General features: G+C 38.9%; 7 protein-coding genes across 24 annotated transcripts in view; 4 read left to right on the forward strand and 3 right to left on the reverse strand.

The window, feature by feature from the left end:
* The first annotated feature begins 9255 nt into the window (after window positions 1-9255).
* cfbl (complement factor b, like) lies at window positions 9256-16490 on the forward strand. The gene is made up of 18 exons (XM_067424564.1): window positions 9256-9407; window positions 10366-10554; window positions 10659-10844; window positions 10985-11158; window positions 11256-11351; window positions 11437-11570; window positions 11746-11893; window positions 13121-13252; window positions 13381-13473; window positions 14158-14295; window positions 14493-14593; window positions 14734-14866; window positions 14955-15093; window positions 15184-15263; window positions 15439-15539; window positions 15719-15848; window positions 15958-16007; window positions 16153-16490. Exons 1-18 carry the CDS (start codon window positions 9347-9349, stop codon window positions 16321-16323), a joined length of 2256 nt encoding a protein of 751 aa, XP_067280665.1. The 5' UTR covers window positions 9256-9346; the 3' UTR covers window positions 16324-16490.
* Window positions 16491-24871: 8381 nt separating this feature from the next.
* Window positions 24872-39915, forward strand: bbs1 (Bardet-Biedl syndrome 1). The gene is made up of 17 exons (XM_067424107.1): window positions 24872-25034; window positions 25377-25453; window positions 25550-25584; window positions 27480-27752; window positions 31031-31077; window positions 32279-32317; window positions 32617-32689; window positions 32787-32918; window positions 34323-34429; window positions 34933-35053; window positions 35128-35286; window positions 35389-35458; window positions 35545-35703; window positions 37854-37987; window positions 38073-38207; window positions 38934-39020; window positions 39780-39915. Exons 1-17 carry the CDS (start codon window positions 25003-25005, stop codon window positions 39864-39866), a joined length of 1767 nt encoding a protein of 588 aa, XP_067280208.1. The 5' UTR covers window positions 24872-25002; the 3' UTR covers window positions 39867-39915.
* si:dkeyp-50d11.2 (calpain-1 catalytic subunit) lies at window positions 39882-57853 on the reverse strand. Of its 2 annotated transcripts, none has more exons than XM_067424106.1 (22): window positions 57735-57853; window positions 51631-51882; window positions 51293-51362; window positions 50994-51112; window positions 48256-48389; window positions 47997-48165; window positions 47544-47627; window positions 47377-47462; window positions 47185-47259; window positions 45476-45636; window positions 45227-45387; window positions 44669-44680; window positions 44273-44484; window positions 43545-43584; window positions 43391-43456; window positions 43255-43312; window positions 43028-43092; window positions 42854-42922; window positions 42314-42392; window positions 42101-42217; window positions 41916-41974; window positions 39882-41814 (listed from the first exon to the last, which is right to left on the reverse strand). In XM_067424106.1, the coding sequence occupies exons 2-22, from the start codon at window positions 51880-51882 to the stop codon at window positions 41788-41790; spliced, it is 2115 nt and encodes a 704-aa protein (XP_067280207.1). In that variant the 5' UTR covers window positions 57735-57853; the 3' UTR covers window positions 39882-41787. The 2 variants fall into 2 exon arrangements, with proteins under 2 accessions (XP_067280207.1, XP_067280206.1); XM_067424105.1 differs by lacking the exon at window positions 57735-57853 and adding an exon at window positions 52247-52391 and having other exon boundaries at window positions 40225-41814.
* On the forward strand, window positions 57181-88850 carry pacs1a (phosphofurin acidic cluster sorting protein 1a). Of its 2 annotated transcripts, none has more exons than XM_067424103.1 (24): window positions 57181-57946; window positions 63505-63592; window positions 63686-63775; window positions 63962-64087; window positions 65067-65211; window positions 65368-65459; window positions 72117-72209; window positions 72675-72734; window positions 74940-75097; window positions 75406-75505; window positions 76881-76964; window positions 77076-77188; window positions 78096-78228; window positions 80125-80229; window positions 80409-80515; window positions 80727-80881; window positions 81003-81113; window positions 81253-81373; window positions 81452-81494; window positions 84805-84847; window positions 85574-85718; window positions 85821-86053; window positions 86215-86334; window positions 87401-88850. In XM_067424103.1, the coding sequence occupies exons 1-24, from the start codon at window positions 57771-57773 to the stop codon at window positions 87517-87519; spliced, it is 2760 nt and encodes a 919-aa protein (XP_067280204.1). In that variant the 5' UTR covers window positions 57181-57770; the 3' UTR covers window positions 87520-88850. The 2 variants fall into 2 exon arrangements, with proteins under 2 accessions (XP_067280204.1, XP_067280205.1); XM_067424104.1 differs by having other exon boundaries at window positions 57183-57946; window positions 72117-72200.
* Window positions 88851-91019: 2169 nt separating this feature from the next.
* On the forward strand, window positions 91020-106862 carry zgc:165604 (uncharacterized protein LOC792578 homolog). The gene is made up of 6 exons (XM_067424049.1): window positions 91020-91104; window positions 91766-91920; window positions 98731-98929; window positions 105715-105870; window positions 105949-106071; window positions 106255-106862. The coding sequence occupies exons 1-6, from the start codon at window positions 91041-91043 to the stop codon at window positions 106452-106454; spliced, it is 897 nt and encodes a 298-aa protein (XP_067280150.1). The 5' UTR covers window positions 91020-91040; the 3' UTR covers window positions 106455-106862.
* A 3968-nt stretch (window positions 106863-110830) lies between these two features.
* LOC137047060 (pecanex-like protein 3) lies at window positions 110831-134315 on the reverse strand. 2 transcript variants are annotated; one of them, XM_067424598.1, is made up of 33 exons: window positions 132397-134315; window positions 130363-130571; window positions 130141-130246; window positions 130002-130041; window positions 129792-129887; window positions 125576-127297; window positions 124934-125233; window positions 124785-124842; window positions 124568-124709; window positions 124172-124483; window positions 124013-124045; window positions 123762-123933; window positions 123566-123676; window positions 121911-122002; window positions 121677-121786; window positions 121470-121575; window positions 121292-121384; window positions 120928-121078; window positions 120703-120847; window positions 120387-120564; window positions 119330-119438; window positions 118981-119110; window positions 118808-118866; window positions 118496-118711; window positions 117204-117457; window positions 116523-116753; window positions 116307-116410; window positions 113666-113813; window positions 113181-113411; window positions 112803-113077; window positions 112543-112709; window positions 112045-112439; window positions 110831-111207 (listed from the first exon to the last, which is right to left on the reverse strand). In XM_067424598.1, exons 1-33 carry the CDS (start codon window positions 132547-132549, stop codon window positions 111049-111051), a joined length of 6807 nt encoding a protein of 2268 aa, XP_067280699.1. In that variant the 5' UTR covers window positions 132550-134315; the 3' UTR covers window positions 110831-111048. The 2 variants fall into 2 exon arrangements, with proteins under 2 accessions (XP_067280699.1, XP_067280700.1); XM_067424599.1 differs by lacking the exon at window positions 129792-129887.
* Window positions 134316-143037: 8722 nt separating this feature from the next.
* The window catches only part of nrxn2a (neurexin 2a), a 449133-nt gene continuing 447991 nt past the window's right edge, over window positions 143038-144179 (reverse strand). For all 15 annotated transcript variants that reach the window (XM_067424404.1, XM_067424403.1, XM_067424396.1 and 12 more), the window contains one exon: window positions 143038-144179. This exon is cut by the window's right edge. The gene's annotated coding sequence lies outside the window, so the exon portion shown is untranslated.

The following is a 144179-nucleotide window of genomic DNA, read 5'->3' on the forward strand; positions in this document are numbered from 1 at the left end:
ATATATTTGATTGATGGATGTAGTAATGAATCAAAACACATTATTTTGCGCAGCGTTTGTAAGATATGCCTTAAGCATTGATGAATACCTCATGCTTACAGTCTCCATAGTATCCAATAGTATCCAGCTTGAGCTGCTATTTTTAGCGCACATAAAGCACGCCCACAGACTCAATTACAGACTGTTTTTATCAACTAAATTAGTTTTTTACACTTGTAAATTCTGTAAATAGTTGCTTTAGTTTTTCAGGGACTGTAAATGCATAATTAGCAGTTTATTGCAGATTTATTTGAATAAAAAACGACTTTACAATTACAAATATTCTGATATAAATGGCTTTTTTGAAAGGACACCAAGGCTTTTTTTTTCTTTTCTTTTTTTTACATAAAAGCTTACAAAAGCTACACTTTTGATAGAATCATCCTCAAATTTGAATCAAAGCATGATTAGACATTCAGCTTTATATTTAGGTTATTTTCAGTCCATTTATATTAAAATCTCATAATTTTTTCCCTAAAAAAAAAAAGAAAAAAAAGTTACCACATTTCCTCAAATAAAAGCCTGTAATCAAATAAACGTCGGGCCTCTGATAGTGGCCGGGGGCGTGGTTAACACGAACAAATAAAGGCCGTTCTCAAATAAAGGCCGGGGGAAAATGAGTGGATAATCTCCTAAATGCCGTTAATTTAATGCGAAACCATCCTGATGCCACACGCCCCGATGCAAGTCATGCCATTGCGACACACACTAATCCTGGTCTCTTCTATAGTTAACCTAAACACTTTACAGGGATTGCTTTGTAAATGAAATTGAGAATATAACGGATACATGTGCCATTTTAAATAGGCTACTGTAGTCTATGAGAGATGCAATGTCTGTGAAAATCCCGTACCACCAGGAAGGCTACAAATATCGATCTTCACAATGCGTGCGCCTCAATCTGCTCCGTCAGTAGTCAGGGCACCCAAGTCTCGAAGCTCAGCTCCACGCAGCCCCGTTTCAAGCCTTGTTTATACTTTCGTCTGTCTCCGCTCCGCTGACTGCGCGCCGCGCGCTCCTCACCAAACGGACGAGGCGTTTATACTTGACGCGCTCGCCGTTGTGCTATTCTTTGAAACGACAGTGGGCGATTCGGAGTAATTGTTCAATGAACCATCAGGAAAAGGAGAAGAAGTGGACTAATGTGTACAGGTGATGATATTTATTTTAGTACATTTCACCAAAAAACACACTACAAAAGAATCGTGTAAAACTCAGTAAACCTTGGCTTGATATTATTACTTGTGACATGAAAACAAAATATGCACTAAATTAACGATCTCTTAAATATTTCCTAATTTCACTAAACTTTAATGTTGTGATTTATTTATTTATTTGATTAAACATGGATCTTTATTTAAAATGGCTTATTTCTGCTTTTGTAGGCTCATTCAGTAAATATAAGCACTTTTATGTGCAAACTGGGGGGCGGTGTGATGAGACGTCATGCTCGGCTAGATTCGCTGAGACCTCGTTCATCTACGGATGCGGAGCTGCGCGCGGAGTTACAAAAAACTGCGTATTATGTTGTTGTATGGTGATATTTTTGCAAATGTTTCTTAAAAAAATCTATGATATTTGTCCACTGGAACGATCACTTTAAATTGAAAACGGTTTACATAAAGCAATTATATTTCAAACAGATGGAATTAGAAATACAGGCCTGTCTCTAATAAAAGCCTGCTTCAAATAAAAGCCAGTTCCCATCGGAAGTTCAGGTAAATAAAGGCCCCGGTCTTTATTTGAGGAATTACGGTACTAACATGCATATTTCCCCTTGTTTTACTTTGCTCCTATTCAATTTTTGTTATTATGACTCTTGTGTAACAATATTTCAAGTGTCTAGTTTAAAATTAGACCAGATTTATGAACTTAGACCATAGGGTTTAAGAGCTGCAGATCTTTTTATTTGGGTATGTCGTTTTCAGAAAATTCTACAAAAATAAGGCCGCAGGTTAAAAGGTCTTTAAGCCCCCATCTGTAGGAGTTAGGGGCGTGTCTGTGAAAAATTGTAGTGAATATAATGGGCATTTAGCAGTGACACTGTCAGTGACACTGTCAGTGTCATGTAACACTTAAAGAAAACTAAGGTGAAAGGACTCAAGTGCAGAAAAAAATGATAATTTATTATAAAACAAAACATAAACACAAAACAAAACCCACGAGGGGGAAAAAATATAAACTAGAAATATATAAACTGAAAACATACCAACACGGGGAAACGGGAGACATAGACAGTACAAAGATCCGACAAGGACTGACAAACACAGGGAGCTTATAAAGGGAAGAAATCAAGAGGGAACAGGTGGGAAAATCAAACACTAATCAGATAACAAGGGGGAGGGATCAGACAATGACAGGAGCACATGCTCAAAATAACAAAACCTACATGTGCACACAAGACAAGACGGCATGTGACACTACCCCCTCCTAACAGACACACCTCTAGGGATTGGAGGGACGGACCAAGGCGGGATGGAAGGGACTGACCAGGGTGGGATGGGAGGGATGGACCAGGGCGGGACGGCAGGGACAGACCAGGGCGGGACAGGACAGGAAGAACAGACAAGGGAGGGGTAAACAAGGGAGGAAAGGGGAAAATAAAAGGTTCAGGTTCTTACTTGGTTAAACTAAAAGGCCATGGTGGCCCACAAAGTTCAAGCGGCCTGGATGGCCCACTGAGTCCAGATGGCCAGATGAGGGGCAGATCAGGCCGCCTTGGTGGTGCAGGCAGAGCAGGGCGCCTCAGCGGCACGGGCAGAGCTCGGCGCCAGGGCGGCGTGGGCAGAGCAGGGCACCGGGGAAAACTTCTCCGGTCCGGCAGTGTCCACCGGAACAGAGTCCACCGGCACTCAACCGGCACAGTCCACTGTAACCCGATACACCGGCACTGGGACCACCGGAACTCAGACCACCGGTGCAGGGACCACCTGCACAGGGATAACCGGAACTGGGACCACCGGAACACGATCCACCGGCACTTGGACCACCGGCACACAATCCACCGGCACTGGCACCACTGGAACTCTGACCGCCGGTGCAGGGACCACTGGCACTGGGATCACCGGAACTGGGACCACCGGAACATGATCCACCGGCGCTGGGACCACAGGAACACGATCCACCAGCACTGGGACTACCAGAACACGATCCACCGGCACTAGGACCATCTGAACACAATCCACCGGAACAGGGACCACCGGAACAGGGTCCACAGGATCATGATCCACCGGATCTTGGACCACCGAAACAGGGTCCACAGGATCACAATCCACCGGATCTGGGACCACGGAACTGGGACCACCGTAACTAGATCCACCGTAACTGGATCCACCGGAACGGGGACATCTGGAGCGGGCGTGGAGGAAGCCTTTCTCCTCCTCCGCCTCGGGACCACCGGTCTCAGGGCCACTGGAGCAGGGGCCACCAGGGCAGGGGCCATCTCCTGGCAGCTCTCTCCTGCTGGTGGGTGATAGCCTCCACCATCGCCTCAAAGGTGCATCCGTCATGTGCCCTCCTGAGCCACCATTCCATGGGCTCATCTAGAGCATAATTAAAAAGGTCCTTGAGCACAGAGTCACTGAGCTTCAGCCCCTTTTCTGTCTCCAGGAACTTTCTTGCAAACCTCCTGACCTCCTCCCCCTCCTGGTGGAGTAGTTGGAGGACTCGAAACCACAGAATCCTCTCAAAGTGAGGACAGGTGATGAGTGAGTCTGGCGACAGGTGGATTGAGCCCCCTGTCTGCTGAGTCCTCAACATGGTCGGATCTTTCTGTCACATAACACTTAAAGGAAACTAAGGTGAGAGGACTCAAGTGTAGAAAAAAATATCATTTATTATAAAACAAAACATGAACACAAAACAAAACCCACAAGGGGGGAAAAACAAACTAGAAATATATAAACTGAAAACTACCAACACGGGGAAACGGGAGACGTAGACAGTACAAAGATCCGACAAGGACTGACAAACACAGGGAGCTTATAAAGGGAAGAAATCAAGAGGGAACAGGTGGGAAAAATCAAACACTAATCAGATAACAAGGGGGAGGGATCAGACAATGACAGGAGCACATGCTCAAAATAACAAAACCTACATGTGCACACAAGACAGGACGGCATGTGACAGTCAGGCTTTGTCATTTACAAAAAAGTAAGCTAGCAGTGTAATATAACAATTAGTTTAATGTATAACGATACGATTTACAGTGGCTTCATAGATTAATTCAAAACATAATTCATGGGGACAGTTAATTTAACTCCATTTTAAGCTCAATTCTCATGGTTATTTTCTCCAAACCACTTGAGGGCAGTGTCAGTGGACTGACAGTATTGTAACAGTGGCTACTGTCTTGTATTCCAAATATTCATTGCTTGATGACATCATAAATCCAAGATGGCTGAAAGCGATAGCCAAATGCCCCAGGCATATCTGTGAAACACTTTTATACAAGGAGGTCAAATGAGCTAAAAGAAAATATTAGTAGATACAGTAAAGTATGATGAATATGTTAGTATTTAGTATATAAACTAAAATTTAGAGTAAAATGTAGTTATTATGCACCAAAAAATAACTGTCCACGTCATGCAACAGTGGAGTCAGATTGCATGTCTGATGTTTGAATGCACCATATGGTAAAACCCCTCACCAACCAAGCTGTCAAGGTGTCTGTGACAACCTTCCAAAATAATAGAACAAGCCCTCTGTTTTGCAATGGCTTTACGAATAAAAAGAATGTGAAAGAGTCAACTCGCACTCCATTCCTCTTACTGAAACACACATAATGCCCATAAAAAGGAATCTCCCACATTCATTCATAGAAAACCTTTTATGAAGGAACATGCATCCCAGGACATTCAGTGGTGGTGTGCACTTCATTCAAGAAGAAATCGATAGCAACTCCTTCTTCAGAAATTTCACAGACTGCTTCAACTGCAAAGATAACGCAAGTATCGTACATTTTAATGTGGTACTTTGAAATAAGCTGATGGTTCTTTTCATATGGTTAAATGACTCTTTTCCACAGTTTAATTTCCTGTTTCTTGTTTAATCCACTTTCACTTTAATCCACTTTTACTCTTAAGTGAATACACTCTAGAATGTGTCCTGACCCAGACTAACATATGTCAGTGAAATAGCGTCCACTATTAAGTGGGAAAGCCTCTGTTTAGAAACAGCCCGTCCTTTAGAACAGCCACCATAGCACCCCAGGCAACAAGTGTATGTGGGGCCCATGTGGATTAAACATGGGCTACAGGGGTACAGAGTGGGCATGGGCTCAAAATGGGCATCTTTTCTGGGGCCCACTTGTTTGAACTTAGAAGGTCTCACATGGGCAAACCTAGCTAGGCTCCCCATGTAGGGCCTAGTTGGTTCACTAATGGGAAATGAGGACATGGGTTGAAAATGGGTTGAAAATGGACTACTCAGTGGTCTAATTCATTCACAGTCAAGACAAGTGCAAACACTTGTCAATTCCAAAGGTTGATTACATGGGTAGATAAACAAACATCACCCTTGAAATACATTCTCCGCATTAACCATGCCCTTATTAAATGTCTGACCAGTCAAGGCTGCAACATACTCCGCAAGAACATGGAAAAATGTTCTCACTCCAAGGGCTGGGAGCGAGAACTTTTTTCTCTGTTCTTGCGGAGTATGTTGCAGCCTTTAGTCAACTGGTGAAATTAATCAAAATCAACTCACTGGCACGAATACTCTTAGACCAGCCAGTAACTTGTTTGCTACTGGCTTGATATCAGGATACACATGAAGCTCATTAGAAAGCTGCACGACATCTGCACTGGTTGGGCAGCAAGAGACATCCAGAGCTTGGTGATAGCTGTAAGCCAGTCAGCTGTCATAGTTACTGAAGTAAAGTGCCACACAAATCATTTTCCGGCCTTGGTCAGCCCATCCAGCTTAGGTGTAGGTCTTTCCATTTGAATCTTTCCTCTCTCCAAACGATCGCCTTGTAAAAGGCACGCGAAGAAAGAAGCAGGATCGATAAGAGGTGTGAAAGCAGCGGCCATAGCTTATTTCACTTAGAATGCTCACAACCCGACAAAAGTTCAAACAGCTGATGACATCAGCGGGGGTAGCGCTGACACCACGCTGGGCCTCTGGGGCGTTTTATCACTACACATCAAAATTTGATTGGCTGATGACACACATCAGTCAAAGTTATGATCAAATGGAAAATAGCAGCTTCAACAGAAGGCTAGATACACTACTAGTGCTAGTCCACAGAGCTCAGCTGTGATGCATTAGATAATGGCATATGGAAAATACAGCTCAGCCTCAGAAAAAAAAATCCACATTCTATCTGGAAATATAACTGTAATATACTGAAATAGACAGTATTTGAATTTATATATGTTCAGACACACATGAATTTAATTATAAAAATGTATATGTTTAATTTTTAATAGGACCAGCAGAGACGGTATGGATGTGCAGGGAGTTTTTGTCCAGAACAGAACCAAACCACCTATCCAAACTGTATGCATAGTCAATCAGTCATCTGTGATGATAGTGGTCCTGACATAAATACTTGTTTGGCTGGATGTCCCAAGTACATAAGCCATTCTAGCAGTTTTCAAACAAAGGTGATTTAAACATCCTCTTCCACCTTCTCAAAACTGTGCATGCAAATTTGCTTAAAATAACAAAGCTTTCATGAAAAATGTATTTCTTTACTCACAGTTCCACTAAATTAAGTTTCTAACATATTACCAGTAAGCAAGGCTATCATTATAGTTAAATATAACTAAGATGAGGAAGAAACTCTGTGAGAAGCCATGATTCAGCAGGGAAAAGCCATTCTCCATATACCTAAGTTTAATATATTAGATAATAACAGCTTTCACATGCTTATTTAGTAAGTTAATAGGACATATTTTTTGGAAGTATAGGTAGGAATTTAACAGTATCGTCTCAGTGTCAATTAGACTGGTATGATTATGTGTAACTTATTGAAGAAGAAAAAACAACAACATTAAAATATGCCCAATAAATTGGACAAAAAGTAAATGCTGGATAAAAGTTCTGAAACCAAAACATAGAGGAGGTTTGTATGATAAGGATAATAATAAAACAAGACCTCTTATTGTAGCTATGCACTGTTCCTATTTCTTGGTAAATTTCTACGGAAATTGTTTGATTACGACAAAAGAGGTTTTTCAAGGTTTCACCATAATGGTTCACACCTTTTATTTCTCAATGCAACAAATTGCACAAAAGAAAAAAGAAAAACCTTCAAAAACTGCAATAGTGTTTCTGGCACTGTAACAAAAAAAAAAAAACAGCATATCAAAAAGACAATATTAACACAGTATTTACACATGATCATATTTTGCATTGTTCAAAGGTTATTTATTTTAAATTAGTCAAATTCGGATCCTGATTTTGCTCAGATAAAGTGACATTTTAAGACATAATGTGGATTGAAATATTCTATATTGCAAATATTACCATGAAGACAACAATAACAATGTCCACCTCAGAAATAATCCATTATATTACAGAACAATATCTCTATTGAAGATGGTGCTGTAAAATGAGGTTTTTGGGGCCCAGATAATGCAAACTTTTGAACACGTTTCAATGTGCAAGGTTTTTAAAATGACACCGTTATAGTCTCCATGTAAAACAAAAAACAAAACAAAAAAAAAACATTTTTGAGGGTGACGTCATGCATATTACAGCTAATATTTTTTATTTTAATTTTATAAAATTACATTTCTGACTACTGGCCTGGCATGAATAATAGAGTTTTTAGTTTTTTGCCATTTTCACAGTTGTCCTGTAGACATACCCTTGGCTTGGATAACTCTACCTTAGTTCTGGTTTCCTCCCTGCTTAGCCTTTTTCAGTTGGTTTTTGTCCTTTATCATATGTATTTCCTGCCCTCTCCTGGTCTCCAGAGTGTTTTAGTTATTATAATTTGTTGGTTAATAAAAGTCACTGCTGCAAATAAATCCTTATACTGTCAGGGTTCTCTTTCTTTGGTCTAGTTTATTAATAATAACCAAATTCTTGGTTTCACAACAGAGCCCTGACACTGTTTGTCCTGTCTTTGTGTGAGCACATAGCTTGTAATTTGTCTTTGCAGACCATGTGCTTGTGTTGGTCATGATTGGTGTGAGCACATGGCTCGTCATGCGTTTCCTTGTGCCATGTGCTCTCCGGTGTGTTCAACATCAGGCTTGTTTGACTTCATGCAGCGACGTGCAGACCGATCGGTAGCTGACTTGAAGCAGTGCATGCCAGTTAGAAATGTTGTCCGACTTGAAGCAGCGTCAATGCTACGTGACTGTGACATATACGTCAACAAAGTTCCATGAAAAAGCGATTCGAGAAAAGCCAGCTGGTGCATTCTGCGCAGCTTCTTCAGAGCAGCTGCAGGAGCTCTGGGCTAAGTGTTTCCCTGTTCCTTGTGTCAAGTTGTGTCAAGTCTTGTTTTCTCCCTCAGGGTTGTTTTTGTCTGTTTTTGTTTTATTTTATTATTAATAAAAGCCCAATTCCTCACTCCTTTCATTCCCCAACCCTGACATTTTACTCTCCCTTCCTGCAACCAGCCATGACAGATGCAATGTTGCTTCATTAATTTAATTAGACCAGTATCATTTAATTCCCCCCATTTCTTTACTTAATTTCTGGTAACAGCAATGGCTGCAACTAACAAGGACCAGTTCGGGAAATCTTTGTCTTTGTCTATCTGTCTTGGAGATTTTATTAGTGAGACCACAAAGCTCTTATTAAGGAATTAAATTCAAGAACAAATTCGAAAAGATTTGTGTTGTATCGAATGATACCTAATTTATGATGATTACTAAAATATGTGAACAAAAAAGAACACAAGCACCCTGCTGGCGGGACATTGACAGCTGAGGGATTAACCGATGTTGGTCAAACACTGGTTGCATCCCCCTGTTGCCAACTGGATTACATCATTTCTTTTTTTTTTTCATTTATAGTACAGAAATTGCATACTGATTCTTGATAATTGAATAAAAAGAAACATAAAATGGAAATTTGGGGTAAAGAATATTGTAACACTTATTTTTTAAGTTGAACTACATTAAAGCAACACTCACAAGCCTCACTACTGTAGTGTTTATATATGTATATATATATAGGTCTCCCATTTTTAAAAGACCATGTATAAGAAAAATCAAGTTAGTTTAACTTTGACATTTGACATCAGTCTATGTCCACAGTCACTTCCTCTTGTTTACCTTGCTCTATAAATATGTGGCCTTCCTCTGTTTTTGTTTCATTTGCTGTGTGAACTGACGAGAACATCATGGAGCGTGAACCGTGGCTGAATCTGTTCATGCTTGCAATACTGTGTCCTCTTATAGCCGGTAGGTCATAATTGCCTTGGTTTTAACCATCAGAACGTTCAGGATTTGTTCCTCTATTTTACTTAGAAATAGATTAGAAACAGAAAGTTTTGTTTTGCTGTTTAACTGAAATGCTGATTTCAGGGAATGTTTCTTGTAAACAGATCAAGAGTCCAAAGTAACTTGTACATGCCTGTATCACTTATCTCTCACTCAGTATATTTGGGTATATTAAGTGTCAGTTGCACATAGCACTTGTATTTTTGCTGCCATGTAACGTGTTTTGCTCGTTCTCTCTTTTGAACGTTTTATAAATTGCTGTATAATATTACTGTTGTCAGTTTTTATCTGTTTTTCAGACCAGATTAAATTTTACTGCTGGTTGTATCTTGCATATAACTATGTAAATCTCAAAGAGATGCATCAAACAGCTAATTAATTCTTATAATCCAGATTTAATGTATGTAGTCTATATGTTGTAAAAAAGTTGCTGCCTTAAATTTTTAAATACAGTCAACTGTCTACTTAAATTACATTAAACTCACTTCAAGTTAGTTTAATCTGGTATAAATTATAAAAATGTAGAAAACTGGTTAACTTGTTGTGATGAGTTAAAGCAATGTGAAAACATGTTGTCATAACTTATTGATCATTCTTTTTTTTTCTTTTTCTTTTTTTTACAGTGTAGTCCAAAGCAATAGTCCAAAATGAATATTGAACTCTCAAAAGCATCATCTTTTATAGCATAGCATTGTTGAATTTTTACACTCTAAAAAACAATTCACATTTTTTTTGTGTGTGTGATTTGAGCTTAAAAAACACAATTATTTTGACGAAACATTGTAAAATAATATTAATTTGTATTTTAGTACAAGAAGGTTCGGGATCCAGAACTCTAAACTATACAGTCCAACCGAAGGGTCACACTATTGTTCTTTGCTGTGTTCTTTTTTCATCTGGCCCTCTGATATTCCCATAGGTGCTCCATCCTCTAATTTGTGCTCTGATGAGAATCTCAGTATTAGTGGAGGCAATTTTTCTCTCTCGAAAGATGGGAGCCTCGTAAGATACAGCTGTTCCGAAGGTTATTACCCAACCATTAAAATCCGCCGCTGTAACAAGGGAAGATGGACCCCGTTGCCAAAAAAAAAACGCCCAGAGTGCAAGAGTAAGCAGCACATTATAAGACAGACATTATCTTACTTGCTTATTGAAAACACAACCACATTCTCCATTTCACGGCTACTCACAAAACTATTCCTTTTGTCTCAGAAATCACATGTCCTGATCCTCGTGGTTTTGAAAATGGAGAGGTGTATCCATATTCACCAAAGCATTTTGTGAACGACACAACCCACTACTCGTGTCATTCAGGCTACACATTCCGTGGCTCAGGGACTCGTGTTTGCCAGTTGAATGGGAAGTGGAGTGGAAGCACACCAATCTGTGGAAGAAACTGTAAGTGAGAAGTCTCTCTATGCTGTAAAGTGCAATACAAAAAAACAACAACACTAAATTTAATTATTTCCTGGTTCATGAATACCCTACAGATTCAATGTCACAATTCTCTTTCATGGTGTGTTCTTCTTTTCAAACAGCTGATCACTGTCCTGATCCTGGCACTCCCGCTGGCGCTACAAGAACAGGCCACATTTTTAATATTGACGACAAAGTCACATACAGCTGTGGCAGTGCATTGACTTTGATTGGTTCCAAAGAGCGAGTCTGTCAGGACGATGGCCAATGGTCAGGAACAGAGCCAGAATGTTACGGTAAATCCCCCCTCCTGCCTGTTCAAAGTACAATGCACTAATTTCACCCAAAAGTACAAACTACAGCTTTGCTAATTTATTTGTTGTGTAAATACAGCTGATTTTACATACGACACCCCAGAGGAAGCCTCAGAGGGTTTCAGCAGTTCTCTAAAGTCAAATCTAGAGCTTTCTCAACAACATGAAGGAACAGGTAGTATTGAGCAACTCACACTGCCTTCTTCCTCTGCAAAACATATACTTTTTTTTTTTTTTAATAAAACCTGTTCTGTCTTCAGATCAATACGGGAAGAAAATACAAGTGGACAAGGGTGGGAAACTCGACATCTACATTGCCCTGGATGTATCTGACAGCATAGAAGAAGATGAGTTTGAAAAGGCAAAAGAGGTTATCAAAACACTCATAGAAAAGGTATATGAAATAATGAAATAATTCTGCCTAATCTCCCATTAGTATACTAGTGCACAATTAGTGTGCCATTAGAATTTCACAAAACGTAATTTATATATCTCTTAATGTAATGTTATATTGTTAAATTAACTATGCGTGACCATAATATATTTGATCCTATGTTAATTACCGACAGATCAGTTATTACGAGGTCTCCCCAAACTATGAGATCCTGATTTTTGCCACGGATGTTCACCGGATAGTCTCCATGAGAGACTTCAAGAGCGGGCAAGGGAATAACCTGCTAAAGATTCTTGAAAAACTAGACAATTATAAATATGAAAGTAAGTATTTTGTTTTAAAGTGCCCTTATTATGGTTTTTGCAAATATTCCCTATCCTGCAGCTCATAATATAGCTGTTTGTGAGTGTAAACGTTCTGCAAAGTTGTTAAGTCGAAAGTGCACAATAAAAAGAAATAATTGACTCTGAATCACCTTAATGAATAGTTTTTGTTTCAGATCTTTTGTGTGACGGTTTTACGTCACTAGAACAGACATTCGCATAATGGTGCCTATGTTGTACGTTGTCCCGCCTTAGGATGTCATTTTACTGACGACTGCTTCTCAAATCTCGGAGTTCAAAACAGGATTCACAAAATGCTTGCTCTTAAAAGTTGGTTCATAACTCAATTTGTTTGAACCAGCTTGCACAATCTGTTAGTTATTCATTATTGATGTTGTCTACTGTGTAGATTTGCGTTTCATATTGTGCAGGAATCGTGTTATTGTCTTGCTAAAATACTACTGTAAATCAGCTGTGGGCCACTATTACCTTAAACTGTCTTTTAAATGTAGACTGTCTGTTGCTCTCACTACTTTGAGTAAAGATAAAGGATGGAGCAAGATTTGTTTTAAAACTTTAATGTTACATTAGTCATTCACGTAGTGTTCAGCTAACGTGTGCAGTTATTGATACAGTTCCCGCATGTGCACTGCAATAAGATTAGAAACACACACACAATATTTCTCAATAGTAACACTTAGTTCTTCCAATGTTTCATCATCGATTTGGACTCGTGCTGGGATTGATGTAAAATAAACGTCGTCGTTACTGTCTTTACAGTGTGTATTATCACTGAGCTTTAGGAAGCCTCCCGAGTCTGATGGAGCTGAAGATCTGTTATAGTAATGGCAGTTTAGCCTCTGAAATAAGTGTTGTACGTGATAGACCAATCACAACAGACTAGGCCATCTGACCCATCAGAGCAGAGCATAGGCTCGTGGAAAGGGGGGATTTAGAGAGACTGATTCACCCGACAAGTAGTTTGAGAATCAATGAACATTGTGGTGATGTGCAATATATTATGAGAAATTGTATATCAATATATTTTGATGCATGTAAACCTGTTGTTGGAGACCTCCAAAAACTAAATTAGGAAACTTTAAAATAGCCTAATAGAGGTACTTTAATATAGCAAAAATGGAAATGCATTGATTCAGTTTTGGACGGTCTGAGAGTCTTTAAGGACATATATAGATTTTAATATCCTGATATTTTTGTGATTAACAGATAAAGGTGATCGGTCCGGAACTAATATCGCCCAGGCCTATAGGAAAATTTCTGAAAGTATACAAATAGAACAGATGACCAATAAAGAAGACTTCATGAAGACCCAGCATATCGTCATCATGTTCAGTGATGGTATTGATGACAATATTTATACTTGGCGGTTACCACAGAAACTGTTAAAGTGTCTTGTCTTAATGTAAAATATAAACAAATGGTTTCAAAAAGCTCTGTATTTACTTTACAACTTATTTTGTCTTTAGGTCAGGCCAACATGGGTGGTAGTCCAAAAATACCAGTGGACCAGATCAAAAATCTTGTGATACAAAATAATCCTGCAAGAGAGGACAAACTTGGTGAGGAAGAACATGAATGATCTTTGAGATTAAACTAGAAAACAAAAAGAGAACAAATCTTCAAATATATCTAGCTTATTTTCAGTGTTGGGGAGTAACTGGTTACATGCGGTGTTACGTAATTTAATTACAAAATAAATGTAACTAATCCGTTCCAGTTACTGAGAATTTAAAAAAAAAAACAATTACAATTCTTATGAAAGCTTAAATGGTTAAAGAGGGTTACATCAGAATACTTTCTGTAAAAAGCTAAGGATTTGTTGAATAATTTTAATTTGTTGCTTTAGATATTTTTGATGTGCATGATGCCTCCTGCCATTTAAAGGCTATTTAGTAAAGCGATGCTATTCGGATGCGTTTGATTGGCCCTCTTCTTTGTATTTTCAGCGCTGTTTTTTTAATTTGCATAATTGTTTGAATTTCCAGGTTAACCCTGCCTGGTTAAAATGTTTGAAAATGAATGAAACAGTTGAAAACATTTGGTAGACATTTTGAAAAGTAATCAAATGTAATCAGTTACATTACTTTAATAAAGTAATTGAAAGAGTTACACTTCTTATTAGATTTTAAAATTGGATAACTTATAGCCTATTACATTTCCAAAGCATCCTTCCCAAGACTGCTTATGTTTAATTACTCAATTCTTTTGTTTAATTATTGATGATATTTGTTGTTGTTGTACAGAACTGTATGTGTTTGGGATGGGAGATGACGTGAATGCTGAGGACATTAATGATTTGAAGACTGACCGGGGAAATGAGAAGTTTTTCTTTAAGCTTCAGAGCATTGAAGAATTAAAGGAGACATTTGACAACATGATTGGTACTTTATTGTCTTTTTTTTATTATCTAGGAACTGTTTTAGTCTGGGTGCAAAGATAATTTTTATTGTTTTAATTGTTTGTAATTAATTATGTTTGTAATTAGTTAATTTTAATTTATTTTTCAAAGCACAGTCAATATATACATTGATATTTAATGCATAAGTTGCTCCTTTTCTCTTTGCTAATCTTTGAACAGATGAGGGCACCAGTGTATCACTGTGTGGACTTTACAGAGATTACGATGATGGATCCGCTGAACGTCGTCAATACCCCTGGCTGGCAAAGATCAGTGTGACTGTGTGTATTCCTATATCATTGTCTTATTTAAAAAGCTTTTTAAATAAATGGCTTAACATCAACACACTAGTTCTTTGAACACATTTTATAAGTTCTTCTACCTTGTTGAATTATAAAGTCATTCTCTGATAATTTTACAGCGCAACAATGGAAAAATCTCTAACTGCATGGGGTCACTGGTCACATCAACCTTTATATTGACAGCGGCTCACTGCTTCAAGTTTGGTGACATACCTGAGAAGATAACTGTTGATATTGGATCAAATGTTAGAGGTAATGTTATTTCTTCAACTTCAACATATTTAGAATAAGTATAATGGTGTAAATCTCACCAGTGGTGTTTCCTTTTCTCCTCTTATAGGAACAAAAGTGAAGCAGTACATACCTCATCCTCGCTATAACCTCAAAGCAAAAGAGAAAATGGGAATACCTGAATATTATGAATTTGATGTAGCTCTTATTCAATTGGATAAACCTGTAATTATGGGTCTCGATCTTCGGTGAGGAATGCAGTTCATCCATTATTTTACACTACTAAAAAGTGTTAAAAGAGCGTAATGAATGAATGGATATTGTGTATGTGTTTACAGGCCTATCTGCATCCCATGCACCAAGGAAACCAGTGGAGCTCTGAGACTTTCAGATAGAGAAGGAACATGCAGAAAACATCGTGAGTTTCAACAGATATGTCTGTCAGAAATGCTGGTATATAGTATCATTGCACTGCCACAATGTACAGTATAAAAATTTGTAGCAGTGCGAAATATGCGTAGTCTATTATTTTTATCTTGTAACGTTGCTAAAATACAACATATATTTAATTTACATTTGAACTGTCTTTACAGAGGACGTGCTAATGAGTGCAGAAACTGTGAATGCTGCTTTCATGACTGACAGGAAGAAAAAAATTGAGCAGAAGTTTATCAAAATCAAGCAGGGAAAATGGGTAATGAAGTTGTATACTTAACACTGTCTTGTCCTTTGATTGTTCTCTTTATATTTGTATTAATTTGTGATTTCATTATGTTTATTATGCAGGGCTTGATTGTTTTTTTGTTGTTGTTGTTTTTTTTGCTCAACAGTTGTGAATTTCTGCTGTCTAAATCATTTTTCTTTTTTCTTAAGCGGGACGCTTGTGTTCAAGATGCCAAAAAAGCTAAAGGAATTACTGCAGAAAAAGCTGAAGATATCGTTACAAATAATTTTCTGTGTAGCGGTGGAACTGAACCTACTAGAGATGATATTGCCTGCAAAGGTATTTTTGCAAGAGTGCATAATATTTAGTTCTAATCTACCATTTTTGGTGTGCTATCAAAATGTCATATAATGACTCCTTATCCATAATCTGTGCATGTCATCAACAGGTGATTCTGGCGGGGCCTCTTTTGTGGTTCCTGGTAATCGAATGGTCCAGGTGAGATTTGTTCATGTTTGTTGATTTCTTTTTTACTGAATACTGATCTATTTCAAATCACCTACATCACTCTTCTGAACACTAAATAGTTATTCTTGTCTATTCTGAGAGATGTTTGTTTTAATATCTGAATAATCTTGGACAGGTTGGTATCATAAGCTGGGGAGTGGAGGATCTGTGTGCGAACGACCCGAGAGCTTCGTCTAAAGATCACTCCAGAGATTACCATACAAGTCTGTTCAGTGGAGAAGTTCGCTCATTCCTTAAAGACTACCTAGGAAATGGCACACTGGGAACCCCTCTTACGTTCTTGTGAACATTGTGTTGAACAGTAGTCTATTTGCCCTTCCAGAAATGTTTTGCATGCCTCAGTTAAATGAACATTTTTATTGCCCTTTCCTGCTTTGAAGTTTGTGCAAATGTGTAAGAAATTATACAATAAAAGCAATGTGGAATAATAAAAAGCGTAAATATATAAATGTAGCCTATATGTTGTTTTTGTCATTTTGACAAAGTTATTAAGTGGGGTTAATATTTCATTTAATGAATCGGTGACACCGGTTTCATAATTTTTTGGCCATTTATTTACAAAACAACTGCATTTTGGGGACCTGAAGTTTAGAAAATATGCTTTGAAAATTATCCCGTTATCGTCTCCATGGAATCTAACGTGAATTTGTGAAAACGGTGATGGCATGCACATACGTATTACGTGCTTAGCAAAGTTTTCCTTTACAAAGTTACATCGCCAACTACTGGCCTGGCAGCCATAATACAGTGTTTTTTAATCGTTTTCGTGGATTCGGGTAAACGGGGATCGTTTTGACAACATTGAGAGACCATTGACAAATTGCAAGATGGCGGTGACTTGTAACATTCATCCAGAGGCTACAGATGAAAAATAACCTTTGGCAATTTCCTATGCATTTCCAGCACAGATTATCTTACTGCAAACATCAGAAAAGAACGACACACGAAATTGGCACTCTCTCCCTACAGCTTCCAACTTAACCATTAAAACCAAAATATACAAGGACGAATATACTGTAACAAAGAATTACTGTAACTTGGGTAGAATCTCACCCAAGACACTAACTGTATCACAGAAATGTTCAATATATTAAATAATTATTTAACAGTATATTTTAAAATATGCAGAATAATATATTGAATAAATTGAATTTTACATAAGGAATTGCCACTTTTCATATATTGAAAAATATTTGGCATTATATATACTAATATATCATAATGTATGTAATTTTATATTCAGTAATACACTTCATAATCAATTTATATGTGATTAGATATGGTACTGAATGTGTAATATATTGCATATAAATAAACATATAAACACACATATAGAGAAATATATAATCAAACATTTCTTATAATTTATAATTATTTAAATTATAAATGTTACATTTTTCAAGCTAATTAATAAAATCTCAAACAAGCATGCATGTACTTAAATATTTAGCAAAGAGACTATAACTGTGCTAAAGAGAGCACAGCCGTTACTTTTTAAATATAGTAATATAATTGTGTCAGTCAATTGTCAACCTAACGGTGATATATATGTGTGTGTGTGAGTGTGTGTGTTTCATATTTGGAAATGTATTATGTAATATATTTCATTATACTGCAGTATTTTCCCATATATTTTTGTTCCGTATAAGGGAGTTTACTTTCAACAGGAAAACACAAGTTTTCACATTCAGAATTAAAGATCTCTCGAAACAATCCCTATACACACAGATATATGAAAATGAGGTTGTAAAGAAAGATTATGCGTACATATGCATTCTTTTACAGAGCACTCGTGCCAAGCACATGCCTATAGATATAGACTAAGAGTATAAATGTCTTTTTTTCCAGCATCCCGAAACAACAACAGCTGAGGTCTCTTAAAAGATAGCAAACTACCTTCCATTACTTGCCATATTCCAGTCTCAGCAGAAAAGCTCAGGTCCGGAAACACACATTTGTCCACCTCTTCATCAAAAGAATATAGTCTTGTGGCAGACTCTAAAATCTGATTTAACACTTTCTGTGCCAATCGGAAAGATTTTATTCCCAGTTTTAAAGCAAAGTTTTCCACTGTTATCCATCCTTTTGTTTCCATTAGATGTCCAATTTTTGTTATGTCTGCTTTCCACATGGATTTTCTGAAAGTATCTGATTTACAAATGTCCAAATCCAAATTGAGATTAAAAGGTAGTGGTTCTTCTTTCAGCCATAAGCTCTGTGTCTCATTTACATTCCGTGAAGACTTGAACAGTGTCCATTATTTTAAAATGTGACCCTGTCTGTGAAAACCCTCCTAAAGTCATTTTTTGGTGATTCACTGTTTTCTACATGAAATCATCCTACATAATGTAAAGAACATTCTGTTAAAATATAACCTGGATATCTCTAATATTAACTGAGTATGGCTATATTAAAGATTTGCTGAATTTTGGGTTTTTGAGAAATTCCAATGTAAACAAGCTTATTTTTAAAACTGTAACACATTTAATGCATAATTATCCTGAATATGAACCATATACCACATTAAAGGTGAGATTCTCCAATTTTCAGTGATATATGACACATTTATGGGAAAATTCTCAAAGTTTTGTAAAACAGGCCTATTAATTATGATGCATATGTCCAAAAAGCACAAAAACATTCAAACGAATTTGGGGTACAAGAGCTTGATTGTAGCAACAATTACCAAGTCAATTAATTGAAATTATTTGAATAACTTTATAAATAAAATGAAATATCCATGGAAAAAGTTATTAATATATAAAACAATTAATATATTACATTTCAGTAGAAAATCTCTAACTTAAATTATTTTACTGGGCTACATTAAGTACAGTACTAGAGTAAAAATAAAGAGAGGGATAGTTCACCCAAAAATGAAAATTCTGTCATCATTTATTTACCCTCATGTACCCTCAACCTGCACTTTCTTCAATAAACCTGGTTATATCAATATTCGGGGTAATTCCACCGAGATTAATATTGGAAAAGCTGTTTAAGCAATCAGCTATTTTCTGTTCCTGCTCGCGTTTAAGTGCTGCCATGTCAAATAGCCTAGGTAACTTAATTCATTAATCCAGTGTTTCCCAAAATAATTTCAGTCATGGCGCCCTTTGGAAATGTTCTAAATTTTGTGGCACCCCCTTGCAAATGTTACGCTAGGGGTGTAACGGTAGATTACTCACGATTTGGTTTTAGGTTCACAGTTTCAGGTTCACGGTTTCTGTAAGGTTTGGTATTTGCTATGTTCATGGACAAAAGGACGACTTTCAAATAAAAATAAAGAAAATAACAAATAACTTAAATACAAGCAGCAGCACAAATAATTACTACTGAGCAAAGATAATAAAATTAGGTTTTTTTCTTTTTTTTCTTTTCAGGTGGGTCTAACATTAGTTTTTAGGTAAATAAATTGAATAAAGTAATCCAATGAAAAATGACTGCATATTTAACTGTTTAAATTAAATATTAATCCTTATTAAACTTACAAAAGCTATTCAATCAAGAGCAGTGAGTGATTCTTTATCTTTTTGACATTAACAGACAGCAGTAAAGGCTACTGTCCCTTTAAGACCCAGGGGTATCGCTTTCTCGACTGTATGTTCACTTAAGGCATATTCAGACTATGTCTGCTTGGATATTCATCAAGATGGACATGTTGACATCGGCTACTTCTTGTGTGAGTTTGTCCGTTCAAGCGCAAGACTTGAAAGTGAGCTCAATAGTTCCGCGCTGAGATGTGCATGTGCGCTTTCGGATGACCGCACAGAGACAAATCTTCTCACATCGCGATCGCACGCGAGTTTTCAATCCCGTCTTCTGGCTCTACACCCGTATTCATATTCGAAGATACGGCAGCACTCACATGCACTGAACAAAGTTTACTAAGAGAGACCGTTTGCCCATGTTTTTCTTTTATTATCTCTGTTGTAATGTATAACTGAGGAGCCAGCACGTGTATCCATGGACAGAAACATACATAACGCATTATTTTCAAGTTACAACCTATATTAAAGATGCGTCATCAGATGTGAGATGAACCGCGATGCAAGTGTGTGCTGAAACCTTTTATGCGGCACCCCGCGCACCATGGTTGGGAAACACTCCATTAATCTAATATGACTTTAAATTAAGATGGTTATTATTGGCACAATGTTGAGCTACAAAACAAAGAAGAAAATATAAAAATATTGGCAATGACACGAAAATATCTCGCCAGATATCTGAACCCGGCTTAAGTCGCGATGACCTGATTGCCACTCGTACCCCGTATCTAGTATTTTTTTGTGCAAAAGTATAAAGTGTAGTGTCAATAAAATCACTAATTTCAGTATTTATAATGTTATGAATTAAAAATTGAGTATTGTATCTCAAACCCCTTGGTATAATTTATCATTTACAGCAATAAACACAAATTTACCTATTTTCGTCATTTTTATGGCTATGGCACTTTGACGATCAGTATTATCTCATAATTAAATTTTGCGACTTTAGCCGGGGTTTCAAAGACGGGGTCACAAATTGATCTATAAAAAGTGCTAGTTTGTTAATATCCATGAGGAAAAGATGGCGGTATAGCCCCATGTTTCCTGCCTTCCTTTAGGAGGGCACAGGCAACTCCAGCCCAGCTCACATCCTCTTCGTAGAGCAGTCTCTGTGTCGTCTGCATTCTGAAGGCCTTTATTCTTGATACGACATAGATCAGTCCTTGGCCTCCTTCCTGTGTAGGCAAATATAACACTGCCGCCTTCAGCCAATGATGTCCTGACCAGAAAAACTCCACCAGTCGCTTCTGGATGTCCTTCACCAGTTCATCAGGAGGCTCAAGTATTGCCATTTTATGCCATAAAAAAGACACAATCAAATTATTACAAACCAGTACCCTCCTCCTGTAGGATAACTGGGGTAGCAACCACGTCCATTTAGAAAACCGAGCACACACTTTCTCCATTAGGCCCTCCCAATTTTTAATTTTATACTCTTTAGTCCCTATAAATACCCCTAAGTATTTGAAACCCTCTCTTTTCCACTGTAAGCCACCAGGAAGTACTGGACCTTTAAAAACTCTTCCACACCACAAAGCCTCACATTTCCCCCAATTAACAACTGCTGAAGAGGCTTTACCATAACTCTCTAGTGCCTCCTTGAGCCTCTGAATATCATTTTGCTCCCGAACTACAACTGTGACATCATCAGCGTATGCAGAAAGTTTAATATTAGAACACAGGGTATCAACCTGTAAACCCTTCAGCTCTCTCCTCAACTTACACAGCAAGGGTTCGATCACGATACTCTATAGTTGACCTGAGAGCGGACAACCCTGCCTAATACCTCTTTCCACTCTAATAGGGATACTTAAACCACCGTCCATTTTAATCATGCATGTTGCCTCTGTATATAAAAATTTAATTTTTTGAAATAAAATTATTCCCAAAACCAAAAGCTTTCAAAGTATTAAACAGAAAAACATGATCAACCCTGTGGAAAGCTTTCTCTTGATTTAAAGATAACAAACACAAATCAACATTATTATAATACATAAAATCAAACACATCCCTTATTAGGTGAAGATTATCTGTAGATCTTTTCTATAATAAGATTCATCTTTATGCACAATTTCTTGTAACACATTATTTAGTCTGTTAGTCAAACATTTAGAAAGTATCTTATATTCAGAGCATAAAATCGCTACCGGCCTCCAATTCTTTAAAAGGGTCAAATCACCCTTTTTTGGGAGTAATGATAACAGCACGTTGGCAACTTGTTGGAAGAATTCCATCAATAAATCATTTTTGAATAATTCTAAAATAGTCATCACTAATAGTGGCCCAAAACACTTATAGAATTCACCAGGCAGTCCATCCAGTCCTGGAGTACGACCTAAAGAGAGACTCATAACAGCCTAAGTAACTTCCTCAAAAGAGAGCTCAGTCTCTAAAGATGCCCTGTGCTCTTCAGATAAAGAAAGAAGATCCTCGAGCAGCTCATTCCTGCAATGTTCATCTGAGCGTTCAGCAGAGTACAAGTTTGAATAAAAACCAACAGCAAGTCTACGCATCTCCGGTGGGTTTGAAGTGACATGTCCATTCTCATCCTTCAGCAAGTACATCTGTTTCTCTTGAATCTTTTTACGCTCCAGATTGAAAAAATAGGAAGTAGGAGCATCCATGTCTTTTACAGTCAGAAAACAACTTCTTATCAGAGTTCCTTTAACTCTTTCATTATTAGATTGAGTTTAACTGATTTCTTTTCTCAGTCCACAATTCCTTTAGATTATCAGCATCACTTTCAGTCATTTTTCTTTTAATGTCACAAATCTCTGTTTCCAGACACTCCAAAGTCTTTTTTAAATGAGAAGAAGAATGAGATGAATATTTTTGACAAAAATCTCTTATATGCACTTTCCCAACTTCCAACCATTGTACAGTACTCTCAGAAAGAGTCTTGCAGGTCTCCCAAAACAAATTAAAAGCTTCACAAAAATCCTTATTCCTTATCTTCTAAAAGGTTTGAATTAAAATGCCAATAACAACTCTTATCTGTATTTTTTTACCAATGTAATTGCAACAGTAATAAATTTATGATCAGAAATCACATTAGGAATTATATTTGCACCAACAACTCCATTTCTCATATTAACAGATATATAAAAACGGAGACAAGCAGCAGAAATATTTTCATTGCAAACTTTCACCCATGTACAGTGCCTTGCGAAAGTATTCCGCCCCCTTGAACTTTGCGACCTTTTGCCACATTTCAGGCTTCAAACATAATGATATGAAACTGTAATTTTTTGTGAAGAATCAACAAGTGGGACACAACCATGAAATGGAACGAAATTTATTGGATATTTCAAACTTTTTTAACAAATCAAAAACTGAAAAATTGGGCGTGCAAAATTATTCGACCCCTTTACTTTCAGTGCAGCAAACTCTTTCCAGAAGTTCAGTGAGGATCTCTGAATAAATGACTAATGATGATAAATAGAATCCACCTGTGTGTAATCAAGTCTCCATATAAATGCACCTGCACTGTGATAGTCTCAGAGGTCCGTTTAAAGCGTAGAGAGCATCATGAAGAACAAGGAACACACCAGACAGGTCCGACATACTCGTGTGGAGAAGTTTAAAGCCGGATTTGGATACAAAAAGATTTCCCAAGCTTTAAACATCCCAAGCTGCAAGCAATAATATTGAAATGGAAGGAGTATCAGACCACTGCAAATCTACCAAGACCTGGCCTACCCTCTAAACTTTCAGCTCATACAAGGAGAAGACTGATCAGAGATGCAGCCAAGAAGCCCGCATGATCACTCTGGATGAACTGCAGAGATCTAAACTGAGGTGAGAGACTCTGTCCATAGGACAACAATCAGTTGTATACTGCACAAATCTGGCCTTTATGGAAGAGTGGCAAGAAGAATAAAGTGTTGTTTAAAGTTTGCCACAAGCCACCTGGGAGACACACCAAACATGTGGAAGAAGGTGCTCTGGTTAGATGAAACCAAAATTGACCTTTTTGGTAACAATGCAAAATGTTATGTTTGGCATAAAAGTAACACAGCTCATCACCCTGAACACACCATCCCCACTGTCAAACATGGTGGTGGCAGCATAATGGTTTGGGCCTGCTTTTCTTCAGCAGGGACAGGGAAGATGGTTAAAATTAATGGGAAGATGGATGGAGCCAAATACAGGACCATTCTGGAAGAAAACCTGATAGAGTCTGCAAAAGACCTGAGACTGGGACGGAGATTTGTCTTCCAACAAGACAATGATCCAAAACATAAAGCAAAATCTACAATGGAATAGTTCATAAATAAACATATCCAGGTGTTAGAATGGCCAAGTCAAAGTCCAGACCTGAATCCAATCGAGAATCTGTGGAAAGAACTGAAAACTGCTGTTCACAAACTCTCTCCATCCAACCTCACTGAGCTCGAGCTGTTCTGCAAGGAGGAATGGGCAAAAATTTCAGTCTCTCGATGTGCAAAACTGATAGAGACATACCCCAAGCGACTAACAGCTGTAATCGCAGCAAAAGGTGGTGCTACAAAGTATTAACTTAAGGGGGCTGAATAATTTTGCACGCCCATTTTTTCAGTTTTTGAAAGTTTGAAATATCCAATAAATTTCGTTCCACTTCATGATTGTGTCCCACTTGTTGTTGATTCTTCACAAAAAATACAGTTACATATCATTATGTTTGAAGCCTGAAATGTGGCAAAAAGTCGCAAAGTTCAAGGGGGCGGAATATTTTAGCAAGGCACTGTATATTGCTTTGTGAGTGGATTGTGTTTAATAGTAGTCTATTTGCCCTTTCAGAAATGTTGTGCATGCCTCAGTTAAATTAACATTTCTATTGCCCTTTCCTGCTTTGAACTTTGTGGCAATTTGTAAGCAATATGAATTATACAATAAAAGCATTGTGGAATAATAAAAAGCATTAGACGTTGTGTTTGTCATTTTGAGTTTTAACTTTTAATTAAAAGTAAAGTAAGTTTGGTTAATTAACATTTAATAATGAATTTATTCATTTCAATAATACAATTTAATGAATTAGGGGCTGTTAATACCATAGATATGTATGGCAGAGAGCGGGGCATAACCTAAAACTTTTTGACTGTCTCAGTTAGTGTAAATCCACTTGGGGTTCAGAGTAGTTATTTTTTCCCCCACATTAATTTCACACACGTCTACTACAATTATGTAAAATATGTATAGATCTGTTTACAATGCTAATATAATACATATACCATAGATGTGTGTTTTTTAAATTCGGAACTAATTATTAAAACGAACCATTCCTGGAGGAAGCATTTCACTGTAGCGCCTTTAAGATCTCCCGATGGAGTGGTTGCTATAGAGACGAGGAAAGCCGATCTGAGGATTACAGCAGACAGTCGAAGCAGTTTGATTTTACAGCCTAGGTCAATAAAAAAGCATTTGAAAATAACAAAACCGTCATGTCCACTGTTCCCCAGGAGCTGAAAGACACGTGAGTAGTTATATGCTGGTTTATGAGGCGTTAAATTGCGATTGGCTTTAGCATGTTGCTATAGCATATTCGAATATCTTAGGATTTTCTTAAATATAACGTTAATGAATAAAGGTCAATTCCTTGAATAATAGCAGTAAGTTAGAGCTGGGCGTTTTGACGCCAGCTAACCTTAGCTAACTGTTACTCTAATTTGATTAAATATGGCGGCAAAATAATACAGTGTGTGGAGTGTTTTAAAAACAAGGCATAGAAATAAATTCAGATGTAAGTTACCGATGCTTTTATAATAAGATGCTGGGCTGTTGTTGGAAGTAGTAAGTTTTCCCTGTGCTCTTGTAGTTCAGTGGCCAGCTCCAAATGGCTTGATGCCCACTATGACCCAGTCGCCAATCTATACACCTTTTCCTCTTGCATCGGTGAGTCACATGAACTTTCACAATCACTTAGATATCTGCAGTTTAACCTGCAACCACAAAGCTCACCAGCTCATTCTTCCTGTTATTTCCCCACAGCTCTTTCAGATTTGCATGGAGATGGTGAGAATAAGGTGAGAGTGTGCGTTTATCCCATTGTCTCCCTTGTGAGAAAGATGTGCTCTTAAAGGATTAGTTCACTTCAAATGAAAATATCCTGATAATTTATTCACCCCCACGGTGACCAAGATGTTCATATCTTTCTTTCTTTTGTCGAAAAGAAAACATTCGAGGATTTTTCTCCACATAATGAACTTATACGGCAACCAACAGGTCGAAGGTCCATATCAATACAGTTTCAAAGGGCTTCGAAGGGCTTAAGAGGACTCTGCACATTCCCAGTTGAGGAGTCTTATCAACCAGTGGCAGGTTTCACATGAGTCCTTCTAGCCAACATTCCCAAATAATCATATTAGCCTATATTTAAACAAAATGTGGATACAAATCCACTAAAATAACTTATCAACAGATTTAACAACGATAAACAAATAATGCAAATACTGAAACAGCCCTATAAGCCTTAATTGTGACCTAACAAAGAAAAATGATCTTTTCAATGTTAATGAGTGTTATTTTGTACTAACCAGCCACAATAGCTATTCACGACAATTCTATTTTACAAACAGTTTTTATTTCTGTGCTGTTGTGGCTGGAACAACATACAAAGTATGACGAGTGCAGCTTATGTGCTTTATTTAATGTAAAGGGAATTTAAAGTGAGTTTGATATCATTTTTCATGACCTTTATAGATATAGCCTTTCTGAAAACAACAATAGATAATTCACCTCAAGATCTTGAAAATAAATTAAAGGAAACAACTAGGTTATATTCGAACTGTCAACTCAAGGTGAACAAACAAGTGGATTCTATGATAAATATAAAAAAAAATTCAGTCACTCAGTATGTATTTTTTAATCATGCTAAAATGGTGTAAGATTTGGGAATTCGATATTGCACTTATCCATTTCGTTGTAAATGCAGTCAGTGCGCTTGCAGAGAGAGCCCACCCACACACACTTTGGCTGTGACTTTTGATTGATTGATCTAGGGTTGAGTTGCCCATGAAAATCTGGTTGCATCACATCTCTGATTGCATCTGGTTAGGCCACAAAGGCTGTGTAAATTTGCTTTCCAAAGCTGCAACAGAACTAATTATAGCAGCGTCATGAGCTATTTATTTCCCCTGCTCGTCTGAATGCCAGGATATGGCAACTGCCATACGTAAACGCCGCCCAATTAGCTACCTAAACGATCGGCCATTTAAAATAAAACATTTAAATACTTTTTAACCATAAATTAATCGACTTCAGTGTTGTGCTTCTTCACGACGTATGACGTCATCACGTCGAAAAGGTCACGTCCACGACGTAGGTGTAAGTACTGACCCAGTGTGGAAAAACTCCAACTGATGTTCTCTTCCAACTTTAAAATTGTCCGCCATCGTTGTTTTACCTTTATTTTTGTAAAGGGTGTTTAATTTAGTCTTTGCACATTCATTTTAACACTGGGTCGGTACTTCCACTTACTTCACAGACGTGACCTTTCCAACATGATGGCATCATGTGTCATGCAAAAGCATAACACTAAAGTAGGGCAATTTGTTGTTAAAAAGTATAATTCTTTTTATTTTATTTTTTAAATGACCAATCGTTTAACTAGATAAAGCCCTATTCCTTGAATGGGATCATGCAGAGCCCTTTAAAGCGCTATGAAACTGCACTGGCTTCAACCCTTTGGTTGGAATTGAAGTATATTATATGCAGAAAAATCCTGGAAAACGTAATTTCTTTTCGACTGCAGAAAGAAAGACATGAACATCTTGGATGACATGGGGGTGATAAAATTATATATTTGAAATAATTTTACATTTCTACTATATAAATGACCCATCTTCCCAGCGACTAAGTACCCCTTTAAGTAGGTCCTAAAAGCACCTAAAAAAAGTGATTTGAGCTATCTGTGTACCAGCTGGTGGTGGGTGATCTTGGCACGGGAGTGTGTAACATGAAGCTAAAGGTGTACCGTGGCACTGGTCTATTGAGTGAGAGCACACTGTTGGACTTGCCCACTGGCCTGGTCTCCTTCCTCATGGACCTGCATGAGCCACGGACACCAGCCATCGCTGTAGCCTCAGGCCCCTTCATCTACGTCTACAAGAACCTGAGGCCCTACTTCAAGTTCACGCTGCCTAGTCTGGAGGTGAACCCTCTGGAGCAGGACGTCTGGAGTCAGGCCAGGGAGGTGAGCTGTTCATATCACACTCAACTCACATTCAACTCGCTCAATGAATGAATGAATGAATGGTATGTATGTATGTATGTATGTATGTATGTATGTATGTATGTATGTATGTATGTATGTATGTATGTATGTATGTATGTATGTATGTGTGTATGTATGTATGTATGTGTGTATGTATGCAGAGCATGACATTATTTTTGACATTAAATTTCAGCAGTGGAGTGTAACGCAGTCACTCCTACTAGCCACTTTGGATGGCTTAATTTTAATTAATAAATGTTTTTTTCAATTGTAGTCTTTTAAACGGATGGTTCACCCAAAAATTAAAATGTGATGTTTATCTGATTACCCCCAGTGCATCCAACATGTAGGTGTCTTTGTTTCTTCAGTAGAACAAAAATGAAGATTTTTAACTCCAACCATTGCTATGTGCCAGTCATATAATGCATGTGAATGGGTAACAATTCTATGAGAGAAAAAAAAAAAACATGCTTAGACAACATGCACAAAGAGCCCTGTGGCTCATGACGACACATTGATATCTTAAGACACAAAACAATCAGTTTTGTGTGAGAAATCATGTCGTATTATTTTTTAACCTCAAATACAACGCTATATCCAACAGCCTGGAACGTGGGGTGAGCAGAAAAACATCTAATTTTCATTTTTGGGTGAACTATCCCTTTACATAGGCATCTGAAATAATAAACTAACGGCAATGTAGTGCTGTCAAAAATATCTATATTTTTGCTGATACATATGGATAATGAAATGTATGAAACACTTCCAAAATCAATTTCCTGCAAAACAGATACATGATACCAGCTGCGCTTTCTTGCCGTCTCATCTCTCCGACAGCAAGATGACACACAAACCCACCTCCCCTCACTCTTTTCATTTGCTCCGAATGAATTTTGTTGGTTACAGAGCTTCAATTTTGGCATGGGATTGTGTGTTTTGCACATAACTTCATTATTTTCCACAGATTTTGTGCTCACATCCAAAGTGCGCCCACATAAAGCAAAGTATTTTGGCTATATAAAACAGTATAATGGATCAGTGTGTCAGGTCTCAAAGTGACAGCAGCTTAATATACCGGCTGCCAAATTATGAGATAATATAAAAAATATCTATGGCAGGTTTTTCCCATGGTATTGATGCCATAATTGTGGCCAGAGACCAGTAACTTTATAAAACCACTTACCACAAAAAATTAAAGCTACACTGTGTGATATTTTCCCCCATCTAGTGGTGTAAAGGTATATGACAATCCAGTGAATATTAGTTTCTGTTCCTCTCAATTCCGATTTCGTTTTAACTCCTACGGTGGCCGATTTAGTCCAAGATTAACATGGCTTCCAGTTCGACCTCGTTCATGACTGCCATCGAGTGTTAAAACGTGAAAAGCAAAGCTTGAATTTACGGGTATGTCCCTCTTTGGCTAATGTACTTTCAAGATGGAGGGGCAACATGGCGACCAGCATTCGAACCCCTCACCCGTATGTATTTTTAATGCAGGGCTCTACGCTAACTTTTTTCTTGAGGAGCACTTGTGCTCCTAATTTAAAAAATTTAGGAGCACAGTCAAAAATTTAGGAGCACATTCTAATCCATCAAACACATTCCAATTATACCTTTCCCATTACAGGACGATATTTGTCCTTTAATGTCCAGGGTCATTTTTACCATTATAAGAGCAATGTTTTCTAATCTTATTAAATGTATGCATCATCTGTCAATTTCTTAAATTCAACATAATTCTGACATAATATTATCATTAACTTCTGAGAGTACAGCACAAATACACACACACACAAAAAGCAGAACTGGACTTCATACAATCAAACACCTATGCATTTAATGCATTAATGCATGGGTTAATGTTGTATGAATGTTTTACATAAAGGTTTTTGAATTTAGAAATATGTACAAATTAAACTTTAAAAGTTTAATATTTTAAATAAAAAGCCCATGCAAAGTATAAATATGAAAATAAAACCGCCAGTAGGTGGCGGCAAGTCATTCAGTCAATAGTTCAAAACACAGATTCATTTGAATCGAATCGAATCGAATCAGTTCTGGTAGGGCTTTGATTTTCACAAATAGACAGTGTTGTGGCTAAAAACGTTTGTTACTTAATATCAACTTGTCTATTAGATTTTTGTACGAGATCAGTATCACACATGCAATCATGCCAATACTCTGAGCAATAACAAGCTGTAACTTTTGGCGCTCTGGCGCTTCATAAACAGAACCGCATGCGCCTCGCGGAAGAACATTGCAGCCGGATCTACTTCTCCCTGTTTGTGGTGAATATCACGCAGATATTGTGCTAATCCGCAGCTGGAATAACTTATTTTGTGTGTACAGTGATTCAGAATAAGACAAAAACCCGGTTTGGAAAAATTCTTCATGATATACTTGCTCATTATATACATTTAGTATTTTTTAAACAGCATGAGTGATAAAGATTAACTCAAGGGCTTTTTAAATGTATTATTAATACGTTATTGTTTGATGGCATTTTCTAATTTCTGAGCTTGCTTATGATAATCCAAATGTGGTATTTACAGTTCATTTTTATTTGGCTGTAAATAAACAGCGCGAGGCGTCTGGTAAAGTGCGCATGACTGCGTCGTCACACACGTTTCACTTTGTAAACAATCGTTGTTTGAAGTGTAGTCCGACGCACATGTTTTTGCACTTCTTCTGCTGACTGAAGGCATGGAAAGCAGTAGATTGCAGTAGGAAACGTAGCCTATCAGTTTCTCAGTGTTGATTCACTCCGTGTTGTAGTTTTTATTCCGATTGTATTAGGCTACACATCCATTCATGAGAATAGATCGGGTCACTCGCACCGGTGCGCCTAAATATTTTTTCACAGTCGCACGCAGTAATTTTTAGGCGTAAATGCGCCCAAAATGGGCGTTATGTAGAGCCCTGTAATGGCATATTATAAACTTATGAAAATACTTTATTACTTGAAAGAAGTAAATATACATTAATGAGCACATATATTTTTGAAAGAACTAAGTGTTTTTAGCTAAGAATAAACAAAAAAAGTTACACAGTGTAGCTTTAATGTCAAGCACTATGTCTGTCTCTCGTCTCAACCACCACCAGTGTGCAAGATGGGGTTTATTAGAAAGCCATAATTGATGAGGGCCAATGTAGGGAATTTGGGGTTACAATACATTATGTTGTGTGTGAGGATGTCATTTGTATACATTGTGATTTAATGTTACTGTAATGATTACTGGTTGTGTTTTGACTCTTAGGACATGATTGATCCAATGTCCCTTAAAGAGATGTTAGAAGGATTAAGGTGAGTTATTGTATGTATTTAGTGTTTTAGACCCAGTGGACTGCAGTTGTAATGACTTGTAGAGCCGTGCTTTTTAACTGTTGGGTCGCAGACATGTTTTTTCTGAATCTAGACTTTTATTTTGACAGACATGCGTAAAAGCAGTTGACTCTTCTGTCAGAAGCAGTTTAAGTAAAGACTGCCTGAGAAAAACACATTGTCCTGATTCAGTATCTGCTGTCAGAAGAGATGTGGTCAGGTTATATATCAGTGTCATTATTCTAACGTTTTTTAACTGTCCTGTCAGATGTTAAACTGTGCTTGTAGCACTCACTCTTCAATTGCATGCGATGATGCGCCCACTGTATACAGCTCTGAAAAAAAATAAGAAGTTCACTCCACTCCAAGTTCAGAAATCAATGTTAAGTGGTCTCTTGATTTTTTCCAGAGCTGTATAAAGAGCAAAAAATACGAGCAAGCAACGTAACTTTAGTTTGTAACTTTGTGTGTTAGCTGGAAAGGATTTGCATGCTCATTCTATTTATCAGGATCAGTGTCCATATGTTTCAGTAACAGTTCATGTTAGTGTGGGAATGTAGTATTTTTCTATCTCACAATTACATTTTTCTGTATCTTACTAAAGGCTAGGATCCTTTTTTAGACAAAGCCATTTGCAAGACCTGTTTCCTGTTTTGCTGACAGTAACTGGAAACCAAAACTGTTTGCCTAACATTCACATACTATGTAACGATTGAGAGACTTTAGACTTTCTTTGCTTCTTCTTTTCTTCTTCCACTTTGTCTCTTCCTTTGAACTTGTCAACATTTGTATTAGGTATTTTTAGTATTGCATAACTGTTGTTTCCGGGAAACCCCATAATACCACCTAATTTCATATTTGAGTTATTTTGTATATTTTTAAATGCCCAAGGACTTACTTTATTGTATTAAAAAAAAATAATTTTACTGTTTATTTTACTACTATTTAATAGCCTTATCTTATAATGTTTATTCATCAGTATTAGTCATATTCTTACAATATATGTGTATGTTAAGTAAACTGGGATAGTAACTGTGTGTCAACCCTTTTTGTGAAATACATTTTCTTGGTTTTTATAATTTTTTAGGAACCACTGTTGTAGAATACAACCTGATATAATACAAATTCATGTGTATTTACAGTTACAGTATTGTAGATAACTGTATTATTTTCTCTTGGACAGGGACAAAGCTGAAATTCCACTCTCTGTCAGATCACTACGGTAAAAACTGTTCCAATATTATACCTGTTCATATTATTACCTTGTTATAATATATTAATTTATAGTGTATTACATATAGTATAACATATACTACAATTCACATTAATATACTATAATAATAAACTTAATAAGGTTATAATATAATTTTTTTTAAATATAATTTTTCAAATTTAATTAAAAATAAACACGTTTTAAAACTTGGAATGGACCTTTTTCACAGACTGTGATAGCTTGTTTTAATGGTCATCAGGATATTTTTGTATATATTATTGAATTGCCTTTCTTGTGTTTTTCCTCAGGTTCCTCTTGCTTGAGCCTCAGGAAATGGAGAATTTTGTTCATCTTCACAAAGAACAGCCTATACGTAGACAGGTGCCAATGTTGGAATGCATACTATATGCAGTCACTCAGGCATAGATGAACAAAAACAATTGCACTAACATGGCTTTTGTCTCTTTGTTTGTCTCAGACGGTCATTACCTGTATAGGGACTTTGAAGAAGAACATGGCAGACGAGGATGCGGTTAGCTGCCTAGTAATTGGCACAGAGAATGGTGATGTTTACATATTAGATCCAGAAGCCTTCACCATTCTCTGTAAGGTCAGCACATTCATATCTGCTTCAAATGTGTTTGTTACACACACACTATACTCACCTAAAGGATTATTAGGAACACCATACTAAAACTGTTTGACCCCCTTTCGCCTTCAGAACTGCCTTAATTCTACGTGGCATTGATTCAACAAGGTGCTAAAATAATAAACTTAATAAGGTTATAATATTTTTTTTTAAATATTTTTTAGAAATGTAGAATTCTTCTTTAGATATATTCTTTAGAAATGTTGGCCCATATTGATACTATAGCATCTTGCAGTTGATGGAGATTTGTGGGATGCACATCCAGGGCACGAAGCTCCCGTTCCACCACATCCCAAATATGCTCTATTGGGTTGAGTTTTGGTGACTGTGGGGGCCATTTTAGTACAGTTAACTCATTGTCATGTTCAAGAAACCAATTTGAAATTATTTGAGCTTTGTGACATGGTGCATTATCCTGCTTGAAGTAGCCATCAGAGGATGGGTACATGGTGGTCATAAAGGGATGGACATGGTCAGAAACAATGCTCAGGTAGGCAGTGGCATTTAAACGATGCCCAATTAGCACTAAGGGGCCTAAAGTGTGCCAAGAAAACATCCCCCACACCCTTAAACCTCCACCACCAGCCTGCACAGTGGTAACGAGGCATGATGGATCCATGATCTCATTCTGTTTATGGCAAATTCTGACTCTACCATCTGAATGTCTCAACAGAAATCGAGACTCATCAGACCAGGCAACATTTTTCTAGTCTTCAACTGTCCAATTTTGGTGAGCGTGTGCAAATTGTAGCCTCTTTTTCCAATTTGTAGTGGAGATGAGTGGTACCCGGTGGGGTCTTCTGCTGTTGTAGCCCATCCGTCTCAAGGTTGTGCATGTTGTGGCTTCACAAATGCTTTCCTGTATATGTTGATTGTAACAAGGGGTTATTTCAGTCAACGTTGCTCTTCTATCAGCTTGAATCAGTCGGCCCATTCTCCTCTGACCTCTAGCACCAACAAGGCATTTTCGCCCACAGGACTGCTGCATACTGGATGTTTTTCCCTTTTCACACCATTTCACACTAGAAATGGTTGTTCGTGAAAATCCCAGTAACTGAGCAGATTGTGAAATACTCAGACCGGCCCGTCTGGCACCAACAACCATGTCTTGCTCAAAATTGCTTAAATCACCTTTCTTTCCCATTCTGACATTCAGTTTGGAGTTCAGGAGATTATCTTGACCAGGAACACACCCCTAATGCATTGAAGCAACTGCCATGTGACTGGTTGATTAGATAATTGCAATAATGAGAAATTGAACAGATGTTTCTAATAATCCTTTATGTGAGTGTATTCTGCTATTAGCTTCTGGTTTTGATTCATCATCAGAATATCAGGGACTAGCTTTTTCCTTTGTGTTTTCAGATGTCACTGCCTAGTACTGCCACCCTAATGGACGTGACGGGGCAGTTTGATGTGGAATTCCGTATCACTGTGGCGTGTCGCAACGGCAACATCTATGTACTACGCAGGTAATTGAGTGAATTTGAATTGAAAATTTTTGTGGTCCAAGATGGTCTGAAGCAGTGATTTGCAAACAAAAAAAAATGTGTAAGGGCTTTAAGGCTTTTTGAAGCATTGTTTCCCAAGATCATGATTTGCAGGTCAGAGTTCACCAATCCTGAACTTTGGAGTCACATTGAAATGCAAAACTTTGCACAAGCTTGTGTTTCTAGTTTCCAGCATTCGCATACAGAATAAAATGTCTTTATACTTCACAAACTTTTTCCTTGCATTTGTGAACTCATTTGTGAGTTCACATTTCACGTGAAGTTAGTTTTTTCCCCCAACATTTTTAGACACCTGACCTAGCTGCTTGCACATACCAGGAAACAGAATTGCAAGATATACTGCAAACTCACAATTGCATGAAAAAAAGTCAAACTTAACTTTTTTTTTATTCTGTGGTGGAGGCAAGCTTCCATAAACCTGTGATAACATGTTAAAAAAGTGCAGTTTTCTTTTTGCCTTAAAGGGATTCCCCAAAGCCCAAATACTGCATTGAGCTGTCCTCTCACCCAGTAGGACTGGTGAGGATGGGAAAGAATGTAGTTGTAGGATGTACTGATGAGACACTACATGGATACACTCAAAAGGTATGATAAATGTATCCATATCTATCACAATTACAATAATGCCTCCAGAAATAATAATGATAACTCTCCTGTAGGGAAAAAAGCTGTGGACGGCTTATTTGCCAGCCCCTGTTACCACCATGGCACTGATGGACCTCCCCACACGAGGATTTCAGGCTGTACTAGTGGGTCTGGCCAACTGTGAAGTACACATGTACAGAGACAAAAATCTGATCAGCACCATCAAAACACCAGTAAGAACTGTCATGAATTCAAAACACAATGGCATCATATTGAATTGTTAAGTTTAAGTGTCCCTGTTCTTGTAATCATTATCAGACCTTAATTTCTTGCAGGATGTAGTGACAAGCATTTGTTTCGGACGCTATGGACGGGAAGATGGCACTCTGATAATGACCACCAAAGGTAGTACCGTATGTTACATGGTAGATAAAGCAGTTTATGTCAACTATAAGATTGGCTATAAAGCATTTGAAATGTTTGGGATCCAGGAGGAGGTTTGATTGTGAAGATACTCAAGAGGACGGCTGTGTTTGATGACAGAGACTCGGCCCCTGGACCCCCAATAGCCCAGAGCATCCGCCTGAACGTGCCCAAGAAGACCAAGCTCTATGTGGACCAGACTTTGAGAGAGCGGGAAAATGCAGTTGGTTAGTGATGAAATGAAATTACAGGAACACCAAAACGGAAATTAACTCTTTCACCAGCACTGAAGGAAATTCCTGGCAATCCTTAATTTTAACTGTTATACGGTAGGGGGCGCTATTTCGCATCTTCCGAAAGAGTAGAGAATATCTGGATCAAAACAGGCGAAAAAGTAGCAGAAACAAGCGATAAAAGCTTTACTTATGCAAATATAAAATAACTTAATCGTCAAACCTTCAACAGTATATAAATCTTTGACAAAAACAGTATTTTCTCAGCTTCTTGTTTAGTAATGTTGCTTTTTAATTTTTTTAAAATAAAACTTACCAATATTCAAGTGTCGATAAAAGAATGCATGAAGCTAGAATCAGTTTTTTTTTCTAAAAGCAGAGGCTCTGTTCTATCTTTTAATATGTTGCATTCAGCTATTCATACAACAACAACACAATTCTGGTGGCCATGAAAATTTTGTGACAATGCTGGCATTGTAAGAGTTAATTTTTTCCCTTAGCTGAAAACTAAAATCAGAAGTACTGATTATGTAAGTACACTGGGTCACTGAACTTTATTTTCTGTTCTGGCTGTTGTTTTCTCAAGTGATAAATTAAAACAATTTAAACAAATTTTACATATTGCATATTACATACTGGTCAAAACTTTAAAAAAATAAGATATTTAAAAGAACTGTATGTAAGACATGTATTTCAATTAATCATAAAATGGTCCTGATATGTCTCTAGATATTAAGAAATCATTTTAATTTCAAATACTTATATCACTGACAACAGTAGTCCGGACAGGATATTGCCATTTAAAAGTGGTTGTTGCAGCCCTCAACTGATGTTGATGTCGACATGTTGTGTTTTGACCTGAAGCTCCACCCTCCACCTATCCACCAATCACGAAGTCAGTAGTGTTTCTGCATCCGGGTTGCCAGATCTGCTCTAGTTACCACAGCTACAGCTACAAACATTCCTGGCAACCTCAAGTCAGAGGGAGGGGGAGAGGGGATACACCGCTCTACAGTCATTTCAAAGTGATTGCAGTACCAGTTTTGGCCACAAGCTTACATACACTTCTTTTGAATGTTTTTGAAAGAAGACTCTTAAGGGGGTCGCACACCGGACGCGGAGCTCGGCGGCGCGCCACGTCTTTAAAATTCGAACACATTGTTTTCAATGAGTGCACGCACACCGGTGGCGGCATTCGGCGCCTGTCCGCGGCGACTCAGGAAGTTGTTCTAAATCCTGCCGCGCCACAGAGCGCCATTTCAAGGCTTTATATTAAAAGATTTCCCTCAAATCGTTAAGGTATACTGATTTCACCCTTTGCTACAAGACACATTTGTTTTACATTCTGAGTTCAACAGCTTGAAAAAAGTCTTAACATATTTTGGGGAAATGTATAATAAACGTAGCCTTTTAAAATCCGTTTAGAATGTGCGCATCCGGTGTGCGATACGTGAGACGCTGCGCGGTGCGCCGCCGAGCTCCGCGTCCGGTATGCGACCCCCTTTATTTTCACCAAGGCTGCATTTGTTTGATCAAAAATACAGTAAAATACTGTACACCCAATATATTGAGAAATATTATTACAATTTAAAATCACCTTTTATTTTAAAGTTTAAAATCACTCTTAATTTATTCCTGTGATGGAAATACTGAATTTTCAGCATTGTTACTCCAGTTTTCCGTGTCACATATTCCTTCAGAAATCATTCAAATATGCTGATTTGCTGCTCAATAAACATTTCCTTTTATGAATGTTATATTATTATTATTCATATTTACATGTTGTAGCATAATTTTTGCCAATGGTGAAAAGTGTCCATGAACATCTGCAATATTTTATCTTTTGTATGTTATCCATGTAGTGTGAACAAAATAGATGGTGACAGTCATTGAAGAAGCGGTAATTCATCATCAATGTTAAGGTCAATGGCTTTTCAAAACCATTTCAGCTGAAAACAGAAGTTCAATTTTTTTTTAACTTTTGAGCCAGAAGTTTCCATTTGCTGACACTACATTTAGGCTTTTCGAGCATCTGTCAAGCAACATTCACACAGTACTAGAACAATTGATATAATTTAGTTATTTTAACAACCAAAAAATGTGTTCCTCTGGAAAATCCTCCTGTTTTTGCTTTTTCTATGCAGCCATGCACCGAGCTTTTCAGATGGACCTAAGCAGGCTGCGTCTAACTGCAGCACGCGCTTATGTCAAAGCCCTGGAGTCCAGCCTTGCACCCATGTCAGCGAGTCTGACCGAGCCACTCAAGATGAACGCTGTAGTGAGTTGTGCAATTCTGATCGCATGAACAAGATTGCACCGGATGTCCGATACTGATCTCTACTTCTGCTTTCTGTTTTTGCAAGGTTCAAGGGTTGGGCCCATCCTTCAAGCTCACTCTAAACATCCAAAACACTGCAGCGTCCCGTCCGGTCATGAACCTAGCCATAAGTTTTCTGTATGATGAAAGTTTGTACAGCATGAGGACAGCCTTCTTCAAGGTAACCACAACTGAGCAGTGTTATGATCACTACTCTTACCCGATAAGTGTAGAGTTTTTGGGACCTATTTAAACGATCAGAGTGCATTTAGTGCATTTAGGATGTGTCCAAATCCATTTTTGCTAGTTTAATGAAGGGAAAAAAACGATCCAAAAGAGTTGAACCTAGTCTCTTAATGAGTCATGGGTGTATTATGGGCTTAATGTGCAATAAACCAATCAGAGTCTCATCTCCCATTCCCTTTAAAAGCCAGTTGCGCTTGCACCATGGTTGAATTTGCGAGTGAAAAGACAACGCTTTTTCAGAGAGGAATCCTTTTATTTTTAATATTTAAAAATGATTGTGTGCTGCATGTCCTTATGTGTCTAATAAGCAGAGTGCATATGGACCCGACTATAGGTGCATATTACTAACTAATTATTATTTCACAAAAAATACTGAGCTATTGACTTTAGACCAGGTTTCTGTTGGTCAAATGGCACAGTTGTTTTCAGTTGCCTCAAAACAGCCACGTGCGAACAATGTGCCTGAACACACCTTTTTTTCCAGACCAGAACAGCCATGGGTGAACGATTTATATGAGGCGCTGGATGTGAAAATTATAACTGTATCAGGCTGAAACTAGCACACACACAAAAAAAAAATGATTATAATAGGGCCCTATATGTGTAGTTATTGATGTTGAGGAAATGTTTTGCTGAAAACAGTGAATTTTTGTGTCTGTAGATTCCCCTACTGGTTCCAGGACTGAATTACCCCATTGACACTTTTGTGGAGTGCTTGAGTGACAAAGGCATCTCTGACATCATCAAAGTAAGACTCTCACCCAGTCAGAACATCTATGCAGCATTTATATTCAGAATGGTTAGTACGCGTATTGTAAAAAAAATATGCAAATTGCACAATATACTAATATTAGCCCAAAATGTTTATACGAAACCGAATTAACTGAGTAAGTTTCATTTACAGAATAACTATGCACCACATTTATATTTCATATAAATTCTGTTCTTTTGAACTTTCTATTCATTAAAGAATCCTGAAAAAAATGTATCTTAGTTTCCACACAAATATTCAAGATTGACAATAATAAAAATGTTTCTTTGAAGGAATTATATTTTCATGTGATGCATTACAGGAAATAAATACATTTTATGACTATATAATATATTTAAATAGAAATTATTTTCAATTGTAATAATATATACAATATATACATGACTGTTTTACTGTATTTTTGATCAAACAAATGCAGCCTTGCATTTGATAAAGACTTCTTTCATAAACATTCAAAAAATCTTATCGATCCCAAACTAGTGTGTTTGTAAAATGTGGGTAAAACAGTGTTTATCTAAAATGCTGTGGCATAAATCGTCTATTCATGTCTAAATTTGCTCAATTACTTGCTTAAAACAAAATATTCTGTCATCATTCTGCCACTGGTGCCACCTCAAAAAAAGAAAAGAAAAAAAATGAAATAGGAGCACGAGACTCCCTGTACAGTCTCATGATGTACAGCATAAATGTTGATTACTGTATGCATGCTGATGTTTGTTACGTTTCTGATTTCAGGTGTTTGTGCTGAGAGAAGGAAAGAGTGCTCCTCTCCTCACCGCCCACATCAACATGCCTGTGAGTGAAGGACTTGCACTGAACTGAGAGCTAGTCGTACCATCTGTCTGAGCTTCACAGGCGTCTTCAACTCTTGCTGTGCTCCTAGCAGCAGTTAGCAGCAAAGCACTGAACTGCCTGAACCGTCTGGGAGTAAAGAGAAGCTTGTGCTGGCCATAGAGCCGGTGCTTCCTGTAGCTTAGATCAGGATTGAGGTGAGGGAGGCGCGTCCAATACCTCTGTACCTTTTAATGGATAGTTACTGAAGCCTTAGATTGACAGCTATGAGAACAAGTGCTCCATAGTTTGGATTTAAGAGACGTTCTGATGTCTATTTGTGGTAGTCTTGTATATTTGTATGTAAATGTATATTTATTTTCCTGATGTAATGATCACACACACAAACTCAATTATGAGGCTTTATTGACTCGCTTTTGTCGTAATATAGTGATTCATTACATAATCAGTGTTCTGGTTTATGAGGGTAATCTTGCAAGATTGTTCAAGGCAATGCAGTAGAAAAAATATTTACTACTTTTAAAGCACACACAGAGAGAGGCACAAGGGTGAAAGGTCACAGAAGAGAATCTCATGTAAAAGGCAACCAGAGCTGTAGATGACTGACCCTTCGCTAAACCAAAAAGATTCAGACTATCTTCCTCCTTTTCCAAATCTTCTAGAGCTAGTCACCAATCAGTAAACAAATGGAGCAGGGCTTGGCGATTAGTCAATTTGTTTTCTCCCCTCTAAACAGTGCTGTCCACTTTTTCAGAAGTATTCTTTCCATTCCTTTCTCACATAGGGACTTCAAAAAACGTTTTTGTTAACGTGTTATAAGCCATGAACCAAGCCAAACAGCTACAAGGTGAATCATAACATTACAAACTTTGATTTGAAGCAACAAAGTATTTGAAAATTGGACAGATCTTTTTCTGTTTGCTGGTTCCAACTCTGATTGTTTGAATTTTCGGTACATTACAGAATCATGGGTAATGTAGTTTTTCTGCTGTTAAAAAAGATTATTTTAAAACTAAGTTTAAATAATGCAGGCTAATGGTTTCCGCATTAAGCCAATAGTTTGGATTAACGTTCTCGTAGCTCACATTTAGGCTGTTTAAAGGTTTATAAGATATTGTTCAAATTCAGTTTCCCTATGGAGAATGGAGAGTTTTTACTTCTGGAAAACTTACTAATTCACAGTTATATGTTCTTTGGCTCAGATACTTTTACATTTTGCCAAAATATTTCTTGCATGCCTGTAAACTTAAATGTACACTACTGTTTGAAATTTGGGGTCAGAAAGTTGTTTTTGGAAGAAAAAATATAACCAAGCTGGGTGAGCTTGGTTATGCTCACCAAGGCTTCAATTATTTGATCAAAAATACAACAAAAACAGTATTGTGAAATAATATTGCAATTAAATTACTTTTCTATAGTTATATATATTTCAAAATGTTATCAATTCCTGTGACGGCAAAGTGAATTTTAAGAAATCGTTCAGAAATCATTCTAATTTGCTGCTCAAAAACATTTATTATAATTAATGTTAAAAATAATTGTGCTGCCTAATATTTTTGTGGAAACATTTTTTTCCCCAGGATTATTTGATGAATAGGAAGTTCAAGAGAATAGCATTTATTTGAAATATAATCTTTTTGATACATTATACATGTTTTTACTATCTATTTTGATTAATTGAATGCATCATTGCTGAAAAATAATCAAAAATCTTTCTGACCTCAAACTTATGAACTGTAAGGTAAACAAAATTGCAATCACAATCTGTCTCAAGATTTGCTTTTCTTTCCTGTCATGTTGAATGAAAATCGTGTATTGTGCCATATAGCTGATAGTATAAATACTATACTGCTGGTCAGGCACCCACTTTATAAATACAACTGAGGTTACAGGAGGCACGAAGTAGAGAAGATTTGGGACTGAGGAAGCAGTGAGGACAAGGAACATCCATCTAAGTAAACATAGTGAGGGTGATCCACTATAGAAGACAGGAAGAGAACAAGAGGAAGAGAAATGTTGCAAGCATATATTATAGAACCAACCACAGAGAAACAAGGATGCATTTGCTTTTTGACCAACCTGGGTGAAGCTGAAGGATACCAAACCATCTTCATCAGTGTCCATTGTTTTAAAAGTTTCTGTTGAAATAAATGTGAACTGTAAACACATCTAGTCCTTTCTTACATAAGATTTGTCATACTGAATTTTGATAGGTTACAGTAATTGCACTGAGAATTGCACCGTTTTCTACTTGGCACACTTACTGAACATAGTCTCCAGGCGGATCAGACAGGCCACAAAGTTGTCGAAGTCCACATTGAGGTCTGGCTTTGCGTAGCGCAGGATTATCAGCTGGAACAGGTTGTTGGTTAACTTGAAGCCTTATACAAGTCAAAAATGCAAAAAGTCATCATTAACATAATTTATCACAGTAATTATAGATATGTTTTTTAAAGAGTGTTGCATGTGGCAGATACCTGCTGATTCTAATGCCAGACGCATTTCATAAGAGCTCATTGTTCCAGACTTGTCCAAATCAAACTTCCTAAACACAGCCTAGCCATTTACAAAAAAATAACAAAAGTTACGGTCAACATCTATAATACCATTCAAAAGTGTGGGGTCGGATAGATTTTTTCAAATCTTTAAAAAAAAGTAATGTTCAACAACACTGTATTTATTTGATCAAAATATAGTAAAAAAAAATCTGTTATAATGTAAAATATAATTACAATTTAAAATACCTGTTTCTATTTAATGTATTTTAAAATGCAATTTATTTCAGTGATGTCAAAGCTGATTTTTAAGCATCATTACTCCAGTCTTCAGTCCATCAATCCTTCAGAAATCATTATATGCTGCTCAAGAAACTGCTGCTGAAAAATACTGAAAGTCCTTGCTTAATAAAAGTTTTAATATATATATTTTAAACATTTACCAACCCCAAACCTTTGAATTGTAATGCATGTCTAATATTTCATAATATACCATAAAAAAAGCATAAAATAGCCACTGACAAGATATCGTTTGATCTTCTCCCAGAGCACATGGAAGTCAGTCAGTCCCAGCTTTCCAAGACCAGTTGTCTTTATGGCAGGTCAAGGTTTGTTCAACGCATACTATTCAGTCTTACCTTCGAAAATGGGCCACAAATGCACCATATTCAGTGGTTTGGAGTCTTTAAAGGATACATCCATAAGATTTATCATGCCTCGACAGGCCTCTTTGCCAAATCCATCTGTCTTTATATCTTTATCTGTAGGAAGAACAATTACAAGGTCATTTTAAACTCCATTTACCTCCTCCATACAAGGTTAAATTTGACCATAAAACTTTATTCACAGTATATCTGGCATGTTGTCCATTAGCACAAAACTAATTGTGAAAACTGAAATATGCTTTACGTGTCCATACTCACGTTTGCCAACAACCCGGTTCAGAATCATCTGGAGTTTGGACACATTGATCTCCATTTCCTGTTGACCAAAGCGAGCAAGTCAGTGAAGCTATCGGGCATAACAGCAACCCATTAACACCACTTCCCGCTGTCTTACCGGCCCTGCCAGCTTTGCGAAAAGTGCCTTGAAGCCCTCGTCAATGTCAGTCTCCTGGAGCGCAGGCTGCCATAGAAACAACACATTAACAGCAAAACTTCACAGTGCTCATCTATGTGCAGTATTGTTAAAACCGTTTCCCAGGGAAACTCACCTCCTCCGGTACATCTGCTGAAATTTCATCATCTAGCTCCCTATAGTGAAAGCATTTTTATTTTATTTTTTCTCAGTTCCATTTTAAGGTGCTATTTAAATAGTTTTCATTAATTAAATATATATTAATGCGTTGTAAATAAAAATTATATTAAAATCAATTGTATTTATATTTCTAACCAATATATAGCCTATATATTATACATATATATATATATATATATATATATATATATATATATATATATATATATATATATATATATATATATATATATATATATATAAAATTAAAAACAGATTTTTTTAAATTTTTTATTATTATCACATTTCCAGAAAAGTCGAGACATTTTGAAACACAATATCAATAAGCAGGTGAACTGGTACTATCATCTATCATGATTGGGTATAATAGTACCATCCACTAAAGTCTTTGCAAGGAAAGCTGGGTCATGGCTCGCCACTTTGTGCCAAATTTCATGCCAGATTGTCAAACAATAAAAAAAAAATTGGGGTTGCATTGGTGCAAACAGCATAACTGGCATGCATATGTCTGAAGGCACTATTGATGTTTAGTTATTTGTATTTCTAACCATTTCAAATATTTATTATTGCTCTATTATAAATACTATATTGAACAAATTATGTTATTTTATAACTATTCTATAAATTATTGCTCAGTTTGGAAAAAACATCACATGAAACATTTATTTTCAAATGGACACTCACTGGGAGTCAGCAGCCTTTTCAGAAAAGACCCTCAGCACAAAGTCTCCTTCCTTCTGGGGCTCAAAGGTGGAGGGGACAATGATATATTCCCCTGCTGGAAGGCAGAAACGCGAGCTCACCTCTCGAAGGTTGATGTAGAGCTCGGAACGAGCCTTCGACGTGTGGGTGAGGAAAAAATCTCGCTTCAGATGCACACCCACCCGGCCCAGATACTGACAAGGGGGGGAGATTCATATCACCACACACACATCACTATGTGTGATCTCAGCTATCTATCTGACCATGTGCAGGATCTCTCAGCGTTCAAGAATTCAATCTGCAGTTTAGGCACTTATAACAAATAGTTTACCTATGTTAAACAATGCTGATGAGTTTAATCTGGCACACATCTCGTACCTCTTTAGGGACCTGTAAGATTCAGAAATAAAGTTTTGAAAACATAATAATTAATAATAAATTTGCATCTTTCAGTTTTTCTTTATAATCGGAATCATTTTTTTATCAACCCACATTTTTTGACATATTTGTTACATCCAGTAAGAAATATAGGGAATATTGGGGCTAGTTGTCACTTTTTATGCAAGTAAATATTACTCAGGGTGGGTTTATTTTTGAAAAGTCATAATTTGCTTAGTTTACCCCAAAATGAAAATTTGATGTTTATCTGCTTACCCCTAGGGCATCCAAGATGTACATGTGTTTGTTTCATCAGTAGAACACAAATTAAGATTTTCAACTCCAACTGTTGCTCCGATAATGTATGTCAATGGGGTCTAATTCTAATTAGACCCCATTGACATGCATTATACGAGCAACAGTTGGAGTTGTTAGTGAGGTAAAGCACGTGTGACAACTTGCCCCAGTCTCCTACATAAAAAGCATCTTAAAACCGATTGACTATTATGATTAACAGCTAATACTCAAATATATGCCCATATCAAATGAGTTTTCTACCTCATAAATGGCAAATCCAATCGTCTCCATGTCTTTGCCCTCCCGACGTAACTTTCTGCGATTCTTCTGCATCAGGGCCACTAGAAAAGTGCAGTCATCTTGATTCTCAAAATCTGGCTCCTTCAATACTATTTTAAACTGGGGATTGATCCAAAATGTTGCTGTTTAGAGAGAAATAGACTTTAATGTGAGAGCGCTGTCTCTCATGTCAGCTCACAAGCACCCTGAAGGCTTTTGTAGAGAACATGCCTGGAAAATTCCTGCAGCCACCTGCAGTGCTTCCTCTTCTCCATTCACCGGGATACAGGGACGTGTTCCACTTCTTCACCTCGCTGCTCTGTAGCGCATCCGCTGTCAGGTTACAGATCTCTAGTCTGCTGAACTCTCGCATGAAGTCACTGAACGACATCCTGTGTGTGTGGGTGAACAATATTCATATTAAAAGCTTGAAAGGATAGTTCAGAAGATAGTTTTAGTTTAAACTATCAAAGGATAGTTTTTTTGTCCATACAATAAAGGTCAGTGTTGTTTTGGTCCCTATTGACTTTCATTATATGGACAAAAACAGCTAAAACATTCTTCAAAATATCTTCTATTATAAATCATAATATAATTTTATTTTTTGGGTGAATTGGGTGAATCCCTTTAAGTGTGTCATATTTTGGATGAGATGTGTTGAGCCTAAAGGGGTAGTTTACCCAGAAATAAAAATTCTGTCATTAAAGGGTTAGTTCATCCAAAAATGAAAATAATTTTATTAATTACTTACCCTCATGTCGTTAGACACCCGTAACACCTTCGTTCATCTTCGAAACACAAATGAAGATATTTTTGTTGAAAGCTGATGGCTGAGAAAGGCTTCAGAAAGGCCTCCATTGGCATTCAGTACATTCCCACTGACCCACTCACAAGACCCATAAAGGCACTAAAGACTTCATTACAAAGTCCATCTCACTACAGTGGCTGTACAATAATTTTACAATGCGATGAAAATAGTTATTGTGCTCACAAAAATCAAAATAGCGGCTTTATCCACTAATTTATCAATGTGAACTTGACGCATGCGCGAGAATATGACGCAGCTCCACCAGTCAATACATGACTCGGAAGAGGAGCTATCCCGCTATCGCGTGAGTTCCAGGTGAGTTCACGTCAGAGACCTACACGGAAGACAATATCTTGGCGGATAAAGTCATTATTTTGATTTTTTTTGCGCACAAAAACTATTCTTGCCGCTTCGTAAAATTATTGTACAGCCGCTGTAGTGAGATGGACTTTGTAACGAAGTCTTTAGTGCCTTTTATGGGTCTTGTGAGTGGGTCAGTTGAAATGTACTGAATGCCAATGGAGGCCTTTTTGAAGCCTTTCTCAGCCATTAGCTTTCAACAAAAATATCTTCATTTCAAGGTGTTATGGGTGTCCAACGACATGAGGGTGAGTAATTAATGAAATAATTTTATTTTTTGGGTTAACTAACCCTTTAATTACTAATCCTGATGTTTAAATATGAATACAAGCCTAACTTCAACCTGTTCATTATATAAAGCTATCATGTCTCTTCAGAAATGTTTGACTAAACCGCTTGATTCATATGGATCCCTTTATGAACGTGTTGAAAAGTGAAAGTGGTAGTTGCATAGCTGTCAATGGAGAGTGCAGAAATCACTCAGATTTCATCAAAAAGATCTTCATTTGTGTTCTGAAGATAAAAGAAAGTCTTATGGGTTTGGAATGACACGAGGGTGAGGAATTAATTACAGAATTTTCATTTTTAGGTGACCTATCCTTTTTAAGTTGTATTTAACAAAGGAAAATTGCTATAAATGTGCTATACATATTGAGCAATTAATTATTCCTATTTAATATGCCACCTATTACAACTATTTAAAAAACTAATATCCAAGTGAGGAACAGATTACATATATTTATTTAAAAAGAGTTCTGCCAGAAACACGTACCAGAATTCTCCATCCTCTCTGATGTTGTGCAGACGGGACCTTACGGATGGGTCGATTTCGCGCCATTCCTTTGACCTGAAATGACAGAAGGTGATAATATTCAACACAGCCATCTGACATTATTAATTATTATTTCAAGAATAATTCCCCTCCTCTCCCCATTTTCAGCCCTCCTCTTCACATCATTCTCACTCATCACTCCAGGGCCCCATCCACTCCACTTCTCCCCAAGGGTTTCTGATGCGCAGCAGCTTTGTGAGGTTTCTTCTGTATTCCACCTGGCCAACAGATTTGTATCTGCCAATGATGAGTAGTCTGTGATCGGTTGAGTTTCTTGTCAATCAAAATCAGATACTCACCTCCTCCACTCCAGTAACGGAGTAGGCGTGACCTTTCACTAGCTTTTTAAAGGTGATAGCCTCCATGTCAAAGAAACTTGTAATCTGAAATTGAAAATAAAATAAATTTAAATACTCTTGAATATATTAATAACAATGAGAATGTAAGGTTTGATTAGCATGGCCCCTGCTGGTTGATGCTGAAATTACACCATCTGAACCCAAAAAAGCTCCCCAATTGACATTTATTCAAAAATATTATATAAATTATATTATATTGAGGCTCCAAAAAGCTATAAAAAGCTTGAAAATGACTAATATTTTCCCTGACTGCAGTCTTTTATGAATTCATTGGGTTGATTGGGACACTTTGCCCTTGAGATGAACCTGAATTCACCTACATGTTTAAGATACAGACTTCTCCAGATATTACAGACTGATTGGTTATTGGTTATGTTGTTCCTGAGCACTAACATCTATCGAGCAGCCCATCAGGGAGCCTCTCTCCACAGCTCTTTTGATTATGCTGAAGAGGTTGGGTGGAGCTTTTTTCAGCTCATACATCTCTGTCACTCCACCGGTGAAGTCCTCAAAGCCCTCAGACGTGCAGCCTCCGGAGAGAGCCTCGTAGCAGCCGTTCAACCTGTCACATTCATAACAACAAACCCATTACACAACCATACAAGATCCTGGTCTGAAGTCTATCTGTGAAAGCGTATGGCTGAAGCCTTACTTTGCATATGCCTTCTCCACCAGGGCACTCCAGAACTCTGCTCCCTCAGCTGAATGAACAAAAAGGAGCTTCCCATCTCTGACAGGCAGCCGGTCGTCAATCACCACATCCACCCAGTCCCCGAACTGCCAAAACTAAGAAAACCCAGTGGGAAACACATTGGGTTTAATGCTGTGCTCACGTCATGTCACAATTATTGTACAGAAATTAAAATAACGACAAAGATAAAAAGTAATCAAAGCTTTGACATTCTCTTACTCTAGATTTGTTTCTATGGAAATCTTCACAATGCCTAAATGAATCAATATTTGACAATTGGTGATGCAGATGTTCAAATTGCAATTACAATTTTGACGAAGACATAAAAGGTTTTTACTAGTCAGGAGCTCGTAATTATTATAATACAGAGATGACATTGAAGGATCATGTGACACTGAAGACTGGAGTAACAATGCTGAAAATTCTGTTTCACCATCACAGGAACTGATTACATTTTAAATAATTATTAAAAAAGAAATATATTAATTAGAAAATGTGTTGAAATAGATAACAGTTTTATAAATTGGAATAATTTTCACAATATTAGTATTTTATTGTATTTTTGATCAAATAAATGCAACCTTGGTGAACAGAAAAGATATCAAAACCTTATATTTTTAAACATTATATATACACACACACACTGGTCAAAAGTTTTAGAACGGTACGATGTTTTTAAAGAAGTCTCTTCTGCTCACCAAGGCTGCATTTATGTTATTAGTAATGCAAATCTGAATTTTGAGCATCAGCACTCTTCAGTATCACATGATTCTTCAGAAATCATTCTAACATGGTGATTTACTCAATAAACATGTATGACTATTATCAATGTTGAAACAGTTGTGTAAATGTTTTTTTTTTTTTTTTAGGATTTTTTGATGAATAGAAAGTTCAAAAGAACAGCATTAATCTTAAATGTAATGCTGGTCAAGACAATCTCCTGAACTCCAAACTGAATGTCAGAATGGGAAAGAAGGTGATTTAAGCAATTTTGAGCGTGGCATGGCTGTTGATGCCAGTAGGGCTAGTCTGAGTATTTTACAATCTGCTCTGTTACTGGGATTTTCAGGCACAACCATTTCTAGGGTTTACAAAGAATGGTGTAAAAAGGGAAAACATCCAGTATGCGGCAGTCCTGTGGGCGAAATGCCTTGTTGATGCTAGAGGTCAGAGGAGAATGGGCCGACTGATTCAAGCTGATAGAAGAGCAACTTTGACTGAAATAACCCCTTGTTACAACAGAGGTATGCAGCAAACCACAACACGCACAACCTGGAGGCGGTGGGCTACAACAGCAGAAGACCCTAGTCTGATGAATCTCGATTTCTGTTGAGACATTCAGATGAGAGTCATAATTTGACGTAAACAGAATGAGAACATGGATCCATCATGCCTTGTTACTACTGTGCAGGCTGGTGGTGGAGGTGTAAGGGTGTGGGGGATGTTTTCTTGGCACACTTTAGGCCCCTTAGTGCCAATTTGGGCATCGTTTAAATGCCACTGCCTACCTGAGGTTCACAACCAGAACTTATTTCTGACCATGTCCATCCCTTTATGACCACAATGTACCCATCCTCTGGTGGCTACTTCCAGCAGGATAATGCACCATGTCACAAAGCTCAAATCATTTCAGATTTGTTTCTTGAACATGACAATGGAGTTCACTGTACTAAAATGGCCCCCACAGTCACCAGATCTCAACCCAATAGAGAATCTTTAGGATGTGGTGGAACGGGAGCTTCGTGCCCTGGATGTGCATCCCACAAATCTCAATCAACTGCAAGAGGCTATCCTATCAATATGAGCCAACATTTCTAAAGAATGCTTTCAGCAACTTGTTGAATCAATGCCACGTAGAATTAAGGCAGTTCTGAAGGCGAAAGGGGGTCAAACACAGTATTAGTATGGTGTTCGTAATAATTATTTAGGTGAGTGTATATATATATATATATATATATATATATATATATATATATATATATATATATATATATATATGATAACTAGAATATGCAATAACATCTACAATTTGTGCATTTCTCTCCCTATGTAAGCATCAGTTCACTAGGTGCTGCTGGCTGTACTCCAAGTCTCCCTGCAACACTAATGCTCTGAACATTACAAGCATTCACTGAGCCTAAATGAGTGACTGAGCCTAAATGACTCCTGGCTGGAAAACAGAAGGGGAATTTGGCAGAGGAGAGCAAGAGATGTGGCCATTTCATTTTCTGGGTGAGGCTTGTATATATAGTCACTGCAGCAGACAGGGTGGGCTGAGTTTAGGGACTGCTGAGCTATGGAGAATCAAATGGAAGGGGAACAGATCAGTTTACACATTGCATTGGAAGGAAGGATATGTTTGGGATTTTTCACAAAACCAGGGCTTGGGAAATGTGTCAGAAGATTAACTAAAGGGTTCTAAATTTATTTACTTAAATAATGATAAAATATTATTTTTCTTGTGTGACTAAGTGGATAGATTAGCTTTATCTAAACAATGTCTCTCCTTTATAGGTAATTGCAAATTAAAATGAATTGTAATTAAAAGTGCGATCAAATATAATTATGATTTTACCATTATGTATGATTATACTCTATATGTACATGTATAATATATATATTTTTTATACAATTAAAATTACAAAATTAAAAATATAATATTAATCAAAAAATAAATAAAGCTTCAAATCTTCCAGTACCTGGAAGTGAAAGATTCCAGCATATTGCTGATGGAAGCTCTGGCCATGAGGCACCACCCGATGCAGCAAGGGTTCATTGAGGGTAAGGCACGCAATGGCTGCCAGCAGCCAACAATCTCCTGCAATCAATATAATGAACAGACTTTTTTTTTAAAGTATAGTGAAAAGATGGGAAACATGCTTCAGTACTGCTGCAGAAACATGATCACTGGCAGAAAAAAACATGCATTCATAGCATCCATGCCAAGTTTTAGAGTTCTACATTGATTTTGTTCTGTTTTAGTAGATGCTTGTTTTACCTAGAGCTCCTTGGCAGATGTCTGTGCGTGTGGCCCCATCTACGATAAAGTGTGGATCAGTGCAGAACTCCTGGAGTACACAGAGAAGACCTATGGGTCAGACAGGGCATAGACATGACTGAACATCTCTGCTGATGTTGATCAACCAGTTTTCTTTTTACGGTGTTAAAGTATTTTACACATAAAAAGTTATATAGAATATTAAAGCCCAGTGTGTGAGCCAAGAAATTGTATAATATATGTATAGTAATGTTTTTTACATATTAGGATTTTGATCTTTCTAAAGTTGAAAATATAAGCCCACACTACAGGCTCCCAGTGTATTCTTAGGTTCTCACCGTCGGCCTCATCCAGCGAACACCTTTGGTTTTGGCAGAGCCAGGGCCCAGCTCTTTGAATCCTAAAGAAGACTGCTGTGCTGGGAATGTTTCATCCTCAAACAGACATCCACTCTGAAGGCAGCGGTCACGTAAGTATTCAAAATCTTGACCCAAGAACTTCAGAGCCATATGGTTCTGACCAAATCCCTCATTTCGATTCCATTCACTCCTCAGACGAGCAGCAACTCCTGTGGCACAAATTTGCTCCATCTAAGAAAGAAGTGTCAGAGATGCTAAAAAATAAATAAATATCACTGCTTCATCACATCACATTAGGTCCAATTCAATATTCCTTATTTTACAACAAAGTCTAAATCCAACGTGTATTGCTTTGATCAATCATAGCAGCCACATTATTTATCTATATTTATTTATTAATATCATCATATCTACACTAAAATTACATTGTTTAGAAGCAGCTGTAACTTAATATGTTTTTCACCTCGAAATAGAAATCAGTGGAAGAAATCCTTCCACCCAAAATGTTTATATGGTTAGTGGTTAAATATAACACACAGAGCCTACAGTTTGTTGTTGCCAACCACTTATAAAGTAACAAATTATTGTACCATACCTTAAAAATGGCACTCTCCAAATCTTGTTATGACTGTCCTTTCAATGAAGTTCTGTTCAATTAACTTACACCATGTTAGGCTTGTCCCAGCATGTAAAGGCTGCTGTAAATACTGCAGTGTGCGGACTGCGCGCACGCGTGTAGTTCCCAAATGTTACTATTTACTATGAGACCTGCGGTTATATTCCTCTAGAGGGCGCAATGGGCTCAAAAAGTAGAATCTTCCATTGAGCTGCATTGATATTTTATCTATGTATACATTTTGTACATTATTATTTGTGACATAAAAAGGAAACTCGCCAGAAATAACCGCTGTAATCAATTTTCTAAAACTAAAATAAAACCCTGCAGGACAGCGGCCCTCCAGGACCGAATTTGGGGACCCCTGATTTGGAACGTTCCAAGGAAGTCTGCTTTCCTTGAAGATTTTCTTATTAAAGTGATAAAATATTGTGTTGCAAAAATTACTTATTTTTTCTGGTGTAAGTTTAACAGGTAAGTATGTTGAACCAAAAGATTTAAATGGAACTAATTTCTTGACAATGATATAGCCCACTGAATCATTCTCAGACTAAATGCTTACAACAGTGGAACCATTTGGGAGATAACTGTCAGGAGACTTATTTGTTAGCACAAAAGAGTACAGTGGTATAAGAGGATTTCCATTTCAATGTTTTTGTGAAAATGTAGCAAACGTAACACAGAAATTAAGAAACAATGCTTGTGACAAGGCCCCTGAAAGAATTCCTTTTTAAGCTTTCATTTAAGGATGAGTGATTTTATTGCCTAACAAAGAGAATGAGAAAAACCAAGCAGATCTCAGAGCTTGCAAAAGCGATGAAAAGAGTTGTTTAAGATGCAGCATGTAGCAGTGACATGTTGGAACTTCAATTAGCCATTTCCAAGGGTCATTTTTACAAAATATAGCTTTCTGGAAATCTATACTCTGGTCTCATGAGAGAACAAGTCAATCATTTTGGATCTAAAAAAATATGGTGTTGCTCCTCACAGTGAGTTCAGTGGTAAAGCTCTTATACAGGCTATATGTATGAGTGCTGAACATGTGAAGGAGTTGTGCTTCATTAATGCTTTCATGGAATTCACACACTCCTCATTCCCTGCATTGGTGGGCATTTGTTCAACATGACAATGCCGATATGAATTCTCCCGAGGTGAAAAACCTACTGTGGACACCATATTATCACTCTTGAGCACCTGTGAGAGATTCTGTAGAGAAGAGATGAGGAACACTACGCATTAAAGATCAGGGCATTTAAGGAGGTCCCCATCCAGGAGTTAAACAAGACAGATGTGATAATTTATCATAAGCTTGTACACTCTGTGCCAAGAAGGGTCAGAGCAGTATACTTAAAATGATGGAGGACATACTAAGTAGCCTACTAGAATATTATACATTTGTTGAATTATATCTAGAATGTACTCATTAATAGTTTATGACCCAAAACCAGTAGTGAAAAATGAAGACCAAGAGTCAGGAGAGCAATTGATTAAAGAACAATTTACTGAAGAATAGTTTGCAGTTTCATCAGCAGATGTCAGCTTCAAGTGTCACAAGGAGTTCGTAGGCCGCGCTCCCTCTCTCCCCATCTCGTCGCTCCGCCTATCGTACAGACAATTGTTCAGTATACTCAATTGTTGTATACTGTTTTCAAGGTCTATCCATGTCATTACTGCAAGGCGAATAATTCAGATTGGCTCAGAAAAATGCACAGTCATGATACATTTCCACACATTGTCAGTTTTCCCCAGTTCAGTAAAAACACTATTTAATAGCACACTTTAAAAACACTTTGAAGAGTGCAACTGGATAACTGTCAGAACTAACACAAAGAAGAGTACAAAGATACGTTGGAAGTTTACCTAGTATTGCTTTATAAATAAAAATGTACCAATGCCATTTTCTTCGTATAGTTAGTGATGTCCAACCAACCATCACATAAAGAATGCAATGATGCGTAAGGGATTTTGCATTTGTAATAAAGCGTAAAGAAGCATGGTAGACTGAATCAAGACTTCTTAGAATGGAGGAGACTGCATGCATGTATAATATATTCCCATAATCGATCTTTTTAGCATGAAATGTAAAATTAGATTTATTTCTAAAATAAAACCCAATTTTTACTTTGAGTTTTCTGATTAGATTAAAAATATGTACATTAAACAAAAGCTTATCGTCTATCCAAATGTCCAAGCATTTGTATGAAGATACCCTTTTAATATTTTTACCATCAGATGTATAGATGCTATGATGCTCAAGTACTTGTGAATGAGCCCTTGAAAAAATCATAAACTTTGTTTTCTGTGAGTTTAAAAACAATTTTAAGCTCTCAAAAGCACTCTGTAATGACTGAAATGCAATTTGAAGTTCTTGTACTGCCTGTGTTATGGATGGAGCAAGTGTATAAATAATAGTATCATCAGCATAAAAGTGTTTTTTGTTGTTGTTGTTGTTGTTGTTGCTTGAATGTCATTACATATACATTTCATAGAATATAGAAATGTATATAAAAAGAAAACAAAATAGGACTCAAAATAGACCCCTGGAGGACCCCTTTAGATATATTAAGAATATCAGATTTTTGACCCCCTACATGAACACACTTATTAACTACATTTTCCAGTTATGGACCTTTGGCATGGAATACTTTGCAAAAAGATTTAAAACTAGAGAAATTTGAGTCTATCTGTGAATTTAAAGGCATCATAAAGAAAGTGGTAATGAAGGCATGTGATTGTTTTTGTTGAGAGGATATGTATTACTATTTCTTTTCATTTTGTACATGTTGTATTTTAATATGTTGTCAATTTGAATGGCTGCTACCTTGGCCAGGTCTCTCTTGTAAAATAGATTTTAATCTCAATGAGACTTCCTGGTAAAATAAAGTAAATAAAAGTTAAGTAAATAAAAATAAATAATCTGATGCACGTCTCAATAGGTGTGTCACTTGTTGACGCTTTTACCCCGGAATTAGGCCCATAGCGGCCTTCCAGGTCTGGAGCAGGCGCCAGCTTGCCCAGAACAACAAGTCCACCCATCTCTTAGGATGCCCATTTTCAACACTGATCTGTAACACAGAATATTGTGCACATACAAAGATACACATCTCTCCAAGGTTGGAGCTGATAAAGCTCCAGTTATAACTGGAATGTTCCCCAAAACATACTGATAACATGTGCCTTCTCTCAGTGAGAGTACAGACAATAATACAATATTTTATCTCGCCTCTTTAGTGTTTCAGTAAAAGGAAATATAAGATATAATAAATTAAATGAAAGACAAATCCATATTTCATATCTGGAATCCATATAGTATACTATAATGAAAGATAGGCGTTTATTTTGCTTTAAAGGGATTGTTCACTTTAAAATGAAAATTATGTCATCCTTTACTCACCTTCAAGTTGTTTCAAACCTGTATGAATTTCTTTCTTCAGCTGAACACAAGGGAAGATATTTTGAAGAATGTCAGTAACCAAACAGTTAACTGGAGCCATTGACTTCCATAGTAGGAAAAAAAAATACTAAGTCAATGGCTCCAGTTAACTGTTTGGTTAACTCGAGGGTGAGTAAAGGATGACAGAATTTTCATTTTAAGGTGCACCTTTAACTTGTAAAGTAGCCCATACAAACACCAATGGAGAATATTTAAATGCATCAAATAAAATGTTGACTTCTATCCTTATTATATAATTTAAATAAATTCATATTCTCACATAAATTCATATTCTCACACACACATTTTTAATTTGTAAAAATGTGAAATGTCAGAGAGCAAAATATCTAGAAAATCACATATATCATAGGTCCACTTATTCATCATAGGTTCACTTCAACTATGAGAGACATACATATATATAACATTTATTCCAGGGAACCAGAGTGCTACCAGGCATTTTATGATTCTACACATGTACTGTGTTGTATAATTTAAATCTTCAACTGGGTATAAAATGACTACCAGTTTGGAATAAATTGTTACATAATGACCAAAAGAGGGCAGCAAAGAGCTGTAATAATAATAAAGTGACTGTGTGTGTGTGTGTGTGTGTGTGTGTGTGTGTGTGTGTGTGTGTGTGTGTGTGTGTGTGTGTGTGTGTGTGTGTGTGTGTGTGTGTGTGTGTGTGTGTGTGTGTGTGTGTGAGAGAGAGAGAGAGAGAGAGAGAGAGAGAGAGAGAGAGAGAGAGAGAGAGAGAGAGAGAGAGAGAGAGAGAGAGAGAGAGAGAGAGAGAGAGAGAGAGAGAGAGAGAGAGAGAGAGAGAGAGAGAGATCCTGTCCTTTGATGGAAAGTTATTGGATTTTCTCCAGAGCTAGATATTTTGTGCCAACAACAGCAGCCTACATGTGTTTGTTTGGGGATTCTGGTAATTGATTACAGTGTAGGCTTTAAGAGAGATCAGAACAGAAGATGTATTTTACATGCTTATACTCTATACTATTTGGATTTTGCTTGTCATGCATCCAAAATTCCTATAAAGATATGTATTAGTAGTGGGAATGTGGAAGTGTTTTGCACTAGTAGATGTTAGTAAAAGCACAGTCCTTAAATCCAGGACAGTCTTGAAATAGAGCAGACATTATAACCTTTAGGGAATATGTGTATTCAGCTTCAGCTTTATCCGAAAAGATTAAAATGTAGAAAATAAGGAACTCTGGGCTCTTTTTGATTAATCCTTGGCAGTCTGCATGTTTCAGGACTTGATGTCATGAAACTTTACTTTTCTCTGGCTCCAATCTGTCAGGGAGAGAGATAAACTACAAATGGTGCCAGTGTGGGTGGCTGCAGTGTTTTAGGAGCTGCCACTACCATAATAGATTCAAGTGGGTTGCAGTTAAAATAGATAGAAATACAGCAAGAGAGAGTATGCTTATGATTATTATGGCTTAATATTTTCTGTAATTTCTTAAACATTTAAGAGGTTTAATTTTCACAAGTGGCCAAAATGTCAGTCTGACCAGTCTTACGGTCAGGGAATTATCTAAGACCAGCAAACCATCATGGTTTACAGGTAGTGGTAAACGGAAATTAAGCATTTTCCAGACACTATACGTCTAATGGAAAAGTAGACAATTGACTATTGTGCTAATGACAGCAGGTGCTAGTGACTTTTACAAAAGATATAAAACAAGTTATGTTTATGTTTCTTATTATAAACACTGCTTTAATAGTAGGGAACCTAGCTCTACAAGCTCAAGAGACGTGTTCGCTTTTGTTCCAGCAGTACGTGCGTCTTTAACGAGAGGCGTTGCTTTACTAGCCTATATGTTTTTTAAAGAAGATATTTCCGCTTCCTGCTGATGTTTTAACGCTCAATTGATCAAGCCGCAGGACTGACCGGAGCAGCAATTGACTGTGTGAAGTCTCCAATGAATCCTAAGCGGAGGCGGGAACGTTAAGAGGCTTGTGCCATGAAAGTGTCATCATCATCATTTAAAAAGACTATAGGCACGAGCGAGTGTCAAAACTGACCGAGTCCGGTGGCAGCACAGATCCAGAGACTTCAGCATGTCGGAGCGTGGAGGGCTTCAGCAGCAGCAGCAGCAGCAGCAGCTGCGAGCGGGAACTCCGTCTCCCCACCTGCAGCCTCTCAGGACGGTCACGATTTCTTCGGGTCGCCCGGTTCAGATGAACCTGTTCGCGACATGGGAGATTGACAGCTCCTCTCCCAGCTGTGTGCCCAGGTATGACGCTTCTGTGCTTTTTTGTACAGCCACCGAAAGAGCTACTTTGTATCAGAGTAAATAGTTAATCCCGATCACGCTGCTGGAGATCACATGAAACATTCTTACTTTAGACAAGAGCTTTCAACCTTTAGGCTACACACCCAGAGAGTGCAAAGCCGTTTGAACATTTATGTATCCTATTTTTGTTGTAGAGTTGGCCTATTTTTAAATTACGAGTAATTCGTTAAGTTCACTTGTAAATGTGTCATTAGATAAAAGTGTTTAGTGCCTACAAAGGCTATATTTATAGTCACTATAGTAGCTGCTACTCATTTATTAGATAGCCTACTAGTAGGCTAATCATTTTCTCCTAGTCATTCCAGTAATGTCTAGTTTTTAGTTTATATTTAAAAAAGGTGTATTACTTAAAACGTAAGCCCCCAGTTTCACAGACAAGGTTTATGCTTGTTTGAGCTGTTTTAACAGAAAGCAACTTGCACTGACATATCTTAACATTTGTCACTTCCATTGTTTTGTCTTAAGATGCACACCAGTAACGTATGTTTTTTTTTCTTTCTAAAACATGTTTATAAAAGCTACTTAAATGTCCTAATTCAACAAAGTCCTAACTCTGGCTCTGAAACCAGGCTAAGTAGCTATGGCTTTGATAACACTCATTAAGTCACTTTTGAGAAAAAGAATCTGCGAAGTAAATAAATGTAAATCTAGTTGATTATGAATTCTACACATGCAGTGAAATAGTTTTTAATTGATTGAAATGTCATGATATATAGGCTATATAATGAACCCCTTGAGGGCCCCTAAACCCCTTTCTTTATAAACAGTTGACACTTAGCTGATAACTGACTGCTAATCTTTTCGCACCATGTTCTTCCTGTTATAACCCGCTAGTCATGTTCATGTGGAGCCATCATTTAATTTGTAAAAATGTGCACTCTAAAAAATGCTGGGTTAAAAACAACCCAAGTTGGGTTGAAAATGCACTAACCCAACAATTGGGTTGTTTTAACCCAATGGTTGAGTTGTTCTTACCCAGCAATCGGGTTGTCTTAAGCAACATTTAACCCAACCACTGGGTTAAAACAACTCAACCATTGGGTTAAAACAACTCAATTGTTGGGTTAGTGCATTTTCAACCCAACTTGGGTTGTTTTTAACCCAGCATTTTTTAGAGTGTGAAATGTCATTAGAGATTGTTTCCACAGTTCAAAAAGACACACACACACACACACACACACACACACACACTCACACACACTCACACACACTCACACACACACACACACACACACACACACACACACACACACACACACACACACACACACACACACACACACACAGGGCCCCTGCCCCTAAACCTACCCATCACAGGAAACATTCTGCATGTTTACTTTCTCAAAAAAAAAAAACTCCTTCTGTGTGATTTATAAGATGTTTTCCTCATGGGGACCTAAAAATGTCCCCACAAGGATTTCGGATATTGAAATCTTTGTGGGGACATTTTGTCCCCATAACATAGGGATTAGCAGGCCACACACACACACACACTTTATGGGGACTTTCCAGATGCGTAATGGTTTTTATACTGTACAAACCGTATTTTCTATCCCCTTACACTGCCCCTGCCCCTAAACCTACCCATCACAGAAAACATTCTGCATTTGTACTTTCTCAAAAAAAACTCCCCCTGTATAGTTTATTAGATGTTTTTCTCATGGGGACTAAAAATGTCCCCACAAAGACAAGGATTTCGGATATTGCCATCTTTGTGGGGAATTTGTCCCCATAATGTAGGGTTTACACACCCCCCCCCCCCCCCCCCCCCAGACCCTCTCCTGTAAAATGGTTGCATATGTCGTTAACTATTCACCAATATTCAGCCTCATTACTTTGAAGGGATTGTGATATAGAAATGTAGAGAATGGGTTTGTTCATGCAGGGAGTGAATAAAAAATGTCTGTGATGATGATGCAAAGAGGCTTACAGTAAGAGTGGCCAACAGAGAAGAAAAGCAGAATCGGAGTGACACACACAGAATAAAGAGTATTACTCAAATACGAAGACCCTTTTTAATCTTTATCTTTTCTTTGACACTGCCTCCATAATGCTTTCAAAGGCTTGTAAAAGTCTTTTAGGCATTACGTTTCTTGCTTTACACTTACCATTTAAATATGTAAGAACCCTAAATGGATGTTGTAGCATATTGTGCCATTAGAATGTTGCAGAAGATCACTGAAAGGTGAGATGTGTTTCCGATTCTCTCCTCCTCTCCCAATTTCATTACCTTTGTGCTCTAGAGTTACACTCTAATGCACAGGGACAGACTAAGTGAATTAGACCCGTTCAATATAGCTCACTTTGAAGAGAGGACTGGGTTCAAGCTGCTATTATGTATTAATGTATTTTCTTGATGTTGCTTTTAGGCAATGCAAGGGCATTGAATATCTGCCATCTGTAACTTAGAAATAAAACCAGATTGTAAGTGAAGATATATTGGATATTACTGAATTCAAATATATAGGCCTACAGCTTTGTAAAAAATTAAGAGCCACTGCAATATTAGCAGTTTCTCTGGATTTAACATTTATATGTTTGTGTTTGAACATATAAATGTTAAATCCAGAAAATACTGATTTCTTTCAAATTTCAAGTAAAACATTGTCATATTAGAGCATTTATTCGCCGAAAATGACAATTGACAATTATTCAGAACTTGAATAATGCAAAGAAAATATGTTTTAATACATTTTTAAACAACGCCCATGCGCGTGAACCCTCTGTGACCCCTCTCTCTGATTTTTACGTGGTTTTCCGCTTCATGGCTGAGAAGCTGCTGTTCCTAAACGCCTCTACTATCCAATAATACCACTTATTGTTGACTGCGGAAAAACTAGCAGGGAATGAAATTTTATTACCTGACTTATTGAAAAAAATGGCATCCGATCACTGTACCTCACTTGAAGTCGCTTAACTCTTAAGAATCACTCGTCTTTTTTTGCCCTTTTTTTCAAAAATGTTTTTAAATGCAGACTGCATGGCTAGTTGCTTGATTTTATACACTTGTGGCCATGGGTCTGATTGAAACCTAAATTCAATAATATCTATTTTTTGTCCACATAGTGTTTACTGAATGAGCTGAGAGCCTGAATGCTGTGTCACTCTGACATTTATCCCCTGAATTGAATATCACCAATGCGCAGTGTTTTTGACTTCGGGCCAAAAACATCACAGCACACCTTGTGGAGATGTATTAGAGGACAACCCAGTTTTTGGGACATTGCATTCCTTGTCTGTTACAAAATAGAGTTTACTTCAGATGTTCTGTGTTATGTGGAGTGGATAAATTAACTTAGAAATGATTTTCTTTCCACCATCCATTGGTAGCTGTCCTTAGATCACTAGCAGGATTTTGAATCTTCAGTCATGTTGGTTTTCTGTACATGTATTTTATAGATTGATTGTTAATTCTTTTGCATGGGAGTATTTGCCATCATTTACTCACCCTCATGTTAATCCAAACATGTATACTGGTAGTTTTCTGTGAAGTACCTCAAGCTCAAAAAGGAACTAAAGGGTATACAGGGAGTGCAGAATTATTAGGCAAATGAGTATTTTGACCACATCATCCTCGTTATGCATGTTGTCTTACTCCAAGCTGTATAGGCTGGAAAGCCTACTACCAATTAAGCATATTAGGTGATGTGCATCTCTGTAATGAGAAGGGGTGTGGTCTAATGACATCAACACCCTATATCAGGTGTGCATAATTATTAGGCAACTTCCTTTCCTTTGGCAAAATGGGTCAAAAGAAGGACTTGACAGGCTCAGAAAAGTCAAAAATAGTGAGATATATTGCAGAGGGATGCAGCAGTCTTAAAATAGCCACGCTTCTGAAGCGTGATCATCGAACAATCAAGTGTTTCATTCAAAATAGTCAACAGGGTCGCAAGAAGCGTGTGGAAAAACCAAGGCGCAAAATAACTGCCCGTGTACTGAGAAAAGTCAAGCGTGCAGCTGCCAAGATGCCACTTGCCAGCAGTTTGGCCATATTTCAGAGCTGCAACATCACTGGAGTGCCCAAAAGCACAAGGTGTGCAATACTCAGAGACATGGCCAAGGTAAGAAAGGTAGAAAGTCAACCACCACTGAACAAGACACACAAGCTGAAACGTCAAGACTGGGCCAAGAAATATCTCAAGACTGATTTTTCTAAGGTTTTCTGGACTGATGAAATGAGAGTGAGTCTTGATGGGCCAGATGGATGGGCCCGTGGCTGGATTGGTAAAGGGCAGAGAGCTCCAGTCCGACTCAGACGCCAGCAAGGTGGAGGTGGAGTACTGGTTTGGGCTGGTATCATCAAAGATGAGCTTGTGGGGCCTCTTTGGGTTGAGGATGGAGTCAAGCTCAACTCCCAGTCCTACTGCCAGTTTCTGGAAGACACCTTCTTCAAGCAGTGGTACAGGAAGAAGTCTGCATCCTTAAAGAAAAACATGATTTTCATGCAGGACAATGCTCCATCACACGCGTCCAAGTACTCCACAGCGTGGCTGGCAAGAAAGGGTATAAAAGAAGAAAATCTAATGATATGGCCTCCTTGTTCACCTGATCTGAACCCCATTGAGAAACTGTGGTCCATCATCAAATGTGTGATTTACAAGGAGGGAAAACAGTACACCTCTCTGAACAGTGTCTGGGAGGCTGTGGTTGCTGCTGCACGCAATGTTGATGGTGAACAGATCAAAACACTGACAGAATCCATGGATGGCAGGCTTTTGAGTGTCCTTGCAAAGAAAGGTGGCTATATTGGTCACTGATTTGTTTTTGTTTGGTTTTTGAATGTCAGAAATGTATATTTGTGAATGTTGAGATGTTATATTGGTTTCACTGGTAAAAATAAATAATTGAAATGGGTATAAATTTGTTTTTTGTTAAGTTGCCTAATAATTATGCACAGTAATAGTCACCTGCACACACAGATATCCCCCTAAAATAGCTAAAACTAAAAACTAAAACTTCCAAAAATATTCAGCTTTGATATTAATGAGTTTTTTGTGTTCATTGAGAACATGGTTGTTGTTCAGTAATAAAATTAATCCTCAAAAATACAACTTGCCTAATAATTCTGCACTCACTGTATTTTCGAGTTAGACAGACACTATGGAAAAAAGAACTGTGTGAAAATAACAATATAAAAATCTCCTGTTATGTTCCACAGAAAAAACAACAGCAGCAGCATACGGGTTTGGAACAAGTTGAGGGCGAGTAAATATTGTTCCCTTTTATACGAGGAGAAGGCACATTTTGATGTGTAATTGTGAGAGAGTGACATATTAAAAACCATCTTGGCAATTTTCACTCAATACAAAAGGTCACAATTGTTGTGTAGAATTTTAGGTGAAATGTCAGCCAAAATTGCATCTGGGATTTGATGCCAAAATGTCAACTCTGTATGGTAAACTTGATAAGCCAGCTTGGGGACAGATTATTCATTCAGCTGCCATAGCAACTTGCCCTCAGAACAATGTGTGCATCTCTCTTGTTTTCTCTTTTAGACTTCTCAGTCTAACTCTTAAAAAATTAGTAATTTTGAAGGAGCTGGACAGGGATCTCACATCGGTCGTCATTGCAGTTAAACTTCAGGTAAAAACTTTTTTTTTTCTTTTTTTTTCTGGTTTGCAAAAATCTGTGCTTAATCTATGTTTAGGTAACTAATGATTGTAAATATCTCTTTAGGGCTCAAAACGCATTTTGCGGTCAAATGAAATCATGTTATCTTCTGCTGGCCTTACAGAGACTGATCTTCAACTGACCTTCTCTCTTCAGGTCAGCTGTGTTTGAGTGCATTTTGGATGAGATTAGTACTAAAATGAAATTTGCAAATGCAATATTAAGGTTTTGTTTTGATTAAATGTATCAGAAGTCCTTAAGTTCCCTTCTGTTTTAATGAATTTGATACAATTAGATAAATGTTCATTCTTTAGTACTTTCTATCTTGCATGTTGGCTTCAGTACCCACATTTTTTGAAGAGAGATGCCAACAAGCTTCAGATTATGCTCCAGAGACGCAAGAGGTACAAGAATCGCACTATACTGGGCTATAAGACCCTCGCACTAGGACTGATAAATATGGCTGAGGTGAGGAACCACAAAAACCCAGTTCGAAATTGTATTTATGTGATTCTAGACTGATTGTTAGAATGTTGTTAAAGGAAAATTAACTCACATTTAAGCAAAGGTTTGAAAATGCTTCTTAAAAAAGCCATATAAGAAACAGAAACTACCGTAGGAGGTGGAAGAGTCGCTTTCTGTACAGTCAGTTTTTTGTCACTTTAATGGAGTTAACAGTACTGAAACTTCACACAGATGCACCAAAATCCACACAGGTCATTCTGTATCTGTAATTTAATGTCTAAATAAATGCCAAGACATTTGCATTTGTACTATGATTCAGTACATGACTAACTATTGAAAGTACATCCACGTCATTTCACATTATTATAATTTATTTCAAATCAAGAAGAAGAAAATGGTCTAAATGAACCAGATGGAGATGGTCCAAAATCTCTAAATGAACACTGTTATCAACATGAAAAGCATGTTTAAGCAGGTCAAACAATATATTGAATATATTTTGCTGCGAACATACCTTCATTTAAAGCTGCTGTCTGTAACCTTTTTTGTGTTCAAGATTTACAAAAAATATATAATGAGAATGTACAACATGAATCCATTTTCCAAACTGTGTTTTTGTCTTACCCTGAATCATTATGGTACACTTATAATAAGTATTTATATTGGGACTATTTCAGGCCAGACTGGTAGGTACCGCTGAGGAGGAGCACAGTCCCGGCGTGATCCGCCATAGACATAAATAGAGAGAAGTAGTTCCGGCTGCAATTTTCTTCCGCAAGATGTATGCAGTTCTGTTTATGTATGCAGTTCTGTTCACACCACTAGAGTGCAAAAAGTTACGGACTGCAGCTTTAAGCACCAAAAGTAATCTACCATTTTGTAGTTTGTTTGCAGTGTAATCATTTAGCAGATATGTTTTGTAGTCTGTTCTGATCCTCTAGTCTTTCAGGCTACTTAATTGCTTTTGTTTGCCTGTCCGTAGGTGATGCAGCACCCTACAGAAGGTGCTCAGGTGTTGGGCTTGCACACGACGGTGAAGGACACACCGGTGCCCGTTGCTGAGATCAGGGTCTATTCTCTCTCCAGTCAGCCCATCGACCCAGAGGGACCAAAGTCCAAGCTATCCGGTGAGTTGCACATGTATATCAAATTAAATAAGCTAATGAGATATCTCAAAAAGAGATCAAGGCTGCTTTTGTCACTTTAAGATTTGTAAGTTGTTGCTGAAAGTCCAGGTCGCTCTGGTTTAATAACTCGCATGGTTTCTGTTGTCTTCTTTTCAGATCGTTCACCAGACATTGATAATTACTCTGAGGAGGAAGAGGAAAGCTATTCGTCAGAGCAGGACGGCAGTGACGATCCTCTACAGGGGCATGTAAGGCCTGTGAGATTCAACTGATTGATTTTGATATTCAGCCATCTTGCCTATTTCCTGTTTAGTGATTTATAACATTGCACAGAGACTGATGTGAATCTGTTGAAGTCAGATCCCTGAAGAAACACACTGCATGGTCAGATAGGAAGTGTAAGAGAGTGGTTTGGAGTCCTTCTAGCCAAAGAGAGGAAATATAGGCAGCAAAAATGGGTGATTTATCATAGTATAATAGACAAACTGAACCAAAAACAAAAATTCTGTCATTTACTCATCCTTGTGTAGTTTCTAACCTGTATGACTGTGAAACTGAAGAAAATAAGTTTTAAAAAATGTTCATTAATCTCTTTTCAATTTAATCCATTCCAGTTGGTCGTTACCAAGAAAATATATTCTCTAAAGCTAATATCAGCTTAAAAAAAAAAAAGATCAAAAAAAGTAGCTGTTCGGATTTAAATAGGCAAATGCTTAAAGGTGCTGTATGTAAGTTTTTGACTGTACTAAAGCACAAAAATGCCATAAGTTTGCAGATACTTCGGAAACTGATTTCACATACTCGTTTCTCCGAAAAGCAATACTACAGCCAGTCATTCTACTTTGAAATGTGCGTTCTGTGTCGGAATGTCTGTTTTTGTTTTGTCTGTGCGATATTACACTTTGCTAGTATACCAATGGTATTTCGACGCCACAGGTTGCCAGTTGGCGAAAAACATATTATATTGCAAGCCATGGAAGCCAGCGAACAAACTGGGTCAGAGATGACAGATTCTACCCGACCTAAAAAGCTGCGACATCTATCTAAAAAAGCACATTAAAATGTGGATAAATCAATACGACAATTCACCATGACGTCACAAAAGTAGTAAACGTTCTTCCGGTTGGCAAAAGCCGAAGCGTTCCTATGGCAACGCTAGTAAATAGCTTGGGATTCAGACATAGTTAACATGATTATTGAGGGACTGATTAACTAATTCAGGAGATAGCAATACATGAAATGCCTAACCTTGCTCCAGTAGATGTAGCGCTAGTCTACTACCATAATTTTTAAATGAGCCTCAGCCGACCATTAAGTAGTTATTTTAGTGACTGTTGCTGTTTGACTTACAATATTTTAGACTATCGTAGATGGTCTATTTCCCTGTTATCTAACTAAAAAGGCTTTAATCGTTTTCTGTTGTTCTGTCGGGGTCGGATCAGATGGCACAGACATGAGCTTCTGACAGTCAAAAGGATAGCGTGCTGTAGACTAGCGCTACTCTGCTAATCAATCATCCATCAGCCTACAACTGTGTTTTGCTTTTTCTTATTTCTACCATTGACATTCCATCAGTAGCCTACATGACACAAGAAGTTCGGTCTCTTCCTACTTTAACTTCAGGCAGTGACTGGCAATGAGTTCAATCTTTAAAACAGACCTTAAAGGGTGGGTGAAATGCTGTTTCATGCATACTGATCTTTTTGCACTGTTAAAGACTTGGAATCCCATACTAAACATGGACAAAGTTTCAAAAGTTAAGGTGGACGTTTGATGGGAGTATTTCTTTGTCAAAAATACTACTTCCGGTTAGTCATAAGTTTCGGCAAGTTTTTTGCGATCATGCGTCCCCTTTGACGTTAATGGGGGCGGAATTTCCTTGTATGGGCCTTACGGACAATTCTACCGGAAGAGCGTGAGCGAGAGAGAGGGAGAGAGCGAAAGCAACAGGCTATGCCCATCAAAGCGCTGGCTCGTAGGCTGCGCTGCACAGGTGATGTGCACATAACAATGTCACCAAAAAAGTGCGTTTTTGGTTGCCAGACCAAGACAGTCCTGCACAGATTCCCCAAAAACCCCGCGGTAAGGCAACAGTGGATGGAATTTGCTTTTCCCGATCAGCAACTGAGTTGCGCGAATGTTTATATCTGTTCGCTGCATTTCGGTGCCGACTGTTTCATAAACAAGGCCCAGCTCGACGCCGGATTTTCCAATCGCCTAATGCTGAAGGATGGAGCAGTCCCAACGTTAGAACCGCGGGCGGTGAGTTAGACTGCTTCAAATGTCTGTGTCTATGCTCATCAAGTAGCCCAAACATGATCACGTATAGTTACTATATATATTACTATATATAGAAATTGATCAATGGAGCATGCGATGTGTAGTGCGTGTACATTTGTTTAGCTGGCCACTATATGTGTAACTTTATGTTTGTGTATTGTAAAAGCACTCCAAACAACAATACACAAAGAGGGGGGAAATATGTTGAACTAAATAAGCGCGCTTCTTCATTCAAATGTGCTACTATTCCGTGTTGTCTACACAAACCACGCGTAAACACACACACACACGTGCACAACTGCACTTCCCACATGTACACCTTCAAAGACAAAAATACGACGATATAATTCAAGTATAAATATGTAAATAACACAAGCCGCTAAGCATATTATATAGTTAGTGTATAACTTGTACCACATAGAGACGTCCTGCTCTAGTCGTTTTTGCTGCTGCTCCTGTTCAACTGCAGCCTCTGGGTCTGATTCCGGATCATAGATGTATGGCTGTATCTGATTAAAAGCCATATTTTTAGTTTGAATAAAGTTTTTCCCGCTGTTAGGGATGACACAGCTTTACGACGCACTCAACACGGCGGCGCACACGTCACTATTTAGCTCCGCTCACACGATACGCCCCCACCCGCTCGGCTTTTTTCGGAAAGACTCGGAACAGCGCATCTTTCTTATATAATTATTAAAAAAATAAAGACTTTTCGGAGATATGCAGGATGCAATGCTACTCTATAGGTCCTCAAGATTGACATGACACTGACTGAAACTGAGTGTTTCACCCCCCCTTTAAGTTTACTAATATTAGTCTCGAATTTCCTCAGCTGCAGATAATTATGGTCTGCTATGATTTTGTAGATGGACCGTTTTGAGAATACTTCTCTGTAGCGCCACTATTCAATCAATCAATCAATCAACTTTATTTATATTGCGCTTTTACAATCACGATTGTGTCAAAGCAGCTTCACAGTGTCAAATAGGAGAATATTGCGACAAAATTAGATTTGGCTGTACAATCGTACTGGAGAAAACAGTGATCAGCTTATTTTAATTTATCATATAGCGACAATGTTGGCAGATCAGTATTATAGTTTATAGAATTAAATAAGACCTAATTCATACATTTTATTTGTATAATAAGTTGAATAACTTTAATCATATTTTTAGTGTCCCCAACTGAGCAAGCCAAGCCAAAGGCGACAGTGGCAAGGAACCAAAACTCCATCAGGGCGTGATGGAGAAAAATAAACCTTGGGAGAAACCAGATTCAGTCGGTCTGTAGATAACACACCGTGTAAGATTATTATTCTGGCAACCTTACAGGTCGGAAATCATATTAGATTGGAATATTCAAAATTTCAGGGTATCACGGAAGAGACAGATTTATTTAGGATGGGGCATCGATTACACAAGAGTATGAATACAAGAAAGATCGGAATTATTAAGACGGGTTTTGAGCATGTGGTGCCAGTGAGGAAAATTCGGAGGAGACACCATTTGACACGGCTCAGCAGACACTCCAGGATGCGTTGGTCATGTCCAGGCAGGTCCACCATCCGATCCGGACAGGGCCCAGATCCGGGATAAACCTCGGGGTAAACAGAGAGACTAACATTAGTGTAGATGCCACTCTTTTTATGATGTAACGAGTACATCAGGTGTTATGGGAAGTGTTCCCGGTTCCGGCTGACCTAGTTAATGCAGCCTAACAATCAGTCAATTGATCTGAATAATGAAAGTTCAAAATGTTCTATGTGTATGCTGTAGTAAAGAGATGTGTTTTTAGTCTAGATTTAAACTGACAGAGTGTGTCTGCTTCCCGAACAATGCTAGGAAGACTATTCCAGAGTTTAGGAGCTAAATAGGAAAATTATCGACCGCCTGCAGTTGATTTAGATATTCTAGGTATTATCAACTGGCCAGAGTTTTGAGGCCGCAATAGACGTGATGGAGTATAATGTGTTAAAAGCTCGCTTAAGTACCGGGGAGATAAACTATTTAGTGCTTTGTAAGTAATAAGCAAGATTTTAAAATGTATGCAATGTTTAATAGGGAGCCAGTGCAGTGTTGACAGAACTGAACTAATATGATCATACTTCCTGGTTCTAGTAAGAACTCTAGCTGCTGCATTTTGGACTAGCTGGAGTTTGTTTATTAAGCGAGCAGGGCAACCACCCAGTAGAGCATTACAATAATCTAGCCTTGAGCTCATGAACGCATGTACTAACTGTTCAGCATTTTGCATTGAAAGCATGTGCCGTAATTTAGATATATTTTTAAGATGATAGAATGCGGTTTTACTGATGCTAGAAACGTGGCTTTCAAATGAAAGATTGGTATCAAAGAGCACACCCAGGTTCCTCACTGACGACGAGGGCTTGACAGAGCAGTCATCAAGTGTTAGACAGTATTCTCGGTTACTACTTGTGGAGCTTTTCTGTCCAATAATTAAAAATTCAGTTTTATCTGAATTAAGTTGCAGGAAATTACTATTCATCCAATTTTTTATATCAGCTATGCATTCCGTTAATCTTCTGAATTGGTAGGTTCAGTTCAGAATAGTTCCAAAACTATTCACTTTAGCCTCCTCACCCACAGGTTTGCTGGAAGGAAATCGATACAATCCTACAATTTTTGCTGAATATCTGACGGCGCAACCCCAAACAAAACACGTTTTCGTCATAGTTTCAACTTTAATCAACAGCAATGTTCTTAACTATGTAACAGTTTACAGTAGCCGGCTGGGTCTCTTCAGTTTGTCAGTAGATGCCGCTCGCGTTCTGCCATCCGGAAGTATCTTGGTGCAGATTGTTTACAAACATTCTGAAATGCCGTATTAATCAACTTACAGTGTGTAAGTCTCCTTGCCTTACATTTTCAATTGTGCTCGTTCCTGTTGCGTGTAATCAAACTAGCAACCCGTGTGAGTGTCGAGTTCGAGGAGGAGGGGGCGGGGCAAACAAGATTTTTACTCTGGACTGAGACCAATACCCATTTCAACCACTAGCTGTCATTCTTACATGCAGCACCTTTAAGAGTCAGTGATTGGATCATTATTGCAATGATTATTATGTTTCTAGCGTGTTGAATGTTTGATAATAATTCTTCTCTAACCCTAGTTGATGGAGTGTGTTGTTTTTCATTTCTTAAACAACCATATAGGAAGTCACATCATGGCCATATTCCAGGACGACAATGCCAAAATTAATCATGCTCAAATTATGAAAGAATGGGAGGGGGCATGCAGGATCATTTTCAGACATGAATCGGCACCTCTGAGTCTAGACCTTAAATTCATTGAAAGTCTTTGATATAACGTCTTTCCATTAAGAGGTGTGTACATTTTTGGTCAAGATCTTGTATTGACAATGGAAGATTCAAGCGCTCTGTAAAGTCTACTCCAGCACATCCCAAAGACTTTCAATGAAATTAAGGTCTGGACGCAGAGGTGCCAATTCATGTTTGAATTTAAGCGTTTGAATATTTAAATCCAAACAGTGACTTTTTTTTTTTTTTTGTCCGGGCAATGTATATTAGGCCGGTTTATTTAACACTGTTCATTTAATGAATTAGTTATGGAAAATGAATGTGAATAAAATGTTATAGTGAAAATAGTGATATATTCTATTTACACCATGTAAAATAGAAATTCTTTGTCAAAATAAAAGTATAAATAGCATCTAAATACTATATTGCAGATACAAACTATTTGCACCTCAGTATTGTTGTACATTTAACTGGATGCAATAATAATATAGTGTAAAATTATCATATAATATTAAATGAATGCAGCCTTAATGGGACAATAAACACCCTCCTTAACACCCTACCACTAACCCTACTCAATTAATACCTTTATTATTATTATTAAACATCCAGCATTACACATTTCCACTTTTAGAACATTTTCTTAATTTTGAATGAAAGTAATGCCTTTCCGATGTAATATGTGATGGGAAAATGGGAAAAGAGCAAGCTCGACAAAAGGCGGATTCGAACCCAGGTTGACCGCGTCAAAAGCTTGTTCCAACTTTACGCTCTACTGACTACACCGCTGAAGAAAAACACTTAACTTTAAAAATAAAGTACAACCATGCATTGATAATATTGGAATCCGAAGGAAGCTTTATTGCTTGAAGGTTCAATCTGGTTTAGCTCCACACAGGCCTGTGTTATTTATCTAACATGTCAGGAACGAGTCAGTGGGCAGGGCTACAGAATTAGGCATTTGTCTTGAGGCGGCCTTTCAATGGATTTCTAAATTCATGACCCCTTTAAGAAATGACAACAATTTATGCTTCACTAAGCATAACGGTCACTTTTGTAATGGTTACTGTTCTGAAATGAGACTTTCTTTATGACGTATGCGGCCAACCTCCAGAAGACACAGCCTTTGAAATGAGACACACAGAATGACTTATTCATTTAGACATTTACTACCACCTACTGGCAGTTTTATTTTCTTAGAGTATCATTTAATTGAAAAAATATTTCTGTATTTTAGTAGTAGTTTGCCCCAAAATGAAAATTAACATCAAAATTAACATTTACTATAAACTATTATTGTATTCAAATAAGGTTTTTTAGGTTGTTTAATGATTTGTCGCTTTTGGGCAGTACCTCTACGACGACGAGGATGAACTGAGGAAAAAGAAACCTCGACGCAAACTCCCCTCCACAGCCTCCATCACCAGAGCTAACGTAAGTGACGTAAGTGATCTGTCCTGAATTCGAAAACAGTCCTCAAAAAAACAGACCAGCTTTCTGCATCTCCATGTCAGGCTTTGTCAGGGTGAATAACTGCATATTTCTCCCTGGGGCAACTGATGTTCTTTGGACGTAGCAGCGATTACAATAGGAGCTGCTGCAATGTTTACAATCATATGGAAACTCAAGGGATGGGGCTTCTGAACACATTAACGTGTGATCTGCTTCTTCCTCTCAGATGCCTTCAGAAGTCTGTTTTGTTTTCCTGTGTGCTTCGTCTTCTAGCTGACAAGCCTTCGCCAGCGCTCTGTGCTTGTTGTGACAGCTTTTTTCCCTCTCTCTACTTGCTGCTATTTTTGTTCCCTGCTGTTGCTCAGCCAGATACGTGGTTAATTTGTGTCTGTTTGCTATTGTTGCTTATGACTCCCCCGCTTTCTGTCTAACGAGGTGTTTGTGTTTTAAATCCAGCAACCCAACATCAAACAGAAGCTTATGGCATTGGTGAAATGGTTCAAAGTGTCTGATGAGGTAATAACTGTCTCTCTAAATTCACAAGCTCTTTTTGGTGATGGTCTTTCCTCTTCTTTTTCCACACCCGTTTTTCTTTAAAGTGTCCCTATTATGCTACTTTAAAGGCATAGTTCACTTTAAAATTAAAATTCTGTCATCCTTTACTCACCCTCAAGTCTGTCAGAATTTTCATTTTAAAGTGAACTATCCCTTTAAAGGTTCCTAATTTTGTTGTGAAGACTCCTACAATAGGTTTACATGCATGAAAGGTCAAAAAGCTGTAGCATTTTCTCATTATATACATTGCACGTCACATTTTTCAGTGATTCTCAAACGGCTCGAATATTCTTTCTAAATCCCTCCTTTCTTTGGCCCTACTATGCTCTGATTGGCCAGATTGCCCAATCTGTTGTGATTGAAACTAAACACCCATTACCATGACTAAACTTTAACCATGAGTCCGGAGGCTTCCTAAAGCTCAGAGATCGTACACACTGGGAAGACACTAACAATGACATTGATTTTTTCCATATCATTACGAGCGAGTCCGATGATGAAACATTGGAAGAACTATTTATTTAACCCGAACCTCCATCGCAAAGATGACTTGAGCAGAACATTTCTCAGTGATATGCTACTGCTTTTGAGATACATTAGGATATGTTGCAACTGTAATTCCTCACCATCAGCATTAACAAGTGTATGTCTGCATACTGATGCGAATATTTCTAATTTATGGCTGTGCACTTGCGGGAACTGTATCAATAATAGCGCGTACGTTAGCTGAGTACTAACGTGAATGACTGATGTCACTTTAAAGTTTGTAAAACAAATCTAGCTCTATCCTTTATCTTTACTTAAATTAGTAATAACGCGAGTTAGCTGGTTAGCCAGAAACTTAAAACAATATAAAACACAAATCTACGTATTTTGAACACCAGGTAGAAGATGCAGTATACATCCGTAATTATTCATACTTACAGGTTCGGAGGAGCAAATCGGACCAAATAAACTGGGTACTGACCCATCTTTAATGGATAAGCGTTTTGTAAATCCGATTTAGACCTTAGGGATTTGAGAAGCTATCGTCAAAAGATTATGCTGTTTTATCACTGTGGTAATTTCTAACCACTGATTCTTCACATCCTAATCCTTCGGAAGTGTTTACAAAGAGAATTTGCATTTGCTGAGCAGAACTTGAAATGTACACAATACGAACCAGCTACAGTGTTTGAGGGCTGGTCAAAAGTAGCCGTTGTTCACAGGCATAGGCGGGCATTATGCAAATATGTTAATGCATTAGGTTTGCAGGCCACGGAAGTGACTCTGGGCACTCTGACTGGTCTGCGGCAATGAAGCCCCATACGCAACAAACTATGCTATGCACTGTGTGTTTTGACACCTTTCTATCAGAACTAGCATTAACTTCTTGAGCAATTTGAGCTACAGTAGCTCGTCTGTTTGATGAGACCACACAGCCTTCACTCCCCATGTGTATCAGTGAGTCTTGGCCGCCCATGACCCTGTCGCTGTTCCTTCCTTGGATCACTTTTTATAGATAGTGACCACTGCAGACCGGAAACACCCCACAAGAGCTGGAGTTTTGGAGATGTTCTGACCCAGTCATCAGGACATCACAATTTGGCCCTTGATAAACTCGCTCAAATCCTTGCTCTTGCCCATTTTTCCTGCTTCTAACATGTCAACTTAGAGGACAAAATGTTCACTTGTTGCCTAATATATCCCACCTACTAACAAGTGCCATGATAACGAGATATTTAGAGTTATTCACTTCACCTGTCATAATGTTATGCCTGATCGGTATATATTACACATTGTATTAAAGGTCCTAAGCATAATGGGGCACTGTAAGAATTGTATTTGTTCGTTTATAACAATACAATTTGTATTTAGGGGCGCATATATACAAATTCTGACAGATACAGATAAGTTGGTAAGAATTTTCATAAAATAGCTTATAATCAATAATTTCTTGACATCGGAATGTATCTAAATAAAATATATTTTTATAAATAAATCATTCCAAAATTTAAGTTTTTAAATATTTAAGTGTTTTTAGAGTTTTTAAAGAGTAACACCTAAGTGATCATACGATGATGAGAAGGCTATTCTAAAGGTAAAAATACCTCTATCATTAATCGATGATAGAGGTATTAATCGTTTACCTCTATCATTAATCGATGGGTAATATTATGCATGCAGGGGTTTGGTTTGGATCATGTGTCCCAAGAGCAGATCCGGGATGTGGAAGAGGACCTGGATGAGCTCTATGACAGTCTTGAAATGTACAACCCCAGTGACAGTGGCCCAGACATGGAGGAGACGGACAGTATTATCAGCACCCCCAAACCCACACTCCGGTAAAGTATTCACTAGCTAATATTTACACTTATTCCATACACTTTCAGATATCAATTTGGTAATTTTGCTTTGCATTACATAGATTTGATTATACAATTAAGGAGGCAGTCAATAAATGTAGTGTTGTTGTTGTTACAAAAGATTCTTGTATATATTATATATGAGAAGATGCATACTCGCTCTCAAATGTTGAAATAAACGGACAAAAAACTAAGCTTTTTTTAGCCACATACTGAGTGGGCAAACTGCCTACATCTCAGTGTTCTTATTCTGAACCTGCCTTTGTGTGTGTGTGTGTGTTTTTTAGGCCATTTTTTGAAGGCATGTCACAGTCCAGCTCTCAGACGGAGTTTGGTACCGGTAGCTTGAATAGTAGGTGCAGCCACAGCAAAGACAAGCTGAGTCCTGTGAGTGTCATTCTGAGAGCCAGACCTTATTTGAGCACTGCGATTTAGCTTTGCTTTGCCTTAATATGGTGCATGCCCACTACAACGGCAAAATCCACTCATCCACTCATCCAACATCCAGTGCCACGCTATAACGCCTCTGCTTTGAGGCGTGTCTGAAGTGATTGTGTTTTTTTTTTTTTCAACACGCAGGCAATAGTCATCAGAGATTGCACGATTGCATTTGGAAATAGGCAAGCTTTGTTTCCAAATGCCCCAAATAAAGATATCCTGTCAATTTTATTGGCTTTTGTAAACCCAGCCAGTATAATCACAATCAAAGCATCCAAACTGCAATATTTAACATGCATGTAACAACTGCAAAGCATCCAATGTGTAAACAATATAATTAACACACTAAATCCTGCATAATCTCCTGCACAACCTGCACACTTTTAAATGTTTAAGACAGATGTCATTACCTGAACCTCCTGTGTTTTTCCCTTGATTTGTACATAAAGTGGAAAGCTGGCCAACCCTTTGATGCTTACAACAATTCTCAACGCTTTCACTGGTCCTCTGTCAATCCCACATAGCATTATGCGAGTGATTCTGAAGCTCATCTTCCATAGGAATGTATTGAAAACACTCGTTCTGCTGCATTTGCTTCTCGACAGTGGGCATGCACTTTTACTGCTTTTCTTTTGTGTTTGTGTACATATATATATATATATAATATGTATGTGTGTGTGTGTGTGTGTGTGTGTGTGTGTGTGTATATATATATATATATATATATATATATATATATATATATATATATATATATATATATATATATATATATATATATATATATCTATATATATCTATATATAATCATATTACAGTCATATTTTAACACCAAGGAGAGGGAGTTGCATGGTGAAACCTCCAGACATGTATCTATGAAAAGCCCTGAATGAGCTCTTTACAGGACATCCAGACTTAAAACTGTGACATATATGGGCTCAGAAAAATATAATCTAATAATAATAATATAATGCACAGAGTCTCAGGAGGAAAACTATTTGGACTTTTAAGCCAGCTATTTTGCCATTTACTTTTAACCAACTGATTGTGGTCACATTAACTATATGAAAGTGTCCAAATACCTTATGTCTTATCGACATATACATTGTATTGGTTTGTATTTTTTGTTTTCCTTTTGTGAATTTTTTTGCATACACATGCCACTTGCTTAAATGATTATTTATTTAGTTTATATAAATGTGTTGTCTAGTTACATTATTACAGTTTTAACTGTCTATATACATTTTGGGGCCACTGCATGTATTGTGTTTCTTTTCTTTTCAATTCAATTCAATTATTTTCAATTTCTTTTCAATTTCAAAAGAGGGGTGAGCAGATTGTATCTGGTAAAATCCAGCGTTCCCCCAGTGCGCAGCTGGAGGATGCTTTCTCAGAAATGGACACACTGGTGAGACTGATTGCACCTCTTTATCTGCCCCTTGCATTTGGTTTGTAGTAAAACCTCTTTTGTTCTCTGTGAGCCTGTGAACCAGTATTCATTGAGATGGTTATGTTCTAGGAACTTAATGAAGTGGAGGTGATAGCAGACGGGACCCCTTGCATCACTTTATCAGTGGCGGAGAGGCCCCGGACCCCACAGAGGAGCAATAGCACTAACATGCCATCTCCCAGGTTGGTATTTCACATTAAACCTGCATTTAAAAAGATGGTCCCCACAAAATGAAAATGTTGATACCAAACATAATTGGTTCCCATTGACTTCCATTGTATCTTTTGTGCATACAATAAAAGTCAAATGGAACCAAAACTGTTCAGTTTCCAACATTCTTCAGAATATATTGTTTTGTATTTTACAGAAGAAAGAAATTCAAACAGGTTTGGAACAAGACAAAGTTGTGTAAATTAAGGGGAAAAAAATATTTTTGGGTGGACTATCCCTTTTAGGGCTTTTTGCTATGAAGCATGAAATGATACAAATGTCTCATCTGATAGAGATATGGCTTTACCAGTAAAAGACCATACTAATTTGTAATAAGTGATTTTTATCTTTTGGTTTTATTCCAAGTACGAAATAACAAAAGTATATAATAATCAAAACATATCAATAATAATTTGTGATGGAAACCATTTATTTAAAATTATATTTATATATATTTTATATTTATTATTTATATTTTATATATATATATATATATATATATATATATATATATATATATATATATATATATATATATATATATATATAATATATATATATAATTTTTTTTTTTTTTTAAATAAGGGGCAATAAGATATAAAATATTATCAATAATATATAAACTATTATTTACCTTAATATGTAAACAATTACATGCCTCTCTTGCAAAGTTAACCACATTGTTATATGTACTATTACGGCATGATATAAAATGACTTGTACTGTGAAATTGTGGGTAATACCACCCACTCCTAATGTATACTATGCACAAACTACGGTATGTACGTAGCTTCTGGTTCATTTAGACCCTTGGGCACATATTGGAAAAAATGGAGTGTGTATCGCAATAAATAAAAGCAGCTGTGAAATTCTCATCAGGCTGGATGGCAGTCACACCCCCAAACAGAGGCGAGGGACCCCTATGAAAGAGAGGCAGCTGTCCAAACCGCTCAGTGAACGCACCAACAGCTCAGACAGCGAGAGATCACCCGAGCTCAGCCTCACCCCTCAGGTAACAACCTAGTTTTCATGTTTTATGAGGACATTTTTAATAGACACACTGGTAATAATTTTTATATGGTACAAACGGTATATTCGATCACCTTACACTAACTCTACCCCCTAAACCTACCCATCAAAATAAATTTCTGCATTAATACATTTAAAAAAAACGTAACTTAATATGATTTTGTAAGCTGTTTTCCTTATGGGGTCAGAAAAATGTCCCCACAAGGACGAGGATTTTAGATATTGCCATCTTTGTGGGGACATTTGTCCCCATAGTGTTACCAGGACTAACACACACACACACACACACACACACACACACACACACACACACACACACACACACACACACACACACACTCACTCAGTGCTAGCACTTAGGCAAGAACAGCTGCCTCACTCTTCTTAAGTTGCTTTGACTGAAGCACAGCAGAATCAATAAACCCCCAAGGGCTATTTTCTCAGAAAACTGTGTGTTTGTGTGCATGTGAGAGGGCAAAGCAGAGAATATGGTGATTCATTTGGGCCGTGCATGAGGATTAGTGAGCGGGGGGGAGTGGGTGTGATGCTAGAGTAGAGCGAGCGAGCAAGAGAGGGAGAGAGAGAGAGTGGGCGATAATTCTCCTTATGTAACTCTGAACTAGGTCTGGCATGATTCAACACCTGGTTTATATGGCCCTTCACTTTTGTGCAGAGGTGTCAAAACATCCTTAAAGGCCATTGTGATGAAGTGCCATTTTTAATTTTCCCCTGCATGATACATCCCACTTAAATATTAACATTTTTTTGCTGCTCACCATCTCTGCTGCTTTTTATCAAATGTGCTTGGGAAACCATGTGGTTCATGAGACCGAAATAGCCGTTTCTGAGTCATCCACAATACGAGAGCTCTTAAAGGTGAAGTGTTTATTTTTTGGATGTACGTTTTTGGAGGTAATTTTGAATGGGTGTATGCATTTTGTAATCGCTTTCAAATCTTACCGACTACATAAAAGATATACATAAGGCTAAATAAATGTTTAAATAAAAAAACAAAACAAAAAAAACAAAATTCGATTTCTGCCCTAGCTTGAACAAATACACTACTGTTCAGAAGAAATATTTCTGAAAGAAGTCTCTTACGATAACCATTTATTTGATCAAAAATACAGTAAAAACAGTAATATTGTGGGACTATAATTGTGAGATATTGCATAATGTTAAGCAACTGTTTTCTATTTTAATCTTTTTAAAAATAAATGTAGTTCATTCCTGTGTTTGCAAAGCATTGTTACTCCAAACTTGATCCTTTCAAAATCATTCTAATGTGCTGTTTTTCTGATCAAAAATAATAATAATAATAACAACAATTATTATTATTAATATTATTAATATCATCAAATGTTAAAATCAGTTATAATATTTTTTGTGGAAGCCATTAAAAAATTCTCAGGGTTCTCTAAATAATAAAATGTTCAAATGTTGAACAATGTTAATGAATTTATTTGCTGTCATTTTTGAAAAATTTAAAGCATCCTTGCAATAAAAGTGTTAATTTAAAGAGAGCCAAACTTTTGAATGTTGAACTGATAAAATTAGTAAAATATTACATATCAATAAAATATGCCAGCCAGTGAATCGCTCATTTGCGTTGTTCAAACTGTTTAAACTAACAAATTCAATAAAATGAATCTTTCCAATGCTTGTTTCCTCACTTGGATATAAAGCTGACATTACAAATACCTGACATTACATTTTATTCTTTAAAAGCTACATTATTTTGAAAGCAGCTTAGCTGCTGCCTGTCACGCTACTGTCATTATGTTGTTAGATACTCTTTAACACCAGTAACTGCATCTTAAAGTTAAATGCTTAAAATGCTAGTCTGAGAAAATGTTTTCAATGACCCTTCTCTTTGCAGATGCCGAGGAAGATAGTATACGACCAGCTCAACCAGATTCTGCTGTCTGACAGCACTCTTCCTGACAGCCTTATCTTGGTGAACGGCAGCGATTGGCAAGGACACGTAAATACCATTCCACTTCACTTCCTGTGTGCCTGTCTAGCTGACCTCCCTGCACAGAACTTAGCCATTCTCTTGTGTTCGATTTGTGTAAAATTTCTGAACGTTTTATCAGTGTTTCAGTGCATATGGACGTTTTTATCCATTTTAAAGTAGAGAAATCTGACTGTGTGTGTCTGCAGTATGTGGCCGAGCTGTTGCAGGCCCAGAAGCTTCCAGTCGTCTGCACCTGCTCAGGATCAGAAATCCAGGCCGTCCTTTCCGCCCTGCTCACACGCATACAGAAATTGTGAGTGTCACTGCGGTGGAACCAGTGAGAATAAACACAAATGTGAAACTACATGGTCTGTAGTGATGGCTGGCTGTCAGATCTCATGATAGTCATGGTTGTCAATAGGAATCATTGTTGATCAAAGATTTTAGCTTATAAACAGCATGTGCTTCTACCAGTTCCTATGTCTGCAGTGTGGCTTTTTATTGTTCTTTCTTTATGCTCACAGCTGCAACTGTAACTCCATCATGCCCAAACCGGTGAAGGTTGTGGCGATTGGAGGTCAGAGCTACTTAGGAGCCGTTTTGAGATTCTTTGTCTCTCAGCTAGCCAACAAGATGTCCGACTGGCTTAGCCACATGAAGTTCCTTGTGGTGCCTTTAGGTGCATATATATAACCTTTAAACACAATGTTATATCACACAAAAATGGCAGATGCTTTCTAAAAAATCTACTGGGAGTTAAAAAAAAAAGTGCTGGCTGTATAATGTGAGTGTCTCCACAGGCTCTCACCCCGTGGCCAAACACCTGGGTTCTCTGGACAGTCGCTACAGTTCTTCCTTCCTGGACAGCTCATGGAGAGAGTTTTTCAGCCGTCCAGAGCCTCCCCAGACTGGCAAGTAATGCATTTGTCTGCTATGGTTATTTATTTTTCATGTTTAATCTCATAGTGGAATGCACCATTTCTCTTTTCGGTGCCCATTGAGATGTTATATTGCAGATTGTCCATTGGATTTTATCTTGTATCACTTCAGCTTCTTCCTCTGCTGACTTTGTGGATGTGGCTGGACGAATTCTACAGTACATTAACGGATCTGCGGTTACTCATCAGCTCCCCATTGCTGAGGCCATGCTGACCTGCAAACATATGATGAGGTGATAAAATCAAAATCAAAAATATTTGAAAAGAAGCAACTGTGATTATTTCTATTATAATTTGTTTTACTCTTCTAGGCAAGATGAAGATTCCTACCAAAATTTTGTTCCTTTTGTGGGTGTAAGTATATTTTAGTTAATGTTGCCCTACCATTCATAAGTTTGTGTGTGGTAGAGTCTCTTATGCTTACCAAGGCTACGTGTATTTGATCAAAAATAAATAAATAAATGTTAGGACATATTAACACACTTTAAAACAACTGTTTTCTATCTTAATATATTTTAGTGTGGTTTATTTTATCATTGTTGAAAAAAGTTCTGCTTAGTGTTAGTTCATCTAAAAATGAAATTTCTGTTCATGTCGTTCCCAACCCGTAAGGCCTTCATTAATCTTCAGTCCACAAATGAAGATATTTTTGACTCCCATAGACTGCAAAGTTATTACCACTTTCAAGGCCCAGAAAGGTAGTAGAGACATTGGCCCTCATTTATCAAAAGTGCGTACACCAAATTTCCAGCGTACACCTTGCGTACACCCAAACCCACGGTGACTTTGAGATTTATCAATATGGACGTTGGCGTACGGCTCGCTCAAATCCTACGCCAGCTCAGGAGGTGGTGTACGCGCGTTTGAGTTAGTGTGAAAATGCGCAGAAAAGCAATTCCTAACACCACAAAACGCACTGACAAGATATGCCATATGACCCACTGTTAAAAACCACAAAAACAACATTCATAGTTTATTTTTGTGCAACATGAACGTCAATGTTTAATTTGTGTGACTTTACCAAAGCGTTTGATTTGTAGGCATATGTATTCCTCCAGTCGCGAGCCTGTGCGCTGTATCTGACGTTTCAGGCCCGCCTGGCCCAGCAGCTGCGCACGGACTGGGAATAATTGAGACTGACAAAATATTAAAAATGACCTTCTTCTTTTAAATAATAATCAAATCAATAAAAACGACATTCTTCTTCTAAATAACAAGCGTCATTAAGAATAATAATCATAATAATAAAAAGAAGAATCTTACAAATTGTCATGTAATTATAAATGTGAATGAATCTTACTCCACATCACATCATCTCACTATTGTACACCCCAATACATGTGCCGTGATACGAAATTAAATGCTAATTTTTTCAAAACGTGCTGTAAAATAATGCAGTGATGCTAATTTATCATCCAAACAGCTATTTAAACTGCTGGAGTGTGCTTCTCAACCCCCACACTATTAACAGTACTCTTTATTTGTGTTCGGATCTTTTTAAATTTTCAGCCATCCGAATGGGCTAGCAACAGGCAGCACACATGGCACGACTCGTGTTTGTCATTAGTCTTGTATTTTTGTTTTATTTATACAACTGACCACAGGTCATAAACCTGAAATAAGAAATAAAACAGTGTTACAAATATATCCATTGAACATATAATGCAAAATAAACAACCATGAAGTAGTTACAATAAAATAACTAGGTCTATTTCTGCTGTAAATAAGATTACACTATAATATAATCTCCTATACAGTCCTACACAGCTGTATAGACACCGCAGAAACTACATTTCCCATCACGCATAGCGGCGCAGCGCTACTGCGCATCGCATCTGCGCAGCGCTCGTGCGCAGGGTATAACTATCACACGAGTCCGCGGGTAAAGTGCATTAATCATTATAACACTGAAGCTCAATGCTTTACTGTATTGATGCAACTCCTTTGCCTACCACACAACCGTCTGTTACATTTGTTCACTTGGTAATTTGTGAATTATCCTGCGTTCGAACATATCGCAACCCAGAGAACTGAACAGTACATGCGCTAACCTAACTATGAATCAAGTCTCTCAGCACGGACTAAACGCAGCCAATGTTGACAATTACACAAGTATGAAACTTTACACATTCCTGAATTAAAGTACAGCAGACCGTAGCTTATGATGAACTTTCAAAAGGTTCTAAATTCGCTACATACCAACGGGCTGTGTGCTCCTGATGATGGGTTGTGAATAACAATAGACGTTACTCTGTATGTTTATAAAGAAGCTTCCGGCGCAACTGCGCATGCTGATACCCAAATTACCATCGCGCAACAAAATAATCATTATGATGTAAATATATAATATATTTTTTGCTTAAATAAATCCTACTGTTACCAATATTTTAAGTAGACTTTTTATAACCATGAATTTTACCACTATTATTATTTATTTATTTTAGTGACCCAAAGAACCGAACAATTTGTGTCCATATTTTGTTTTTGTAGGTGCCTTTAATCCCACTCTTTAAACTCCCAAATAAAACAATTTCGGGTTTTTTTTCCACTTCCCTGATGGTCTCGATGGGCGCGTCTCAATCATCTCAATAGGATCGTCAGAGCACTGATCAGGGAGTTAGCCCATTGACTTATGTCCTAATCAGTGCCCTGACTAGTGGACTAGTGAGATGATTGAGCGCGCCCGATCTCCACATCGGAGAAGTTTCGCTTCTTTGCCATCTTCTGTTTGTCCATGGCGTAAAATGAGGGCGTGGGGGAGGCGGAGACTTGAATATATAGGGGCGTGTTATTCTAATGACGATCATTTTCAGCCGCCGCATTTATCAAGGGCAAGTATTGCGTACACCTGGATTGCAGAGGTACGCACAGCTTCATAAATCAGGCGATGAGAGGAGTGTAAGCATAATCTTACGCCAACATATACACCAGTTTCTACGTAAGATTGATAAATGAGGGCCATTGTGGTCCATGTCACTCCAGTGGTTCAACCTAAATGTAATGAAGTGGCGATAATACTTTTAGTATGCAAAAAGCCCCCCAAAATAATGAATTTATTCAACAATTTCTTCTCTTCCGTGTTAATCTTTGACAATGTTCACATGAGAACCACGATGCATGCATGTCATGTTGACGCAGGAGCTGGCCAATAGGGAGCCAGCATACTGATGTAGAACCGGGAAGCGCTGCGTTGTGTTTAGAACATGAACAGCATCAAGAGACTGACACAGAAGTCGTTATTTTTTGCTCATAAAAAGTATTCCGTTTATCTTTCAGTATCAGTCGCTTCATAATAATAATATTAATGTTGCAGTCTGTGGGAGTCAGAAAGCTCTTGGATTTCATCAAAAATATCTTCATTTCTGTTCTAAAAATGAATGAAGGTCTTACGGGTTTGGAACGACATGAGACAATGAAACAATTTTCATTTATATTTAATATTTTTGCGGAAACAAAAGAACAACATTTATTTGAAATAGAAATCCTTTTAGAATATCCTTGTTTATATAACATTATAAATGCTTTTACTTTCACTTTTGATCAATTTAATGCATCCTTGCTGAATAAAAGTATTAATTTCTTTGTAAAAAATTTTTTTAACACTAATGTTTTTTTTCATTTTCAATGATGTATGGATTTATATATCTTTTTTTTCTTGCAACAGGTGGTTAAGGTGGGATTGGTAGAGCCCAGCCCAGGATCTTCAGGTTTTATTTTTTTTTGTAAACAAAATTCTCCAGTAATATTGTGTTACCATTAGGGTTGGGAATAAAAAACCAGACAGTGTAACCAATGTAGTTTGAATCCTCAACAAGTGACTCTTATGAGCTGGTTTGTTTTAGTGTATCAAAAACATATAATGGAACCAGTGAAGTATTCTAAAGGCCTGTTCACACCAAGGAGGATAACTATAAAGATGAACTATATTAGCAATATTGTTTCGTTTATTCTATACTCTTGCTTTTCTGCTTCTTTAAATCCTCAAGCTCATTACAGCAGGATTGATTCTGATTGGCTGATAATGTTGTAATCATTCATCAGTTGGATAAAATAAATCTGAAAGTGATTCCAACTACATTGTTTCTCTGTATCGCTATAGCTGTAGTGTGAATGCTGTTATTTTTTAAGATTGAGAACGATTTTTAGAACTATATATTTATCGATATCTTTATAATTATCGTTCTTGGTGTGAACCGGCATTTAGTTGGTTGTTTTTAGTAGACGTACAACTTACCACTAAAGTTGCACATTTTAGAATAAGTGATTTGAATCAGATTTTTGTTAAATATATAGGTAAATCTTTATTAGAATGGCCAGTTTTTAATAGCAGAAAGTATTCATATTTCTTTAGAAATCAGCTTATCACTGCAATGAAATTGCATTTTTGCCATTGTTGTAGGTTTGTTCCCAAATGTTTATTTGACTCATTGTAGGTGGAGATTGTGAGGAAGGTTTGGCTTTGAGCTTGGTAGTTCCCTCGACCTCTCCACCTGCTCATGTGTCTCCCACTGGGGTGATGAAAGATTCTGCAACGCCTCCTCCATCACCATCACTAAGCGGCGGACTGGCTGCTCTGGGGTTTGTGTAATATTGTACAGAAATCCGCACTGCTCTGCTGTTTCTCATATTGCATAGAAATGCTAGCCTGGTAAATCTGGTCCAACTGATTCTGTTATCTAGGAGCCCCAGCATGTCTCATGGTGTAGATGCAATTGGGCTGCAGGTGGATTACTGGGTGTCCTCAGGGGCTGAGAAGCGCAAAGACGGAGAACGGAAAGACACTAAGTACACTTTGAAGTGTGCTTTCAGATCCTTGCAGGTTAGCCGACTGCCCGGTTTCGGCACCATTGAGCTCCAAACTGGCTCTAACACTATGTCCATGACTGTGGTGACCAAGGAGAAGAACAAGAAAGGTGAGATTGTCCACTAAATGTACAGAAATGCCTTTCTGTTTTTAGTTTTATTTTAGCTGAGCTTTTTTTATTTCTCTCACTGCAGTGCTACTATTGTTGATAGTCTCCATATTTATCCACATTCACACATACCTATATTTACTCATTTTGCCTGTGTTCAGTCCCAACCATCTTCCTAGGGAAGAAGCCGAAAGAGAAAGACACAGAGTCAAAGAGCCAGATCATCGAAGGTATCACCAGACTCATCTGCTCTGCCAAGAATCAACAAACCAGTCTAAGAGGTACTTGTCAATAGATGTTTTACAGGAAACAAATGAATTGAGTTTATTAAGACATCCTTTGTTTTTGTCACCCATTGATTTTTTTAATAGTGTCTAAGACCGCATTCACCTTACATGGTACAAGTGACCCAGTTCCGATATTTCTTTCTCCAATGTGGCACAGATTGTTCATATGTGGAAATAAATCTGATATGAATCGGATATGTGGAGTTGCGTCTGCCATGTAAGTGGAAATATTGGATATTTCCCTGTCAATGCGTGTCGTACATCAATGAAAAAGCGGCAGTAGCGAATGATGTCTCATGATGAACTCCAGCCACGATCATGTGACTCTTATAATGCCTAGGCTGCAACAAGGGCTCTCCTTTTTTTTCCTCTGTCTTAAGAGACCAATATTTACATGACCTTTCAAGATGATGCAGAAAGCAAAAAATTGTATTATCATTTTTTCTGCATCTATTGCAAATCGCACCCTTTTCAGCCTAAGCTTTGCCAGGTCAGTACATCTACCTTAAGTTGTTTTGCCAATTGTTAATCCAGATTTCAGATATGGATCAGTTTTTAAAGAAGTTAGCTAGTCGTCAAAGAAATCAGATATAGTCAACAAATTGAAATTGGACATCAAGACCTGCAGTGTGTCCTTAAAGGTTTAGATATGTTAGATACCAATAACGTGAATAAAAGATTTCTAGTATCCAAGGATGTTACCAACTATTCCAAATTTGAAGCATTAGAGGCAAGTTTAAGAAGCTGTCACTGGAAAAAACAATTGTGTACATTAGTGTCTATGTTGTCCATGACCCTGAAAGTTTTGAGACCGTTCGCAAAATGCATATAGTTAGCATTTTCCTAATTGAATATTCAACATATTATCATATTTTATATGATTGAGAAGCACACGATCAATGTCTATCAATTGCTTATTTTAGTGACCTATAATAATGCAGAATCTTAAATATTTCCTATTAAGTTTTTTAAATTCGGGGTACATTCGATTTGAAATCTCTCCGACATTTGGACCCACTGTATGTTAACCCTCTTCACTCATGAGATGGACATGTTTCAGTGTCTGTAGATGGGATGGAGTGGAATGATGTGAAGTTCTTCCAGCTTGCGTCTCAGTGGCCCACTCATGTGAAGTACATTCCTGTGGGGCTGTTTGGATACAACAAACCGTCTTCCTAGTGACCTCTGACTTGGGAAAAATGATGGTAAAGTTTCTTGATCCTGCTTATTATAGCCTTCAGATGGAATAGAGGGCTAGTTGTTCTTCTTGAGTGGTCCTGCTTCCAGTACACGATAGATACTTGAGCCAAAGTGGGAGATCTTAATTCTCATCGGTGAACGGTGGGTTTGTTTGATCTCGTTTTGGCCTATAGACGGGCCAGAGCAGAAAAAGACTTGAGGATGGATCATCAGTGGGTTGAGAATATTATTTATAAACCATTTCTAACAGTGTTTTGTGTGCTGTGCAATTCATGACGCAATAATATCCCAATATTGTATTGAGTTTATATTTAAATGGTACTTGATGTTAGTGATTTAAAGTCTTCAGATTTATTATTTGTAAATTTTTATTGTACAGCTTTAATGTATGATTAGTGTTACTTCACCGAATTTGAATAACTGAATCTGACATCCAAAGCTTCTCAGACACTGTAAAGAAAAAAAGAAGCCTTTAAGATACTTTATTAAAGGATATTTTTGTCTATGTATGAAATATTCTACTGTCCACTTGTATAAAAATATATATTTGCTTATGTGATTTTATCTATATGTATGCATTAATCAAAGCATGCATCTATATGTGCTTACATCAGGGTTTGTCTAAGCTGCTAAGGACACCTTGTCCATTCCACTGTGGTTTCTGAGTTAAATATCTTGTTGCTATCAATTTATTAATCTGCCATCACTAAAGGTAATCACTGGCTGTTGTTATGCCTTCCACAACAAATGTGATTATTTGAGTTAAGTAATAATAAGAGTAAACATAATATGGTTTATTTTGTTCATTCTAAGTGACCTGAGACTACATTTGAAAAATGTGAACCATTATTGCCTTTCTACATCTGTTGTACACAACCTAGTTAGTTTGCATGATGCAGTATATTGATCAGTATGACTGCAGCACACATAGTTATTTTGATAACACTGTACATGTGAAAAGTCAGTATTGTATATTTTGGTCTATAAAGCTTTGTGTGGTATTTTGACATTTACAAACAACTGCAGAAGTAATAAATCTATTGTAAGTGCAATCTCTGTTTTACTTTTACGAGTTAAACTGGGGCTGCACTAAAGTTCATAATTTAAAAAGTGTAATATAGATTACTTGCCGATTGTAGTCAATTACTGATTCCAAATTACCTGACAAAAATTGTAGTTAGTAAGATTACTTGCTTTAGGTAATGTATTCCGATTACTTTTTAGATTACTTTTAACCTTTTATCACATTGATTTTAATAGACTATCTTGTAACATGGTTATATAAAAAAACAAAGAGAAAAAATATATTGTTTTTTAGTATCAACAACATGAAGTGCATTAAATACTTCATTACGTCAGGGTTTCCCACACTAACTAAGGGCTTATTTCAAGTAAATATATTAGAGCAAAGAGAAATTTTTAAATATGACAAAGACTGATGGGGTAAATGACTCATAATTCATTGATTCTACTTCTGTGATAATAACATGTAAGTAATAGATAAGTAACTGTGGTATGATTTAAAAGTATTTTAAAATGTAATATAATCGAATTACAAGTACGAGGTCCCGACTCTCTGTGGTCGTTAAAAATCCCAGGATGTCCTTCGATAAAGTGTAGGGGTGTAACCCCGGCATCCTGCCCAAATTAGCCCATTGGCCCCTGTCCATCATGGCCTCCTAATCTTCCCCATATCCTGATTGGCTTCATCACTCGGTCTCCTCTCCACCATAAGCTGGTGTGTCGTGCGCCTTCTGGCGCAATATGGCTGCCGTCGCATCATCCAGGTGGATGCTGCACATTGGTGGTGGTTGAGGAGATTCCCCTTTATATAAATGTAACAGATTATTATTATTTTTTTTTTTTGGAATCTGATTACGTAATCCAAGTTACATGTAATCAGTTGCTACCCAGCACTATATAGTAAATGATTACAAACAATCTGGAGTACATAAAATTATATGTATGTTATGCATGTATTGCTAGGGGTTAACAGTTTATGACCAAAGACCAGTAGTGTAAAATGAACTCCAAGAGTCAGGAGTGTAATTAATTGAAATAAATATTTACTTAAGAATAGTTTGCATTTTCATCAGCAGAAGCCAGCTTCAAGTTTTAGAAGGAGTTCGTAGGCCGCACTCCCCCTCTCCCTCTTGTTGCCCCGCCCCCTCCTACAAACTATTGTCCCAACAGTCATACCATTTTCAAGGTCTATCCACATCATTACTGCAAAGTGGATGATTCTGATTGGCTCAGAGAAAATGCACAGTCATGGTTCATTTCCACACATTCTCAGTTAATCTGATGCACATCTCCATAAATATGTTACTTTTTGACACTTTTACACTGGAATTAGGCCCGTAGTGACCTTCCAACAAGTCCACCCATCTCTTAGGATGTCCATTCTCAACACTGACCTGTAACACAGAATTCTGCACACGTACAAAGATACACAGTCTCCAGGGTTGGAGCTGATTAAGCTCCAGTTGTAATTAGAATGTTCCGCAAAACATACTGATAACACGTGCTTTCTCTCAGTGAGAGTACAGACAATAATACAGGCAATATTCATCTTGATTCTTAAGTGTTTCAGTTAAAGGAAATATCCGGAAGCAGGGCTAAATGAGCAAACACTGTTACTGCACTCCTGACATGTTAGGGGTGTGTGATACCTCCAAAATCGAATCACTCGACACCTTGTTGCTGTCAAGTGTTTAGTGACACATCACGCATCTCTAGGCCAGACCCTCAGTCACTCCTCAGAGACCAAATACACACCAGAAAACAAGAACTCAGGGGTTCTCTTAAGCAAATTCATAACTGGATTGAAGCTTTATAATAATGTAGGAAAATAAATATTGATTAAAGCTTTGATTATGATTTTAATTAGTATTTTATAAGTTGGTCTTTGAATTTCCACTGTGAAAAGTGAGAGTAAAGTGATTTATAGTGTTAGAAAACATATACATTTCAAATAAATTTCCAATCATTAAATATCCTGAAAAATGTTTTACACAAAACTATTAAGCAGCTCAGCTATTATCATATTAGAATAATATCTGACAGATCATGTGGCACTGGAGTAACGGAGTAATATTTTGTTTGAATTGTATTATTATTTTTTTTGTATTACTACTTGAGCAAATATGCTACCTTCTTTCAAAAAAACAAACAAAAAAAAAACATCAAAATCTAGTGCATATAATTGCATTTATATTTTAGAAAAAGGGTCATTCAAAGGGATCATCATATTTATAGGTCTGTGCCATGCATGAAAACCCCTGATTTAGCAGATGCTTTCTTATTCAACACTACAGGGACATGTAAACTATTCTCTGTGTGTGGTTACGGGGGATACACCGATAGAGGGAGGGCAGGAGATAAAGGGACAGAGAATGAGAACTGCCCCCCTTTGATGCCCAATAACCCAGTTATGCCTGTCCAGTCAGTCCAAACACACGGACCTTTATGGAGGAAAGGGCACATGTATCTTCTCAGAGATGGGCTGTACAGGATGGAGACTGCTCTGGCTGGCCTGCTTGGTGTCCACTTTTCTTCAATATGGTGCGTGTTGATTTTATTGCTAAAATTACATTAGGCTATTAAATATGGTCAGAAAAAATGTGCCTTGTGTCTTAGGAAGAAGAACATTTACACAACTGTAGATAACTATTGCCTTATAACTTGAAGGCCGCTGATTTTAACCAGGTTTTAACATAGCATAACAAGTATCTCAATGTTTTTCATATTGCAAACCATTTTGAAATCAGTCCAATAGATATTGAGTAATAAAATACAATGTGCAACAAAGATCACGATATTTGTTTATAATTAGTGTTTTATGTGTGTAAAGTTACAATAGCTGAAGTATTTTTAATTTGGGTCTGGGTTTTTTTAGAAGAAGAATTGAACCCCATTGTTCTCTCAGTTGGTGTATTTGTCCTTCCCAAGCCTGTCAGCTGTAATTAAGGCTTTATAGTCACTTTGCATTCCCCCACACACACACACACATACACAAAGGCCTGGGGGTGGCAGAGTGGTGGGGGTGGGACTCATCATTACAGTAATGAGACAACCATTGAGATGGAAGGAGAGAGGTTGAGAGCTACACAACACAACTGTAGAATAAATGGGCATAGAATAGAATAAGAAAAACGGCCACAAATCAAGCACCAACGTTTATTAAAAATGATCCAGCTTGACTGTTTCCCTCCAACATCTCCAGGTGCAGTCCGGGTGACCGTGAGGGAATCTGGTCTGGAGGTTGTGCAGGGAGATTCTGTCACACTGCCCTGTTCGTTCTTCACCATGATGCCCTTGTTCAGACTCAGCATCATCTGGACTCTGACCCCAGTCTCCGACCCTGACTCCCCCACACAGGTGTCACCTATATACAACAATCATCTAATAAGACCTAAAGGCCCATTCACACCAAGAAAGATAACTAACTATAACCATGTTCTAAAAATCACTGTATGAGACAAGTGATAGACATATGTTTGAAATAGATGTTTCATAGTTTTTTTTCTTTTCTTTTTTTCATATAATGAACAAGTAAAACCATTGATAGGCAATCAAAATCCATCCAACTTTAAAGCATGGAAAGAACATAACCTAGAATAAAAATAGTGTTATTGTCTGATGGTCTGGATGCTAATATGCAGTACATCCGGAAAGTATTCACAGTGCTACACTTTTTCTACATTTTGTTATGTTACAGCCTTATTCCAAAATGGATTAAATGTATTATTTTCCTCAATAATAACAACAATACCCCATAATGACAATTTGAAAGAAGTTTGTTTGAAAGTGTGGTGCTACTTTTTAAGTATGGAGCTTGGCACACCTATTTTTGGGCCGTTTCTCTCATTCTTCTGTGCAGGACTTCTCAAGCTCCATCAGGTTGGATGGGGAACGTCTGTGCACAGCCATTTTCAGATCTCTACACAGATGTTAAAATCCGGTTCAAGTCTGGCCTCTGGCTGGGTCACTCGTGGACATTCACGATTTGGAGTTGTCCTAAAGCCACTCCTTTGTTATCTTGCTGTTTGCTTAGGGTCGTTGTCCTGTTGGAAGATGAAACTTTACCCCATTATAAAGTCCAGAGTGCTCTGGAGCAGGTTTTCATCAGTGATGTCTCTGTACATGACTGCATTCATCTTTCCCGCGGTTCTGACTTGTCTCCTAGTTCCTGCTGCTAAAAAAACACCCCCACAGCATGATGCTGCCACCACTATGCTTCACTGTAGAGATGGTATTGGCCAGGTGATGAGTTGTGCCTGATTTCCTCCAGACATGAGATGACATTTGCCATTCAGGCCAAAGAGTTCAATCTTTGTTTCAATAGACCAGATAATTTTGTTTCTCATGGTCTGAGAGTCCTTCAGGTGCTTACTTTGCAATCTCCAGGCAGGCTGTAATGTGCCTTTTATTGAGGAGTGGCTTCTGACTGGCTACTCTACTATACAGGCTTGATTGGTGGAGTGCTGCAGAGATGGTTGTTCTTCTGGAAGGTTCTCCTCTATCCACAGAGAAATGCTGGAGCTCTGTCAGAGTGACCATCGGGTTCTTGGGCTCCTCCCTGACTAAGGCCCTTCTCTCCTGATGACTCAGTCTGGCCGGGCGGCCAGCTCGGTGGTTCCAAACTTCTTCAATTTACATATGATGAAGGCCGCTGTGCTCATTGGGATCTTTAATGCTGCAGACATTTTTCTGTACCCTTCCTCAGACCTGTGCCTCGATACAATCTGGTCTCGGTGGTCTACAGACAGTTCCTTGAACTTCATGGCTTGGTTTGTGCTCTGACATGCACTGTTAACCTTATATAGACATCTGTGTGCCTTTCCAAATCATGTCCAGCCAACTGAATTTACCACAGGTGGACTCCAATCAAGTTATAGGAACATCTTAAGGATGATCAGTGGAAACAGGATGGACCTGAGCTCAATTTTGAGTTTCATAGCAAAGGCTATAAATACTTATGTACATGTGATTTAAAAAGAAAAATGCAAAGATTTAAAAAAAACGTACAGTCTTGTTCAAAATAATAGCAGTACAATGTGACTAACCAGAATAATCAAGGTTTTTAGTATATTTTTTATTGCTACGTGGCAAACAAGTTACCAGTAGGTTCAGTAGATTGTCAGAAAACAAACAAGACCCAGCATTCATGATATGCACGCTCTTAAGGCTGTGCAATTGGGCAATTAGTTGAAAGGGGTGTGTTCAAAAAATAGCAGTGTCTACCTTTGACTGTACAAACTCAAAACTATTTGTACAAACATTTTTTTTTCTGGGATTTAGCAATCCTGTGAATCACTAAACTAATATTTAGTTGTATGACCACAGTTTTTTAAAACTGCTTGACATCTGTGTGGCATGGAGTCAACCAACTTGTGGCACCTCTCAGCTGTTATTCCACTCCATGATTCTTTAACAACATTCCACAATTCATTCACATTTCTTGGTTTTGCTTCAGAAACAGCATTTTTGATATCACCCCACAAGTTCTCAATTGGATTAAGGTCTGAAGATTGGGCTGGCCACTCCATAACATTAATTTTGTTGGTTTGGAACCAAGACTTTGCCCGTTTACTAGTGTGTTTTGGGTCATTATCTTGTTGAAACAACCGTTTCAAGGGCATGTCCTCTTCAGCATAGGGCAACATGACCTCTTCAAGTATTTTAACATATGCAAACTGATCTATGATCCCTGGTATGCGATAAATAGGCCCAACACCATAGTAGGAGAAACATGCCCATATCATGATGCTTGCACCTCCATGCTTCACTGTCTTCACTGTGTACTGTGGCTTGAATTCAGAGTTTGGGGGTCGTCTCACAAACTGCCTGTGGCCCTTGGACCCAAAAAGAACAATTTTACTCTCATCAGTCCACAAAATGTTCCTCCATTTCTCTTTAGGCCAGTTGATGTGTTCTTTGGCAAATTGTAACCTCTTCTGCAGATGCCTTTTTTTTAACAGAGCGACTTTGCGGGGGATTCTTGAAAATAGATTAGCTTCACACAGACGTCTTCTAACTGTCACAGTACTTACAGGTAACTCCAGACTGTCTTTGATCATCCAGGAGGTGATCATTGGCTGAGCCTTTGCCATTCTGGTTATTCTTCTATCCATTTTGATGGTTGTCTTCCGTTTTCTTCCACGTCTCTCTGGTTTTGCTCACCATTTTAAGGCATTGGAGATCATTTTAGCTGAACAGCCTATAATTTTTTGCACCTCTTTATAGGTTTTCCCCTCTCTAATCAACTTTTTAATCAAAGTACGCTGTTCTTCTGAACAATGTCTTGAACGACCCATTTTCCTCAGCTTTCAAATGCATGTTCAACAAGTGTTGGCTTCATCCTTAAATAGGGGCCACCTGATTCACACCTGTTTCGTCACAAAATTGATGACCTCAGTGATTGAATGCCACACTGCTATTTTTTTGAACACACCCCTTTCAACTAATTCAACTAATTGCCCAATTGCACAGCCTTAAGAGCGTGCATATCATGAATGCTGGGTCTCATTTGTTTTCTGAGAATCTACTGAACCTACTGGTAACTTGTTTGCCACGTAGCAATAAAAAAATATACGAAAAACCTTGATTATTCTGATTAGTCACATTGTACTGCTATTATTTTGAACAAGACTGTATTTCATGTTATCTTTATGGGGTATAGAATTTTGAGGAAATTAATTTACTGAATCCATTTTGGAATAAGGCTGTAACCATAAAATGTGAAAAATTGAAGCACTTGAATACTTTCCAGATGCACTGAGTTATTGTCATATATAGGTTGTGTCTGAAAATAGCATTCTCTCAAAGTAACTGTTTCTTATGAGCGTAATTGCATTGCACCAATTAAAAGTATGTTCTGTATAGTATGAATGTGTATAGTATCTATGCAGTCTGGGTGTACTACATTTGCTATGTGTCATTGTGTGACCTACCATCGTCAGTTGTCTAGCTCCGTTGTCATTCATAAATCCTCTCCCATGGCCTCAGTGTCCATTGAACGCTTGAACACTTCAGAATCTTGCCAAAAGTAGTACATCAACCTGACACTTTTCACCCTTCTGTTTTATGGATAGGGTGAAGTTGGAAATTTAGTTTTTCAACTGGGAAGTATGCTACAGCCATAACTTTTTGTTGGTGTAAATGGCTTTTAGTCAGGATAAATGCCATGTTGAAACAGATTAAAAGGAGGCTGTGAGGGTTAGGGTGCATCAATCAGGTCCCTAGTTCAGTTTTCAGGGCACTGACCAATGACAGCGAGTCAGTCATTTTATGTAATGTCTCAATCACAAAATCTAGATGTGGAATTTTTACAGAGCGGATGTTCCAGTAAAGTATGCCCATTGGGATGACCTTATGTTCCCTTAATCAGGAATTCTAAAGTGCCTAGTAAACGTTATGTAAATACAATGTTTAATTTAGCTTTGTCTTAAATGTTGCAGGGATGTGAAACATGTTTTTCGTTGAACAGAAATAATGTCAGAAAGATATTAGTTAGGCTTTTTTGTTAGCCAAACACCTTTGAGATTTTTTAAATATTTAACAACACATTTGCATGTTCATAGTTTAAAAAAAAATTAAAAGAGAGCTCAATTTTTGTAATGTTTTATTTTAAAGGAACTGTATGTAAGAAATGTATTTCAATTAATCATAAAATGGCCAGGATATGTCACTACATTAAGAAATCGTGTTAATTTCAAATACTTATATCACTGACAACTAGCCTGACAAGCCAGACCCACATCAAGATGTTTGGTCTGGAAACTCACCATTGACAGGGCTCAATCCGAGGGGCGGGATAAACGGTTGTCTTTCAGACTCCCTCTGCACGCGATAGGATAGCGCTACAACCAACCAGAGCAACGAAGGTGAAGCAGAGCTTGCTGACTGATTAAACATTCGCCGTATCCGGTCGGCTAAACTCCGAACACATCTTCCCTTTTTAAGAATGACTTCAGTGCCGTTCTTTGTTCTTTTCTCAGAGAAAAGCTTAACTCCAAGTCTTCCAGAGTCGCGGTCAAAGCTGATTCGAAAGACCGCCGCTGTTCGCAAGCAGTTTCTGTGTTCACTTGAAGCACGCAAACGCAACTCGGCCATCGTCATTATGGCCCCGCCCGCCGACTCTATACACGATGTGATTGGGCCGTCCAGATTGTGAGGAATGCAGCTCAGAATGGTATTGAGAGTTCCTGGACGACACTTGTGGGCAAATTAAATTTGCTGCCGCTAGGGTGCGTCTAGATTTCTAAGCTAACTGACAACAGTAGTCTGGCCAGGATAATGTCATTTAAAGGGGTGATGGATTGAGAAATCAACTTTCCCTTGAGCTTTTGATATATAAAAGGTCATGGTAATATAAGAATATCCTGTACATTTCAGAGCTAAAAACTTCCTTGTTAGTCAAAGAAAAGCTTTTATAGACACCAGGCTCAGCAAACGGTCTTGTGCTTCATACTTACATCACTGCGCGACGAAACACCGCCTATACAGCACGTTTAATTCAGTAGCCCCGCCCACCGACTCATTGAGCTGTTCGGTCCACAAGCCAGCTGCAATAAACATGTGGAAGAAGATGGCAAGCAAGATATTGTGGAACACAGTCGCTGCATAAGCTTCCTTTGGATTGTAATATTGGGAATGTGTGATACTTCACAGGGTTCGACATTAACGCTTGTACGGGACAAGTGGATTTTTTGAAGGTACAAGTGAAAAAGAATTTTACTTGCCCGACGGACAAGAGCCTGATTAAAACAAAAAATAACTAGTGAATCATCAAAATGCAAGAATGATTGTGCATTAATTTAGTGTAAGTGGCGATCGATAGTGGTGGATAATAATATATGATGAAATGACGATAACAAGGTCGCGCTGTTGACACTCGTGCAGCCTCTCCGGGAGAAATTAAAACACTAGAGCGTTTAAGCTGTTTCCTGAATACCATCACGACTGAAAATGATACTGCTTTCATATGACAGTTTCATAAACAATTAATTAACATTCACTTACATTTACATTCACTTAAAGTCACTTACATTTTAGATGCAATATTGAGTGCTTTTGTTTCATTTTCAGCAGCGAAAATACTTCACACACAGGAGAACCGTAACGCGTCTCACAGCAACAAGTGTGTTACTGAATGATTCAGTGTTTGAATGAACGACTCAATGACTGACTCAAGACGGCCATCTGCTGCCACCTACTGGAGGTTTAGTTTCATGTTTAAACATACTTTCCAACATTTCTTTTTTGTCTATTCAAAATTACAAATCTCAAAACATTATTTAATGCAGTTTTAATTTTTCAGTGTAAATTATTTAATTTTATTTTTAACAGCCCTGATAGTGTCTTAATTTAATTTAATGTATTGATCAAATTTAACAATATAAAATTAAACCTGAAGCATAGCCTATATTTGATAAGATTAGGGGGGAGATGCCCTTTATAAAAAGTAAAAATATCACAAATTTGAAATGATTCAATAAAAAATAAATCACAAATATGCAGATTTAAATATGGCAAAGCTGATTGAACACTGGTGAGAATATTGCTTCAGAATAAATTATACTCACAACACACACACAAACAAAATAAAAAAAATATCGAACTTTTTTCCGGACAAGCACATTAAGCCCTGCTTCATTTATTTTTAATGAAGTTCCAGCTCATGTGGGGAAGACGGAGTGTTCACTTAATTTCACTGCAGAATCGTTTGTAAACAAATCTCCGGTAGATGCTGGATTTGGATCTGACAGGAATGGTGCAGCACACTTGTGAGTAAAATGTGATTGCAGTACCAGTTTTGGCCACAATCTTAAATACACTTCCTTTAAATTGATTTATTTTTTTCAATTGTATGATTGAATTAGTTTTATATAAATTCAAAAACCCCTTGAAGTTCCCAAATCCTTTAGGAAACCCTGGTTTGCACAATAAATTGAATTGAATGCACCACTTTTTTGTACAGTCTTTACAATAGCAACTTATCATAGTATAAAGGTCCTAGGTCATGTCATTTCTGAAATCTCTAAACGTTTTATGAAATTTTTGTCCACTGAAAGTTTTTGGAAATATGTTTAATCAACCATTGGCACTCCTGCGTTTCATTGAACACACTGTAGGCGTACTTCTATTCCTCACAGCCTTGTTTTCATGCCTTTCTCTCTTGTGCAGGTGATCGTGTATGATCACGGGCAGGTGATTGAAAGCCCTTCATTCATGGGCCGGGTGGGCTTTGCTGGCATGCCCTGGAGCGCAGACATCATTTTGAATTACACACGTGTATCTGACGCTGGAGTCTATCGTTGTGTGGTCAGCAACCCACCTGAGACGGGAGACCCTGGCATTGGAGAGCTCAGCCTCACTGTTCTGGGTATCATACATCACATAGCATCCTTTTTTGTGCTCTTTTACATGTTACACCAATTAGCCGTGTTTACAAGAAGGAGATCTAAAACCGTAGCCTGACAAGCCAGACCCACATCAAGATGTTTGGTCTGGAAACTCACCATCGACAGCCAGGGCTCAATCCGAGGGGCGGGATAAACGTACTCGGTTACTTTCGTAACCTCGGTTCCCTGAGAGAGAGGAACGAGTATTACGTATGGGAAAAACTCCTTTTCTCGAGAATATGAAGCAAAACTTTAATAAAGGTATCCATGTAAAGCGCAGTGCCGCTGAACGGCCATAGCTCAGCGCGAGGAGCGCTCTGATTGGCCGGGCCACGGCAACTGCATGAACCTATGGTGAGGCGGCTGAGAGGAACGAGCCAATGGGGGGCGTTCCAGAAGCCCGCCGAAAAAAGGTGCTTATATTTGCATACAGGAGGCTATATAAAGCCCTGATTTCGCCATAGGTGTCAGGTTTTTAGATCGACTGAAGCGATACCTGAGAAGCATAAACACGGCACGGAACGTAATACTCGTTCCTCTCTCTCAGGGAACCGAGGTTACGAAAGTAACCGAGTACGTTCCCTTTCGAGAGAGGTTCCTCGTATTACGTATGGGAACACAATGTAAAGCGCCGTGTGTGCTGACTGACCCAGTATGCCCAAAGCACATGTAAATAACCCCCGAGACACCGAAGAGGCGGCTATAAGGGGGGATGAAGAACCGGAAGAGTCGGTTCGTTTGAACGGCTGATCGGACATAGTCGGATCTTATGATAAATGAAAAGTGCTTAAGGACTGATGTGTACAGGCCAAAACTAAAGGCAATCTGTTTACCAGGGTCAAGATAGAGCCTAGATGGAGAGAAGCCCTGCTTGTAGAGCTGGAACCTCCAATTTATAGAATCTGATAAAAGTGGACGGAGAGGCCCAGCCTGCCGCCGCACAGATATCTTCCAAAGAAATGCCACACGACCAAGCCCAAGATGAGGCCATGCCTCTAGTGGAGTGGGCTTTAACGCCTATAGGGCAAGTCAGGTTTTTAGACTCATATGCCAGCGAGATAGCGTCCACTATCCAGTGTGAGAGTCTTTGCTTCGTGACAGCACAACCTTTAGTGCGGCCGCCGAAGCAGACAAACAGCTGGTCCGACTGCCTGAAGGGGGAGGAGCGCTCCAGATACAGTCTCAAAGCTCTGACCGGGCAGAGTAGATTCGCGTCCTGTTCACCCTGAGATGCGGGTAAAGGAAGCAGAGTAATAACCTGTGCTCTAAAAGGGGTAGAAAGCACTTTGGGTATAAAACCATGTCTCGGTTTAAGAACAACTTTGGAGTTGTTGGGCCCGAACTCGAGACAGGACGGACTCACTGAGAGTGCGTGTAAGTCACTCACACGTTTAACCGAGGCCAGAGCCAGCAGAAACGCAGTTTTGAATGATAAAAGCTTTATGGTCGCGGTCTGGAGAGGCTCGAAGGGGGGACCCTTCATAGCGTCTAGAACCACCGCGAGGTCCCAAATAGGGACCGAAGGGGGGCGAGGGGGGTTCAATCTCCTGGCCCCTTTAAGAAAACGTACAATGAGCTCACTTTTCCCTAGTGAATGTCCCGCGACCTGAGCGTGGTTAGCCGCTATGGCGGCGACATAAACTTTGAGCGTGGAGGGGGAACGACCCGCGTCCAGTAGCTCTTGGAGAAAAGCGAGCACTTCTGTTGTTTCGCATGAGCGTGCGTCGATATTTCGGACGGCACACCAGTTAGAAAACACTGACCACTTCAGAGTATAGAGCCGCCTCGTCGAGGGGACTCTAGCTTCCGCTATAGTGTTCATAACTCTGTCAGAGAGGTTTCCCGATACCAGTTGATGGGCCATACGTGGAGGGCCCATAGTTCGGGACTGGGATGCCAGATCCCCCCCTTCGCCTGCGTGAGGAGGTCTTTCCTCAGCGGAATGGGCCATGGGGCTGTGTCTGACAGCTGGATCAGATCGGAGAACCACGTTCGGTTCCTCCAGAGCGGGGCTATTAAAAGCACCGCGGATGCTGTCTCCCTGATTTTCTTGATGGTTTGTGGTAGCATCGCGATCGGGGGGAAAGCATACAGCGGGAGACTGGGCCAGACATGGGCCAGGGCATCCCTGCGTTTGGAGAAAAATATTGGGCAGTGAGTGTTGTCTTCTGAGGCGAAGAGATCCACTTTCGCTCTGCCGAAGGTGTTCCAAATTAAGAGAACCGTTTGCGGGTGAAGAGACCATTCCCCTGGGGGAATGGTTCTCCTGGATAACATATCCGGACCCACATTCAGAATACCTGGCACGTGAGCCGCCCTCAGGGAGCTCAGGTTGTGCTCTGCCCATAAAAGGAGATGCTTCGCCATGCGGTGAAGGGAATATGATCTCAGGCCACCCTGGCGGTTTATGTACGCTACCACCGACATGTTGTCTGAACGAACCAAGACGTGGTGGTTCTTTATATGTGGAAGGAAAGCTCTCAGCGATAAGGCGACCGCTTTCATCTCTAGACAGTTTATGTGCAGCCGCTTTTCTGTTTCTGCCCACAGGCCAGAGGTCGGCTTGCCCTCGTGCAGGGCTCCCCACCCCCGAGTGGAGGCATCTGTCGAGACCACTTTCAACTTCGTAACTGTGCCCATAAGCACGCCCCCCGATACCACTCTGTCCTCGTCCAAGGAGCCAAAGTTTTGACAACGCTGTGGCTCACTTTGACGGGAAAACGGCTCCATTTCCATGCATAAGGAGGGACACGGGCGCGTAGCCAACGCTGGAGGGGACGCATGTGTAGCAGTCCCAGCCTGAGCACTGACGATGCCGAGGCCATAAGGCCGAGCATTCTCTGAAAGTGTTTCAGGGGAACGCGAGTTCCGGCTTTGAATGAAGTCGCCATGTTCTGGACGGATAGCGCGCGCTGTGACGTCAGCCGCGCGTTCATGAGTCTCGAGTCTAGAACAATGCCCAGAAAAGATATCTTTTGAGTGGGTGACATCGAGCTCTTGGCGATATTGATCCTGAGACCCAAACAGTCTAAATGGTTGAGGAGCCAGGATCTGTGTGTTAGTAGTTCTGCTCGAGACTGGGCTATCACTAGCCAGTCGTCGAGGTAGTTGAGCACCCGCATCCCTTTCAGCCTGAGCGGGGCTAATGCCGCGTCCATACATTTCGTAAACGTGCGGGGCGCCAGGGATAAGCCGAATGGCAGGACCGTGTACTGATAAGCCTGCCCCTCGAAGGCGAATCTCAAGAATGGCCTGTGGTGGGGGGCTACCTGCACATGAAAGTACGCATCTTTCAGATCTATCGTGAAAAACCAGTCCCCAGGGCGAATGTGCGCGAGGATCTGTTTCACCGTTAGCATTTTGAACGAGCGAGTCATTAGAGCTTTGTTCAAATGCCTTAGATCTAGGATGGGCCTGAGCTCTCCGTCCTTCTTCGGAACGAGAAAGTATCGGCTGTAGAAGCCCGACTCGCTTTTGGAAGGGGGGACGGGCTCCACCGCTCCCTTCTTTACCAGTTTCAAAATCTCGGTGCGAAGCACGTGACTGACGCTGCTTCTCACCGAGGTCTCGACCACGGCGCGAAAGCGCGGGGGCCTGCGAACGAACTGTAGCGAGTAGCCCCTTTTTACTATGTTCATAACCCAATTTGATACCCCGGGCATGGCTTGCCAGGCCTGAGCCCGACACGATAGCGGCTGGAGCCGGCGCGGATAAGGGTCGCCTACTAGAGGGAACTCGGTAGCGCTGCCATTTTGTGCTTGAGACATAGAGGGGGTAGTGCTTATGTGTGGCGGCGTGCACTGTGGAGTGGGCGCCGGGACATTTATAGCATGGGTGGGAGGGGTGAATGAGTGTAGGAGTGCAGACTGATGTGTGGGCACATTTACTACAGAGAAAAAGCTCTTTTTGAGATTTATTTGGGTCGCCGTGATAACGGCGTTTGTGTGCAGGCGAGTGCGTTTGACAACGGGCTCGTTGGCTGCTAAACTGAGGTCGGCAGTCACCTGGGTGCAGGGAACTGGGAGACCGGGAGGGAGAGATGGGGGTCCGGCCGAGGCGAGACCTGACCATCTCCTTTTTATCCCTGCGGCTAGGATGGCTTCGGAGGCTCGGGGTTCAACACAATCCTGGGTCGAGGTCCCCGGCGTTCAGGCCGACTGCTGCGGTTCGCGGAGCAGGAACGTTGGCGCGGTCCAGAAGAGGAGCGAGGCCGGGAAGGTGGCGCTGCCGGCTTAGCGGGTTGAGAAGGCGGGGGTCTACCTCGAGAGCGTCCCTGGCCTGAAGACGAGCTGGAGCGCTTAGGCAGGAAATGCCTCATAGCCTGCGAAGCCTTCTGCGCTTCAGTGAAACGCTCCGCGAAACCCACGACTGACGGGCCGAAGAGACCGGTAGTGGAGATGGGGGCGTCCAAAAAGGAGGCTTTATCCGCGTCCTTCATCTCGGTCAAATTCAGCCAAAGGTGCCTCTCTAAGATCGTCAGGTTAGCCATATTTTTCCTGATGGCTTGTGCAGTGGCTTTAGTGGCGCGAAGGGCCAAGTCCGTCGCGCTGCGGAGGTCCTTCAAAACATCGGAGTCGGGGACAGACTCATCCAAGGAGCGGAGAAGTCTGGCCTGGAACACCTGAAGGACAGCCATGGTGTGAAGGGCCGCGGAAGCCTGGCCAGCGGAGGCATATGCCCGGCCAGCGAGAGCAGAAGTGGTGCGGCAGGGCTTGGACGGGTGCTGAGCCCTGGACTGCCATCCTCTGGAGGAGGAGGGCGGGCAGAGGTGCGCGGCGACAGCCTCCTCGAGGGGTGGAAGAGACTCATAGCCTTTTTCCTTAGCGCCGTCGACAACGGAGAGCGCTGGGGAAAAGGCGGATCTGGCGCGAGCAGAGTAGGGCGACTTCCACGACTTCGTAAGCTCGTCGTGTACCTCAGGGAAGAAAGGCGCGGGCTTCTGAGGAGAAGAGAGGCGGCGGCTTTCCAGGAACCACTCGTCCAACCTGCTGCGCGTTGGCTCATCGGGCTGGGACCACTCGAGCCCGAGGTCTTCCACGGCCCTGGAGAGCACGCGGATGAGTTCCGCGTCGACGTTAGATTTGGCGCTCGTGGCGGTCTGCGTCGAAGCGGGGGGCTCCGAGACAGAAGCTGACCACTCGCTACCAGAAGCGGCTGTGGAGAGGCTGTCCTCATCATCCTCTGGCGACGGGCCACCGAAGGAAACCGAACAGGCCGCTGCATGAGAGGGACGCTGTTCCTCCTGGGTGAAGGTGACCGGCGATGGCGAGGCACGCGGGGAGTCATCCGGCGTGCAGTCGCCAGACCGTTCCGGCAGCCTCTGGTCGCGGCGTTTCTTGCGGCGCGGCCCAGCGGCAGGAGGAGGGACCTGGTCGAAGGTGGCGAGGCGAGCCCGAAGGGTCTGCAGCGCCATCTCGTCGCACTCGGGGCAGCCGCCCTGAGAGAGTGCGAGCTGCGCGTGGTCCCGTCCAAGGCATGCCACGCAGATGACGTGACGGTCGCCGCCAAGGAGAGGAGCTCTGCAAGAGCCGCAGGAAATGCGAGGCATTTGAAACAACGCCCCGCGCTCTTTTAGGAGAAGAGAGTTTAAAAGGATACGATCGCCGGATGGCGTAGCTGGAACGGCAGAGAAGGCGGAGAGGGAGTCCGTCGTCCTCAGCTGCAGGTTCCGCTGGTGCCTTTTCGACGGCGGTTGCTTCTTCCGGAGGTCAGCGAAGGTATCGCTGAAGGAGATATAATCTGACACCTATGGCGAAATCAGGGCTTTATATAGCCTCCTGTATGCAAATATAAGCACTTTTTTTCGGCGGGCTTCTGGAACGCCCCCCATTGGCTCGTTCCTCTCAGCCGCCTCACCATAGGTTCATGCAGTTGCCGTGGCCCGGCCAATCAGAGCGCTCCTCGCGCTGAGCTATGGCCGTTCAGCGGCACTGCGCTTTAAATGGATACCTTTATTAAAGTTTTGCTTCATATTCTCGAGAAAAGGAGTTTTTCCCATACGTAATACGAGGAACCTCTCTCGAAAGGGAACAGATGTCTTTTAAACTCCCTCTGCACGCGATAGGATGGCGCTTCAACAAACCAGAGCAACGAAGGTGAAGCAGAGCTAGTTGATGATTAAACTTTCGCCGTATCCGGTCGGCAAAACTCCGAACACATCTTCCCTTTTTAAGAATGACTTCAGTGCCGTTCTTTTCTCAGAGAAAAGCTCAACTCCAAGTCTTCCAGAGTCGCGGTCAAAGCTGATTCGAAAGACTGCCGTTAGCCAGCTTCTGTGTTTACTAGAAGCAACTCGGCCGTCATTATGTTAAGCCTCGCCCACCGACTCTATACACGAAGTGATTGGCCCGACCAGATTTTGGCGATTATAGAGCAGAACTGTATTGAGAGTTGCTAGATGACACTCGCGGCAGATTCGATTTGCTGCCGCTAGGGTGCGTCTAGATTTCTAGGCATTAAAACCGTTCAGCTGCACACAATTTCAAGATCATTTGTGATTCAGATTTTACATATGGATGTGAGACGACGTATGCACGTTTTTTGTGCTTGCGTTCGTTCTCTGAATCACATGTAGGCCTACGAGGAATCATTGTAAGATCAAATATAGGAGGGTTTGTAATATATGTAACATTTTATAAACGAGGCCCTGTGATCCAATATTACTCTGCATATTAGTTTTCGCCTATGATTTTGTCCAGATCACGCCGCTACACTTCAAACATAAATGGAACTCTTGTAAATCAGGTAACTCTCTCTGTGTGTGCAGCACCCCCATCTCTTCCTGTGTGTCTATGGGAAGGAGACACATACGCTGGGGGCAATGTGAGACTGTCCTGCGTGGTGGTGGAGGGCTTTCCTACTCCACAGGTGATCTGGGAGATGATAGAACCAGAGAAGACAACGCTGCCAGTGAACATGGATGGTAAAAAAGGACACTATACAGGTGTTCATCAAAAACATGAGACGCGCAGAAACAATGTTACACCCTTGTGTGTCGCAGGTCCCATGTCGGGTTCTGTGCACATTGCCAATGTGTCTGCGCAAACCTCTGGCCTTTACCGCTGCTCAGTGACCAACCCGCTGGGAACTCAGCACTGCTACATTAACCTGTCTGTGTACATACGTAAGTCTTTCTGCACACTTTCTGCTATCTTTATACATTCATTCATTGTGATCGCACAGACGCGACCAGGCATCTTCAAAACTTCTTTTGTGTTCTATGGAAGAGCAAAAGTTAAACCGGTTTGGAACGGCATGCGGGTGAGTAACTGATAACATTTTCATTTCTTTTTTTGTGACCCTATAGCTCCAGATAATTCCCCAGGCATCCTGCAGGGGGTGCTGTTGAGTCTGTCTATGGCCCTGCTCTTGCTGGCTCTGATGGTGCTTGTGCTGTGGCTCCACCGTTCGGCACAGGAGAGCAAATGGAGGATCAGCCATGAGGAAGATGAGTGCTATAATGAGATCAAATACACACCCTCTCTCATCAAACGCTCCTTTGTCTGAGACAAAGACAGGAAGTCAGAGCTGGATCGACTTTGCACTAATCACAATGTAAAGGCAAATATCATACTTTACCTGACAAAAATTAAGTAGTTTTTAACACCAGTGGTTTAACATACTTAAAGGGATAGTTCGCACAAAAATGAAAATTAGCCCATGATTTGCTCACCCTCAAGCCATCCTAGATGTATATGACATTCTTCTTTCAGAGTTATATTCAAAAATATCCTGGCTAATCTAAGCATTATAATGGCAGCTTTAATCTGAAGGCCAAAAGCGCATCCAATCCATCCATGATAAAAGTAAGTAATCAACAGCATGCTACACATGTTGTGAAATATATCTTAATTTGTATTTAACCCAGTAAATTACTATACGGGCAACTTTTTAAGATGCACATAGTCTCAAGACAATCAAGTTAAATCAATGCAAGTTTTGAGTTTGGTCCTCTGGTAGACGTGTGTATTCTCTGCAGAGGGAGATTTTCATACTGTAACATAAATGCTTTAAAGATTATTGTAACTATTGCATTTTGCTTTTGGAATTAAACCTCCAATTTAACTACAATAAAATGTAGATATATTCACTTTTAGTTTGTTCTGAGTTAATCCTCTTCCATGATTCCTTTTAATGTGTACACACACATACTTTATATATATATTTCTGAATGATCATCTGACATTGAAGACTGCAGTAATGTCTGCTAAAAAGTCAGCGTTGCCAGCACAAGAATAAATTAAATTTAAAATGTACTAAAAAGGGGTAGTTCACCCAAAAATTTAAATTCTGTCATTAATTACTCACCTGCATATCATTTCCAACCCATAAGACAACAGGGACTACACACTTTTAAAACTGACTTTATATTTATAAAAAGCGTCTCTTTTTTTTGGAGGGGGTTATTACAGCTTAAACAACATATACTTTACATGTTTATCACTTTTATCAGTGTTTTATGCAACATCAAAGGGTTTTCTGTACGTTGACACCAAAACTTTGACCTTAGACCACAGTATGTGTGTATGAGAAGCTTTTCAATTTGGGTAGGCTTATTTAACCATAGCAAAAGTACATTTCTTAAGTTTAATAAAACATTCGAATGAATGCGCATAGACATTGTTAGACGCTTTAACTTTACTCTTTTTGATAATTACGATTTAGTTTGCTTGGTGCAAAATAATGATGGGAAGGCGATTCTACACAGGCTGGGTTAATGCCATGCATTTTTCTATTGTGGGAGAATTTACTTGTTTTTTTGGACGTCTTCCCCCACTCCGACTCCACCCCACACCGCGCCCCCAGCTATGACAAGACATCGACCGCTGTCACAGACTGGAGAATCCTTTAGTTGGCAAACCTGGCATATGCCAAGTCCGCATATAACACACAACTTTGGGCTTCTTCTTTTTTTGCAAAACGAGCATATAAAAAAGAAATTAAAAAATATAAATCATGTGTTGGGGCTTTTTGGGGGGGCTTATTTAAAAAAAAAATATGGTTGCTTGTTAGCAAAATACGACAAGCAACAGTTTCTTTACATTTACGGTTCCTGTTTTATCCAATACATTGACTGACACTGTCTTCTCACAGCTAATAGCCAATCAGTGCAATGATAAAAGTGCTGTAGTAATTCGTCCTCCTACATGCCGCCTCATTGAAGAAATATTGCATTAAATGTAATTTCACTGCTTTTAAACAAAAGATAAGGTATATTAAAAAACCGATCGCATTCATAGAGTGAGCATTTCACTGATTGTTTACAGCTTAACAGAAGTTACACCCATAATTTGAGCAAAGCGTCATGGGGCGTAGGAATAAGGTGGATATAGTTTGTGAATTGATTTTACTGGTGAAAAAGACATGAACAAAATGACTGTTTTGCAAACAATAACACAAAAAAGCTTTAATTTAAATAGGGAAAAAAAAGAAAAAAAAAAATCACAAACTGTACATAACTTTGAATATTGAAGAACAGTTTTTAAATAAAACAACCCCCAATATAACTAAAATAAAATAAACAAAAATACAGGATGGTGTACTATTTTACAATAGTTGTGCAAAAGCAGTATTAACTGACTCGATTCCCCAGACTTCATGATTCTATGTCGAGAGAGTCAGACCCCTCCGCAAGCACAGATACACCGAAGCGTGACTCTCCTAAGACTCAAAGTAGTGTCCTCCATTGAAAAATAACCAGAAATCCAATAATAATAAAATAGATTTATATATATTTTTAAATATATTTATATACAAAACATGCTGTACATATATGGCAGAGATTGGTTAGATCCCTTTTAAATCACTGACACCCAAGACTATCCAGTAACTTGTGCTTTCTCCCAGTAAGAGAAGTATTCCCTCTTGCTTTAGAAAGGATGAGTAATAGTCCTGATGGGAAGAGAGAAAGAGGTCGAAATGCTCGATAGCTATCGCAGCCCATCACAAGAAGCCGTAAACGAGCCAAGATGGCTTGGCAGACTACATGAGAGACTTGAGATGGCCTGGAGAGCGTGTTTGGTGGTGATCGGGAACAGGCTAGGCTGCACAGTCCGCAGAGAGACTTAGTGTTCAAACAACTGTGATATGGTCTGTGATGTGTGGAGAGACTATATACTTTCAGTGTTATTAAACCTATTAACAATCGGTGGTTTAAGTGAATATGAATAAGTGAGCATGATCAAATCGGTGTGAACTGCCTCTACTGGCACTAAACAAAGCTCGAGACTCAAAACGAGATGTCGATTGAACAGAATCGCCTGTTTAGAATGAGTCAGAATTGTAAAATGAACGGGGCTGCTCAGTAGAAAAACACTGATTGTTATTTTGCATGAAACCGCATTACTCTGAGGAACCAGTGAAACATGTCCAGTAAATATCCTTCTCTTCCACCTGAAACCCAGTCAAATCGTAAGGCACCATTTTCTCATGGAGGCCCCCACACACGCGACTCTCTCACCGCATTCGTCAATGCTCGTTTTTTCCGAGCACAGCTCAGCCACGTCAGTCATTTTAAGCTAGGAAATTTTATGGCGAAGAAGCACTGAACGGCTTTCTGAAAACCACTTTGAACAGCTCACAGGATATTTCAAGCTCCTTTACATCAACAGGCCACAGCTCTTCCAGGCTGATGTCAGTGGTGTATTGTTTGAGCATCTGATATGTTTGTTGTAGAGGCAGTGAGTGCCCTGCTTTCCACAGCAGGCAGTCTGAGCTTTGTTCGCCCAACAGCAGATATATAAATGACATCTACATTTCCAGTTGTTTTGCACACAGGGAATTCGCTAGTCACAATCAGGTGGGTTCAAGAATGAAGGGAAAGCTTACAGTTCACTCAAGTCCAGCTAGCATCAGCACAAACAAAAAAAAAAACAGCCACTCCATCCATCTTCATTTAAGATCAGCAATCAAATAAATCTGTCTTTAGAATCGGTACATCTTTTATTGTGTCCCCCCCCTCCAAGATCTTCCAACTAAAACGCTGGAGTTTAGAAGTCGAAGCAGTAGTTTGGTTAGTTCTATTAGTAGTAGAGGGGGTGGTGCAGTAGCAGTAGTATTGCGGAGAGGGAGGCGCTTGCAGTAGCAGGAAAAAGCCCGACGGGAGACCATGAAGCCCTCACATGCTCTGGCCCACTACATCGCCAGGGCCCATTCGGTAGGCAGCAGTTTAGGAATTAAGAAGGTAGTCTAATTTCCTGTGGGATGTGTAAAGAAAAAAAAGTAAAGGTCGGAAAACGACAGAGACAACCAGACTGATGACTTCACTTTCACCCCCAAAACTCAGGGCCCTCCATCCTCACCTGAGCTGGCTGTAAACTATGTAGGGAGCACCAGGTGCTGAGGGAAGTGCACATGTGAGCGAGCACATGTGTGTATTCAAGTCTCATCCCTGAAGCTCACTGAACAACGGTCATGGTTGTCATTAAAGAGCTTGAGCACATGACATGCAGCTGTCTGATGGGCCGCCGACGTGATCAAATGTCTTTTCTGGAATGTGTGAGTTATGAAATGATAGCGCCGTAAGGGGATTCGAAATCGAGTCCTTTGGTCTTGAAAGGACAGTGGCTGATGTGGTAGAAAGCACGGTGCTTTGATCGGAGGGAGATTAAAAAGAAAAATCCTGCACAATACAGCTGACGCACAGCGTTTGAAGATGTTTGGCAATGGACTGGATGCGCGAGGGTAAAAAGCTTGAGCAGAGGTTTAAGGCTGCTACAGAGGAGAGGAGAGTTCCCTTTTTGTTACTGCTGGTGGTACAGGTCACAGATTTGCTTTGATTAAATGACCTGAACCTCCTTTTGTACAAAGGAAAAAAAAAGAAAATCCCTTAAGATTGCACTGATTGCCCACTTTTTTTGGCTTGTTGGCCTAGAGGCCAAAAGTGTCGCCAAAGCTTAGGAGAGCTCAGTCCAGAGTTCATTACTTACACGGCACTCATCTAGTGTGCTTCCGTATCTGGTGATGTGCAAGTATACTTGCGAGAATCATCGTAATATATATGTAGATCTGACTGAAGATGCTTTAGTTCCTCCCAGCTCTCGATGGTGAGGATGACCATGAGCTAGTCTGATCCAAGCTGTACCTGTCGTGCAGTGAAGGCTCAGCGGAGGTGCTCAAGTAAAGGCAGTTCTGTAGACTCCTCCCGTGCACTAGGCGGGTCTGATGATGTAAGGGGCGTGGTCTCAGAGGGTACGACTGCACAGATTGGATCCAGTGTTGGGCTGACATCACTGGGCAGCACAGGAAGGGTTTGCGAAGGCTGGGGAAAAAAATAAAATTAAAATAATGGGTTAATTTGTATATATACACCAAAAGTTTCAGGTTGGAAAAAATGTGAAAGAAGTCCCTTGAACTCACCAAGGCAGCATTTATTTGATCAGAAATTCAGTACGACAGTAACGAGGGATAATTTTGTTCGTTGTCAGATTTCATTTGAAATTAGAGCCAAACAATCTAAACTTAATTTCTGTCTCTCTTATTGCTTACCCATTCCGTTCATGGTTTCATTTTCCACTGTACGGGGCTGATAATGGACGCTCTTTGGAATGTAATACAAGTGTTTCAGTCGTTGCCTTAAAAGCTTAGTTTACCCAAAAATGAAATGTATGTCATTAATGACTCCCCCGAATGTTGTTTTGTTTCTCTTCCGCGTTTGTTTTCAAACCTCAAATAAAGATTTTTTTTAGTAGTTATTTTTTATCAGTTTAATGTGTCCTTGATGAATAAGAGTGCTAAGAACTAACATATTTCAAAATGTTAGTAATAAATATAATTTTTTTGAGGTTGGGGTCAAGTCACCACGTGACATTTCACAACTGTCATTAAAAAACACTAGTCAACAATCTGATATTTTGGGTGCTTTCACACTAGCATATTTAAAGCGCATACAGGTTTGATTGATGTCAGTTTGGTTTGTTTGGATGATGTAAACGCTGTTTTTTTTTTTCAAACGAGTACACACCAACGAACCATACAAAAATGCAAATAAAAAGGGTGGCATGGGGTATGATCATGTGGACACCAGCAAGAATGTGTCTTTAATGCACTAGAACAGACCTAATACACACACTGGAGATTACTTAGGAACCGTCTTTACCTGTGTGCGTATGCTCTGTGATGCTGAAACATCCCCTTCCATTACAGCAGGTCCATTGAATCCTTTCCTCCCTGGCAGACTCCATTTGCTATACAGGGCCTCATAGTGCAGCCCGCTGCCCTGACCCAGGCTTAGGCCCCTCTGAGACACCCTGTGACTTAGATTGTCCTGCAGGCTACTTGGGCAGAAGCGGTCTGCAGGCGGAAGGGCTACTGAACCACTGAAAGACAGCTGCGAGCTGGACAGGTGTTGACCCAAAAGCCCATGGATGGAGGAGGTGCGTTGCAATGAACTAACCAGCCCTGCATCCATCCTTCCCTCTGATTGGCTTAGCAGGGCAAGTGGGAGGGGCTGGGGATGCAGCGGCCAGGATGGTCCAACTGGGTTGTCGGTCCCTTGAGAAAGGAAGGGCAGAGTGAGACTCAGCATGCATATATTGCTTTATTGATTGGAATGGAGGTGAATGATGATACAATAACTAAGAAGCAGGTATCATACCCATCAAGGGCTGTACAGTAGTGGGGTGAGGCTGAGGGATGCTGGATGCTGTGCTCTGTGGAGGATGAGCTGCAGGGTTGTTACTGATTGAGGTAGAGCCACCCCCACAGTCTGAATCCTCAATGTTCCCCCCACTGTTACATCCAGCACCACAACCTTTCTGAAGCCTGAAGAGAACAGAAAGCATATACATAAGTAACACTAGACATCTAAAATGTGATGTAACATGGCAGAGTGCATGCTTTTTGTCAACGCCCGACCTATCCCAGCTGCTGATGAACCAGGTGTAAATGTTGTGGGGGCTGATGGGGCCTCCCCAGACCGAGCGCAGCTGGACATGGGCCCCAGCATAGGATGTGGTGAGTGGGGAAACATAGATAGGATATCCAATGGGCTGATCACAGGACGAGTTAATCATGTTCCTCAAGGCTTGCTTGGCATTCTGGATGCTTCCGCGTTCAGGATTCCGGTTCCGCAGGAAGACCAGCTCCTGCTGCTGTCCGGCCCAAAGCCCACGCACACATTCTCGGTTCACCTGAAGGAAGCACCAGGGATAGACTAGTTACAGCACTGTCACGATAAAATAGAAATGTCGACAGAAATGTATATGCTAATAAACAGGCTTCTGCTGAAAGCACCTTGATGACTCTGAAGCTGAGGAAGCGTTTGTTCAGCATGATGATCTTGTACTCATCACTGCCATCATCCATAACGTGGCGGAGAGCGAGCAGAGAAGGCATGTTGGCCAGGATAGCACTGCGCCAAACAGGGTCACCCTCATGAGAGATCAGCATCTTCTCTTCATTAGCCGTGATGGCATCGTACAGCACCACTGGGTCCTCATACTCATCAGGAGAGGTGAAGTGATCCTGTGGATGAAAGGATGGAATGACCAAAAGACAAATCAGAATCCAACAGTCCAGAGAGCTATTTTATACAATTAAATGAATAACTAAATCCTCATCAGACTACTTTTACTTTATAAAGCATGTGATGTGAACATCACCTGTTTTTTTTTACTAAAAGTCTATTTTAGTAAAGGCTATGAAAATATCACTGCATTACCCCAGAAACCTCATTAAAGTGTGTTATAAGTGGGGACGGACAAACGAGTCAGCTGTACCTGGTGCAATTTGAGGGACATCCGTACACCGGGAGCTACCACCCTGTTCAACAGGTCCATGTCTGCAAAAACCCACTCGTCTCTAGGAGAGGTGATGCGAAAGTCACCCTTGAACAGGGCATGAAGGCCGTAGAGAAAAGGCTCCAAACTGAATGTACAAGATAGAGAATCAGCAAATTTACATCAACAAAATTCAACTCATAAAAACCCAACAATGCAAGAAAACCTAGTTTACATAAATGGTTTATGACCTGTCCCCGACAAAAAAAAAGTTAAAAGTGGTTTTCACATTGATTTACAGCAAGAAAGAGACTGGAAGTCAACAAGACTATGCGAGTTACAGCGACATGTGATATAAACTTATACGTGATATAAATGTGATACAGTGATATAAAGTAGGACACAGAGAAATTTTTCACTTTATGCAAATGCTAATGAAAATGTGCTGGGCTATGATGTGCTCACACTACAATGCCACTTTTATCGATGGCTTTAGGAAAAAAAACACATTGGGCGCATGCAAAATAAACATATTTTTAAACTATGTTGTTTATGCTAAATCTGACAGCTGGTGGAACTATGACCATGAACCATAGGTCTCATCCATGCAATCAACCCCCGTGACACAACATATAACACCAATATGATCCAAATCAGAGAGTGAACTTCACTTAGAAGATTATGTGATCTTGGAACACTAAACACTAGAAATTATAATTTTTGAAATTGAGATATGAAAGCTGAATAAATAAGCTTTCAAATTATGTATTTGTAATGATAGGAATCTGTGAGGGTACAAAAAAAAATCTAAATATTAAGTAAAATCCAAATGCAAATCCAGAAAACTACCACTAATATTTTTTTTAAATATATTTACCATAGGAAAGCTTGTAATAATGTTGACTAAGTTTGGAGAGAATCACATAAATCCCCTTGGAGGAGTATTTAACAATTCTGAGTCTGCAGCTTTAAAAAAATCTGCATTAAATGTAAAATGGCTGATTTCCTGTTGGGTGGATCTAATGACTGTCAGAGCAAAAGTTGTTCAGGTTGACGAGAACAATGTGTACTGATTTTCATACATACAAGTATGCAGGGGTTGACATTAACTTTTTTGCTCACCAGCCACCGTGGCTAGTGGTTTTCCAAAGTTACTAGCCACTCAGCATTTTCACTGGCCACAATTTTGCTGTTTGGAAATTACATTCTATATGTTTAAAGTTGACTTTGGCATGCGTAAATTACTTGATTTTGAATCATTTTACTTGATTTAGAAGATTTAAAACCCTTTCAAACTTTCAAATGCAGAGCGACCCCCCAAATCAAGACTACATTGTATATCAGCTGAAATGTGCAGGTGGGCAAGGGGTGGGCAATATAATAGATTATAATAGAATATAATAGGCTAATATGAGAAATGTAATATGATAGGCTATGAGTTATTTTAGTTAGGATATATATATATATTAGAGAGAGAGAGAGAGAGAGAGAGAGAGAGAGAGAGAGAGAATTTAAAAAAATACCCTAAGCAAATTACAAAAACAATAGTTAATAAAAATAAAATAAAAGATTCAGATACTAATACATATTTATTTAATATGTATACATTTATTTAACATCTGTAGTTGTTTGATTAACATTAACAGACAGGTATTTAATTGGGCTGCTGAATGCATGGATGTAATATTTGACACATATCCAGTTATTACCCACCTGTTTACGTACACTTAAGCCATAACCGACTGTGTTCATGCGATGGACATTTTGACATCAGTGTGCGCGTGTATTTGAGAACAGATCACGCGTGCGCCAGAGTGCGCACGAGAGAGCGCATGCGAGAGAGTGCTTTTGTTGTGTCGTTTAGCGCAATTCCGCCTATCATTTCCTCCCCTGCCTTCATTTCTTTTAATTTGTGAGCCAAAAGTAAATGTTCGTCACACTAAGAAAAAAGGTTCTTTATGAGTTATTGACTAAAAGGTTATTTGGGAGGAAAAGGGTTCTCCAATGGCATCACTCTGAAAACCACCATTTAGAACCTTTATTTTTAAGGGTACACTTGATTTTTGCCAACTAGCGTAGATTCTTAAGTAGATGTCTAAAATGTGTACCAGTGCAGATTTTTTAGCTTCATATTATGATTCTACCCAGTCAGACAATATAAAAGATGTTCAACATTGAGCCAATTCCGCCAATCTCGCCTTCACTAAGTATAAAGAATTGTAGTTAAATGGTAGCCAATTTTGTGATACGACGGTCTTGGCATTTCATTTAGCTGTAAATTATATTCAACCCGCCAAAGTGGTTAGTGGGAGTGGCTGCCGTACCCGCCACAGCTGAAATCTACCCGCATTTGGCGAGTTGGCGGGTGTTAATGTAAAGCCCTGTAAGTATGTATGAAACATACACCAAGTGATGTATATTTATATTGCATAAAATTGGGCGCTGCAGAGCTCCCCTGCTACCCCCATGTTATTATTATTATGGCTAGGTGTGTGGCTCACAAATTAAAATAAATGAAGGCAATGCAGCAGTAGAAAGAAATTGTTGTAAAAATACTGAATGTTTGTATTGTCCATAAGCTGACAATGTATGTTATTTAAATGATTTAAGCAAAAATGCTGTAATCTGTTTAAGCGCTTACCTGGCTGACATGCTGTGGGAGGCGGTGCCCAAAGCCCGACGGCCCAGAATACACAACCCAAAACAGAGTGTGACCAGAGGGGAATCTTTCTCACTCTCAACTGGCTGTAACAAAAAAAAGGGAAAGAAACAAACACCACACAGTGAGTTCCATCTTTCATTCCCATGTAACCAGACCAGTTAGCAACTGTAAACAGCAAAGCAGTCTTTAACATACTGTTTCTCTGCGGCTGTTGCAGTATTTGATCCACTCCAGGTAAACCAGACAAAAGGAAAAGGGGGTGATGCCGGAAGCACGGTGGTCGTAGTCTTCATCTATGTTTAAGTTGAAGGTAGGGTCACTATCCACATAGGAAGGGCTGAGGCAGGGCCGCAGCGCTTCCTGCACTGTCTCGTTGGCCAACCACTCCTCCAGTTTGGGCGAGCGACTCACATAGTAGATGATACTCTGTCGTGGAGAGACTTGGATCACTGCTCTGCATCTCAGTAGCTATGCTTAAATGGACACATTTTGTTTCTAACAGAATGAAATCCTTTCGAATGATGAAACCTAACATAGTGTTTACATGAATGTTAATGTTCATATGTCACAAGTAAACTGCATGAATATACAGTTTCTCACTGTTGTCACATAATAAACATTATCCTATCATTCCTTTTTTTTCTCTCTTAATTTCGGGTCCTAATTTGAAGGAGACTAGAACAAGAATCTTTGCGCCGTGCTGCTTATATTTATCAAGCTATAAAAATGTTCAATCCTCATTCTGATTGACGTGGTTACATTTGTCTTTTTATTCCGATTGTGCTCCTAGTGCAATTACAATTAGGGTTTATAAGGGTCTATGTTAACACGGATACCAGTGGTTTTATTTTTGTCATTATTCTGATAGGAACTGACCTTGACATAATATGTGATGAGAATCTTGCGTAGGTCGAATACTTGAAGCATGGAGGCTGCATTGTTGTCACTAATGCTGTAGCCCTCCAGCACATATTTGGTGGCAGCCACTTCCCAGGCCAGCCAGCGCTGACCAAAGGCTGCGTTGAAGGAGAGCATGTGGGGGAGATGACCTGGCTCACAGCAGCAACAGCCTTCATCTTCCTCCACCCCTTCAGTAATCGCCTCAACCTCCCTCTGCTGGCAATACGTTCCTAAAAACAGTCATTCAAGAAAAGAGAAAATGGAGAGAGAATAAAAAAAACTCAGTTTCAAGGTAAATCAGTTGAGTATCCAGTATCCGAAACCTTATAAAATCAAACCAAAAGTATTCTAAATAATTCAATTCCAATAAAGGTTTAGATCTAAGGTTTTAGATTTTTTTAAATGTTCGTCACTAAGAAAATAGGTTCTTTATGAGCTATTGACTAAAAGGTTATTTGGGGGGAAAAAGGTTCTCCAATGGCATCACTCTGAAAACCACCATTTGGAACCTTTATTTTTAAGGGTACACTTGATTTTTGCCAACTAGCGTAGATTCTTAAGTAGATGTCTAAAATGGGTACCAGTGCAGATTTTTTAGCTTCATATTATGATTCTACCGTCAGACAATATAAAAGATGTTCAACATTGAGCCAATTTTAGAACACATGTTTTCATTTGACATGAGTCTATTAGCAACATGGCAGATGTTTCTGTGTAAGTTTTTGTGTTTGAAATCACATTGGCTGCATCCAAAATTCAATTACTTCCCAACTATATAGAAGGCAAAAAACATTGTGCGACAAAAGTAGTATGTTGAAGATTCACAGCACGCATAAAAGAGTAGACAAAAAGTACTCAGACTTTTCAAGCAATATTTTGAAGTGTGCATACGATGGACACTTTACCATCCCATGAGGCCATGGGAGAGGATTTATAAATGGCAGTAACTGATGCCGGTAGATCACATGATAATGACAATATGAAAAATATAGTATGTTCAGATTACATTGATTTAATACTATATAGAACATACTTTTTTAGCAGTTGTGAAGTAATTACTTATTCAAAATAAGTACCTACTCAAGTGAGTATGCAACTTAGATAAACTAAGTTTAGTTTAGTTTATTTCTGTAACTATTTACAAAGTCAGCAAGTGCTTGTTTTTAAATTGGATTCAGATCAGATTGTAAGTCATGAAGTGCATTCCATGGTTAAAAAAAAAAAAAAAAAAAAGTTCTACATTTCGTTTCAGTCCCTTTTCTGCTCACCCCTGAACTCCAGGCCTCTGAGTTGGAAAGTGACAAGGCCGTTGCCGATCTCAATGATGTGTACGAGAGCATTGAGGTAGTCGGAGGCCAGGATGAAGCAATCTCCTGTGCTGTAGTTTCCCCAGCGGCCCAGCAGAAGGTCGCCACATAGTGAGTGCTGCAGAGAGCGTGTCAGATGCTCATAGAAAATAGAGTTCAAGTTGTTGTCATCAGCACCTATCCAAGCGAGAGATAAAGGTAGAATTAGTGGACAGATTAAGAGGAAAAAACACAGATGAAAGGTCTGTATTAATTAGATACAATATCACATACCAGGGTTGCGGTCTAGCTGTGTGGCCAGACGCGTGTTAGAGTGATCAACCCGCTTGGTGCTAAAAGGACAAAATCATATTTAAGGTTTCAAGTCACGCCACTTTTTTAATTCAGTCTGAATTAGCAAAACAAACAACGCAGCTGACATTTGATTGATATTTCTAAAGGCTTACTTATAGTCTCTCTCCCAGAACTTCACAGGTCGGGTGTAGGAAGTAACAAAAACAGCACTACCCAGCACAGGGTTGAGGGGAGTGGAAAAGAGAGCTGAAAACACAGCTTGCACAAACAGCATGGCTGAGTCTGAGAGCAAAAACGAAGTTAAGGATCAAAGCAATTGGACCAATTATGAAAACGACTTAAAACAGCAGAGGAGGAACATTTGAACTGTGGCCTAAAGCGAAACCAATGCTACAGCTGTGCTATAGGAAATGGCAGCAATCCCACTGTCACATATTAACACCAGGGTAAAGTTACAAGATCAGCATTCAGGTCTGTCTGATTAATGCTGGTAAAGGATACGGGGAACAGCGAACGGCTGAGCGAAGGCATGGAAAGCAGAACCCCATGTGATCTGCCAAGGTGCGATGTAGGTCAGCACAAAACGCAGCTTATACAGCAGATCCCACATCTGCTCACACACAGGAGAGATGACAGCAACATCAGTCTTAAGATTCTGCTTTACAATATCACTCCAGCAAGAGCACAAGTAATACAGTGTGTATATATATATATATATATATATACACATATATGTGTGTGTGTGTGTATGTATGTATATATATATATATATATATATATATATATATATATATATATATATATATATATATATATATATATATATATATATATATATATATAGTATAAATGTAATTAATTAAATAATTTTAATTTTTGGGTGAATTAACCCTTTAATATTAAGTTGAATCTATATATGTATATCACCAATTTAATTTAATTTGATAAAATTCATGTTTAAATTGATATTTACAAGAAATATTGTAACTGTTACTAACTTTTAACTGCTGTAAAAAGCACCTTATTTGTTTAAAGTGTTTGCAAATCATATGTTATTGCACTTTTGTTCATATAGCAGCACTTTTGTATTCATTATTACATTTGCATTATTACATTTTGCAACTGCGATTAATCACAAAATCATGCTATTAATCACAATTAAACATTTTAATTGTTGCCCAGCACTAATATATATATATAAATTAATTTATACTAATAATTTTCATAGGATATCTAATTGATTTTCAAATAACATTTACACCAGGACCATTTAGAATTAACTAGAAGATGAAAAATGTATAGTACTGGTAAAAAAATAAATAAATAGAGGTGGCCATATTAATGTTTGCCTATAATAAACACTTTCCTTATACATTCATGTGTCTACAATCACAATGTTTAAAAATAACAACAAAAAACATCTGCAGACATTTAATGCTTCAAATACCTATATATACATTACTATTACATTTTTTGGGACTTTGGGCACAGAATGTAAATATTATAAGTGTTGAATATGGCCCCTTTAAATCTCACAGAGATGTGATTGTGCTCAGACCTTGCTGAAGAGGATGGACATGCAGTAGTAGTCGAGGAGGAAGGTCTGTGAAAAGCGCGGGTAGTCGAATTGGAAGAAGAGGGCGGTGAAGCACAGTGTGACATACTGCTGAGACGGGACACAGAAGGATGAACGAAGAAGCTTCATCCCAGCCACCGATATGAACAGAGCACGGCCACTAAAGAAACAGACAAATAAAACCATCACTCTGAGACCACATTGAAAACTTGGATTATAAAATTTTCAGAAACAAGAGTAACATCAGCTAGTGTTAAGCTTTACTCTACACTAGGATTCTGGATGTTCTTGTTCTTACTAGGCTCCAGGTTTATCAGGGTTTTGGCTGACAGTGTGAGCTTCAGTGGTGAGGGAATTGAGCACTACAGCCGGGTAGATGAAATACTTCTCCACACACTGCAGCCAAGCATACAGCTTCTCAAACCACATGAGCTGTGCAGCATCTGAGACAGAGAAAGATTAGTCCATCACACTTGTTCAGATTTTCAGACATTAATGTGTGCGTGTTGGTTTGACTACTCACCTCGGACCTCAAACTGGCTGTATTCTCGGGATCGCAGCACAGGGTGGGCTAAGCAGAACCAGGGTAGCTGTTTGCGGAGCTGAGGCAGGAGGTAGTGTGTGAAAAACCCCACTACCCCTGCCAAGATGTACAGGACGAAACTGAGAGCAGGCTGAAAAGTTGTGCAAAAAACCTTAAAATCAATGCAATAATTTAGAAAAACTGTTTAACAGAAATTATTTTCTTGATTTGCTAATTACTACACTGAACAAGACTTTCCACCTTGACGATTAGAAGTCATTAGATTAGGACTAGCTCTTTCTTTCACAGCATTTCAGAATGAAACTATTAACAAACAATATCACATTCTGGACAGACTACTGACCTGCAGAGCAATAAAGACAGTGCTGGCACTAATGGCGAAGGTGATAATGGCCATAAGAGGGCACATGACCAGGTCTGAGTGAAGAGTTTCTTTCTGCAGAGCCAGAGAGAGGAGCCATTTAAAAACCATTAGAAAGCTTATTCAGCTAAAGATAAAAGCAGATGGAGAGAGCTTTTACCACAGAGTCACGCAATTTCTCTGGAAGAGGATCTTTAATCTCTAATGGGGGCTCTTCTGGTGTTCGGCTCTCCAGCTCCGGAAAGAACTTGGAGCGAACTAGAGACCTGCCCAGAGAACAGTGCAAAAAACATGTTAGTTGCCAATCACTGAGCTGTTGATGAAGTGATATGATTTGAAAGTCAACAGCAAGTGTGGTGATGCTGACCAGAGGATGGTTGGGTCACTACTCTGCCTGCTCAGATGATAGGACAAGGCCAGGAGGAGGCCACAGAACACAGAGAAGAGCACCGGGACATGTGCCTCTCCCCACGGAGCCTATACACACACACACACACACACACACACACACACACACACACACACAAATACATAAAATGAGTAAAGGAAACACAGATAAACACAGTTCTGTTGTAAAAAAGACAAACAAAATCCCACTTACATTGATGGCACCTAGGCAAAATCCATAAACCAGGGCCGCCACCAACATACTGCGCAACAGACTGTAGACTGAAGACAGGGGGCTTGTGGTGGCTGAACACAAATGACAAGATCTTATACTTACGGTGTAAGAATATACATAATATATATATTTAATTTGTATGCCTGCTCTTTCATAAAACCCATGAGCTAAGCATTGCTAGTGTCATGCTGTACCAGTTGAGCAGGAACATCATAGCTATAGAAACACTTTACAATAAGGTTCTGTTTGTTAACATTACTAACAATTATGACAAATATTTCTACGGCATTTATTATTTTCTACATTTATAAATACATTAAAATCATCTCTTAATCTGTGAATGGTAGGGGTGTGCCGGTTTCAGAATTGGTGATGACTGTTATGATGTGAGTCAAATGTGACGGTTCGTAACATAACCGTCAGGGGGTGGCGGGGCGGGGGGATGGGGGGAACTAGTTTGAATAAAAAAATGCATTAACAGTCTCAAACCATAAGACAGCCATAAACAGGTCTCAAACAGTATGGAAAAATAAACTGTTAGAAACAGCAGGTTATCAACTTAATCGATATGAAGTGCCACTATGCAATCATCACATCTTTCAGTTTGTCTACCGCATCAGATATCGACGCCGTCCTCTCCAGCAGCTGGAATTTGTTTACGGATGCCATAGCAACTCACAACGGCCACCAGGACTTATATGGTTTTATAAAAGCTATTTATTTGTTGTAAAGTGTAATAATCATCTCAGAAAAAAAATAATTCTAATGTCAGGCGCAGTTGAAGTAATTGATTGCTTACATGTGTAGGTTTAGGGGACAATGTCATTATGCCAACATTATCTTCATAACTTCTTACGAAATAAAAAGTTTATCCCTCTCTTGTCAACATTATAGCTTGGTGCATGTGAGCACGGCGCGCGCTGTGTACGTCATATAAGGACGCACACTCAAAAGTAATCCGGTCAGGTCGTGTACATGGTGAAGCATGTTGGTGTATTTACGTGCCAATTTTGCTAAGAGCGGATAGCGCGTTTCATCGTCTCTCCACCATGATAGTGGATTAGCCGTAGAGTCAATTGGTTGTTCTTGGAGATAGCGGGTTAACTCAGTGTCAGCGCGTGCTCTGATCGGTAAAGGGGCAGAGATTTCGTTTATTAAGGACATGATGGTCTCCAAGATTTCTCAGACCTTTCCCGAATCATCTCCAGCAATAGCAGCCTCTGAAGCACCACTAACTCCGTCTCCATTTCCCTCGTCAGCTGATACAATTTCCCCCCGGAGTGCATCTTTTTTTTTTTTTTTTATGTTTGTAAAAAAATATTTTAATAATACGGTTTTGGCGGTTATAGAGTTCTAATGACGGTGTTTAACTATAACCGTCGGTCTCACGGTTATATACTAAACGTCACACCCCTAGTGAATGGCAATATTCAATGGACCTGAGCTAACAAACTAATATTTTTATTTATAACGTTAACAGATTTTTATTTATTTTTTAAACAGATTAATCCTTAGTGTAACAAATATATTGCTAGTTGCTCATGTTAAATAATCCATGAACTAACATTAAATGATTGGATCTCATTGTAAAGTGTTACTTCCATAGCATTAGTTCTGTACAATACATGTCTCACCAGTTCCACCGAAAATGTGCATGTCCACCTGTTCCAACAAACACATGAGGAATGTGTTGACCTGAGGTAGAAGCCCAAACAGGAAGATGATGGGAAAACAGAGGGTGAACACTGCAGAAGAAAACATGAATATTTACATTAATATATTATGCACAACTCAAATAGCAGAAGTGGCTTTGAATGATAGTGAGCAGACCTGTGAGCATGTCTCTAGCACAGAGAAGAAAGTGGGCAGAGAAGAAGGTGACCCCATAGAGGGTGAAAGGCCGCATACTGTCAGAGTGGCCGACCAAGTCAAACACCCAGATCAGCATACAACACAGGCAGAAATACACCGGCCGGCTGTACACGATGATCCAGTTATGGCCCTGCAATAAAGACCAAATCAAATGAGCTAGGCTGGTCTTTGTGAAAGTCTAAGAAAAGAGAAGCCAGCCGTATACTCACATGCATTGGAGATGCTGCATCGGGTTGTACACTCTGAAAAGGACAAGAAAAAAAAAAGATTAACATTGGACACATTAATATCTTTAGATGATCAAGAGATGCTAACAATAAAAACGAACACAAATGGACCACTTTAAAAATGCTAAATCTCACACTTACCTTTAGCAAGGAGTACTGACAGCTGGCAATTACTAGGCAGAACTGGAAAACCCAGATGTCCCTAAAGAAGCCCTGGAGAAGGAGGAGAAAGCCAAGGAATGCCACCAAGCTGGCCAACACCACTGCAAACACATTCTCGCCAACACGTCGATTCCTGTCCAGTAAGGCTAGCAAAGCTAGCCTGTCATAACGAATTCTTAACCATTTTCCCGGCAACACCCAGAATCGGTAATACTGTTTAGGCTTGGCCTTTTCCTCAATCATCAGCGTGTTCTCCTGGGATTCGTGAGGGGACTCGTGATCTAGGTCAAACTAAAAAAAGAAAACCATCAATACAATCAGCTGGGCTGTGAAACGGAACATGCGTTTAGATGATGTTGAAGAGTAAAGTCTCACCTCTGGCATATCCAGGGGAAGCCTGCGAACCTGCATCCCCTGGAGAACCACTGGTCTTGGCTGCAGCATGGATAGCACCGGCGCCACCTCCTGGACATCAGTGGAGGTAAAGCTGGAGGACTGTGACTGTCTCTCTCGCTCCCTGTGGCAATGAAAATGGATCAAACACTAGGATATTTCTAAATATTATACTAATGGTACAAGTTGTAAGACTTACTGGACTGGGTCCTCATATCCTCCACCAGCAGGCCCAAAAGTATAAGACCTCTTTACTCCTGAAATGAGATCATTTCAATTGAAGAAACGACAACTACCATAATTAAATTAGTGTTAGCACAAATCAGTGAAGCACAAATTATTCTTTACCACTCTCATCATAAAAGTAGTGCACAGCTCCCTCTGAGGTGTCGTCAAAGGTGGATGCCTCGTGAACACCGCTGCGGGGCAGCAGCAGCAGAGATGAGGCGGCGAAGTGCAGGGCGGAGGGGAGCGTTCGTGTGCGGGAGTGAGAAGAAGTACGGACTCTCTGGAGGTCCTGTAAACTAGGAGGAGAGCCCATGGCAGAAGGGGGTGGGGTGGGGTTGCTACCAGCATTATGCCGCCTGCGAATGGCCTGCGTCCTCTTCACACTGCTCACAGAGTCACGTTTACTTCCCTCCTCAGGGGCTACGTGGGCAAAAAGCAAAAGTAAAAACTATTTTAAAAAGCAAATAACATAAATTAAAATAATTTTTAGAAAACATACATTTTTAAAAATTGTTATACATTTGCAATTTCCATTTTTTTTTCACCCTAACTATTTGGGCAATCTGGGTCTCACGCCATTATTAAAATGAATAAATAACTGTAGCAGAACTTAAGCCGATCAATAAAAAATTGGGAGAATATAATCTCGCACATTATGACAAAAAAAAATAAAGAGCAACATAGTACAATAAAAGCTATACATGGCTCGAAATATTTTAACCATGAAAATAAGTGCTGAAAATGAATCTGCTTGTTCCTCACCTCCTCCCACTGCCCCCTCTTCCAGCAGTTCTCCAGCCCTCCAGCCCGTCTGATTCCCAGCCCAGGAGCCCCCAAGTGAGTCTAGCCTATGATGTGCTCTAGAGAAAGCCTCTGAGTGCACTGTCCGAGCCTCTAGGTCTGATTTAGAGATGGTGAGTGGACGTGGGGCAGGAGTGGAAGAAGGGGGTAAAGGTACCATAGTCCCTGCAAGGGTCCCTGTGTTGTTGGAACCCCCACCGGCCCCATCCATGCTGAGCACTCTGGCATGAGTCTTGGCACTGGCTGTGCTGGCTGAGCGCTGAGCACTGCGAGAATGGGAGGGTCCTACTGTGTCAGGCTCCTCCCCCTCTCCAGGGCTAGGCAACTGAGGGGGGCCAGGCTGGGAAGCATTGGCGGCATTTGCCAGATCTGGGGAGTAGCAGGAGGTAGAGGAGCTCGAATCATCATCTTCATCATCGTCTTCGTCATCAGAGCTGAAGCGACGTTGGGATCCAAGGCTAGAGCCTGCACTCATATCGCTACCATCATCTTCGTCACTGGAGTCCTCGAACAAGCTCTCACTGTAGGCTTTGGCACCCAGCCGACTGCGTACAGGGATGTAGTCTCTGTGTTGGCCACGGTTGTGGTGCCGGCGATAGGAGCCACAGTCGAAACTGCTACTGCCAGCAGCACCTCGCTTGCGGGGAGCTTTCCTGCGACCAGGGCGGTGACCCACACTGCCCCCGGCACGTAGCAGCTTCAGATCTTTCGGTCTCACGACCTGCTGCTGAGCTTGCAAAGATGGTGGCTCTGCTAGAAGGTAGGATGGGGCAGACACCGGCAGAGCTGGCTCTGAGCAGACCAAGCCCAGCGCCAACCCTGATGGTACAGAGCTGGCCTGGCGTGGAGGAGGAAGGGGGGGTATAGGGATGCCACAGTCAAGATCGCAGGTCTCAGAAGGCCCGCTGCTAGACGGTGATGAGTCCTGCAAGGAGAGCTGTGTAATGTCTGTAAGCAAAGGGGGAAGGTCCTCCCCCTCCACCAGAGTTCTGTCCAGGCCCTGCCCAGAGGATAGCTCTTTGGAGGGTGAGCGTAGCAGCACGCTGTCTGACAGGTCATCTGTGTCGCTGCCGCCCTGCAGCACGTCTCCAGGCTGCTGATAGGGGCTTTTACCTTGAGGCAAAGCTGTGGAAGGAGCATTAGACACGGGTTTATGCGCCTGGCCCAGCGAGGGGCTCTCAAGCTGTGTTGAGTCCGTTTTCTCGCTGCGGTAGCTACTGACCGTACTGAGAGTCTCTCTGTCTGTGGCTGCTCCACCTCCACTAAAGCAGCTGTCAGTTGAGCCCGCAGCCAGGGCCACTCCGGTGCGGCTGCCTGGTTGCTCAGCACCAGGGGCAAAAGTGACAGGGTCTAGGCCCAAACCTAACAAGTTCTCACTTAATTCCTCGCTCAGGCTACTCTTGATAAGAGGGCTGAGAGGAGCATCTCCCAGGCTCTCAGAATCGGCTGAAGGTCCAAGGGGGGAGTAGCCTCCTAGACCCTCCCCATCAGGGCTCTGCTGAGATAGCTGCTCCACACACCCCTTCTCCAGCTGGTCCTTCTCATCTCCATCTTCTTGGCTGGAGGGGGACGGCGGGATAGAAGGACAGTTTGCTGGGTGCAGCCTATTAAACCCTCCAGACATTACATCACCCACACCAATTAGCCCTCTGTAATCCCCAGACAGACAGGATGGCGCCACACCTGCAATGACAAAAAGCGTCCAGTCACTACTGAGCAGATGTTTATATTAGGTACACAACTTGTACTAGTCTTAATCTTAAACAACTGAATTGGTTTAAAGCTATCAATTCAGTTCATCTCAGAGATGGTTGGTTGAACTTTTTCCTTGGTAAACAGTTGTGATGAAAAGGAACAAGTGACATAATTTATAATAAATAAATACATTTTTTATTAAAGGGTAAGTTTACCAAAAAATGAAATTTATATCATTAATGATTCACCCTAATGTCTTTCCACACCCATAAGACCTCCGTTCATCTTCATAACACAGTTTAAGATATTTTATATTTAGACTGAGCATATGCAAGTGTATGCACACTATACTGTCCATGTCCAGAAAGGGAATAAAAACATCATCAAAGTAGTCCATATGTGACATCAGTTAGTTAATTAGAATCTCTTGAAGCATCGAAAATACATTTTGGTCCAAAAATAACAAAAACTACGACTTTATTCAGCATTGTCTTCTCTTCCTTGTTTGTGTTCAATCCTCAAATAAAGATTCAATGGTCATGAATCAGTGAATCGATCAATGATTCAGATCGCCAATGTCAGGTAATTTCTGCAGTTTGACACGCGATCCGAATCATGAATCAATTCGCTGATTCATAACTGTTTGAATCTTTATTTACATTTACATTTAATCATTTAGCAGACGCTTTTATCCAAAGCGACTTACAAAAAAGGGGAGAGTAATAGAAGCAACGAAACAGACAAGGCCAACAACCTGTAACGCCGCATTCACACGGGGCGTAGGCGTTAACGCTTGACGGAGGGCGTGGCTGAAGCTGGGTGCTGACGCGATCGTCATAGTGACAACAGCCAATCACATTAACTTGCCGCTTGGACCAAAACACAACACAAAAAAGCGCCTTTTTATGACAGCTAGTCTGTGAGACGAAATGGATGCCGATTTGGTTGTATGTGCGAGTGCGATTGCCCGTTTAGTTGTTGTCAGCGCACTGCACAGGTGCACTAAGCTGTTAAGTACATTAAATCCTGAAAAAGCGCCGACAGCGGGAAGAATATCACGTAGTGGTCCAGGAGCTGCGTCTGGATTTTTAACGCTCTGGATGGTTCATGGAGCAGTAATGAACGCAATTGGCTAGCGTCTGCTGTAGGATATTTGCATACGGCGATCTGATTGGATGACGCCTGCGCTGGCGCTTGAAAAGTTGAGAATTCTTCAACTTCTGCCGCTTGCAACGCGAGTGAAGCGCCGCGACGGAACCCACAATTCAGTTCGGCAACGGATGATGTCACCCATTCAAAGTAAATAGGAAGCGTTAACGCCTACGCCCCGTGTGAATGCAGCGTAAGAGCTGTAAGAAATCTCAATTAATTAGCACAGTACACAATATATATATATTTTTTTTAGACATCTACAACAAAAACTCACGTACGCAAAATGCCGAACACTGGATTTTGATAGCTATTTGAGGTTTGAACACAAACAAGGAAGAGAAGACAAAGCTGAATAAAGTCGTAGTTTTTGTTATTTTTGGACCAAAATGTATTTTCGATGCTTCAAGAGATTCTAATTAACCAACAGATGTCACATATGGAAAACTTTGATGATGTTTTATTACCTTTCTGGACATGGACAGTATAGTGTGCATACACTTGGATACGCTCTCGGACTAAATATAAAATATCTTAAACTGTGTTCTGAAGATGAACGGAGGTCTTACAGGTGTAAAACGACATTAGGGTGAGTCATTAATGACATAAATTTCATTTTTGGGTGAACTAACCCTTTAACTAGTGGGCATTTCAAAAATAAATGCCACAAGGTTTTCTTCGTTTTCACTTGAAAGTTATGACACTATGATTAAACAGGTGTTTAAAAAAAAAAAACATTGTTAACTTACATAGATGAGACATTCACAGTAAGATCTTAACATGCATTTACAAAATAGATACGAATTGAATTAGACTGGACATTAAAGCTGCTGAAAATGTGGGCTGCCATTGTTGCGCTCTGTATTGGAAGTGTAGGGCAGTGTTCCCCAACCACTTTGCCGGTTTGTCAGTTAAAATTATGGAAAATTATAAAATTCCAAAAACAAGTAAAAATAAATGCTACAAATAAAAATATCATCGCTGTCGAGCCGAAACCTTGTACTTTGATATTTTTGTTATAAAATGAACGTTATTTGTCATCCATTATGTTGGTTTTTACAATTATTAACACAAATATTACAAATATTAATTACAAATATTTAACAAGTACGTCTCCATGTGCTGAGGTTACGATCACATAAAATATCAAGTTTTAATGCCATTTGAAGCTATGCATGTTTGTTTTATTTTTATAGAGTAGTGTGCTGTGGGATTTTCTACATATTAAAACTTTGCAGTGGCAAAAAAAAAAAAAAAAGGTTGGGAAACACTGGTCTAGGGAACTGTCCAATGCAACACTAAAGTAGTGAAGCAGTAAAGGGACAGTTCTTACTAGTGTTGTCCTGAGAGTTGTGTCGAAGGACATCTCTATGTGCTGAGGTTACGATCACATTATTACAGCCCTGCTCCTGCATAAGCTTCTTAAAATCTGAAATTTTAAAAATGATAAAAATCAGAGAAGAACTGAAACCCAAGCATACCAGTTCACGTTAACTATTTGGCATTACATATTTTTTTTAAAAGCAACACCAACACAATGTACCCTTTGAGCCTCCAGGGTCTTCAAGCTGTGGTAAAAATTCCTGAGCAAAAGAAAAGAAAACAAATCAGAGGAAATGCCAATAAGTTGAGGAGAATAATGCTTAAGGACTTGAGACATTTGGCATTAAAGATATCCTCACCGACACTTGATTTAATCCAAAGAGTGAATGCTGGGAACTGCAGCGTACAGGAGGGGTGGAGTTCACCTTTCGGAACACCGTCATTTCCACACCAACGCCACTGTCCCTGTAGGCACAGGCATGCCAACATGAGCTAAAACTGACTACAGCAGAGTGACTGCTCGAATTGAGCGATTGATAAGAGAAAGCAAAAAAGAATGTAGTGATATAGATACACAGTACCTGTGTTGGCTTCCGTCGTGAGCGCCAGAGACTTCCTCTCCTTCCTCCACTCTATGGGGGTCATTGGCGAATGAGGCCTGCCTCTTCTCCACAATCTCACCCAGGTCAAACATGGCATGTAGTCGGAAGTTCACTGCTTTTATGGCTGTGAAGAAGGCGGCTATCACAGCACAGTACACACCAGCCACCACTAAACTGGCAGGAAGTGCCTGAAAGAATGAATGTGGGAGAATCACGTCAATGTGGTTGCAACAATTACAAACTAATTTTGTTTCAGACACTGCATCTACGTAGATCACAATGGACATGTGCAAAAAATGTCATAACACGCCTACATACATCTCTAAAATTAAGCAAAATACAAGTTACAACATAATTAATAGAAAATGTATTCATTTATTTATGTTGTTTATGCTACATCAGCAGACAAGACTATTTTCATGGAAATAACAGTGCAAAAGAAGAAAAAAGATAAATTAATAAACATTAAAAATAAATGAAATGAAAAAAAAAAATTCTTTCAGAATAAAACTGGGTAAAATCATTGTCCAACGACATTAAAAGCTGTTAAGTTAAAAAAAAGATGTATGTTTAACTAAGTTGCATAGACATCTTGAGTGTTACAACACAAGCAAGATGGAGAGCAGAGAGTTCACCAGATAGTGAAAGCACAAGTATCCCTGGTGTGAATCACAATGTCATAACATTTCATGTTTATCCACATGCTTTTCTGTATTATCACCAACCGGTTGCCACACTGAGAATATGGAAACAAAGTCATGTCTTCCTGAAGACTGATGTAATGATTCATCCTTGTATATCTGATCAATAACATTGATTGTGCTTGTAATGTAATTGTACTAGTGTTCTTTAAAACGGACTATTGCCTTGAAGTAATTTTATGTAACAATTATACTGTTTTTGTTAAGTTTATAGCCAAATACACTCCTTCAGTATTTGAACAAGTTTTGGAAGGTTTAAAAAAATATATATAAAAAATTATATTATATATTATATATATATATATATATATATATATATATATATATATATATATATATATATATATATATATATATATATATATATATATATATATGACTCTGTATGACATTTAAAAGAAATCACAGAATTCCTTGTACGGGTACTTCTCCCGGATGAGCAAGAGCTCCACGTTAACCAGAGCAAGAGCACACCAAACAATGAGCTTTGCGGAAGCTGTCGGCATTGCTTTCATTTTCATTTATTTTCATTTTATTTTTAGAACAAGAAATTAACAACTTCACTAAAGAAATGTGTTTTTGGTATATAAGGGAAAAATAACCTTGTTCCCAATTTTTTTTTATTAATAAAACAGCGTTAAGGAAACAGTGGATGCAGTTTGTTTTTCCGGAGCAGCAACGGAGTTCTGCAAGTATGTTTGTTTGTTCCCGGTCATGAGTCGAAACCGAGTGAGTGAAACTGCATCAAATGTCTGTTTTGTTGGCGTAAGTGCATATAAATGTAAACAACACAAACGTATAGTGAATCAAAAGTTATCCAATACAGGGATAAATCCATGATGTGTGTGTGTGTGTGTTGTGACTCTTCAGCTCCGCCCACTCTTCAGAGATATGAAGGATGCAATACTACTCTTCAGGTACTCAAGATTAACATGTGAAGGGCAGAAACTGTGTGTTATGTACCCCTTTAATATTGTAGTGGAAACCAGGATTTTCAGTATTCTTTCATGAAAAAACAAAAAAATTATTTGAAGTTCATACAATATATAGTGTCAGTAGTCAACATATGCAATGATTTATTGTAAGCACTTACAAAAGACATTCCCTAGAGAATAACCTTGAAATAGCTTTATAAAATCTGCATCTCGACAAAGTTTCAGCCTCTCTCGAGTAAAGCTTGAAGATCAGTAGACAAGTAAAGTTTCTCAACATTAGTGACACCTAAATAATTCAAGCTCATGGGATTCCATTAGACACATTTTTCCAGGAAGATGTGCTGATGGAATACTGGAGGATTAGTGCATGAACTCACCATGTACAGAAGAAAGGGGAAGGCCAAGAGGAATATCCAGAGGTAGAGATGAAAGCAGTTCGAGAAGGTACTCTGATGAGGGTCCACGTACCATCCTCCGGTCAGAGAAGCCCACACTCCCTGCCGCAATATCTGAAGAGCTTGAGAGCCCATCTTATCGCTTCGGGACGAGACAACCGAGTTCTTAAAGTTCCCTGGTAAAAGTTTCTAGTTTGGTACTTCCATTGGGAACCTCAGGATTGACTTTCTCGGACAGATAATGAAAAGGCTGCCCAAAAAATTAGCAGAGAGCGAGGCGATCCAAAACAACTTCAGGCCTGTGTTTTTTCAGCATCAACTGTTCTCTTGCATGCTCCACCAGCAGACCCCGGTATGTAGTGCAGTTCATCAAGAGTTTTTGGCACAACTGTGACCCAAGGGCTACATGAAAACATTCATCCTGAGGAATCATCAAAACTGCTTGGTTTGGTTTCTTCACGACTTTCCAGCACTTTAAACAAACACTAGTCCAAAAATAAACAAGCTGTTCTGATGACATACTTAAAATCAACAGGATATTTTGAATATGGTCATTTTAAACTATCTGTGGTGTGATAAGGCATGAGACGTTTGTCTGATTTAGATAAAGTAGCCAAATGTGGGATTTCTAGAAAATACAGTTGAACTAATAATATATTTACCTAAGTTTAGAGATGTCAGGAGATATGTATAAGATCACTGAACAACTGCGTGAGCTATTTCAGGCAATGCAGAGACAGACAGACAGCTAGTTAACGTCTCCATTGGCTTTCTGTAACAATTGTAAATATGGTTTATATAAATACAGCTTCAGAGTCCTGAGAATTAAATTTCTATTGTTGTTTTTTTTAAACAAATTTGTAAACCTTTCCCGTTGACCAACAAGAGATATGTGTATATAACACAGTTTAGAGTTTTATATATTAACTGACTGCTGATTTATTTTAACCGATAACGTTACTCATCTCGTCCAGGCCCGAACAGTCATAGTATCATTTCAACTTTTCCTGAATGGCAGTAGCTAATCTCTACAACTGGAGAAGGAAAAACATTGAGCATCCTCGTTTAAACAACAGTCGTTTAAATAAACGAAAGCTGACAAACGGCTCAATGGATTTGGCTTTAAACCAGCACAACTTCAGCTAATGTTAGCATGGGTATGTAAGCTTGCCTAGAGCAGCTTTGAAATTATATTGAGTCTAAATTAAAACACTAGAGAGATTAATATCCAGGAAACGTTGCACTGTCACTTCAATGAAAAACGTTAACGTTACTAAGAGTGCGAATATTTTTTAGAATTGTAAACAAACCGTGCGTCTAAACAGCAATAGCGCTAACGCTGACAGCTGAACGACTGACTTTTAGCCCGAATCAACCTCCTAAGCATCAAACCCACCAAAAGGGACGCAAATATTTTACCTAAGCTATTTTCTCAGTTTTTCGACTTAATTTGACGTGTATCTGTCCTCTCACAGCTGAATATCACCTGACACTAACTAGCCACACCGCTAACATGCTACAAGCAGTAGTAAGACACCGCTGACTTTGGCTTAAGTGTTTTGTAGCAACATTTTGAGCACTCTTCAACTCCGTCAACACTCCATGGTTTATCTCGACAGGGTCTGCGTTAAGTCCTCCAGAAACGAGAACAGGAAAACCTCAGGACAGCGAAAAGGAACGCGAATTAGCATCGGCTAACGGCTGCACTGAGTGCTTCCTCCTTATGACGAAAATAAAACTACAAAAATACACACAGAACGCACAATGTCTCTACGTGGTCACCACTGCAACCACTTCCACGGTAAGTCCAGGGCCGCTGTGTAAAAACTCCAGCGAGAAAAGCCCGGAATGTGAGCTTGCTAAGTTCCAGTGTCGAATCGCTTCATTCACACAGGTAGCAAACACCCACCTACAGGAAGAGAACTGATGCTGGAACGCGATTGGGTGCTGCGGTGAACACCCACCTGCATGGACGGAACTCATCCTTCAATGCGATTGGCTGCAGCAAGTGTCTGTCATTCAGTGGACGATCACTGATTTGATTAATCGAGCTAGGTATGTGTCTGTCGGATAGGTTGCAAATCTTTCATCCAAGCCTTCATTTATTCAGTGTATGATTTATTTCAATTTACAATATATTTTCTTACAGTAATTTATTTTAATTATTTAGTTTTTTCTGGGACACTTTTTCTAAGTGTCTTATCTTATAGTGTGCGACAAGGTTTTCTTTCAAAGTGAGAGACATTTGAAGAATGCTCTGATTGATTATAAATATTTAATCATAAATATTGTTCATATTGATGGATTATAAATCATATCATACAGTTTAGACATTTCATGATTACATCCTGTTGTAGTAGGCTAGCCTAGTCTACAACATATTTGGGTCCCCCACTCTAACAAAATATTGAAGGCCCTATATATAATATATTATAATAACAATATCCATGTATTAATAACAGGGACTGGGGCTGATGATATAACCACAGTTTATATCGTGATGCCAGAAGTTTTTAATAAAAATCACTGGATACTCTTGGTCAGTGATGGGGAAACACAATACAAGTAATCATACTTTGTCAAGTAGACAAATGAGTAAAGTAATGCATTACTTTTAAATTTACAACAAAATATCTGATTTACTTTTTCAAATAAGTAAGGTAAGTTACTTTGTTTCCCCATGTATTGACTGATGCCTCTCCTGTCTTCATGTTGAGAGAATCGTTAGTAAGGGCAAAGGCGTTGTATGCACTGAAGATTGTGGTTATAGTTCTGGAGTAAATGGGATCATTTACTCATCTCACTTGAACACGCACACAAAATAAAATCAGTATTCCCCAAAATTAATTTAAAAAAATGTGAAATGCAGACTCAGAATATTATGCAAACCTACAATAATTAAATCTGCATTACAAATTTCATTAAACATTACTTTTATTAATGTCTTCACTTTTGACCTTAATAATAAGAAAAACATAAGTATCACATTTAGTTTTTGTGTTTTTATTGCTAAAATAAGATTGGAGAACTTTCTGATGCATCTCATTCCTCTGCAATTCAGCAGAAGGCTTATTAATTTCAATTTTGTTGCAAAGGGACTTTTTGGCAGCAATCAAACTTTTGTTTTTATATATATATATAGAACAGGCCAAAAGTTTGGACACATTACTATTTATAATGTTTTTGAAAGAAATTTCTTCTGCTCATCAAGCCTGCATTTATTTGATTAAAAATTGAGATTTTTTTATTTAAATATTGTGATTGTTACAATTTAAAATATTTGGTTTTCAATTTATTATAGGTACTCTAAATTATCATTTATTTCTGTGATGCAAAGCTGAATTTTCAGGATCATTACTCCAGTCTTCAGTGTCATGTGACATTCAGTCTATCACATGATCCTTCAGAAATCATTCTAATATTCTGATTTATTATGAGTGTTGGAAACAGTTCTGCTGCCTATTTGATGAATAAAAGGAACTGCATTTATTCAAAATAAAAAACATATTTTCAAATAATACAAATCTCCTTTACTATCAATTTTTTATCAATTTAACACATCCTTGCTGAATAAAATTATTGATTTATTTCAAAAAAGAAAGAAAAAAAGACTGATTTCAAATTACTCACCAGTAGTGTATATTGTTGTTACAAAATATTTATTTTTTAAACATTTGCTTTTTTTTTCTTCTTTTTTTAACGTTTTATTCATCAAAGTATTAAAAAAAGTATCACAGGTTATGAAAAAATATTAAGCAGCAGAACTGTTTCCAACTTTGAAAATGAATCCTCATATGAGAATGATTTCTGAAGGATCATGTGACACTGAAGATGGAGGAATGATACGGAAAATTCAGCTTTGCATCACATAAATAAATGATAAACCAAATATTAAAAATTTTAATTATATATCACAATATTTTTTTTCTTCTTCTGTATTTTAGATTTAAAAAAAATGCAGGCTTGATGAGCAGAAGAAACTTCTTTCAAAAACCTTACAAATAGTATGTGCCCAAACTTTTGGCCTATGTGTGTGTATCTATCTATCTATCTATCTATCTATCTATCTATCTATCTATCTATCTATCTATCTATCTATCTATCTATCTATCTATCTATCTATCTATCTATCTATCTATCTATCTATCTATCTATCTATCTATCTATCTATCTATCTATCTATCTATCTATCTATCTATCTATCTATCTATCTATCTATCTATCTATCTATCTATCTATCTATCTATCTATCTATCTTTCCATCCAGTTTCCATTAAGAGTTACTAAGCAATGCAATAAGTTACTTTTTAAGAAGTTACACAATATAATACATTACTTTTAAACGCAAATTTCCCCAACACTGCTCTTTTTACATGGTTTCTTGTGGTGATTTATTCTCATTAGCTGCTCCAAGCTGATCTTGATGATGGATTAGATAGACTGGTGGAGTTGAGACTGACTTTACGTAGACTTTAGTAGGACTGATAAAGGCTGTTAGACATTTAACCAGGTTCCAATATCCAATGTTTCCTGCCTTAAAGGGATAGTTCACCCAAAAATTTAAATTATTTACTCACCCTCAAGCTATAAGGTGTACATGACATTCTTCTTTCAGACAACATTCAGAGTTATATTAAAAAATATATGTACTGGTTCTTCCAAGTATTAAAATGGCAGTAAATGTCAGCCCAAAATTTGAAGCCTAAAAAAGTGCATCCATCCATTATAAACGTACGCCATAGCTCTGGGGGTTAAGGTCTTCAGAAGCAAATCAATGGGTTTTTGTAAGAAAAATATCCATATCCATATTTAACATGTTATAAAGTAAAATACCTAGCTTCAGACGGATTGCCTTCCATATGGGATCATTTTCATTTTTGGGTGAATCCCTTTAAGCTCCAGCAAGGACAAAGCCTTAATAAAAAAATTGTATTGCTTTTTAAATTGCAACAAACATTTGCAATGAACTTTGATTATCTGTTTCTCTTGACCAAAAAACAAAAAAAAAAAAAACAAAAAAAAAAACATCCAGTTAAAAGCAGTGCCCATCATCACAAAATATTAGCATAACAAAAAAGGCTGAGAGCATAAAGCTTTCATCTATAACAATCTACCAAAAACCACCCCACTTTTGCATATTTCACTCTACGTTTAACTTTGGACTGTCAAAGTCGATCAGTGCCACTTATATCTGATATTTTGATGGCTTTTCATCATACAAAAGGGGCAGCAAGCTAATGATGACCTGATGGTTTTTAAAATGTGCTGAGGAGTCACTGATTGTGCTGCAAGTGTTCTGGCTTCTGCCGACTGACCAAGAATCACTCTTACAGTCTCGGGTTCCCATGCCAAAAGATAGATTTTATTATCAGAGATACATAACTTGTTAGCTTTTTTACCTTTTTAAGTCTGCTGTTTTAAGAAGTGGACAGAAGTGAAATGAGGGGGATTATATAAATACCCAGTCAACTCCTTAACAGGTTTTCAGCATCCCCCCCCCCCACCACAGTCTTCCACAAACTAACCTGGTTACTTTCCTAACCAATGATACGGGGGGAGTACTCCATGGGTCCGGGCCAAATTCCCAGCCCGGAGCTCTCTCCTCGGACAGCAAGCCAAATATTGATTCTGACTGATTATTTGTAAGTGTGAACCTGTGAATGGCAGTCCACCATATGAACACTTACAGGCTTACACACACAGAGGCAAATGTGTGATTGCATAATATATAATAGTAGAATAACTATATTCACATTGATACATCTTGATTTTTGGACATTCCATTGGGACTTCATATTTACAATTCGTTTTTTTATGTGAATGTCATTTTGTTGATTGATTAATAAAGTTTCTAGGATCAAATCCAAGCCTCTTTTAATTTATTTAAATGCTAAAAATGTAAGAATGTCAGCAAATGTAAAGGTGTAATGCTAGATTGATGAATGGGTGGATTTAGACAGCAGATGGCAGTCTCACACTTCAGCAGGTTAGGTTTTTAAATGCAAATCTTTTCTTCTGTCGAGGCTTCATTCTCAATCCAGTGGGAACACAACTGCCAATTACTGCTCACTGTCTGTTAAATCTTCCCCCCTTTGTCTTTTTAGACAACTATTTTTTGAATCAAAGCGCTTAAAACATCAGCCTTCTTAGAAAATACAGCAAAGGAAAGCTTCAATTCCTACTTACCTATCAAACACGTTCATTTCAGTGACATTTGGGAAGTTTTTTTAATGCTCTTAATGCATTTCCTCTGGCAGGACAGGTGCATTGGCAGAAGTGAAAATTTGAGTTCTATCTACTTTGAAGGAAAAGAAGAAGCAAGTCGGCTACTAAATTATTCATCAAATCTCAAATCCAGGGCTCAGAGTTCAGGAAGATGTGAGTGGAATGACATCAGAATGTGCTGACAGGATGTCTTTTGTTCTTTGTCTTTCTTAATGTGGGGTTCTGAAGATTTTTTTCAAACTAACTGCGGCAAAAAGTGATAAACCTTGCCTTGCTTTCAGTTTCAAAGCTTGTCTTTTCTTTGAAAATCAGTAATTCTTCCCCACTATTTATTGATTCATACAAGCCTTAAGGCTGTCTTGATGTTAGTTGGATATTATCTTTAGAGACCATAAACCTGAATGTTACAATCGCTAACAAGATATTGCTAATTAATCTGGGCAATATATCTGTGAAGCTCACTTATATTTATTTGAATCTATCTATCTATCTATCTATCTATCTATCTATCTATCTATCTATCTATCTATCTATCTATCTATCTATCTATCTATCTATCTATCTATCTATCTATCTATCTATCTATCTATCCATCCATCCATCCATCCATCCATCCATCCATCCATCCATCCATCCATCCATCCATCCATCCATCCATCCATCCATCCATCCACCCAATCTTTGTGATTTGCATGTATTTTATAGAAGGCGACAGTGGTACATTTACGTCTGCCAGAATATAATTGAAAACACAGCTCCTGACTGAATAAAAACACCCATTTAACTTAACGCTGTCCTTAGGTGTATTCTGTGCATATTGACCAGATACAATTTACTCCACTAGATTTACAATAGACCAGAATAATGATCAAAACAGCAGTGTGTCATTGCCAGCTTTCATCCTTTGAAAGGCTCGCTCCAGATATAGCTTTATCAGTCTGAACCTTTTCCAAAATCAAGTTGCCTCTTATTCCAGGAAACGGCTCTCCATAAACATGCTTTTAGCTCCAGTCTTTAAATAGCTCCATCTGTACGACAGTTAGTTAGGAACAAGTACACAAAGAACATTATATAGAGTGGGAGCAGAGAGAGGGGAAAGAACCTTTCAGAACCTGCAAGACCATAGAGGGAGAGTGTTGTTTCGAAGCCCGTCTACCTAGATCTGAGCAGTGAGACCGCAGAGGAATCTGAAGACGTCTTTGTATTAGCAGTATGTGGAGTCTTCTGGGGTAGGAATTCATATATAAGACCAGATGATGAAATTGCCATGTAAGACAAGGGCATGACTTCACAGCGTGAGAGTTCTTACAATAGATAAACCTTGATTTTCAAGCAGGAAAGACGCAATAATGGTTCTTCAAACACCATTAGTCTAAGAGGAAACCATTTATATTTAATATTAAATATGAGTCTAATACTCTAAACAAAAATAAATTAACTCTTTACCCACCATTGTGTTGTTTCTAGATTTTGGCAGCCACCACAGGCATTTTTGATTATTTTTTTGAATTTTTTATGCCACCCAAAATATTTTGATCATATCTGAACATGCAATATATCAAAAGAACATACAGAGCTGCTTTAAAAAACATATTCTAGCTTAAAGTAGTTTTACCTGATACTCACCCCCATGTCATTCACGTCTTTCCTTCTTCAGTCAAAAAAAAATAAAAATAAAAATTGAGGAACAATGTCCAAATTTCCGTTTCTGAGGGCTCTGCATGATCCCAGCCAAGGAATAAGGGTTTTATATAGTGAAATGATCAGCCAATTTCTAAAAATACAAAATTGTATATAACCACGGATTGCTCTGAGATGCGCCATCATTAGACTTCAACGGTGAATTGTGAAGTCAATTAGAAGCACTCACTTCCTGATGGCTGAGCGAACTGCGCAGGCTCAGACTGAGCTTGACGACGTAGATGTGACGTGAGCCTCCTGTCTGACAGCTGTATGTCTTCTAGTAGTTGTGGAAAGTGAAATCTGAATCACGTTGTTTAAATATTTTCTCCCGTTGCTTTTGGCTCACTACGGGCTTCTCCCCATTCTTCTCTTTTGACTTTATCAGACTTTATGTCTCCACGTCCCCCCGACTGTCTCATAGACAGTAAAAGATTGCCTGCAAGCGTCTCCTCAGGTCTATACGGTAATTTCTCAACTGTGCGACAGAGTCGCTTAGGTTATGACGCAATAGTTAGCCTATTTTTACAAAAACAGCTTCTACGGGGCGATAGTGTAAGATACAAGGTAATGGAGGCTTTTATACATTGTCGTGTTTCTTTAGAAATAAACAATGGACAAATGGTGTCTTTAAATGACTTACAAGTTATTCACTGTCAAAGTGATGCAAAAATGAATGCGAGTCAATGGGATGCTAACAGCAGGTGATGGCTTGGTTAGCAATGGCCGCCCCTATGGGTGGTATGCTTTCCGAGATTACCCCCTTGGTCAAACGCCCCTTCACAAAAAAAGGTTGGATGATTTTGAAGTTGCAGGAGAAAATGAGATGGAGTTTTTTGTCCTACTGCAGTAATTTCATCTATACTACACGTGACCTTTCCAGCATGATAACATAATGCGTGGTGCATCGCAGATAAGAGCAAGAAGAACTGTGGTTAAAAAGTATATAAAACTTTATTTTTTTTTTATAGAAAATTACAGATTGTTTCACTATAGGTAGGACCCTTTATCCTTGTGTGGGATCGTGACTCTGCATTGAAACTGGAATTTGGACCTTCAACTCGTTGTACACCATTAAAGTCCAATATATAGGGAAAAATCCTGGAACGTTCTCCTTAAAAACCTTAATTTCCTGTCGACAGAAGAAAGATGACGTGGTGTAAGTGATCTTTTTAAAGGTGTCATGAACTGGCTTTTTTTTATATTGTTGTCTTTGGTCAAATAATGCCATTTGTGTGGTTTTTACATTCAAAAACATCTTCTACACTGGTTTTGAGGCTCTTTTCTGAACGCTGGGTTTTGATGGACGTGCCGCACTGGAGACTTGAAAGTAACACCCACGGCTACGATTGGATAAGATTTGCATATTTAATGAGCTTCAGCACCCTTGTCATATCTATGCCCCTGTTTTGAAAGAGGCAACCAGAATGATTTTCTTCATCACAGGGCTTGTAAAAGTCTTCATCAAAAAAACACAATGATCACAATTACTTGGCCTGCCCGATCAGTGGATATAAGCATGAACCGTACGCCGGCCTGCCGACGGGCTTATGTTTTGGTAGCCCGTCTGGAAACACATAGCCCTTGGACTACTATAACATATAAAAAAGACGTTTTACTCACATAAGTGTGTTGCACTATTCCTGTCAGATCCAATATAGAAAGCACATCATTGTGTTTTAATCTCATTATGTCTGCAAATCCAGCTCGACCTGAGACTTTTTTTACAAACGATTCCGCAAAAGGCGCATACATGTCTTCCCCACGCGAGCTGAAACATCATTAAAAATAATTGAAGTATCACACATTCCTAATATTAGGATCTGAGGGAAACTTTTGCAGTGACTGTGTTCTTCCTCAAACAGGAAAGCACAATATCTTGCTATCTTCTTCGGCAGGTTTATTGCTGCTGTCGGTGGGCGGAGAGGCTGAATTAGATATGCTTATTGTTCTGTAGAGGTGTGTTTCACAACAGATGATGTTAAGATGCGGCACACGATTGTTTTCTGGGCCTGGTGTCTATAAAAGCTTTTCTTTGACTAACAATTAAGTTTTCAACTCTGAAACATACAGGATATTCTTACATTACCATGACCATTTATATATATAAAGCTCAAGGGAAAGTTGATTTCTCAATCCATCACCCCTTTAAGTATGAAGTGAACTTCTCCTTTAATACATACATTTTTTAATCATCATTTGAATGTGGGTAAGAAATTAGCATAAACGGTGGGGAAGCATTGTGTCATAAATAACAGATATTTCTCTCAATGGCCTGGAAAGAGATGAGTAAAGATTTACCTATAAAGTGATTTTTTCATAATTGAATCATGTTCATGTTCCAAACCTTTTTGAAAAGTTTGTTATTTGATCAAAAATAAAGTAAAAACTGTAATAATGTAAAATATTACTTTAAATTTGAAGTACGGTTTTCTGTTTTAATGTAATTTATTCCTGTGATGTCAAAGCTGAATTTTCAATATCATTACTCCAGTTTTCAGCGTCACATGATCCTTGAAATGAAATCATTCTAATATGATGATTTGGTGCTCAGGAAACATTTCTTATATTCATCAATGTTGAAACAGTTGTGCTTTAAGTTATTTATGACTTATTAATAATAATACAACAAAAAAAATCACTGATTCCAAACCTCTGACGAGTGTAAATCTCTCAGACTAATATTTTTTATAAATAAAAGAGACCACACTGACCAAATCAGTACGAAGTATAGAACCAAGTGTATTTTTCCCTCTGTCAATGTACACATATTTAGATTTCATCTCACAGTAACACTTTACAATTACATTAAGAACGGGAATATACTTTGACCAGCATAGGTAAATGACAATTATATCTTAAAAGAACAAACAAAACAAAAACACTAACAAAAAATAATAATTGGCCTGTCGATGACGTAACAAAAAAAATGTAAAAATGGCGGTATGGCTAGGTGTAATGCTTCATATTTTACCAAATTCAATAAAATCCCAAAACATTTTTTTTCTCTCCAGAATTTCACATTTGAAAATCACTTTGTGTAGCTGAAGTAATATCTGTTGTGAATGACATTTTTTTTTTCATTTGCAGAGAAAGGACTAAACATAAAACTCTTTGTAATAACAAGGAATGTCAATTCAGGAAAACCATATTTTCAAATGTGAGAAATATCTAGACAGTATACTGTTTTTTTTTTCTTTTTGCCTCCTTTCCAGGAGGTGTCCTTTGATACAAAAGTCTGGACACAAGGTTGTGCTGCTTAATCCATAAAAGTCTTGTCAGTTCGCTCCTTTTTGCTTTCCTTTAAGATTTGGGAGGAGGTGAGCTGGCATCCTGATGAGAACAAGTCCATTTTTTGCCTCCTTGTAGAGATGCCACAGTTCTCAAAATATGATTTCACCTCCGTTCTCCTTATCCTTTTTGTTCCAGTGTCTGTAGTCTCATTGGGATGGGTATTGAGCTGTAGTATCACACCATAGAGAATATAGGAGGCAAGAGAAAGAGTTCTCGTATTCTTGCGTATATCTTTCTCATGCCGGAGGACGGACGAGGACAAACACTCACACACACACACACACACGCGCACACACACACAAGCGCACGCGCACATACGCATACGTACCGTATGCCCGATACACACAAACCTGTCTCCTGAAGTGTTTTCAGCAATGTCCTGTATTTACATAGATACATCTTTTGTCCAAGCTGATGTTCAGTTCAGGACAGTCCCACTTTCTGAGGTCTCTTTTGTTTGCGTCGTGCTCGCCCATGGTGTTATGAATCCCTCCGGGTGAGATGAGAGTAGTCAACTTTATGTATTTCATATCAAAATACTCTCATGGAAAGCTGAATGTGAATAC

Source organism: Pseudorasbora parva, chromosome 18, assembly GCF_024679245.1.
Source record: "Pseudorasbora parva isolate DD20220531a chromosome 18, ASM2467924v1, whole genome shotgun sequence".
NCBI classification, from domain to species: Eukaryota; Metazoa; Chordata; class Actinopteri; order Cypriniformes; family Gobionidae; genus Pseudorasbora; species Pseudorasbora parva.

Excerpts from the sequence above, each read along its gene's own strand:
- pacs1a (XM_067424103.1), top strand. The coding sequence starts at position 57,771 with ATGTCGGAGCGTGGAGGGCTTCAGCAGCAGCAGCAGCAGCAGCAGCTG. Across the intron at positions 76,965-77,075 it reads TCTCAGAAATGGACACACTG|GAACTTAATGAAGTGGAGGT; the intron begins GTGAGACTGATT and ends GTTATGTTCTAG. Across the intron at positions 80,230-80,408 it reads GCAGCGATTGGCAAGGACAC|TATGTGGCCGAGCTGTTGCA; the intron begins GTAAATACCATT and ends GTGTGTCTGCAG.
- zgc:165604 (XM_067424049.1), top strand. The coding sequence starts at position 91,041 with ATGGGCTGTACAGGATGGAGACTGCTCTGGCTGGCCTGCTTGGTGTCC. Across the intron at positions 98,930-105,714 it reads GCTCAGCCTCACTGTTCTGG|CACCCCCATCTCTTCCTGTG; the intron begins GTATCATACATC and ends CTGTGTGTGCAG. Across the intron at positions 105,871-105,948 it reads GCTGCCAGTGAACATGGATG|GTCCCATGTCGGGTTCTGTG; the intron begins GTAAAAAAGGAC and ends TGTGTGTCGCAG.
- bbs1 (XM_067424107.1), top strand. The coding sequence starts at position 25,003 with ATGTCCACTGTTCCCCAGGAGCTGAAAGACAC. Across the intron at positions 32,318-32,616 it reads CTCTCTGTCAGATCACTACG|GTTCCTCTTGCTTGAGCCTC; the intron begins GTAAAAACTGTT and ends GTTTTTCCTCAG. Across the intron at positions 37,988-38,072 it reads CACTCAAGATGAACGCTGTA|GTTCAAGGGTTGGGCCCATC; the intron begins GTGAGTTGTGCA and ends TGTTTTTGCAAG.
- LOC137047060 (XM_067424598.1), bottom strand. The coding sequence starts at position 132,549 with ATGGGCTCTCAAGCTCTTCAGATATTGCGGCAGGGAGTGTGGGCTTCT. Across the intron at positions 130,042-130,140 it reads TTGGATTAAATCAAGTGTCG|GAATTTTTACCACAGCTTGA; the intron begins GTGAGGATATCT and ends TCTTTTGCTCAG. Across the intron at positions 121,385-121,469 it reads AGAAATTGCGTGACTCTGTG|AAAGAAACTCTTCACTCAGA; the intron begins GTAAAAGCTCTC and ends CTGGCTCTGCAG.
- cfbl (XM_067424564.1), top strand. The coding sequence starts at position 9,347 with ATGGAGCGTGAACCGTGGCTGAATCTGTTCATGCTTGCAATACTGTGT. Across the intron at positions 13,253-13,380 it reads CGTCATCATGTTCAGTGATG|GTCAGGCCAACATGGGTGGT; the intron begins GTATTGATGACA and ends TTTTGTCTTTAG. Across the intron at positions 15,264-15,438 it reads AGGAACATGCAGAAAACATC|AGGACGTGCTAATGAGTGCA; the intron begins GTGAGTTTCAAC and ends CTGTCTTTACAG.
- si:dkeyp-50d11.2 (XM_067424106.1), bottom strand. The coding sequence starts at position 51,882 with ATGGAGCAAATTTGTGCCACAGGAGTTGCTGCTCGTCTGAGGAGTGAA. Across the intron at positions 51,363-51,630 it reads TTCGCTGGATGAGGCCGACG|GAGTTCTGCACTGATCCACA; the intron begins GTGAGAACCTAA and ends TGTGTACTCCAG. Across the intron at positions 42,923-43,027 it reads GCATGATAAATCTTATGGAT|ACAACTGGTCTTGGAAAGCT; the intron begins GTATCCTTTAAA and ends CCTGCCATAAAG.